The sequence below is a fragment of the Micropterus dolomieu genome, linkage group LG22 (assembly GCF_021292245.1).
Source record: "Micropterus dolomieu isolate WLL.071019.BEF.003 ecotype Adirondacks linkage group LG22, ASM2129224v1, whole genome shotgun sequence".
Classification (NCBI taxonomy): domain Eukaryota; kingdom Metazoa; phylum Chordata; class Actinopteri; order Centrarchiformes; family Centrarchidae; genus Micropterus; species Micropterus dolomieu.
Window position 1 is genome coordinate 29,863,363 of NC_060171.1, and position 144,179 is coordinate 30,007,541.

General features: G+C 41.1%; 9 protein-coding genes across 12 annotated transcripts in view; 5 read left to right on the top strand and 4 right to left on the bottom strand.

Moving 5' to 3' along the window:
- Positions 1–1,456: 1,456 nt before the first annotated feature.
- On the bottom strand, positions 1,457–18,254 carry slc7a5 (solute carrier family 7 member 5). Its single transcript, XM_046036564.1, has 10 exons — positions 17,412–18,254; positions 15,448–15,573; positions 7,200–7,305; positions 6,575–6,619; positions 6,331–6,454; positions 5,452–5,555; positions 5,132–5,228; positions 4,719–4,868; positions 2,636–2,813; positions 1,457–2,541 (listed from the first exon to the last, which is right to left on the bottom strand). The coding sequence occupies exons 1-10, from the start codon at positions 17,971–17,973 to the stop codon at positions 2,486–2,488; spliced, it is 1,548 nt and encodes a 515-aa protein (XP_045892520.1). The 5' UTR covers positions 17,974–18,254; the 3' UTR covers positions 1,457–2,485.
- Positions 18,255–25,022: 6,768 nt separating this feature from the next.
- On the bottom strand, positions 25,023–40,442 carry ca5a (carbonic anhydrase Va). 2 transcript variants are annotated; one of them, XM_046036591.1, is made up of 7 exons: positions 39,936–40,442; positions 35,577–35,774; positions 34,600–34,718; positions 31,779–31,874; positions 31,536–31,598; positions 30,615–30,773; positions 25,023–29,037 (listed from the first exon to the last, which is right to left on the bottom strand). In XM_046036591.1, exons 1-7 carry the CDS (start codon positions 40,075–40,077, stop codon positions 28,867–28,869), a joined length of 948 nt encoding a protein of 315 aa, XP_045892547.1. In that variant the 5' UTR covers positions 40,078–40,442; the 3' UTR covers positions 25,023–28,866. The 2 variants fall into 2 exon arrangements, with proteins under 2 accessions (XP_045892547.1, XP_045892548.1); XM_046036592.1 differs by lacking the exon at positions 39,936–40,442 and adding an exon at positions 35,943–36,619.
- A 2,104-nt stretch (positions 40,443–42,546) lies between these two features.
- uba2 (ubiquitin-like modifier activating enzyme 2) lies at positions 42,547–55,431 on the bottom strand. The gene is made up of 17 exons (XM_046036552.1): positions 55,175–55,431; positions 53,745–53,828; positions 53,494–53,564; positions 53,307–53,371; positions 53,115–53,215; positions 52,827–52,948; positions 52,517–52,584; positions 52,255–52,376; positions 51,229–51,328; positions 50,660–50,811; positions 50,340–50,433; positions 50,041–50,153; positions 47,943–48,098; positions 47,720–47,816; positions 45,487–45,592; positions 45,213–45,355; positions 42,547–43,869 (listed from the first exon to the last, which is right to left on the bottom strand). Exons 1-17 carry the CDS (start codon positions 55,313–55,315, stop codon positions 43,667–43,669), a joined length of 1,938 nt encoding a protein of 645 aa, XP_045892508.1. The 5' UTR covers positions 55,316–55,431; the 3' UTR covers positions 42,547–43,666.
- Positions 55,432–58,693: 3,262 nt separating this feature from the next.
- On the top strand, positions 58,694–67,145 carry lcat (lecithin-cholesterol acyltransferase). Its single transcript, XM_046036582.1, has 8 exons — positions 58,694–58,758; positions 59,350–59,558; positions 61,876–62,032; positions 62,490–62,605; positions 62,770–62,865; positions 63,044–63,268; positions 63,521–63,716; positions 66,194–67,145. The coding sequence occupies exons 2-8, from the start codon at positions 59,402–59,404 to the stop codon at positions 66,555–66,557; spliced, it is 1,311 nt and encodes a 436-aa protein (XP_045892538.1). The 5' UTR covers positions 58,694–58,758; positions 59,350–59,401; the 3' UTR covers positions 66,558–67,145.
- Positions 67,146–67,541: 396 nt separating this feature from the next.
- Positions 67,542–77,595, top strand: pla2g15 (phospholipase A2, group XV). The gene is made up of 7 exons (XM_046036583.1): positions 67,542–67,864; positions 69,559–69,715; positions 71,478–71,596; positions 71,808–71,906; positions 73,133–73,357; positions 75,268–75,380; positions 75,549–77,595. Exons 1-7 carry the CDS (start codon positions 67,717–67,719, stop codon positions 75,948–75,950), a joined length of 1,263 nt encoding a protein of 420 aa, XP_045892539.1. The 5' UTR covers positions 67,542–67,716; the 3' UTR covers positions 75,951–77,595.
- Positions 77,596–78,002: 407 nt separating this feature from the next.
- On the bottom strand, positions 78,003–81,745 carry usb1 (U6 snRNA biogenesis 1). 2 transcript variants are annotated; one of them, XM_046036593.1, is made up of 7 exons: positions 80,990–81,745; positions 80,214–80,356; positions 79,872–80,055; positions 79,419–79,472; positions 79,174–79,279; positions 78,872–78,952; positions 78,003–78,279 (listed from the first exon to the last, which is right to left on the bottom strand). In XM_046036593.1, the coding sequence occupies exons 1-7, from the start codon at positions 81,139–81,141 to the stop codon at positions 78,172–78,174; spliced, it is 828 nt and encodes a 275-aa protein (XP_045892549.1). In that variant the 5' UTR covers positions 81,142–81,745; the 3' UTR covers positions 78,003–78,171. The 2 variants fall into 2 exon arrangements, with proteins under 2 accessions (XP_045892549.1, XP_045892550.1); XM_046036594.1 differs by having other exon boundaries at positions 80,214–80,353; positions 80,990–81,712.
- znf319b (zinc finger protein 319b) lies at positions 81,727–87,998 on the top strand. The gene is made up of 3 exons (XM_046036553.1): positions 81,727–82,097; positions 83,464–83,610; positions 83,697–87,998. Exons 2-3 carry the CDS (start codon positions 83,606–83,608, stop codon positions 85,567–85,569), a joined length of 1,878 nt encoding a protein of 625 aa, XP_045892509.1. The 5' UTR covers positions 81,727–82,097; positions 83,464–83,605; the 3' UTR covers positions 85,570–87,998.
- Positions 87,999–90,438: 2,440 nt separating this feature from the next.
- Positions 90,439–102,393, top strand: csnk2a2b (casein kinase 2, alpha prime polypeptide b). 2 transcript variants are annotated; one of them, XM_046036588.1, is made up of 12 exons: positions 90,440–91,465; positions 91,877–91,988; positions 94,141–94,242; positions 95,908–95,958; positions 96,087–96,146; positions 96,293–96,376; positions 97,217–97,327; positions 97,594–97,695; positions 98,302–98,402; positions 100,057–100,205; positions 101,258–101,341; positions 101,707–102,393. In XM_046036588.1, exons 1-11 carry the CDS (start codon positions 91,362–91,364, stop codon positions 101,332–101,334), a joined length of 1,053 nt encoding a protein of 350 aa, XP_045892544.1. In that variant the 5' UTR covers positions 90,440–91,361; the 3' UTR covers positions 101,335–101,341; positions 101,707–102,393. The 2 variants fall into 2 exon arrangements, with proteins under 2 accessions (XP_045892545.1, XP_045892544.1); XM_046036589.1 differs by lacking the exon at positions 95,908–95,958 and having other exon boundaries at positions 90,439–91,465.
- Positions 102,394–124,923: 22,530 nt separating this feature from the next.
- fa2h (fatty acid 2-hydroxylase) overlaps positions 124,924–144,179 on the top strand; it is a 29,652-nt gene continuing 10,396 nt past the window's right edge. Inside the window, exon 1 of the mRNA XM_046036585.1 lies at positions 124,924–125,323. Coding sequence (XP_045892541.1) covers positions 125,042–125,323 — 282 coding nt within the window. The 5' untranslated portion in view covers positions 124,924–125,041. The remainder of the gene's footprint in view (positions 125,324–144,179) is intronic.

Sequence of the window (144,179 nt, forward strand, 5' to 3'; positions counted from 1 at the left end):
CCGTTCATGTACACTGGGCATGCGTTGGCCAGTGTAAACAGGAAGCAGAGTGTCTACTCCGCAGTTGCAGAAGATTTAGCAAAAAGAAGAAAGTACTACTACACATGAAGAACCACTTCACAGATGTTTTTGCATGGACCGACAACAAGGTGGAACTGTTACTGGAAGTAATATGGGAGTCCAAAGTGACTTTGATGGCGGAAAACAGACTGGGAGTCATCGCAAAGCAAATACGGCGACATGTACAGTACAAGTGTAAGTGTTATTTGCACAGTACAAAACATTTGAATAAGAATATCAAAACATAAACTCTGTCAGTAGCATCGTGTTTCTGCTTTGCATGACTTATAAGACCCAATCAGGAAGCCAAACGTGAGCGTCTTTGTCATCATTTTTAAAGTCCTCCGTTGTCGCCTGTCAGCACTAAAACGCTAGCCTGGAGTTTTAAAACAAAAATGGGTTCGGCAGCGTTTCCAAATTTCCCCATTTTAGTCTGGACGGGAGGTGCAAACGTAGCAAAAGGCCTGTGTTTTAAAACAAAAACGTAGCAGTGTGGATGTAGCCTGAAACACACGATTGTGTCTGCTTAATGCTCTTTGACCTGTCACTTCACCTACATTAAGAACCCCCCAAATACAAACACACACACACACACACACACACACACAAATGCATTCACTGGACCCTTACCCAAACAACTAAAATGTTGACCCTAACCCTTACATAATTCTAACCTAACCCTTAAAACCACGTCTTAACATTCAAACAGCCCTTTGAAGTTGTGAGGACCGGCCAAAATGTCATCACTCTGTGGTTCAAACCTTTTTCCCGTCCTCACTTCGTAGGAAGTACACACACACACAAACTAACCCAATTGTATACCCACACAAACGACACAGACTCAAAAGGGCATTACGTTTCTTCTGTCACTCTGCTCTAACCTGATATTGTGTGTACAGCTACATGGCTTTATTACATATAGTCTGAAACACTGTCTCTTAAACACTGTCATTGTGATGACGTTTTTATGGCTGGGCTGGGTATGCTGAGATATTCATCCCTAAAGTGAAAATGAGACCGCTGACCCCCCCCCCCCCCCCCCCCCCCCCCCACCGCCCCCAAAAAAAAAAATCAACAGCAGGAAAATAACCACATTGAAGTTTTTCAGTGATGGTCATAACATCATAACATAGTTTCCCACACTTTTAGATGCACCTCTGTCAATCTGACCACATGCTCATTTAAAGAGCAATGCAACTTCATTAGCAATTCAACTGCAATCCCCAGGAATCCTGTGAGGTGACATCAGAAGACTGCACACAGCACACTCATGTTCACCACCACGGCCGGTCTGTAATGTTTTAGACATAAATAAGTAACGGAAAACTTTAACTTCTACCTTTTTTCTCCTTTCACTGAGGGATTTAGTTAGCCAGACAAACGAGCAAATTTTAAGTAAGCTTAATTTACTGCATGTGTTTAATTCAGCTGACTAATGAAAGTACACCTCCACTGAATGGGATACATTTGTCGACAGTCTTGTTACTGTAAAAATGAGAAAACGGAAACATCTCTAACACGGCGAGATCTTCATTCGACTTTACTCCTACAGCAGCATAGACAACTTTAAAAAAACAAAAACAAAATTCAGTCCCAAATAAACGACAGAGAGCAGGACTAAAACTCAACAGACAGGGCATTACAGCGACCAACAGGCCACAACATGGACCGAAGAGCAACAACAGACAACACAAGATTTAACTAAAAGTGCTAAAAAGTTGTAATGACTGCAGGAACAAATGTTTTCAATGCAAAGCTTCATGAATATTTGACTAAACTAAACTTGTTTAGCAACAACTCCAACTTCTACCTGTAAGCAAAAGTTGGTTCCAGGAGATTAAATGTGGATGCTTGCAGGATTTAATGGTCTCTGACGGCAGCCTCAGACACCATCGACAACTACTGCCACAGCTGACAGTTACACCTTCATTCACCACGTAAGGCACAACTTGCTAAATACAACAGTTTTCTAATGAGGAGAGATTTTTAACATGAACTTATTCACAAAAAAAACAACCGTAAAATAGAAACAATTCATTGAAATGCATTGTAAAAAACAACACCAACACTGAACAGCCTACAATGGATAGTTAGTGACTAAAAAAAGTCCATACTCAACTAGCCAAAAAACGTTGGCAACAAAAGAAACAACTGAAAGATTGTTGATGACCGCCAAGATACAGTAGTATCAAACACTTGTTTCTGTCTTCATCAGGTCTTTATCAGTGCCCTGCAGACAGGGTGTGTGTGTGTGTGTCTGTGTGTGTGTGTGTGTATATGAGAGGGAGAGAAATAGAGGGAGAGAGAGAGAGGGGAGTGAATGGAGTCAACATAGGTCAAGCTTTATCAGCTGTGATGTCAGAGCCAAGAGGACAGTGTTGGCGCAAGCCGGTTGGCCACTGGCTGGTGTAAAGGGCGAAGCCTTTTAGGACGCCTGAGGCACCACCTCCATCACCTTCTGACACAAGGCTGTGGTCGAGACTGCAAAACACACACACACACAAGTGACGGTTACACACCATGTCAATGTCAAGTGATGGTTTCAGGCACGAGAAGACACAGGTGTTGTACTTACAGATTCCATGCAGCAGCCACTTGGGTTTGCTCTTCCACCACACGCCGATCAAGTAGACAGGAATTCCAGTACCAATGATGCCGAAGCCTATCGCACACTCTATTGGAGTCTTCCAGAAGGAAACGATGATGAGGAAGAGGCAGGCTAGCACGAAACTCACCGGCAGCAGAATGTTCACCTGCAGGATAGGAAAAGATAGGAGATCAGACAAAGTGAGGAGGTTCCACTGCTCCCACTTCCTTAAAGGAATAGTTTTACATTTTGGGAGATTAGCTTAATTGCTTTTTTTTGCTGAGTTATATTAGAAGATAGATACTATTTTTGTTTTAAATGCGAATACAGATCTTAAGTCCAGTGAAAGAGGGGCTTTATAAAAAATGTTTGGTTTTAAGCCTGGAGCAACTAAAATGCAGGACCTCAGTCATGATATTAAAGATTCTAACTCTGCAGAGCACTACAAGATATAACAAGGTCAGCAACAGGGCTTCTCTTGAGCGATCTCTCACCACCCTGAGAATGAGTGTCCTTGATGTAATTATGTTTGTGTTTTTGTGCTAAACTGCAAAATGTTCAAAATTCATACAGATTGTTCATAAAGTGAAGAAACATAAATAAAAGCGATTTAAACTGGTATTACTATTAGTTATAAAACATTAAATCAAAAGGTCAAAATACATTATGAACTTTGCTATAGCGCCTTATGCATGTTTGTAAGTGATTATAACAACTGTTATAATGTCTTATGGACGCATCGTGTTATAAATATATGCAATAATATATAAGTCATTATAGCGATGACCTTCATAGAAAGTGTTACCCAGTTTTCTAATAAAAGCCTACAATGCATAGTTAGTGACTAAAAACAGTAATAGTAATAATTTGCTCCTGTGAAGGTAAATCAGAATGCTACAGTATACAATGATATTTTAGATAATACTGTGCTCCCAACTTAATGGCAGCAGTTTGGAAAAGGCCGTTTACTGTGTCACCATGACAAGTTTTTGCATGAAAGAACTTGACCTCATTCAATCCATTCTTTTGGATGCACTACAATGCCGGCTGTGAGACAGGCTTCATCACCCAGTATTAACAGGCGACCTGCTCTTGTAGCTGAATGAGAGAAACCCTGCAGCCAGGTTCCAAAAGCTGGTAGAAAGCCTTGTTATATTCGAAGAAGAATGCCCCCAGCAACCTCTAATGAGTGGTATGTTCATACTTTTGGCGCTGTAGGTTGAATGTGAACCGAAGGTGTCATGAATCTACCAGCTTACTGATGTACAGTGTCCCTTAACCAAAGAGATGAATTAGTAAAGAGATGAATTAGTAAATCTGATTGTGTGATTCTCTGCAGCGCTGCTCTGAATCTGTTGAACAGCAGGAATGTGACAGACAAAGAAAGGAGAAAGAAATAGAGTTGGAGAGTGAAAGAGTGAAAGAGAGACAGAGGTCCGCAAAGAGACAGTGCCACCACTGTCCCACCACTCACACACAAACACACACACACACACACACACACACACACACACACTGTGGGACCAATACATCTATTTGCAGGCAACGGTGTGCCAGCGAAGTCAGGCGGGCCATCAAACTCTAATAAGGTACAACACACACACAGCATCACACATGCAAACAAAGTGCAACAGTGGTACAATGGTCTTCTGTGTGTTGGGGAGTCTTGCAGCTACTGGTTTAGTCAGGAGGCCTAGGGCTCTTCCTCTTGTACACGTACACACACACACACACACACACACACTCACACACACACCCCTGCGGCCCTCAACACCAGCTGACAAGCATCCAGCATCTCTTCTGTCCTTTAATCTGTGATCAGCCTCTATTCATCTGAGTTCTGCTGAATGGATCTTTGTTGGTCGCGTGAGACAAAGAAGAAACATTTCCTGCTGCCAAAGCTAACTTCAGTGGGAGTCGATGGTGACAAAGACCAAGTGAGACTTTCATGTCCACTCGTCCGTGTGTGTGTCTGTCCATGTCCAAAACAAAGCAAATGGGCTTTACCAAAGTACCAGTACTGCTTTTTTTCACATGTTCTGACCGGCTGATTGCATCGAGTTTGGCTCACCTTGATTGGCCGCTCCAGCTCCGGCTTCTTATAACGGAGCCACATCATCCCGACGATCGCCATGGCGATGCAGAGCCAGTTGAAGAAGCTGAAGAAGTTTATGACGGAGAAGATGTCGTTGGAGAAGGCGTAGAGCAGCGTCATCAGACACTGGTGAGGGGGAGAGAGAGAAGCAATTAGGGGTACAACGCAAGACCTCCAAGTATTTAAAGTAGAGAGACGGCAGCAACAGTCATTTGTTTCTAGTAAAATATTGATAATTGCTGCTACACAACTCCCACAGCAGCAGCATTATCTCAATACTGTAAATCACTGTACATCAGTGCAGCTGTATCCTTCTGATTTAAAGACACAAAATATATTTGATTTGCTTATTTAAATTGTGTGTAGAATTAGGAAATGAGAGTGCGTACAGTGAATATAAGTGAGGGCAGTGGGGTCAGCAGGGTGGGGTGGATCATTGACAGCAGGCTGGGCAGGTGGCCCTCCCGGGAACCCACGAAGAACAACCTGTCAGGGAGGGAAAGACATGGATACTGAGTATGAACCTTTTGAAGACAGTCTATGGTATGAACAGATAAATGATTCCATTTAATGCATTTTGTACCCATGACAAGATTCTGGGTGTTTATACAGGAGCTCTCACTGATTCCCCAAACCTAGTTAGATAGTCTACACGTACTTTCATGTTTCTGGATGCGTTTTCCATCCGGTGTGTGTGCGTGTGTGTTACCTGGATGACGTGAACAGAGAGCCGTTGACTGATCCAAAGCACGACAGACCTACAAACACCGGGATGATCCATGCCATCGGACCCAGGTGTCTGTTGCCAAAGTCCTGCAGAACACGCACACACACACATGCAGTACAGATGTGATAATAAGTACAGTAGCAAAGTAGTTCCAGTCACAAGCGCCACAGCGAAGTTCATCGGCACCCATTTGCCAAATAGGCGTTGGCAGAGGCTTGGTGACGTAGGGACTACTCGCAGGCTTGTTGGTGAACTACTGTAGCTGGCGAGCTAACGCTAGGAAGCCGGGAGCATCCTAGCGCTAGTCAGTCACAAATGCTCCCTGAGCTTCTTTCTATTTTCTCTGTACTGTGCATTTCTGGCATTTTGTTCTCAGGATTGTATATCATTTTATTCAATAAAGAGTTAAAGTAGTAGACTGCAGAGGAGGGTTAAATAAAAGTTGATGGATGGTGGAATAAGATACGACAGCTTCCTGTGTCTCCTTCTCGCCCTCCCCTCAAACAGCAGCACTGTTAAGACAGCTTTCCATTAGTCAGTGGCATAAATTTGTTTATCAAAGTTCTCCAAAGTTGAATTTGAAACAAAAAATTGCTTTACTTCACCTCCACGAGCGAATCTACTGATTGCAGAAATCCCACAAAAATATACTGACCGCTGTGAAAAGTTGTCATTTTAAATGCTGATTATTCTACATATTCTATAGGAAAAGCACATCCAAAGAGCTAGGGTTTAGGTAACTGATCACTGATGTACCAGGAACACATCTGTGACTTTTGGGTGTGTGTAAATCATAAAGTGTATTTCCTGTAGTTGGCATCGTTCACGCAAAAGAAAGTAGCTCAAAGTGTTTGCACTCACCACAGCCACAGCCTCTGAGCCCAGCATCTGCTCCGGGGAGAGGGTGGTGAAATATGCCAGGTTGGTCAGAACGTACACTATAGTCACTATTGGCAGAGAGATGATGATGGCGCGAGGCAGGTTTCTGGAGGAAGGTGCAAACAATCTTAGTGACCACTCAGAATACCGCAGATTATCAATCACTCCTCAGAAACCAAGTCTGTATTTTATCATAGAAGCAAAGAAGTCGCTCGTTAATACTCACTTGTAAGGTTCAATCATCTCCTCAGTAACAAAATTCAAGTAGTTCCTGTGAGCAGCAGAGGCAACAAGGATGTTATGCAATTATGTAGCGGAAAACAAATAATACATTCTGTACAAATAAAATTGTTCTGTATTCATCTATTAATGGAAAAGGATGACAGCAACCCCAACGGCATCTTTGACACAAAGAAATTCTAATTTGTTTACAAAAAGAAGGTGTTGGGTTTTTCTTTTTTACAGTGAAAAGCTTCATTCATCACAGGGGGGGTAATACTCAGTTTCAAATCTAGTTTCATTCAACATTAAAGAGGGAAACAATCCTAGGAAGTAGGCTGGGTGATATCTTAGTATTATGGTTAAAGGACACGCAGTGACATCTTATCCTGATGATAAGATGATATTGTGTCATTGATTAACAAATATTGTGGTCCATCCTTCCACCATGAGGGGTCACTAACGACTTACAGGATGTGGCACCTCCAGCAAGATAAACACTTTAATCTGCCTGATCCTATAGTGGAAACTGGATAATGACCAGGCATTGCAGTGGCTTGCAACCTGATCACACACACACACACACACACACACACACACACACACACACAGGTAGGTCGATGTGAACTCACCAGCCGCCGTAGGCAAACAGGCCGCTGTAGAGCGCCAGGCCAATGCTACCAAACTCATATTTGGACCCCTTGAATGAATTTTCTGGAAGGAGGCCGTCTGTGCTGCCTGGAGAAGATGTGGGAGAAAGAATTGGGGTTAAGACAAAAAAAAAAAAAAAAACTAAACAAATCCGTTTGTATTGTTGCTGTGCAGGCAAGTACCAGCCGCTCTGTACAACCTGAAATGTGGAACAATAAATGAAACAATGATTTGTATTTGCCAAACACACATAGCCTTTGGAGTGGGGGGGGGGACCTTAAATCTGTCTCAGTGTGCGGATCAGTGAAAGACTGCAGAATGTAATGGAGTTAAGGCAGGCTGAGACGGTGAATTAGAGACCCAGACTGTGGAATCGACCTGAGGCATGGACGGATCATGCAACAGACAAACAGAAGGGGCCCCAAGAAGAGAGAGGCAGACGGGGAAAAGATGGTGCTTTATTGCCGTGCTCAAGGGCAGGCCAACAGTAGCTGAGGGATGGGAGCGTATTATTATTGTGAGGAATTATAACATTTTGGTCAGAGCCCTCCTCCTCTGACCTCCAGCCTGCTGCTGGTTTGAGGGGATCTGTGCCACATTCCTGACAGAGCTGCTCCCCACTACACACATTCTCAGACACAGCGGCGGTTGCTAAACCAACATAACGTAGCAGTGTTGGTACTGGGAGGGTTAGCCCTAAGCCACCGCGCAGCATGGGAAACGCCAGATTACTGTGCTGTCCGTGTGACTAACTGCCCTACGCTCTGCCCTCCTAACAAAATAGACAGCATCCCAAGACCTCGCTGCCCCACTCGGTCACCGCTGCTCTACATACCAGCCTGAACGGGGAGCTGTGCTGGGGGTCTCTGGGTCGTTTCAACTTGTTCATAACAGCCCCAAAAAGTTTCGGTTGGGTAGAAGTGACTGGGTACATGAGTCTTCTCTATAAGAAAAAGATTCTTCAAAGGTCAGATTAGTGTGAGCTGTTGGGTGCTAATATTGGCTAATATATTGTTATCAAATCTTTTAATTCTTAAATATCTGTATCAGCGTTGGCCTAAAAAGAATTCAGTATCAATCGTGCTTTACACAGCATACTCAATCAAAGTAGTTGCAGATTTATTTTCTGACAAATCGACTCAAAGTTCCAACTCTACTCAAATCTCCATGCCTAAACACTGCCCTACTAATGCTAATGCTGAAGCAAGTAAATCTACAGTTGACCTAAACGCAACCCTAAATTCATATGAAATCGTGGCATACAGAAATGTGATATGTTTAAAGTGCTGATGTCTCATTCTAAGAAGTACTGCACCAGCATGTTTGATATGGATGATAGGAAGTAGAGATATTACATATCAGAAACAACATCTATTCCACAGAAGTACTTGCAAACCAATACGTTCTGTGAACTGATACACACACTGAGATCTCTCCTCCACCCCAGGCCTTGGCTGACCATTTCTTTACACACAGATACACACAACCACTGCTCAGGACCATCGGCCTCCAAACCTACAGCTCACCTCACGTCTGTGTGGCTTGAACTCAGTGATGTGTTCCTAACCTTTCCAGCCTCTTGTGGTCTGAATCAGCCCTGCTCTTATTCCTCCTTCTCCTTCTGTTGTGCTCAGCCTTTAGTTTGTGACATGAGGACTATGTATTAGAAAATGTCCTCCTTCAATCCTCTTTGGTTCAACTTCACTCTTTTTAACAGCTTTATTCCTTCTTCTGTTGCTACCCCCAGCACGTTCCACCACACTGGTCAGGAAACATACAGCCAGTGGCTTGTCACATGATACCAGTGCCAGGCAGTGAAAGTGAGAGACACACACACACACACACACACACACACACACACACACACACACACACACACACACACACACACACACTGAAATATGCACCATGCAGAACACACACTCAAAGGTGCACACCTACAAGCAAAGAACATGAGTTCCTACAGTGGGAGGCTGTGTCCAAAGTAAGACAAATTTAAAAAAAGTCACATTCATCTGTGAATTACAATGAAACTACCTGGATTGTAAAAAGTAGAAAGTAAATAAATATCACAGCTACAGTTTCAAGGATTAAAAAGGTTAGGTTATTTGTAGCAGTGCACAGACAGTGATTATTTGCGCCGAGCTAACAAAACTGTTTAAAGGATTACCTACTGCCTCACTTTGATGTGGATTAGCTTAGTCTAACAGAAATGTTTACAGTCAGTTTAAAGAGACATCAGGTAAAGGCAAAGGCATTACATGGATAGGCTCTACTCTCAAGACTGAGATGAATGAGGAGTATTTGCTAAGAAGTCGGTTTCTGAACCCGCCCCCCTCAAACAAACACGCACCTTTTTATTCACCTCAGAGGGACCTGCGCTGGTGGAAAACCACTTCAAGATGTCAACCAGGACTTTTACATCAGAAGATATCAGTCTGGAACTGTGTATGTGTGTGTTTTATTTAATAAACGATGTTGGTATCCGAATAAGAAGGTGAAGAGGTCTGCATCACAGACAGACTGTGACAGGATGAAACTGGAGCAAATCAGAGGTAGGTTGACACGGCCGGTCAACAAGGGGTCAGTCTCTGTGGGTGTTTCACTTCCAAACAGCGTGGGCAGCTGTCAGATTGAGAAAGCAGGGCAGCTAATCGGATTACACTGGTCTCTAATCTGAGACACCAGCAGGCTCTACACTTATAAACCACACACACAAGCAGGCACGCAGAGTGAATACTGTAGGTAAAACACTGGTTTAAGATGGATCAGGATGAGCTGATCAGAGCGTGTGCTGTGACACTTTGGTTTATCTTTGCCAAACTCACATCACTATGGCGACCAGGTAGAAACTACTGTGGCTCTACATGATCACACAAAATGAGAGACAAAGCAGCTACACTTCACAACTCACACAAGAACTGGCTCAGTAAAGTCTCAGCTCTTTTCTCTAAAAGTCTGTAACTTCGCGACCTGTAAAAAAGTTCCTGGATTATTTCTATAATGCAACCCACTCATCAAATTCCCCAACTCTTTCAGAAAACACCTCTCCGCCGCTGTTTCTCATTTTCTTTCTGGATCAGATGGCTGGTTAAACAGTGGGTGTATACTCTAAAAGAGACGTATAAAATCACTCAATAACCTCCACCCCAACTGCCAAACAGCAGCGAGCGAGGTTGCACAGAAGAGACTTTGTTGATGTAATCACAGCCACACGCCCAGTCTTTGTCTCAATCCAGATAATCTGAGGTGTCCCGGGAAAACAGTCATTAGAAGCACTATGATGAAAAAGATTGGTGTTAAAGATTTAAGGATGCCACAAGACTACATGATGTTAGAAAAGCTCACTTTTGAAACAGCACTTAGTAAAGGACTAGAAGTACAAATGAGTAGAATTACTCCTCATCCTCCAGCTATGCACCTAAACAGGCATTAGACAGGCAGGGTTAGCATTCAAAGTATGTGGATTAAGATTACTCAAAAGAATGAAAGGCGGATACAGTTCCCGCTTCTACCAAAAAGTACTGGAGGGGGGGATCAACTAGAGCTCAGGCTTTGTTATTTAGTCGAGAACTTGAACCACTGGAATTGAGAATGTTTTACTATGAATTCAGCATGGGAGAGTTATCAGTAGCTTTGGGCCATGGACATGCAAGAAGCCGTAACGCAACATGTGTGATCCCTGCACGGATTTGGGACAAACAATGGGGCAAATTTCAGGCACCTATTTGGAAAGATTAAGGATTCAATTGAATGAAAATCAACAAATGATCCCCCCAAGTCCATTTTCTTTCTTGTGCAAGTGGCCAAAGCTTAACTTTTCTTTAAACCTTCGACTGTCAATCTCACAGTCGAAGCTTCGCAACGACACAAGGATCACGCCATTTTGGCGATATGGGGAAGCTCAATGTCTGATTTTACATAGAACTGCCAGTTTTATATATATATATATATTAATACGTTAATATACAGCCTATTACAATATACATTTCAACGTTTAATGCTGTAAATAAACACGTAAAAAGAAAAAAAAAATTCCAATAAATGTTTTTAAAGTATAAGTGTAAATAAATCCAACCCAATTGTAACCCTAACCCTGGGTCGTCAGTCAAAAACTCTGCACAAGACCGGTGAATGGCGGGCGAGAGAGAGAGAGAGAGAGAGAGAGAGAGAGAAAATGGTCAACAATAAGCCTCAGTTTTGCTTCGTCTCGCAATCGCCGTGCACAAAAACACACATGATTCAACTATCAGTCGACTACAGGCAGGACTTGACGATTCTGGTTTGACTATGTAAATCCTTAGTTGGGGACAGCCCAAAACCTGCCTAACAATAGGGCCACAAGAGGTCCCTTGATCATGTCTACAGTCACTGATATGATGTACACTGGCCTGTGAGGCTGAGTGTAAATGAATAAAATGAGATCTTAAGAAGCCGAATCAACAATAGTCTTATCTTACTACTCAGTTACATTGTTTTGCTTTACAGAACTCCACCAGTCCACTGTCCTGGTGTGTTAAGGCCCCTGGTATTAGCTATGAGGTACATATAAACATGTTCAATAACCAAATCTCACTTTTTGTCTGGTCTAACGTGGATAATGCTCAGGGCAGGTCCAGCTCTCTATCTGATTCATTGTTTTAATCTGCTGAATTACAGAAAATGTGTGTGTGTTTTATCTTATCCACACATACAGTATGTTGCAGCGGGAGGGGGCTAAAAGCTACCCAGCTTCTAGAAACCACATGCTGTATGTCTTCCACTCTTTCTCCTTTCCTCTATCTGTATAATGCAACTCCTCCACCCCACCCCAGCCTCCTCCCTCAGCTCCATCTATTTCCGGTCCACTTCTGAACAATTCCAGTCAGTGTTGAGGTCCTGTTTGCCCGCCAGTCAGCTGATCTGAGACCTGTGGCCTCTGACCTCTGCACAAACAGGCAAAAGTCTGTCCTTTCACCCACTGTGTGTGTGTGTGTGTGTGTGTGTGTGTGTGTGTGTGTGTGTGTGTGTGTGTTTGTGTGTGATTAAGGACTGAACTTGGATTCGGCCTTTTGATGAAGAATCTACATTTTTCATCTTTCAGCCCTCTCCTGTCTGAGAAAAGAAAAGAAAGCTAGGTAAAAGTTGGGCATACGGTCAGCCATTTTCAGACTTTGATGACAGAATACAGAAAGCTGGCCCACTTCTGAACAATCATGCAATCATACTTAATTAAAGTTCTGAAGAAAGACATGGGCACAGTGCACAGACAGTATATTACTGGATGAAGCCACCCCGCTGATTTGAATGGAGAGCAGTGAAGCCAGTTTTGGACCAATAAAATACTACTACAACTTCCCCGTCGAGCAACGACAGAAACACCGTAATTCTACACGCTCACCTGCCAAACACCAACGCAGTGTCACTGATCGCTGTATAGTTTTTTTTAGTTTGCTGAGAGTTTATAATCTAAGCAATACGGTTACATCTCTCATGTGCGACGGGGTGTCACAGGGTTTTGACGTCATTTTTGGGTCTACATGGATCCCTCCATGCAGGCTTTGGTCGGCTTCACTGTCCGATCTCTGGCTTACCCCCTTGGCACAGTGATGGCAACTACACTACATCCTACATACGCTGATGAAAATAATGTGATCTAATCCAGGAATGGACTGGAAATAAAAAATGGCCCTGGACTTTCTGACTCAGACAGACTCACATGTTATAGGACATGTTGTCTATTTGCTTTCAGTAAAGCTGAAAAAAGACTTGCTTGTATTGACTTTGTTGTGTAAAAATTACATAAATTAATCACAGAATCATTACATGCTGAAAAATAAGACTTCTAAAATGTAACACGTTCGGTTTCTTTAATTATTTTCAATTCAAAACAATTTTGTAGATTGTTTTTAGTTGCGTTAAGCGTTAAACTGTAGGTTTGGTGTTGCATTTGGAGTTAAACTGAGACTGACAAGAAAACAGCTGATTTTCAAAGCTGACCCTTACGGCTTGGCTGGGGTTAAAGTCAGGTGTGAGGTCAAAGGGTGAGAGGTCAGAGGTGGGCTCAGTGCTCCAGACAGAGGAAACACACAGCTGTAGAAAGCAGACAGGTTAAAAGGTGTAGTCAGCTGCAGTTTGTGAGAGCTCCACATTTCACTTTTTTACCCCCAAATAGCATTTCTCCTTAAAACAACAAATTATTTTACGTCTGAGACTTTGTGAAAAAAGCAAAAACAAACAGACCCGTTGGTCAGATTCCAGCTCCTAATCTATAACACTACTTGCTTTGTGATTATATTCAATCTGCAAGACTTGGTCCGTGTCTCACACTGACTCATTCACATTCAACACACATACTTGTTGATTCCCCTTTTAGTTGGTTTCCCCTCTAATTTTCTTCTACCACCAGAGCACAGAGTCACTCTGATCTAATGTACCGCTGTTTTCTATTCGCTTCTGTGTCTCTCGGAGGAGTACAGCAGCTGACGCCTTCACTGCAGGCAGGAAGAGAGCAAGCAATAGGAGCACGGCAGGGCTTAGCAAACACGCACAGGCAGCAGGGGGGTATACTGTAGTTATCTGGTAGAAGTTGTTTTTTGTCACTGGGAAGGAAGCAGAAAGGTTTGAGGCCACCTTCAATATTTAGAAGCCTTAGTAATCTGCTTTCTAGGACATGAACCCAATGAACCCCAAAAGTCTTGGCTGAGAGTTGAACTGATTTCCTCTAGGGGGCAGAGTTTGATTACCTGAGCACACTTCCTGTCTGTATTGGTCGTGTTAATAAACCTTCTTCAGTAAACCTTCACCGGTCTGGTAACTTACAGTGAATGGGACAAGAGTTCTGGCTTGTTCAAACAGATCGTTTGTGTGAATCAGACGTCTTGCAGCTAATGATTTCCAAAACAAAGGAGTGCTGTGTTCTACTTGAGAGCAATTGTCTCCATGCCATTTCTCACACGCACTTCACAACCCCTGCATAAACAGACAACTAACAAGTTTCAGGGAGAATTAAAGCGATTCTAAAACATGTATTTTTGTCAAGTTCAGTGAATATGTCCTCACAGCCCACTAGCTGTCTGTTCTGTGTGTGTGTGTGTGCTGAAATAAAATCTGGTGTTTGCACACAGCCCTGGCTCTGTACAAAGTGGATCAGACCTCACAACAAAACACTATTCCGTTCCAGCCATGATTTGTGTCAGGTAACGTGAAATGACTTACCCACAGACACTCAGTTTACCTTCTTATTTGCCTCTTTGCATGTTAGCTTCACAGCAGCAACTGTAGCGGCAGTTTGCTAACCCACAACTTAGCTAATGTAGGCAACATTACTTGCCGTGTCATTGTTCGCTCTATATCATTTGTCATTACTAGATTTCTTCCGAATCGCGTACTTCCCCTTTAACCCTAAGGATGTGTACTTGTGTCTGCATACAATCTTATCAGAACTCACCTTTTTTCCCCACCAGAAGATTATTACAGTCCAAACTGAATATATAGTGAATATATATGCTTTGTGCTTATTTTTACCATTTAACAAAGACTGAACTGCTGTCCAGGGCGATTCTTTGATTCCTTGAACGTTACTCATTGAAACACTAAAGCGATTATGATTCAAACTGGAATGGCTTGTGTGATCTGAAACTCAAAAGGTTTTCAGGATTAAAATAGTAAACTATGTACTACTTTTAAAGATTTTTTTGTTGAGCGTGCCCTGTTTTAGTGGTTTTAGTTAGCTTTCTCTTACACGTGTGTATGTAAGTATTGTGAATTCAACAAAATACAATAGGAGACTGGGTATATGCATATTCTATGATAAAATGCAGATAATTGAGTGATTAATTATGTTGCCGGTGTACAGAAATCAAACTGCACAAAAGAAGATAAATTAGATTTAGGTGAGATGTTTATATTTTTCTACATTGATATACATCACCATGCAAATGCAAAGGTATGCAACGTTACGTATAAAATAATCATTCTGATGTCCAAAACAATGAACTGTGTTCTAATGTTATGCATCATATAAAATTATACTCATGTTTATAAAAAAATTGTAAAATAATAATTGAGTTTGTTCGTGTAAATCATGTAAGTCATATATTTTGTAACTGTGTGGTGTAGAACACAGTGTTCTACTTGTGGTGAGGGAGTTAAGGGCGTTCATGATGCCACTAAAACACCTGCCCTAACAGGAACCTTGTGGATGTGTGGATGTGCACTCGTGTGTATGCAGGCGTTTGTGCGAAGTACCTCGGCCAATCTGGACGAAGCCGATGATGATGATGAGTCCAAGTGCCAGGAGCTTGGCAGCGGCAAAGAAGTCCTGTACTCTGGTGGCCGCCTTCACACTGTAGCAGTTCACAAACGTCAACAAGACTAGAGAGAGAAAGAGAGAGAGAGAGAGAGACTGTAAATGGCAGTATCCTTATGAAGCGGCTTTTTATACTCACATTTGAGGTGGTGTGTGTGTGTGTGTGTCAGTTCATTTAAAATGTATTTATATAGCACCAAGTCATAACAGACATTATCTCAGAGCAGTTTTGATATAGAGCCGGTCTAGACCGGGCTCTTTGAAATATTATTTACAGAGAACCAACAATTCCCACCATGAGCAAATACTTGGTGACAATGGTAAGGAAAAACTCCCTTTAAACCCCCTACTGTATGTACACACAAACTCTCATAGAATTGTTGAAGTGGCTCCTAACCCTGGACGCTATTAAAAGTGATTAACTAAAGCAGCAGGTCCCTTCAAAGCTCCTAAATCAGGTCGGGGCCACAACAAAAAGACGAGACAGAGCACAATGAGGCTCTGTGTTACAAGGACCAAGACAAAGAGAGAGGGAGCCTGAGTACAGTACAGGGCTGGACACACTGAATTTACACACACACACACACACAAGCACACACACACAACTGCCTAATGTGTGTGTACATGTATGGACAATCTCAATTAACACAAATTCCCACAGAAACAGGTCAAATGGAACAATAACCCACCCACACCAAAATAGACCTATGGAGCTATGAATGTGTGTGTGTGTGTGTGTGTGTGTGGCGATCTGGCTCCCAGCCCCGCAGTGGCCGTGAGCACCCCACTGCCTACACCACAGGCATGCACACACACACTAAAGTGAGCAATCCTAGTGAAACACAAACACACACACAGTACGGGGCTTTATCATGTGGTCTCAGTCAGGATTTAGCCTTCAGTCAATCTGAAGATTATGTAGTAGGGTTACTAGCTGGCACCGCACACATACACACACACATACACACACACACTAATATACATGGAGGGGCCCACAGAGAATGCCTCTGTACAGGGTCCAGAATTTTGTGCTACACCCCTGTGCACAATGTCATGTGTAATCATGTATTCAGACAGAGACGGGGTGTGTGAGGTGAAATGGGGGGGATTCTTGTTGTGTGTGCCACTCAAAGAAAACAAGTACAACCAGAAACCGGTGCTAACAGGCTAAAGCAGCTAATCCAGAGTTAATCAGGCTGAGGCTGCAGACAAAAACCAGGCACATTTACAAGTATTCTTTTAGCCCCCACTCAACTGTGAAGCTAATCAACAGGCTAAAAAACATTTATTGACCTAAATACAGCATCATAGTCGAGCTTTAATTGACTGTTTGAGCAAAATTAAAGGGAAGGAAAGGAGGTTAATATCTTACACACACACACACACAATACGTTATTGTCATTATTATTATTATTCAATTAATTAATTATTATAATGTTGAAAACAGAGACTATTTAATTTAAACACATTCACTAAATATTAGATATAAATAATGAAATGAGAATATAAGTGAGCATCATTTCCATTTGCCTTATGATGCGCGCGAGCATCTTCTCTCATCACCTCTGCTGATGAAATAACGCGGCACTTTTCACCACAGCCCTTGATGCTGGGCACGTGCACGAAGTGTAAGTACGTAAAAAAAATGTCTGTGTGCGCGGGTGTGTCTCTCATTGGCATCACACGTGGTCCGTAAATTAGCACACAGCGCTGAGTAAGCTCGTGTAAACTGTACGTGTGAGAGTTGGGTAAGTGGGATAACAGGTGTATGATCATTCTGACAGACAAACAGAAACACACAGGAAGCGTAACCTCACTCATCTGCACATCTCAGCACACAACAACACCACCGCCATCTAAGGTTGCATCATCCCGGAATGCGCAGCGCGGACCCGGTACTCACGGATGCAGAGGCAGGCCACGACCTTGGCTCCGTTCTCCGGCACCGGGCACACGGGGAACAGCGGCTTGAGGAGGTACGTGGCGAAAACGTAGGCGACGATGTACTGGGAGGACGGCCGGATGATGAGCAGCTCGATCCAGAGTTTGAGGAAAGCCGGCAGAGAGCCGTACACCTCCAGGATGTAGGCATAGTCCCCGCCGGACTTGGAGATGGTGGTCCCCAGCTCCGCGTAGCAGAGGGCTCCCACTGTGGAGAACACCCCGCACACCGACCACACTATCAGGGACAGACCCACCGAGCCGGCCTCCTTCACCACGCCGGTTGGGGTGACAAAGATGCCCGAGCCTATGATGGTGCCCACGATGATGGCCACGCCGTTCACCAGAGTGATGGTCCTCTTCAGGGCGACCCCTTGCCCCCCTCCCTCTCCTCCGGCGGCGTTGTTGGGGCTCTTGGCGTCGCTGTCCGATGCTCCACCCTGGAGCATCATTTCGGTGGCCAGCTTGTCCTCTTCTTCCCTCTCTGCAGAGGAATTTGAGTTTCTCTTCTTCAACGCCGACATCGTTCGGGCTCAGTTTCCTCCTTCTTCTTCCTCACTCGGGGTCACAAAGCTTCCCGCTTCGCCGACTTCTCCCTCTGTGGCTGTTCTTCCTCTCTGACGGTCCGGGTGTGCGCTGTGATGCCGGCCGGGCTCAGCCACGAGGAGTCCTCCGTACGTCTGTTGGTGTGAGTCAGAGCAGCGTGCTTTCACGCATCTCTACTCTGTGTGTGTACAAAAAACTATAGAAATCGGCTGGATGGCCCTCCTCCGTCAAGGCCAGCCCCTGCTTTTAGTTCGGCGTGTCCTCCTCGGTAATGCCTCCGTCAAGTTTGTCTTTTTCCGCCATCTAGCGGCGGAAGGCGGAACTAGCCCCCCTCTCTCCAGTAGAACATCTCACCATCACATCTACAGGTACGTCTCATCAAACTAGAATATCGTGGAAAAGTTCTTTTATTTCTATAATTTTATTAAAAAAGTGAAACTTTATTATATTTTAGATTCATTACACATTGTGTTAATCTTGATGATTACAGCTTACATGTCGTGGAAATCAAAACTCCATATCTCAAAATATTAGAATAAAGAATGTGTAATACAGAAATGTCGACCTGGGAAGAGCCTTTAATCTCTCAGTTTCAGTACACACACAATTCATTGCTGTGAAAGTGCTGGCTCTTCACAGAGTGCTGGATCAAAGCACATTCATGGAAAGTTGACTGGAAGGTTAAAGTGTGGTAGGAAAAGGTGCCCAAGCAACAGGGATGACCGCAGCCTTGAGAGGACATCAAGAGCCACCAGGCACAGACGGGTCCAGGAAATCAGCTACAAGTGTGACATTGCAAGTGTCAAGCCACTCCTGAACTAGAGACCGCGTCAGAAGCATCTTCCCTGGGCTAAGGAGAAAAAGAACTGGACCGTTGCACAAAGTCCTCTTTCCGGATGAATTTTGCTTTTCATTTGGAAATCAAGGTCCCAGAGTCTTTGGGGACGAGTGGAGAGGCAAAGAATCCAAGTCGCTTGAAGTCCACTTTGAAGTTTCCTCAGTGATGATTTGGGGTGTCATCTGTTGTTGTCGGTCCACTGTGTTTTATCAAGTCCAGAATCAATGCAGCCGTCAACCAGGAGATTTTAGAGCACTTCATGTTTACATCTGCTGACAAGCTTTCTGGAGATGCTGATGTGCTGTTCCAGCAGGACTCGGCACCTGCCCACAGAACCAAAACCACTAGTAACTGGTTTGACCATGGTGAAACCCTCGCCTGACCAGAACCTCATAGAGAATCTAGGGGCTGTTGTCAAGAGGACAATGAGAGACACCAGATCCAACAATACAGACGAGCTGAAGGCCGCTATCAAAGCAACTTGTGTTATTATTGTCATCAACATTAAAACAAAAAACAGGACTGAAAAATTTCACTTTATGTGTAATGAATCTCAAATATGTAAAAGTTTGACTTTTTGAATAAAATTACAGTAATAAATGAACTTTTCCACAATATTCTAATTTTATGAGATGCACCTGTACCTCTGGGTTTGAGGGACCAGATGGCCCCACATGATTGACCGCAGTCAGGTCGACATTACAAGGAAACCAGCTGGACTGGTTTTATATTCTCAGAGAGAAACTGAGCAGAGTTGACACCCCCCAGAAATCAGGATCCATCTTCATTTACAGATTACAGCTCACCCTCTTCAAAAGATGCATAGCCCAAGTTGCTTAGCGCTCAGAAAGTGTCATTCAATGAAGGAATGTAAAGTATCCACTTTGCATCCCTCTGTGATTGAAAAAAATGGTTGGATTTCACATCCCCAGAAGGATTTCCTATATCTAACAGTGAATAAAACAGACCTTTTATCAAACTCAAAGGAGCGCACATTGAAACCACAGGACTGGCATTTATGTCTCGGCTCAACTCAGGTGATTGTGTCTGATAAGGAAAAAGCTGGTCCAAGCAGAAAAGGCATTAATAGTTGACACTGGTCAAACCCACAACAACGCCTGCACCCTTACGATGGGATATTTTTGATGAGAGAACAGCTGAGGAGGCTCCTGGGAAAGGAGTGGCAGATAGGACAAAGTCTTTGCAGGCTCACCAACAGATACAGACCCACACTAAACATCAGCTGACCATTATGGGCCACAAAACTTTGTGTGCATGAACTATGAAAGAAAGCCCCCCCCGCCTCCCCCACCTACCAGACAGACAATTTCCTTTGTTCAGACTAGGTGCACACGGTCCACATTTATTGGCCCAATCCAGCCTAAAGGTGCTTTCTAATATTGTCTATGTGCCTCTGCACAAAGTCTGCGGAATGCAGGGCCTTCATCTCAGTCAGGTCGAGCCCCAGATCAAGAGACACAAATATGCCTTAATCCACGTCTGTCTGTCTTTGTAAACCTGTACAACACCTCCCACGGGCCCCCCGAGCAACACTTGTTGTTGGTCACTGTGAGAGGCTAAAAGTTTGTGGCTCTCCTTGTCTCCCGTCTGCAGCTCACATGACCAGTTGTTTGCTGGTTAAAAAGTCAGATGTTCATTGCACAGTGTTAGATCAACTCCCACACACCAATTAAACTGCATGGATCAAAGTTCTGGTAATGTAATGCTACACTTAACTTGATTCTTTTCTGTGGATCTCCTCCGTAAAATGAATGAATGAATCAACAAAATGATTTATGATATTTCAATTGCTTCAAACGATTCATAACCTGAGTTTACTGCTGTCTACATTCTTTTTCAGCATGAGAAAAGATCAGCATTGTTGTAGCTCATTGTTTGATCCAGAATGGCTCATATCCACTCACAGCAGTCCTAATAAATACCCAAACAGTATTTCATCTTAAAGGATAAGGCTGTTGTTGGTATTAAAATTTATTTTAGATGCACTTTGAGGGGCACATAAATAAGGTAGTACAATCCTCTTTCTTTCCACTAGAAATATTTCTCTTCCAAGATCTAGAAAAAAAAAATCATTCACTTCTTTGTTTCCTCCATCTTGATAATTCCACTGATCATCGCTCTGAGACACTCTTCTGTGTCTCCGCTTCAGGTGGTCCAAAACGCGGCTGCAAGACTTTTAACTAACAAATGGTGCTGGTGACACATTACACCAGTGTTGGACTTTCTGCAGTGGTTACCCTGAATGCAGAACTGATCACTTAACCACTACAGGGGCTTGCACCACTGTATATTTCGACAGCAACATCAGTCAACATCTGCAATCAATAGGGAACCCGCCCATTGTGTGTAGACCATATTTTATGTGTGCAAGGCAAGCATGTGCTTGAAGAGGCTCTATGTGTACCAGCATCATTGTGAGATGACCGTAATGTCTATTGTTACCAAACCAACTGTGCAATTGTACTGGTGAGATGATTAATAGCCATGATGTTGCAACACCGCCACTATTGAAAGTGCTAAAGACACATGTTCTTACTTTATGAGGGAAGACGGCTACTTCTTGTTCGGGCTTTAGTTTTTGTTTTGTCTTCGGGTTTTTCACTCCTATCTACAGATGTAAAGCTCAAAGTTGTCACTCCATTTCCAGCAGGACTGCGGATAGTGTTTGTTTTGTGTCATGAATCCAGTAGGTTTCCTGCGAAGAGATGTAGTGTACACGGTAGAGGCTGAAAAATGTCTCATAATTCTGAATTATCTGTTTAAATTCTTCACGTGGCACCTTTAACAGTAACGCTTCTTGTCATATTGACTTGGTTTAGAGTGAGACCACACATTACATACATGAAAACAGATTCTTGTTCCAGCTGCTAATGTGAACACCCATTCTGACGGATTGATAGAATTTTTTGCAGAAGGGCGTAGAGTTGCCGAAATGGGAGGGAGCGCTGCTTTCGCCGATGGGAAAATGTTCAAAAAACAAAGACGTGACTCTGGTGTGGGTGTGGGAGAGGTCCTGTCCTGGCAGCTGTAGTAACATCCACTCTGTTTCCAGCTTCTCTCCCAGGGAATATCCTGGACTTTTAGTACTGCTTAAAACTCTTGCTGATGCTTTTGGAAAGTCTAAGCGATGCAGAGGTAGAAACATGGTGCTACATCTAAAAGGATATGTAAAATATTAACAATGCAGAAACTGTGACACTGACACTGACTCTGTAGCTATCATATCCATGTATGCATAGTGAATATGTATAGTTTTGTATTGCAAAAGAAATTTGTGTTGCCAGTTGTAAAGAACTGTAATACACCTGTCAGTGTCTGTGTTGTTTTCATGACAGAGTCCTCTTGTTAATATTGTAGATGCTTGTGGTGCTGCTGAGAATAAATTGAACTAGTTTTACATGCTTTATAGCAAAAAGCTGCACTAATCAATATTTTCATACTAACAATGGATGAAATGACTGTGTCAATATGTAATGTGAAAGTAGTCGCTCATAGTACTCTATGGACCAACTCTATGGAGTGCTTTAGTGCCCTTTACCTCACTGTTTTGATTAGGCAATCTGCAGCTTTACTGATTTTGGTTCAACCTATACAAATAGCAGGCAGCTGTCAGCAAATAAACTCTTATGAACCCACTGTGTATTACGACACGACAAAGTCTGTGACAAGCTGGTGAACATTGTGGAGCAATTAGCAGCTAAAGAACCAGAAAAGAGCCAAAAGGAGAGTGAATGTTGGATTTACATTCATCAGGTGAACAGAAATAGGAAATGAATTCTACTGTTGCTCTTGGTCTGTTGGATGTGTAAATAGGCAGTTTTTAGCTGGTTCACCATTTACAAGGTAATAATAAGCCAAGTGGCCAAAAAATCTAAATCACTGACTGCTGCTGTCAAAACATGACTCTTTTAAAGCTAGAAGAGTGACTTTTCTGCCTATGTGTTAGTTTTTTTACCCCCCTTGATATCGATAGGGTTTATCAGCTTTTGGAGTATCTCTTACTCTCTGCTGCAGCTGTGAAGGCATAAAAATGTCTTGTAATAAATATATAGTAAGTATAGTAATAGTTTGGCCCTGTAACATACATTGTTGGCATAAATTATACCAGTTACTATATCAGCAAATTACAGTTTTAACTGTGGAAATTTGAACTACTTTGTCAGGAGTTTCTTCTAACAGTGCAGCCTGTATGAATATGATATTGTAAAAAGAAACCAACCAGTTTAGACGCAGCATTAAAGTCATGGATGGAAATCCTTTGAAATATCTGACGCACAAAACAAATAAATCAGAGAGGCTGAAGTGCACAGAGATGGGTAAAGCAGGAGGGAGAGCAGCGTGCTTGGAGTTCAGAGGGGAAAAGGGCCTCTCATTGTATGTTCCTGTTTATGTCTCTGCCTGTATGGAGAACTGAATGGGTGGTGGGTTGTTGATCTAAAACGATTCCCCTCAAACAGAGAACAGAAGGACAGCAGGAAGACGAGTCCTCCAATTTGAACTCGCCTTCTTCATCTTGGCTGCATTGATGGCCAGGGAACAAGGTCACTATGGTGCAGACTAAAATACAATGGACGTACATTTCTTAGAAGACACGTACACTTGAAATACAGTTAGACCTGTTAACTGTTTTGATAGTCAGCCATCAAGGTTTATTTTAAATTATGGAGCCTGTGTGCAGTCTTTTACTCGTTCAGTAACTGGGGCACTGTTAGTGGCGTTACTGCATTTTTTCCATCGTTAATCGTTTCAGTTTAGCATGTTAGCATCCTAACATTAGCTAATTAGCACAAAAATACAAAGTACAGCTCAGGCTGATGGGAATGCCAATAGTTGTGCAGGTACTTGTTCGTAAACCAAAATATTGGACAACTTAGGATTCTGACCTGATGATGCCACTGGATGAAAAGCTAAGGCAAGTAAGACCACGCATAGCGGGTACTTAATTTCACAGCGATCCATGACCGACACTAACGTGGCTAAAAATGTAACCCTGTTCCTTCATTACCATGAACACCCACTTACTGTAATTTATTTTGTCTCAATCATATCCTGCTACTGTAAACACTCCCTAGAGCACCAAATGTGTATTAATCCGCAGCTAAAAATAGTCCCCAACAAAAAGTACATAAAAGTAACGTTTTCTGTAAACGTCAGTACCCAGCTGATTAAGGACATTATTAAGCCTTTTTTAAATAAACTATGTTTGTGGCCTTTTAAAGATTTATGTCTTGAGTAAGAACCAACAGGCTTGGGGCTGTCAGAAAGTGTTCTGAAACAGACTGTGGGATGTGTTGACAACAAGAAATACATAGAAACGGAAATTGTGTTGCCAAAGAAGTGATTTTGTTCCAATACTAAGAAACCAATTTCAGAACGTTTAAGCATTTTATGAAAAGAGGACTTTTCTGATATTACCAGTTCAGCAACATGTTCAGTTTTCTCTCAGGGCGTTCAGTGGTTAGAAAATGTTTTCTCATTTACCTACTACAAAGACACAAGTGCATGCTTAGAATCACACACGCTGTACAGTTCAAAGCTTTGGGGTCTCCAGTCAGTCTGTCCAGTCATACAATCAGGGGAAGCCCAGCAGAGACTGGCCGGTGTGTCCCTGTAGACACAGGCCCCTCTCCCCTGCAGCCAAGCACAATAAACACCCCAGAGGTAAGCTTCAATCACCACTTCTTTAGTTTGAATCAGGCGGCGACCCAAATCACACCCGGCAGTGGTAACAGCGTATAAAAGAGTGTAAACAACCCACCCTCAGGACCTCCAGGCGTCTGGTTGGGGGCCACCAAACATCCCCTCTCTCTGTCAGGGAGGCTTCAAAGGTATCGTAGGAGATGGGGTGGGGGTTGAGAAAGCGAGGCAGTGGCCAACAGTTTTTATTTTCCAACTTGTTCCTGCTCTGCTTTGTGCTTAGAGAGGCGTTGGACCAGGTGGGCCTGCGGGAGGAACAATGTGGATGTATACGTTTCTTAAAAAGGCAGTTGACATAGCAGCACCTTTAAAGGTTTCAGACATCAGCTTGGTGTTTTCTCCCGTTTCAGATTTGGCTGCAAGTTTAAACAGATGTCATGAAAATCAGTCACACAAAAAGCGAAACACTCACCACCTCTTCTCTACTTCTGTCATGGGGACACAAATACAAAAAACGCACAGTGATAGACATAATTTTTTACATCACACATGATTTTATTGTTATACATCTATTAATGTGTCAGTTTCTTTAAATCATCTTTACATCTTAATCATGTGACAACATGGTTTTCTACAGGGGTCTCACAGCTGGAAGGGGGACTATAAGGAGTCATCCAGGTGGAGCACAGCATACTGGGAGGGGAGAGGGGCCTAGCGAAGCCCCGCAGGGCAGGAATGTCGGCTGCCCACTGGAAAAATAAAACAGCTAAAATATGTACTGCATACATCACATACACCTGCTAAAACATCACACTGAGCTACAGGAGGCAAGGAAAGATATACCAAGAGACTCAAACACAGCATGATGACAGCATTCTGTAATACTTCTATGTTTACAAAGGCAGACAGGGAGAAAAGTGAGGACAAGATGCTAGAAAAGGGAGATTTTAAGCTTCGAAAGACACCACATCTTACATTTTAACCATCTCTGAACAAAGTCATCTTAAATTGGCTTCTGATGCCAGATCACCAACTCTAGCTTTGACAGAAAAGGCCATTTAGACAACATTTTCCACAGACTTTGTTTAAAAAATAAGGCATAAAAGAGCATTAAAAAAAAAAAAGTAACTTGACATGAGTAAAATGCCATGAAACATGAAGGCAGATCTTGGTGCATAACTTAAACATGGTAATAAAACATAGCTGTATAAGATGAAGGCAGTACTGGGTCCCTTGTCTCCATGTTAGTATAATGCATTGAAAGTAGATTCCTTATTGCATTATTTGTAAAGAAAAATAACATTCCCAAATGTGTTTCTGCTGCACATCATCAAACGCCACACCAAGTACACTCTGATCTCATTTCTGCTTTGAAAAACAACTACTGCCATCTAACCCCTGCGGCCTCTTCGGAATTTATTTAGCGAATCAGCAGCCATCACAATGAATTAACGTCACTCAGTGCACATCACATAGCATCATAATGAATTAGTGTATTCAATATGTGATATCATGCTTGGCCTCAACTGGTGAGCCAGTGGAGGACCTACTGGGGAGATGGAGCAGGGCGTGTATGCCTGATGGGAGTGGCGGTGCAGGAGGGGAGGAAAGGCCAGTTTGGACAGTCGCATTGTTACTCAGGGATTATATAGACAACCGTGACCTCTCACCCCTGCCTCAACTCAACTGTATGTCAATGGACACATTCATGTACGGATAATGTTAGACGTGGCCAGACACGCTTCCTCTGATGTGCTTCTGGTTTGCAGTGTAATTATAGATTCTTGTCTTAAAGTATGTGCAATCAGACATGTCTGAGAAACTTGGCAGATCATTTCATGTTGTCTGAACTTTCATTCCCATCTCTTCTCTCTTTTCCCTGTGTTTTCCTCTAACCTCTCTCTTTCTGACAGTACTGCATAGTTACATCCACCCACCCCATCACAACTGCTGGACATGAGCCAAAGCAAAAGCCAGACTTCTTTAGGTGATGCAAAATCCTCATCTGCACTGTGCCTGCAGCGTTGTTGGATTAAGTGGGGGAAAAACAACACGTAGGAGTGCTTCATATACCTTAGTGTAGAGCTTGGATAAGTTCTGGATTATGAACATCAAGTGTACTTTAAAGGGTAACTTCGGTATTTTTCAACCTGGATTCTCTTTTCCCCTCATGTTTGTGTCTGTGAGACTAACTGGGACAGCATTATTTGAAACTGTTCCAGTATTGAGTGAGTGTTCTGCAGTCGGCAGCAGCGAGGAAGGGCTGCAACATAATCCTTGTGGGCAACTGTGCCCCGTTACAGAACGTCCACTAAAGTGCTTGTTTTTGCCACTGACAGGCTCAGATTGTTATTATGAGTGTCTGACAACATTATAGAAAGGATCCCTACAGAGACAGACCTTTGTTTAAAGAGCGGGACCCTTTTTGTTGCTATATCGCTCTCGTAAAAGCCACCAGACTGCATTGACAAAAATAGCCTCTTTGGTCTGCCTTGATTGGTTAGTTTGTGTTATTGTGTGACTTTTTAACCCTTTAAAAACACCAAAGTCACACAATAATGCAAACAAACAAACCAACCGAGGCAGCAGTAGACCAGCAACTCCTGTGTGTTTTGCGAGGTAAAATTACTGTTTTTAATCAATGGAGTCTGGTGGCTTTGACGATAGCAATAAAGTTTCTGGTTTTGCTTTGCTGCATTTTCTGTCTTTGCATGCCTTGTTTTTTCCCCCCCAGAAAGACCACTGAAGGAAATCCTGAATGACAAACTGCATTGAGTTACAAAAGCTAGTCCAAAGCCCTGAATCTGGCTTTTTTTTTTTTAAATAAAAGCCAATACCGTATTAACATATCTGTTAAGACACTACTAAACAGGTGGGGTGATACACGAGGCTGTTGGTCCTACTGTGTCACCCGTCTATCCAACTCCCTCAGAAAGTCTCCTCTACAATAATTTATGCATTTATCACAGCTATTCATGGTAGTATCCTTTGTGCCTTTTGACTTTATTTTAAAAATGTAAAATAAAGAAGTAGTTTAGACCAGCACAGATATTTTGCATTCATTCGACAATATTTGTAACTCTTCAAACCCTTTCTCAGCCCAAAACTGATCAACCAATTTGTTTAATCTAAGCCTTCAGTCACACAAATGTCAAGACAAATGTGAGACAACACAAAACTAACTAAACCAGACAAATCAACAAAGACAACAGATATAAATAAATCTGTCAATCTGAGAGTCATTTCCAGGCTTAAACATCAACTCCTCTGCTATGTTCCTGTACTTACTCCTGAAGCACAGCGATATACTGTGGGAGTTGATCCATTTACTTTAATTCTAAAAACATAAATGAGGATTATATAGCAAAATTCACCTGAGCCTTGACTGTTACTGTGAGCAAACACTAAGCCCTGTACCGGAACGATAGCATAATGGAACAGCTGTGGAAGTGAAATACTGTTTATGCTCAAAGATGTGTTGGGGAACCTCTGCCAACAGAACAGTGATTCACACAGAGAACATTTAAGGCACTGCGGTTATGGTACTTGAAAACAACTAAAAAGAAGTGATGGAAGACAACTGCTTATTTCAATCAGAATACTCTTAAAGGCATGTGCTACAGTAACCTGGCATTTTTGTACCTATTAGTAACATTTAATAGTTCTGCTTAGAAGAACCAAGGCTCATTAAAGTTCATTTAAAACTCTCATGTATGTGTTGGGTATTTAAATGTCACATACTATAAAACAAATCTTTCTGAATGTCAGATGTACTGTATACAGTATAATTTCTTTGTAACAGATTAAGAAAACATTTATTCTATTCATTATTATTAATGATAAAACCAACAAGCTACTTTAAAGTGAGACTGTGGTACAAAACATTTGATTAAATTGGATATATAATGTATTCTGCTCAAGAGACACACTCCCAAGGTGATTGCCTTATATGGATAAAAGTCAGACTGTCAAACAGACTGTGGTCAGCACACAGTGCTGTTGGGTTTTTACATGAAGCTCAGTGTAGCACTCATGTACCTTAACTGAATGAATGTTAAACGTATAATAAATATGACTCATGTTATTAAAAGCAGTAAAACTACAGATTTTGCCCACAGCAACCATCCCTTATTGGTTATTGGTCTGCAACAGTCAAACCAAAATCTGAAATATCTAAAGGAAAATAAAAATCTCTACCCAGACACAGAAGTATACCCACATCCTCCAAGTATAAGTTCTTCTAAGGAAAATTTTAACGTTCTGAGTCAAATTGAGTAAAAAAAAAAAAAAAAAAAGTTCAGACAGTTGATCACAGAGTAAATGTAGATTGGTACGGTCACTGTGTGCGAGGATGTGTGTACTGGGTCCAGCAGCATCAGTAGGTGTGCTTATCGCCTTCTGCTGACGGCGCCTCCTGTAGGAAAGGAGAGAAGGAAGAGCGGACGGTGCGACCACAGTGAGGCTGCTGCACACGGAAGTTGTTCACCATACTCTTCTGTACGTCCTCCTCGGCTGAGGTGAAAAGAAGGCTCCGGAAGACCGCCAGCTAAAGGGGGCAAAAGAAACTGTCAGGAAAGGGGATGAAGAATCTTAAACAGGCTAAGACAATATGTTCACAAGCGGATTCACTTCTACCCTCTGTGTAATACTAATAGGTTGCGTGTCTTGAGGCAAAACCTGCTGTTATGCTCAGCTTAATGCTGAAAAACTTGTTCCTGCCTCAACATGATTAGGACTGCTGCAATGTGGTCGTGCTACTGAAGTGGATCTCACTTTAGCTTCTAGAACCAGTTTTTAATGTCACTTTAAAAGTACAATAGCTACTAAAAGAAAGGCTACAGAAAGATCTGAGTTTTACAATAAAGGACAACAGGAGCCCTCTAATGGTTGGTCTGGAGTTCAGCTCAGCGGAAAGCAGCATTCCCTGATTTTTTTCTTTTGTGGTTACTTAGGGGCAACAGAACAACATCTGATATAACCATCAAAATTTGTTATGGTGAATGTTGCCTATTTACACATTCAGCAGCGGGAAATATTAGGGAACGTTAATTTAGAGTCATGTTTCTGGCCACTAGGGCTGGACCCGAATATTCCGGTACACATTTGATTTTCAATTTTGAGATTCAAATATTGAGTATTTTTTTCACATGCATGACCTCAGCCACAGTAGTGAACGTAACTACTGACAGCAGTAGTGTGGTAGTTATGGAATTTTACAATTGCATAATTTCATTACAGATCAAAACAGTCAAATTTCCTAAGTTTTAAAATGAATCAGCTGTTGGCTGGAAACAAACACACACCAACATAATGAACACATTTAAATAATTATATTAGGCCGATTGTAGAAGAAGGGCATTTAGTCACTACAATAAAAGTTAAAAGTGAGTTATGGATAATAACGTGTTGTTTTGTTCCGCTACCGGAAATGGCGCTCATCCCGTTCTCTGGACCCCCGCCCTGCTAAACTATTCCCGGATTCTGCTCTGGACCTGCTCGGATCAGACTCTCACTCTGGACTCTCAGCTACGGTCCCCCCTGCTCTGTACAGCAGCAACCAACCCGGTTTGGCATGCATCTATTTTCCCTCTGCCTCGCTGAGTGCTGCTCAATATCCGATCCCTTTAACCCCCCCCCCCTTTCTTAGTCTTGTTCTTGAGTGTGCTAGCCTTGCCATAACAATGTTAAAAACTACATTTTGGTAATAATCACTTAGTTAGCCTACGCTATGAGAATAAATAAACGGAGCGCTCTCTCTATATTTCTCTCTCTCACACAGATAGACTTACGCACCCATGCCCACCTTTAGCCCATCTCCCCCCATGCGATCCTCCCTCAATTGGCAGAACTTCTTGGGCATTTATCCTTCTTCTGCTGTTCTGCGTCTATCTATGAAATAACTACATAGCTGTAGCACGTGAAATAACAGCCTGCTTATCAACACACGTTTAAACAATCGGAATAATGGGACAGCTGACCGGGAAGCTTCGATTATTCGCTTTTAATTACTATTAAAGCTTCGAAGCTCAAAAAAAAAATGACATTTGTGGCCAGCCCTACTGGCCATCTGCACGCAAGTCCAATGTACTTACACATTTATTGTCGGTAAGCACACACACATACCTGGTCATGGCTGACTTCTATGTGCTGCTTCATAATTATCCAGGAGACGGCCTCTGTCAGAGGAGGTGTAGTCAGAGAGCCGTGGTACGTCCAGTACTCATCAGTGTTGGTGGGTAACAGACAGGCAGGGTCAAACCTGTTAAACTCCACTACACTGCCCTACAGACACACACAGAAATTTAATAAATACTTCCATAGCATGACACCACAGACTGATATAATGACAGAAGACTGAAACTATTTTCCAAGTACTGCAACCATCGTTTTCTAATATCGAAGATGTCAAATAAGTATTACACAGTGAGTTTTTCACAACGGTGACCTCCCGTCAGCTATCACCACCAATATAAACATATGTTCAGAAAAGCTTTTTTCCCCCCATTAAAGACTACCTGTAAATAAAGTCGACTAGTAACTACTAGGAAGCACATTGTTTTAGCATTAAGATGTGTAAAAACAGTAGCAAAGTAATTACATACAATAATGTATGTAATAGATCTTTAGCACTTTACTTCTCAGTACTTCAGGGGACTGTGTGCTTAACTCACTGCATGCAAAAAGGACATTTTAAACATAGATGTGTTTTAATCTGTGGTTGATCTAATTTGTTTTATTGTGGCTGATGAGTTTTAGTCCCAGATCTGGTTCCTGAGTTTAGTTCCTGGAGCTACTTGGTGAAAAAGGTACTCAGTACATTTAGATTAAGAGTTCTCTGAGAGAGGCCTGTCTGACCTGTCCTGTAGGGTCTCTACTGAACCACTAGAGAGCGTCACTATCTACCATCTACTCCAGAGCTGCTACAATTCATACCCAGATTTTAAATTGACTTAAAAAAAACTTTTGGTCACTACACTGAATTACAATTTAGAGATCAGCAGTGAAATGTCGTGTGTGTGTGTGTGTGTGTGTGTGTACACTAACCTTGTGTCTGATAGCAGGCAGAGCATCAACCAGTTTCTGCAGCCCCTCGTGTCTCTTTCCCACCTGCAAGAGGATTAGACATAAAGCAGAATATGCAACACACATACCAGGTGGTGTACGTTCCCTCACACAAACAGGTCATCAACGAACTGCAGAATGTGCATGTGTGCAGTGTCACTGTGCATCAACTGGACTGAAACATGTGTTCAGTCAGCGTTTTTTTGGTTCACATATGTGATGTACCTTAAGAAAGACTCCAATAACAGCAAGTCCGTTGTCCTCCATCACTGCCTCCTCGAACAAACTGTACTTGTCAGAGTTCCAGTGGACCAAGTGGAGCTGAGAACACACACACACACACACACACACACACACACACACACACACACACACACACACACACACCCACCATGAGTCTGTAAACAAGAAATGTATCCTTTAACGCGCCAATGTCACTATGTTCATTTACTTAAACATTTATTTAAGTATTTTTCACTTGAGCCTTTTTTAAACTAAGAAAGAGATTCAGCAGATATAATAGACACAGAAAACAGGCAATGGCAGTACAAACTCTGTTATTGATGTGGATAAAAAAAAAAACAAAAAAAAAACAATATTAGTTGTAGAGCTTTGCATGGAGAAATCTGACTGCAGTCTGGGTGCATGTGTAAATGAGAAGCAGATGTTTTTGTGCATATTCAAACTACCAGTGAAAATAAACTGTGGCTGGAAAAAAAACAACTGAATAAATACATTCAAGTCATTTTCTACAATTGGGTATGGACAATTCATTTAGGTTAGTGGATTTAACAACAGCTATAATCATTTGTTGCAAAGTCAGGACTGTAACTCGACACAAATACAGCCAACTGAGTGATGATAACAATGCCATGGACATTTTGCCAAACAACACCAACAAGGACACACACACACACACACACACACACACAGTGGAACCTGTTGTTACATAAGTGTGCTAAAGTTAATGGACAACATGAAAATGTACTGTGGTCAAACGTGTACCAAAAAGTACCAGTTTTAAATCCTAACCGCTCAGGGACAAATACAATGCCTATGTTTAAATTTGGTTTTATTGATGTAAAGAGAAATGGAGAAACAGCTGGATTAAAGAATCGTGCCTGGTACCAGCTATACCAGAGGAGGGAAAAGTTCTCATATAGACATGATAAGCCTGATAAAGCTTGATACAAATCTAGTATTTTTCCAGGCACTCCAGGAGAGACACATAAATAGAAAAGAAATGGGTTTGCAAAGTAATGCAACATTTACACAGTTGAAACAGTGCAGTGTTAGATTTGTTTTCTTCCATTCTCTTTTCTTCTTTTAACCCTTTAAAGACTATTTGGCCATGTGAAAAGTAACCACAGGACAAACTATATATTTAGTCTCTCTAACTTTTCGTTACCTGTTTTCTTGAGCAGTACACATAGCTGACTTTTTCCATTCAGTGTCATGGTCACATGATGACAACACACACACACACACACACGTGACTGCAGTGCCCCTGTTCTTAACATGCTCCATTAATCCAGCAGTGGAAACAGAGGGTGTGTACAACAAAGCTAAAGATGACAGGATTCTGCTGTTACTGGTAATGCGTTAGTCTAGTCCTGTACCTACTGTGGCTTCAAAGACACTGCTTAGCACAATGTTGTTCCTATGTAGCACAGAGCATGACACAATCACATAAAGATAGGGAGCATGTTGAAATACTATATTATTCCAATTTTATTTAAAATATCAGGGGTAGTGTATTCTGATTATATATAAATAAAATTATTATAAATAATGATTTTATTTTTTGATATTGCTGACGATCAGCTGTCTCGACGGCATGGCCAACAGCAAGGTTGCACAGATTTATGGGCGTGGGTCATACACATGCTCAGAACCGCTAAGTAGCATCTCGATATGTGGCATAAATCGACAGAACACTGGCAGTAACCAGGCTGTAACTCGGGACAGACTGGGCCTATTTCGGACTTGTGAGTTTGGTTTGAAACACCGTTTCACAGAGTTGACTGGTGGCTGCGTGTGTGTGTGACACAGACGCCGTTTGCCACAATACGCTTACCTTACTGCACGTGTGTTTCTGTTGTGCATTTTTCCTGTCCGTCAAAGCGGCAGATGGCCCGACAATTTCACCCACCACCAAGTTACCCGCGGGTGCTACTTTCACTCCCTGTGTGACACTGAAGTTTCTATAGTGTCAGCTTCTGTCAAGCATAACGTGCAAAGTTGATGCTTTGTCTGCAGATTGCTTTACTCTTGGGTGTCATGTGACCAGAGCGTAATCGCAGCCTTTGCGAATGAAAAAATCTATTTTTATCACATTGCGATAATATCGCAATTGCAATTAATTGTTCAGTCCTATTTTACAACATGCACAAAAAGGTTAGTTTCAGTGATAAAAGTAAAATAGATAAGAGCTGGCTGCATTTGCAGTCTTGAGTCACGACAGTCCCGTAAACTGTGACATAATAGCGACAGCCAGCAGCCCGATAGATAATGGATTTTTTTAGGCCGATTCTAGTATCAATATTTGAGAGTTTTGATAACGATATATCGAATAGTAATTTTTTTTAAACAAACACATAACATTGAAGCAATCTTGATACAGATCCTTTAGATTTGTTTGTTTTTAGTTTAAAGTGTGACCCAGATACATTCTGTGCAAGACATTACATAGTTTAAAAAAATAAATCAACTTGTCAATGCTCTCTGGTTTTTAAATAACTCCAAACCTAATTTGGGATTTCTGTACTACAATTTCTTATTACTTGTTGGCGAACATTTACACTAATTTATGTGCAATTGGCTGATAGATCTTTGCACACCCACACAATTATTTGTGGCTGAGCAGAGGGAGGAGGACATTTGGAGGAGGACACTGACATTTTAGATTTGTTTCCTAGTTTTTTCTGCAGTGTTTACTAGTAAACACTGCAGAAAAAAATATGCAGCATCCCAGATGTCCCAGCAGGAATGATTTAAGTTTCATGTTCTGATGATCTGACTGAATGTTATAGCACAGACACAGTACCTCTGCAGGGAACAGCCTCTTGTCCACGGTGTGCTCTGACCCCCAGGCATTGTTCTCACCCCAGTGGAAATGGAATTGGCACAGCCTGTATTTGTCTTGCAGGGGGCCCCCTTTCAGCGCTGCAGCACAAAGTAAAAGCACATGTAGATCCATGCATCATACTTTGACTCGTACAGATTTAAAAATCATTTAAAAAAAAAATATATATGTAAAAGAGGAAGATGATCCCACACAGGACCTCTGCTGGGTAACAGGTTGGTCAGACAGTAACACTGACCTAGACACATCAGAGACACATTATAGTGAGAGAAAATTACGTTTTATTACACCTGTAAACTGTTTATCAACACCAGTAAGATACCAACAGATAAGGCAGAGATACTGCATGTTGTTGTAGTCAAAAACATGCGTTTTAAGACTGTATCCGTTATATTACGTGCAGTCATGTGTAGATCAGTCCATTGTTTCCTTGTAATAAAATACTGCTCTCAACATTTCACTGTCATAAACCTCTTTTTGTTCTCTCTGTACCAGACTGAGCTCATAATACAAAGACTGAGTGCATGTGACACACCTATGAAGTGGTTACTTTTACAGCTTTAAACTATTTGTAATTTTACCAAAATAAAGTTTAATTGATGGTTTTGTTTAGTTATGTACAGTGTTTTGGTGTAGCCCAGTAATTATACCAAAATGACCAACTCCTTCAATAGACTTTATAGTAGTTGTTGAGATCAGGACAGACATGCAAGTCACATGACAGTCACCAGATCTACGTGACACTTAGTGTAGCATTGATTGCTGGATGTTTCTTTAACGAGGGTGGGGGTGAAGAAGGAGATAATCCTCTTGTGTAGATCAAAACATGCATTCCCCTTGTTGAGATTTCCTTTAATTCCTTTCAGATTTAAAGGGAAAGTACTGACTTGCTCCCAAACCAGCAGTTCATAATGAGGAAGATACAAAAGAGAACTTACTGGACTTGTCTGTAGTGTCATCATACTCAACCAGAAAGGAGTAACCGTTGTTCCAGATTTGTTGGCAGGTCCTTGGGTCGTAATTGGTGACCAGAGGCTTCAGCTCCGAATCGAAGACGCTCTTTCGCACAACGATGTCGATGGGAGACTGACGATTGCCTCCTGGTACCGCGAGGGGTTCCTGCCACATGGGATGCACTGGAGGAGAGGAGGGCGGGAGGGAGGAAGAGCAGGAGGAGGGGAGGAAGGAAATCAAAGAGTAAAGAGCCAGAGATGTTTAAAATGTAAAAACAGATAGAACTTACAGCGTCTTCTGCCAATGCAAAGCAAAAATAAAAAATTTAAAACAAAAATGCCAACACCTACTTTTCATGTTGTACTCTGCTGCTTCCTGCATTTTTGTGGACAGACAGTCCATTTTAAAACAAAGAATGAAAATGAATGAATTTCTCTTCACTTCATCAACGTTGCCTCATAAAAAAAATAAGTCAAACACACACACACACACACACACTGTCCTTCTTCTTCTTCCTTGAAGGGACTGAATGAAAAAGGAGCAAGAGCAATAGTGCTTCCCTTCTAGACCTCTTACTTTTTTTCCTAAAAGGAAATTACAAAATAAGAGAAGTGGGCTGGCTGTACAGAAAGTGACACGCGGAATGTCCTGGCACGCCCCCAGCTCCCCCCCACAGTAGGGAAATCAGGCCAGGACCTCTGGCCGGTCAAACCACCAGCTCCAGCCAACATCGGGTCTACCGACCTGACTTCTAATTAACCGAAACGCCGCTCACTTTCCCTACCTCCCTCCTTCTAATTTTCCTTTACTCTTGAAATCCACCCAGAAAACCAACAACATTCGCACAATAAAATCCCTCCCTCTTCTGACCAAGATCTACAGAACTATTCAGTCAAATGTTTTCCTCTCCATTTATCCAGCACAGGGCTTAAGGTTTCCACTGAGAGCCAAGCTGAACAGGTCTGACTGGGAGATGACCCTCATCTTCATCGGATTTCAGCAGCTCCTCCTGGGGGAGTTGGCCGCCTGACTGTGTTATTGCACGGACACACAATAACTGCTTGCAAAGCCATTCGTACTCATTCACTGTGTAACTGTCAGCTGTGAGGTTGTGTGTCACTGCCACAATGTAGAGCTCCTGAAACACTCTGGCCAGATTCCTTGAATCAGAAAATGGCGCGTGTGCATAAAAGAGGCTGCGAGCTGAGTCTTCTTCATAAAAGCCACAAATGAACTGCCTAGTGTGGATATAGTGACCTCCTTAAACGCAACAAAGATTTAAATCCAGCAACAAACATTTGTCCTGCAGAGGTGCCCTGGAGCAAACACTGAACTCCTAACTGTTCACTCATTTCTCAGGCTAAAATGCCAGTAGGCTGCAGTGTTTTGAATTTATGAATGTGCTTTTTCTATTTTTCAGGAAGCCAGCGGTTTCCATTCATTTATATACGATATTAAAATTTGCAGGGAGCAGGTGGAAGGGACGACCTATTTGAAAAGTCTTCAGAAAGTTACCATGCAACATTAACATAACAATAAAACCACAAGATGTTCACTGTGCAAGCTGATTTTCATACTATATAGTATATGTAATCCATTAACCATTTGATATATATCATGTAATCATAATACATTTTAGGTAAATTTACTGAGAAGCGGTTTATAGATAAAATAAACAGAAGTAAATGTCTCTTTTTGGTAAATCTAGCAATTTAAATACCCTACAAATATCAGGTATTTTGATGTAGTAGTCCTGTACATTGATTTGCAACACTGCTCCCAATGAGGTAATACACCCAGAGATATAGAGAAAGGAGATAATAAATATATTGGTGTAAACAGTATGGCACTGGTCATACTGCCCAATGAAAATCACGGCAGAAAGAATGCTTTCTAAAATCTACAACATTTCTGTACGCCTTGATAAATCAGTCAATAGAAATTGATTGTTGAAAATGATTTGTTGTAAACCGCTACATTCAAAAGGCAGTAGTATGGGTCTTCAAAAGATTACTCAACATCTTCCACAACTGGAGAAAAACACCCTAATAAAACTGTTGACAGTGATGTGTCACTGTTGATTATCTAAAGACGTGGATATCTCAAAACCTTGAAAGATAAGATCAAAACTATGTGCAGGACTAGATGACACAAGGAGTAGGAGGTAAAATATGTATTTTGGCTTAAACACCCCTTCAAAGGCTAAAACCTAGTTTATAAGAACTTGGACTTCATTTCTCTGTTTTGAAAACTTATTTCCATCGGTCATGATTACACTGGACTTACCATTTGATTGTTGAGTCCGACAGGGCAAGAAACACGAGCAGTCAGAATAAGCCAACAGTTAGCCAGATAATCTAAATCAGTTTATCTGTTTTCCTGAAATGTTGGTAATAATCCCTCATTGTGCAAGAAAAGTGTGCGCGCACAACTATGGCAAGTAGGTCAAAGTTGAACAAGGCAGTTGGTCTGTAAACTGTGATGGATGTTTACAGCGAATAGTTAGGGTAATAATTTCACAGTGTACCTTTCTGATCAGACCGCTTAACTGTCTTGCCCCAAATTGACTATATTTAGAGTTTTGGGATCTCAGCCATTAACTTGGTGAGCACAATGTTTTTATGACCGACAGAAAGTATGTCAATCCTACAGAAAAGATTGGAGAAAATAAATCACAATGTGCTTTCCAAACATATTTAAACCACAACAACCCTTTATAGTGATTTTTTCCCCCCATGGCACCCACTTACCCTCACAGCATATATGAACCTACATCAATGGCTGAAATAATGAACTTTGTGTGTTTTGGCACGATAGCAGGTGCAGCACAATTAGCGTCCAAAAGTTGTTTTCTCACTACAGTCTGAATTTACTGCCTTTGACCATCTCACACCGTGTTGAGGGTTGAGATTAGTCAGCATTTCTTTGTGAACAACAGAAATAAATCTTTTGGCTTCAATGTACCAACTTTGGAAACCACTTTAAGGGAATTCTCTTCTAAGCAGTACCAGTTCTCAGGCAAGATACCCACTTAAGGAGTTTTTATTTGTCCCCTCTCTTAAGTTGTGCCTGAGAGGCTCAACTCCAGGAACAGAGTTCTCAATGCCTAACCCTTGCATGCTGAAATGATGACTGCATTGCATTCCTGTAAGGTGTCTTTACCAGAGGATTGGGAAAAGCAGAAATGTCTTTCTGAAGAAAAATAGCATCAGGACCACTCAAAGTGCCGGCCAATGGACTGACAAGAAACAATTTCTAGCGGACCACTTCAAAGCCAAACCAAAAGCCCTTTCATAAAGCTTTGGACAGACAGTGCCCAGTTCAACAAGCTTGTTAAAGTTAAATATCAACTCTTGCTTATTATCATGGTTGAACATAAAACCTCTGCTGCACTGGCCCTTATTTCCACTTCCAAGCTTCTTCTTTTTTCTCTCTTGCATGGTGACTCTGTGGTTGTAGTTGACATGAGATGGCAAACAAGACAAGGCTTGTGTTTCTGGGCGTAGTGAGGATGTTTCTGGGACTCGTCAGACAACCTTGGGTGTTCCGAATATTCTGTGGGTACAAGGTGGAGGTCTAACATGCTAAGGAAATACAACCTCTTCATGTAGCATTCTACGCTTTTATCATGGCCACAGGTGCATCTTATCACTACACTGTTTAATTCACCATTTTAATTCAACGATCATCTACCTTGGTGCTACAGCCAGAGACATGTGAATAACAAACCTCTATAAAGGATGTGCACACTGCAGATGTGATGGACACAAAGTCACAAAATAATGTGTGTGGCGTTATTTTTTAATGGCACACTAGTTTTCTGTGTGCATTTGACAACAACATCCCTGACACTGTACATATGTAGTGACTTAACATACAGGCCCAAATGTAGGTCAAAGGGTTTCAAATGGCCCCTACATGAGGCGCTGTGATCGGGGTTCAAATCTTGTTAGGAAAACCTGGAGCCAGAGGCCAGTCTCAACACAGCTGAGTCAACAGAGCAGTGCTTGATCCAAATCCAGTGTTGAGGAGAACTCCAGTCCGAGCTTTCCTCTGCGCTTAATGCACGTTTTTCAGTTGACAACAAAAGTGACCATTATTAACTGGTGCCTGTGACCCACGGTCAAAGGATTTGAGCCACAATGAGACCACAAACCAACCCGCTGCCATGCTGACACACACATACACACAAACAGCCATTGTTTGCGGTAATGTTTGGGATTAGAAAACATCCATTTTGAAGCTGTATGATTATGAGCAGCTATGTCTAACGTTACACGCAGGGGAAACTGTAAACAGCGTGCACGGCACAGCTGCAACACACGTTCACCACCAGTACTTACTCTGCGACAGCACATATTTGCTTGAGCACGCCGTGAGGTTGCATCTCCTGACAGGCGTTATCCGGTGACTCTTGGCGTGTCCGACGAGCTGTCGGTGAAGCCGAGAAGCCAGGGGTCTCATTACGGACGAGAAAGTCACCATATTGATCAAGCTAACGCTAGCAGCGTCACCACAAGCGGCTACAAGAAGCGCCTCGCCGTCCTTTAGCGTCTTTCGTCGCGCTGTTTTATTTGAAGCTACCTCTTAGCTTCGTCTTTTTAACTCCACGAAAGTTCAGTAACTTACGAGCCTTGTTCAAAACAAACTCTCCTGGCTGCTGTTGTCTGTCTCTGCTTTCCTGCCGTTTGCCTGGGAGCGGAGGAAGGGGCAGGCTTTGGCTTAAAGTTACACCTCTGCTTTACAGACATGCAAAATGTGACCGCAAAAGCCAGTACCCGCTTCTCCTGAATCTATGGCGTCACTTTCACCGGGTCAAATAGTGCCTTTGCCGGCGCACACCCTCAATAAATGATAAGGTTAGCCGCTGTAGGAAAACTGTTTTCTCGGGGGGGTGGGGGGCTCCTGTGCTGCTGACCAATCAGCGGCCCCCTCCGAGGGGCGTTACAGTAATGATGTAATAGCATAGACTTAATACATCAAGAGCTGCCTGTGATCCAGAGCCATGGACAGAGACAGACAGAGACAGACAGGTTCAACTGCATTATTCTCTGCATTGTCTATGAAGATTCTCAGTCATCCAGGTCATAGTTATCCAACGAAGGTTAAACGTTGGATATTCTCTGCATTATATATTAAACACTAGTCAGCAATGATTCTAAATTAGATTTGCCGTCAGTTGTCAGGATGGCAGTGTTAACATGTAGATGGTGACTTGGAGATCTAGAGCTCATAACTAACCTTCCCGAAACTCACAAGGGAGAGCGCTAATATCGTTTCACACTGTCACATTGACAAGGCTGCCTGCAGGTGTGTCCCCTCACACTCTTTATTTATGGGCCTTGTGAGCCAGGTATCAACTAATTATCTCAAAATGCCAGATATCGGGCCCATTAATCTTAATCAGGCCAATATCTGGCATTTAGTCTATCACTAAATAATAATAATAATGCAATAATAATGCCCAGGACCTATAACCAGGGTAACTAATTCAATCTGCCATTATGACACTTTCCAACTGTATACTGATAGCCCTATCTACAGTAATGCAAATTAGTTTATCTCTCAGTATTTCCCATGTTACGTTCCTTAAAGTATTTTATCAACTCTGCTTTTCAATAGCAGTGGAGTAAGTACTCAGATCATTCACCTGACCTGACCTGTACCAGTACTGTAGTATTTCTACTTTTACTTAAGTAAAGGATCTGTGAAAAAATATATTATAAGTAATTGTCCTACATTCAACATTTTACTGAAGTAAAAATACGTAAATATTATCAGCAATATTGAATTAAAGCATCAAACGTAAAAGTACTCATTATTTCAGACTGTTGTGTTATTGTTATTGTGTTGTACGTTTTAATGTAGTTAAACTATTCCTGATGCTTTAACCCCAAACCAGCATTTAAAGGTTGCAAAGACTGTTTGATCTATAACACTGCATCATATTGTATAAGCTGATGGCATGGCTATAACTAATTATAGCTGTCATAACGTATTGTGTGGTAAAAACTATAATTTTCTTTGAAATGTAGAGGACCAGAAGTGTAAAGTAGGATAAAAGGAAAATACTTAATATATAAAGTACAAGTCCCTCAAAATTGCACTTAAGTACAGTACTTGATTAAATGCACTTAGTAGCTTCCACCACTGATGGCGTCCTCATTAACGTAATTAGGAATAGCTATGCTTTTCCTCCTCATTAACGCTCTTGCCCTTACATCTGCTCTCATCGTGTATTTACTTGGATCTCTGTTCTTAACTTTTAAAAAGATTTCTATTTTTTGCACTTTCTTGTATGTGTTTTAATGCATTACTGTATGTCAAGAAATTCAAATTGTGTGACATGTGATATCCAAATAAACTTGTCCTGGCTGCAGTATGCTAATTAAATGCGTCCTTTTGAAAAAGGTTCTGCTTTGGTCTATAAATCTGTTCGTAAAGAGGTCTGTTTTATATTTATTTCCCCCCCATCTTTATCTTATGTCCTGAATCTATCATCCCATGGTGAACATTTCATGTAATCAAAATACATTTTCTTAAGCTTGTTTATAGTAAAGTGCTGTCATGTGTATGTTTGTGGTGTGTAGCACTGTTGCAACATGGTTACTCTCCTCAAGAATGTCACACTCTGTACAGAGTTGACCACATGGCTGTCAGACTTTAATCCCTGAACGGAACAAATTTTCATCAGAAAAAAAGATTACCGTGCTGATGACGCCACTCTGGCAAAGGTGACGTGTTTGCTTTGGATCAATTTCTGAAGCTGAAGAAATGTTATCATGTGTTAACGTCTCTTATCTTACTAAATGCTATCTAAACTATATTAACTAGTCATATACAGAAAACATCCCCTCTGCAGTTTTTATAATAGTGGGATGGATATATAATACATTTTTAAATGTACAAAAATTGTATTTCAGAAAGACAAAGAAGCAAGACAACACAAGAATCCTCTGTTGTTCAGTTTATTGTCTTCACCACATTGGTCCAAAGGGCTTTCATAGCCTTTCAACAAGAAGTCAGATCACAATGACATATGAAATTATGGACTGAAACAGGGGTAGGACTGAAGAAGACAGCAGGAGCTCAACTGTATCACTTTGTGCCAGTGGTTCTTAAGTCATTTCAGTACCGGACTCCACTGCTATCAGATTAACCTCTGCAGTATGAATAAAAAAATAACTGCTTCTGGTCAAACAACTACGTCTGTCTAAACAAACTGACCTCTTTGCTCAAACAGAACAAATTCATACTAATAAAAAGCAACTGGAACATGTTTACATTAAATTACTACTAGCCTGGATCTAAGCCACTTGTGTTCAGCCAGAGCCTTTAGAATACAGAGCAGTTTCACAGGGAGCCATGTTAGCGCCACTGTGCTGCTCCGTGGCTTTTTCCGAGTAAATCACTGTGGCGGTGTTACGGAGGGCATGTTTTACGGATTTGCAGCCAAAACATGTTAGTTCTAGAAAAGAGGTAGCAAACTAACGCCCCATGGCACAACGTGGCCAAACTCTCAGTCAGTGCCTCTGTGCTTTACCAACCCACAGATGATCAGACATCAACAGCACCCACAGACAGGCATCCTGGGTTAGAGTACCACAAGCTGCAGACTCTTGGGTCTGTCTGTTTCCGTCCCTTCACAACGACTGAGATCAATATTACAACCCAAGAAAATGTTTGGTTTTTAAATATTTTTAACCTGACCACAAAGCACATAAACACCCTGACTTGTGTAGCATGAGAAATACAGTACATTTATAAAAAATACAAAAAAAGCACTTGTTTTTGTTTTTTTAACCAACAAGAGAAGCATTTCATGGGGACGGGAGGGGAAGTTATGCGTTTTTCAAAACTTTTTAAAATGTAGAATCTATTTACAGCATCATGTGAGAGAGCAGAGGGAGTATGAAAGCACAAACACAGTTCAGGGAGGAAGTGATGAAAGACGAACCGGGGCAGTAAATTGTTCTTCATAAGAGAGGTGTTTTATTTAAGCCTACTGTCGGTCTTGAGTCAAACTGACAAGCACTCAAAGAGTTCAGTCCTTCAGGAGACCAGGGGGGACGGGTTAGTCCAGAGCGATGATGTCATCGTCATCGTCGGGGGTAGCTGCTGCACTTGAATGGTCCGTCCGTGGGCGCTTGGTGGAGGTCTCGCCCGTTTCTGCGTCGGAGTGCTTCCTCTTGGAGCCGCTGGTCACTGCTGCAGCGCTAGACGACTCCCCTTCCTCCTCAGAGTCAATGATCATGAGGTCATCGTCTTCTGCTGGAGCTGAAAGGTGACGGACAACAGCGTTCACAGATGAGAAAGAAGATACCAATTTGCTTCCCCATAAGACAAGAGCACTAAGCCTCAAAGCAAACAACCGACTTCAATTTGAGCCTTTATAAAGTTCAAAAACATTCAAAGGAACAGAAGCACATCAGGGTGGGTTAATACAGGTGGAAACCTCATATTAAGATTGAGCTATGATTTGGTGTCATTGTAGTATGTTGTATCTACTATCTTAAAAGGTAACTGCAGTACCAGCAGCACCCCAAAGGAAATAGGGATACACAGAATGTTCGGCCACCGAAATTAATTGCCCGAAAATAGTTCGGTGTTCGGCCTAATAAGTCAAAAGACCGAATAAATTCTACTGAACAATTACGTTTACATGTCGGCTGTGTGGAAGCATTTTAAAGTGTCCAAGACACTTTAAAGACACTGTTCTGCTGAATTGTCTCCTAGGACATCCACTCCATCTGTGGGTGACTTCTTAGAGACGGCAAAAAAACGGTCTGACCCGCTATTTATCAAAGTGGGTCGGACTTAATGAATTTAGCACGATGATACACATGTGACAAGGTCCGGTTTTCAAAATATATCTATAACTATACATACTTATTGTCTACACAGTATGGAAATAAGATTAATTGGATTATATTCACAGATAATGTGTCCATTAAAAGTAAATGGACACATGTCATTTACATTACCGGACCTTCTTGGGCCTCAGACCCACCCACCATAGTCTCTCCAAATCTCCTAAAAAGCATACATTAAATTTCTCACGCAGTGAAATAAAAAAATAATAATTATAACAACTCCGCCTACATGATGCAAAACCGGTTTACATCCTGATAGTAATCAACTGAACCGCACCGCTCGTGCTGTGAGTCCAGACAGCTGTGACGAGCGGTAACGTAACTGGTAGAGTTTTGCAACATAAAATTCTAAAAACTGAGGCGCCACATTACTCAGTCTGAGGCTGTGAGCACTTTATGAGCTGCTGAAGTTAACGTGTGTGGATTTGTGGTGAGATTTCTGCCTGATCACAAGTGTTTCAGTTACTTTCAGTATCACATTCAACATGCGCTCCCAAACTGCGTCTGTCAAACGGTCTGCAATATTCTGACTTTTTTTCCTGGAAGAACACAGATATGTGGGAGAGATTCTGAATGTGCAGAAACTTTTGAACATGAGCAGAAAACCTGCGAATACACATTTAAAGAGCTAGATCTCAAAGAATTACAAAATATCTCAGACATTCCTGCTCAGTATATTCAACACAGAGAAACTCCAATCAGCCCCACTGTGACATGAACTTAACAAAAAGAAGCACTTCTGCTGACCTTTAGAAGAGGTGGACGGCTGGGCGGAGTCTTTGTTACCATTGGTGATGCTGCTGACCTCTTCCTGGTTAGTCTTAGGAGGTGGAGCTTTGTCTGGCGCCTCACCTACTACCTCAAACTCCACATCGCGCTCTAGTTCCTCACTGCCGATGAACGAACACACACACACACACACACACACAATAGCCACCATAAAAACAAAACACAGGGAATTACACATAGGCACATTCAACTGTGCACAACATATGTCATTCACATGCACAAAAGTACATACGTGTGCAGGACATTAACAAGGAGTGTGTAGTCTTGGAGGAAGTCGTCAACTTGGAGACGGCTGCCGTTACGGATGCCAAAATCAGCAAGAAATTTGCCGTTATTAGCTGTGGATGAACAGACAGGATAAAAGTTACGCACACACACTTAATAACAATTAACTATTTCCCTAACACCATCTCATATTTTCCAGATGTCATGCCCTGACTTAACTCTAACCCCAACTCTAAAATACATCAAATGTTCTCATCACTCAAAATACCTTCTAAACACATTATCTTCTCTGATCTCATCCATTCTGTGAGTGCTATGATAAAATCTTCCAACCTCAAACTGCTCATTTCCAGTTCTATAATTACAAACCCTTGTAAAACAGAGAATGGAGGCACAGCTCACTAACTGTGCCACAGATGCTATTCACTAAACGCTCTTTTAACCCCCTCCTGTGTGGCCAGTGGGTGTTTTAGCTAAGGACTAACTGACTGATGCTACGACATTATCCTCTTCTGTCCGAATAAACAGTCACTGCGAGGGATGGGGATCGATATCCGGTTCTAAAATTTCTCAAAACCCGAAAATCAATAAGGTCCGAGCTTATCGATACTGCTGTTGAGACTCGTGGGTACTATAATGTGACGTTATGTCTCGAGCATCAAATCTGATTTAACTTGAAATGCAATGGATAAGGAAACTAATGTGTTTTAATGATGGCACCAAAATGTGGTATCAAACGGGCCCAGGACTGTTTATCATCAGGCTGCAGCCTCTGCTGCTCTCTGTCGGCTCCTACATAAGCTTTTCTACGACTGCTCCTCTCTTTTCCACTGTTGTTTGCAAACCAATAAATCACAATCAACAGTCAAATAGCCACACAAGTCTCACCAATGTCCGCCTGAGATTGTACGTCGGCATTAAATGTAGGCTATTGCTCGGAAACAGCAGCCAGCGTGCAGCGGTGTGTTTACAGCGAACAGCTGATGGAGCTACTCTAAATACTGGAAGTCGGTCTCCTCCTCTCCAAAACAAGCAGAACAGCCGATTACAGCAGGAAATAAAGCTTCTTTAAATCCTGTTCCTCCTACGCAGGCTCTTGTTGGCTGGAAATGTTTTAATAACCTTCCAAACTGTCACAATTTTATTTTTGTGTTGCTTTCTCTCTGCTAATGTTATTTTAATAACTTGATGGCTCTATCCAGTGTTATTAAATTTGTTACGATCTTTATCGCGTGTCTCCCCATTATACTCCAACCCAAAAAAGCTGAGACTATAGTTTGTCATTATATTCCAGTCAAATCTGATGTTCATTTATAAATTTTATTCATGAAAGTGATTACCAAATAATGATGCCTGTGCATCGCTTTGTACGGCGTATAGCATCCGTCAGCTGGTTAATTTGCCTAATCTCCGCAGGTCTTTAGACCACGGTGGAAATGCACACAGCAATGGGCTGACGGAACCTTTTAGTTCCTTGATAAGAGATCCGAGCACTTAAAAGTCCCGAGTAGTTTTGGTCGAAACGTGGCTATAGACAAACACACAGTGGCCAGCAGAGAGAGACGTGGCGCTGTCGGCGGTAAAGTTAAGTTAGCTAACTACTTGAGTTGCCGACAGCTACACTTGTTACTGTAAGTATGTGCAATAAAACCTTCACGAGTGAAAAGAATACTTCTGGTATCAATACACCTGGTGTAAGGTAAACAGGTTTTATACAAGCACAGCTTACGTTAGCTTGGCAATCAGCCAAATGTTACTAACAAGCCCTCTGTGCTGTCTAGCATAGACTGATCTGTAGGGTTACAATTTGACACATTGTAGACAAACCGGCCGCTCCTCCTTCTACCAGGTAATGTTACCTGCAGGCAGTGAATAACAGCAGTGAGGAGGAGGAAGGACTGATGCAGACTGAGTTTTTTTATTCTTTCTAAACATCACTCAGTATTGTGATGTCAGAGTTTATTTGCAGTTGTAAACATTAATGTTGCTGCTCTAGAAACAACAGTTGTATTTAAAATATCACGTTTTAATCCTAAAATGAATTTTAAAACAACCAGCCACTTAATATGCACACTTTTCATTCTCAAACCAACCCAAATAATCAGTCTCTTCTTTTCTGCATTACTCCCATCCCTTACATTTCTTTTGTCATTGTCTCAGCCTCCTTCGCCTCTTGCTTGCCCAATTAAATGCTTTAATTGTGATGCATTACTGTCTCGGTACCTTTACTTCTTCCTTACCTTCTGTCTCTCCTTCCTCAGAGGAGATGAGGATGGTCCCTTTTCCATCCTCTATCTGAACATCTGGAGCCACCATGCCAAACCTCTCCTTCAAGATCTGAGGATGAAAACATACAAAAACTTCAAGCCAACAACAAGTAAAAAAGGCCGTAACAGTAATCATCACAATCGAGTCCAAAATCACATCAGTGACACTCAGGATTTTTGTGACTGATCTTATTACCCTGTCCTGCAGAGAGAGAACCGTGGTTTTGTGGACATTGAGTTTGACTGTGACTTCAGGTTTGCTGGCGCAGACGTAGCAGTTGGCGCTGGGCGGGTCCAGGAGACAGGGGACCAGAAGCTTCTTCCTGAGGTTGGGACACTTGTTCAGGAAGATCTACATAAGAGGCAAACAAAGACTGGCATGACAGACGGCACAAAGGATTCTGCTCTGGACCCAGATACTCACGTGACACAGTTTCGGGTCAAAGCACGTTAACCGCAATGTTAAAAAAAAACAAACAAACAAAAAAAAACTTCCAGATACTTGGTTTATTCCCATATTAAAACAGACTAGCAAAATATATCAAAAACTTTCAATATACATACTATATCAGCAAACAGCGGGGCAGCTACCAGTGCTTAATATTAAAATGTGTTATTTATGTATTCATTTATTATTACTACTACTACCACTCTGTCAAGGGGCTGCACTATTACAGTTTTTTGTAGGTTTTTTTTGGTGGACATTTCCATCTGTATTACATCTCATTTTTACTTAGGGCTGCACGTTTAATCTAATCGCAATGTCGTCATGCGCGATTACATAACCGCAAAGAGTGTGCCATTTAATAAAGCAGAAAAAGTGTGTGAGACTTCTGTGTGCACACTGCAGTCTGCTCATTATCTCCGCCCACACACGGCTCTCACATGTGCCCCTAAAAAACTGATAAGCCTACGTGCAATCAGAAAAATGATTTATGAGCAGCGTGTGAGTAACTTTTAAGACAACAACCTACCTTAAAACCCCCTAAGGTCAAAACATAGTGTGACTCGCCACCGGAGCACCGAGAGAAATGCCGGTGCTCCAGTTGCTCTGTGACAGAGAGAGAGATGTCGGCAGCAGGTAAAGCAGTAAGACAGAAGAAAACTGGGAGAATATAGGGAAGGTTTGGGTTTGGCTCGCTGATGTTATGGCAGAAAATTGTGTCCTCTAACATTTAATGTTTTAATATTATATTATTATTACTACTACTGTCGCTCTCTCTCTCTCTGAATGTTCATTCAATGCCGAGAGAGGATCTCTGTTCCCCAAAACAGAACAGAAATCTAGACTGTGTAAATGATGATGCATCCCTTTGCTCGGGTCCAGACGCCCGAAAGCTGCCCTAGGCGGCAGGTCTCTGGATCAGCTGTATATGTGTTTTACTACTTTTCTGTTTATTCTCTTTTGTTAAATGAATTCTTCAAAGACAACGGTTGGTTGTAACTCAATTCTTTGCTCAACCCCTCACCAGGAATATAATTTCCACAACAGCTGACCATTTAACGTTAGCTGTATTGGTGCCTTTTGTTGTTCAACAAAATGTGCTTGTGTGTCACTTTTCGTCAACTGACCATCACAGGCTGGATGGAGCGGGACATTAAAAAAAGTTTGACGTGCTACAGCAAATCATTAAATCAATATGATTATTGACAAGTTAGCACTTAGTATTAACAAATTATTAACCAATATAGAGCCTTTTGCTTGCACAAGGATTTAATGAATAAACAACAGCTGTAACTGGATTTAATATTCAACTAGTGGTAAAAAAGTATACTATTCTTTGAAATTCTAATGCCTGTAGTATTTGATACATTATTGTTATACTAATGGCAAACTATTAACTAAACATTATACTCTTTATTTAATACACTCATGTACAGTTCCTCCTCTAAGTTGTGGATAGAAACTCTGCATTAGACAGATGTACATTGAGCCAGTGTGCTCATATTTGCTGCTTCTAGCCGCCCCTCCATAGAGTAACTTGCTCCCCTTGTTCTGTTTTACTAGTTATTGTTATAAATATTGTTTAACTTTGTTCAAGTTGAGAAATACACATTTCAAAATGTCAGTATTCCACGCATTCCTTGATAATAAAGCAAGTAGACTGATGGTACCATTTGTTCCATTATAATCAAATCACAATTGCAATATTTTAAAAACTTTAAAATCAAAATTTAACCTGGACTTTCAATCCAGTAGTTTGTCAAAATGTTTTTGCATGGGCAAATATCCAGGTCCTGACAGTTGCCTGGACTAACCTAACCAGTCATGCACGCTTGGTAGCTCAACTAACCGTGCGACAGGATTCCAGCTCCCCAGACAGGATCTTCAGCGCCTCCAGCACGATGAGTCCAGCGATGACAGCGTTGGTTGTTGCAATAGCTGGGATGATGTTACCCGCCATGGCTGAAACAAACAAACCGTTATCTGAATGCGGCTGTGCACTATAACTATATAACAGAGTTAAGATATCCCAAACCTATTTAGACATGTACAATATATTTATTAAATACAACACAGCAAATGCTCCATGATAGTTTGTTTCCAGTGTAACCAAGTTCCTGTTGAACAGACTCGAGACAACCAACTTACATTTGACATCAAAGCGACTCTTCATGTTCATGCTAAAGATGTGCATACGTAGGTTGGCTGCTGCGGTAACAAAGTCCATGGCTGGAGGGTCATCCTGACAGAGGATGAGGAAGAGGAGGCAGTGAAGGTACTAAATTCACACAAACATTTCATATATCTGTGAATCACTAACATTTCACTATAGCTGAGCATTCTCTAGCAAGAAACCTGAAATGGTCAACGATCTCAGACTTTCCTTTAAACATGTATATTTTCTCTTTTCATCCTTACATTTTAACATCAAGGGTGCAAACATTGATGCAGATCACTTTGTGCGTTACCTTGTCCCACACCAGCTCAGCTCCTTCTCCCTTCTCCTGCAGCTGTGAGCGGAGAGTCTCCACGCTGTGCTGGAACAGCTGGCAGTGACCCCAAACACCCAGAACCTGTTGGTCCTTCAAACCTGATCCCAGAGACTCCTCCTGAGGACATGCTGGGACACACAAACAAATATCAATGAACATAAAGACCAACAAATAAAAAAAAATCTAAGACAGGCCCACAGCGTCTATGTACATAATAATATGACATCCTTGAAAGATTAAGGGTTTCTCCGTAGACGGGGACATAGTGACACTGAGTCATGTTTCATATGGCAGCAGACTGAAAACATGAGTAAATCCCTCCAGGTTAGGCATGCAGTGTTCTGCAGTAACCACCTAAAAACACCTGCTGTAAATCCTGTGCGTGTGATTGCTCATTACGGTAGTTGCAGGAGCCAATTTTGGCACAGCAGGGAGGAGAGGAGATGGAACGAGCAAGCAGCAAACAACCCCCTAAACAAGCCCCCAAACTTCATCCAGCCAAAAGCTAAAATTGTTTCTGACATAAATATTGAAAACAGACATACCACTGTTCTCTAGCTGCTGCCAGTCCAGCGGTGTAGGAGCTTTCCTCTTCTTCCACAGCTTGTCCATGGTCAGCAGGTACATGATGTCATCTTTGAAAAGCTGGGGAGGAGAGCCAATCAGAATCAAGCTTGTTACGGTAGATCTGTGGTGATAATATACTAACACAGTGCTGATTTAATTATTCAGACTGCTGTATGTTAAAAACCATGGATGAGACTAAAACCAAGCAAACCAGCAAACACCACTGAAAGCTATTTTAAACTAAAGTCCGACAGGTCAAATGAGAAAAGACTATTCTAATCGAAAATAAAACAGAAGCTGCTTCAAGTATTTAACAGACTGCAAAATGAAACCCTCTTACACTGCCAGCTGCAAGGGCTGAGTAAGCACCTTACATCCACTGCATGACATGTAAACACTGTTTAAATTAAAACTAGTAAAAATCTATGAATTCAAAACAGCTGGTCTGCCTATAAACAGCACAGCATTCAACACAAAATGAAGGGCTGTTTGGATGTAAAGCTGTCGTTTCCCTTCTTGTTGCTTGACATGAGAAAAGAATGCAACAATGGGAAAGACTGGAAACTCATGTTCTAGCACTGCAAAGCATAATACGCAGTCCAAACATTCAAATACTAAGTCTGCCATGTCATCTGTTTGAGGTAGAAGAGATGAATTATAAATACAGCTAAAGAGAAACTATTCATCATTTCTGTGTAAACTAATTTTACGTCTAATATTCTTGACCTATATTAAGAAAAAACTATAGGCTTTAACATTCTGATTTGCAGCAATGACAAATGTAGTAAATAAACATGCATCCGCAGCGAGCCTTTCTTAAATCTACAACTCTAGCATCAAGTTGGCTTTACTACTCTGGTTAAAACAGTTATAACCACTGGTGGGGCCCAAATAATAATGTGTTACATAAACATAAACTCTGAGAATCCCACACACTTGCATTAAGTTACAAAGTCTGCATCTGAATTTCTGAAACAGCCCTACAAGTTACATTTGAAGGCTACCTTGTTGAAGAGTTTGACGGGGTCGTATCCTGTGGAGCGGGCCCAATCCTTGGTAGAGACTCGCTTGATGTCCCCGTCTTTTTCTGAGGCTGTGGCGCGAGCTGCCGTCTCTTCGGGATTCCCTGTTTACAGAACACACACACACACGTCACAGTGTAGAGTGCTTGTGTATTTCTACCTGTATCACTACCCAGCATAAACAGGGAGTGAATATAACTCATTAAATATTGTGAAACAAATGCAATGCCACACTCTCACTCACATGCAGCCTCTGGGTCCGCTGTGTCGGGTGACACCTCTTGATCAGCATCCTCTTCTCCAAAAAGCTGACTATAGTGGCAAACAATGCAAGATGACCATTAGAACATAGCATACAGGCCTATGGTGTATATTACAAGGGTGTTTTCTCATGATAGTACCTTTGCAGCATAATCGCATTTATTCTAGTACTGACTCTTTTCAAGCATGTGCAGAGCAAGACTAATGAGAGTTTATTGTGAAATGTGCCGATGTTTGAATTGCAGTCCGCTTGAACGGTGCAAGTCCTTAGATATGATGAGATTGAGGCCTACTTGAAGAGATACTTGGCCCAGACGATGCAGTGAATGGGCTCAGATGGTGTGTTTCTGATGGTGCATCCTGGGAAGGTCTTCTGGGTGGGCTTCGGTTGACACTCGTAGCACTCTGTCATTCCCTTGGGAACGAGGAGAGAGAGAGAGAGAGGACAGAAGGGAATAAAAGAAGGAAAAAAGGGCAACAGAGAAACAGTGGGGTAGTCGCTGCCCTTCAGGCTTTTATTGGACAGGAAATCTATATAATGGACGTTGTAACAAGTAACAACAAATATGTGCATGTTCTACCTTCTTGATGACAGTGACTTGTCCCAGGTACCCAGCCGTGCCACTCTCTATCAGAGGGATGTCTGCCGCCAAACACATCCTGTTCACATGGTTACGGGCCGCTGCAGAGACAAAAAGTCCTCTTCACTTGAATGTGTTCACATTTAGGAGTAACAAAGAAAATGTCTGCTTAGTGAGGTCACATGAGAATACCTCTGTTATCCAGAGCATTCATCACCAGCACAAACTTTCTAAAGAACTCCACGTTGTAGTCAGGGCTGTTGGGGGGGGAAAAGACAATCAGCTTGAAAGTAAAAGCACAACCATCAGTGTGTCCGTCTGATAAAACTATTTAATTTATTAAAGGAAACAAAAAGGAGCAAGAAACAAAGAATCTCACTTCATGACGCTGTCGTGGTAGGCAATGATATTTGCAGAGGGACAAAACTGTAAGGCGCTCTCCCTGGCCACCTGCACAACAACAGGAATATAAATAACCGACTGAGCCAGAAATGTACAAACAGCAAACAGAAAAGTATTCAGTCTACACTGTGGCGATACAGACAGCACACATACTTCAGGGTGTTCAACGGTGTCAGCTCAACCCTACAGCCACCAGTAACAGAGGACAATTCCCTGACGTTTACATACCTCTGCTTTAGACTTGCCAACATGCTTCTTCTGGAAGAGGAACTGACGGTTCAGGTTGCTTACATCAATTGTGTCCAAGTCAATCTGCCAAAATCAGACAGCCAAATCCAATCAACATGTTACACACGCACTGTCACAGCTTCTGACATAGCAATTTTGCTTACATAACAGTTTTGATAAAAAATATCTCCCTCTATATATGATGACAGATAGGGACATATCCAATGCTTAGGGTTTTCTCCAAATATATTAAAATTGGTCATTTTAAAAGGTCTCTGGTCATCTAGTAGTGATGAGCCTCATGGCTTTTGTTGTGACCAAGGGTTGTACAAAAAAAATAAATAAATAAAGGTGTGAAAGCGCCATCAAAACAGTCAACAACTGTATTCACAACACTGAATAATAGTCTCATGAGTTTCATTTATAGAGCACTACTGTTAAAGCACATATCTTCTCTCATTTAACTACAGTACACAATCAAATTACTACTTTACCTTAGATTTTCCAAAAGTACATGCTAATTTGGAAGAAAAAGTTTCAGGTACTATGCACATTTAAAATGTTACATACTGCCCTCCTGCTACTGTACAGTCTTTCATTCCCCTTTTGAGAGTTTTAAATCTTACTATCTGATGTTCAAGACTCTTGCGTTTGGTTTTATAAAATCCACGTGACGCTTGATTTTTGATTAACTTAGCTGGCTTTAACGTTAGACATGCTGTTGTTGTGTGCTGGTTTGTTTTACTATGTGTCTTGTCCCTATCCATACATGCTCTGCTCTTTTTCAAAAGGAAAGGAATAATGGTGAATTTTAATCTATTATTCAATTTTCCGGCACCCTTCAAGGGCCCCTAATTAGAGGTTTCTGAGATCCAGGGACAGCCACTAACGTTAATGCTTAGCGCAAAACATCTGACAGTTGACCCTCGAAATCAAAGATCCACAACTAATAACAAGCGCTGCGCGAATTTCAGACCCGTCTATCGTTATTGTACCTCGTGATAGTATTTGCAGCATAATGTAACCTGTCACAGCTAAACAAAGGGGTGTCCCTAGTGTCTGTGCTGGCAGTTAGCAGTCACATTACAAAGAAGTTGTCCAGCTAACTTAGCAGTGTCAACGTTAATGGCGCCAAATGCTCCAGCTACATTGCTACGGCAGTGTTGATCTTTTCACTACTTCATGCCGGGCCAGTCCACTTAACTATACACTCGGGTGCAGAGCGGGTATCAAGAAAACAACACGAACAGTCGTATGTTTTACTTCTTTGAATGCCACGTCTCAGGAATGAACCCGAGCCCATAACGTTACACCTCTAGTCGCAGTCTGTACAGCACAAAGACCTAGCATGCTGATAGCCAGCCAGCCAGCCAGCTAGCTAGCTAGCTAACACACATACACACACACAAACAAACAAGAGTGTAACGGACCACTTCGATGTTTTGGAAGCCGGTGAGGACGAGGTTCTTCAGCAGCTCGCAGCCGATCCCTCCCGCTCCGACCACTAGGACCTTGCAGGTGGAAAGGGAGTCAGCGAGCTCTTTTCGGAGGGCACCCACCAGTTGGACCATTTTGATCAGTTAGATACAGAACCAGACCCTGCAGCACCGGGAGGCTAGCGGCTAGCTTCTTCTTCTACAGACCCGAAGCCCCGCCCCCGTCTGGACAGCATTCTGAGGCGCTCCTCCTGGCGGCTTGGTGGACTCAGTTTCCCACTACAGATTCATGGGTTCATGTGGGTCTGAAGGGGAAAGGCGCAATCAACCGTAAACCACACATTGGACATTGAAAGCTAGGCTTGTACAGAACGTCATGTTTTCAGTAAATTATTAGTATGTAGAGAAAGATTCAAAATCTCATGAAAATGTACATGAAAAAAACAATACATGAAAATAAACCACTGAGAATGAAGCAGCAACATCTTAAGGAAGACTGGCTTAAACAACTGGAGTGAAAGTACCTCAAGCTCCTGAGAAATCAATCAGTTTTATTGTTTTTACACATACTACACACATTAACTCTACTTACGCACAGTTCCAATGTACAGGAAGTTAGAAAAAATACAACTGAAAACAAGGACAACAAAGCTGAACAAAGATAGGTAAAAATAAACAAAGAACTATCATATACAAACAAGTATGTAAAAGCGAGTGTATATTTAATGATCTAAATTTAATTTATACACATGATGTGAGTAGTTACTTGAAGTAGTGTTAGTTAATGTGTTTTTTTAAGTTACCTTCACTTTACCTCTCTCATTGCTCAAACAGATATATTCCATCTATTATTATATATGGGGATCATGGCTGAAAAATAACCACCATCAGTCTCATAACACACTTATTGCCAACTCACCCAAACCTTCATTTTTACTTCCTTGTTCTTAATCCCTATAAAAAGGGTTTTGTAGGGTGGTATTCTACATGTTCCCAATAGTTACTCATGAACGTGTTTCTTCTGACCTCTAGTGGCATTTGTCTTTCTATGACTTGAGATGGAATATTAAAGGAAGACTCGGTGATAAATAAAATAATAGAAAGTGTCATTTTAATGCCTCTATACAAAATACCATTTTCTTTAAAAAAATCAATTTATTCAGCCAACATTCAAAGAAAAACAAGCAAGGTAGAAACGCCCAGCCAGGTGTTTTCACCTTACCTGATTAGTCCACTCTGCATACAGTGCAGAATGTGGAGGCTGTGATTAATTGTTGATTAGTTGTAGGGCAGAACAACCAACATCTCTACCGTAATGCCTGAACTGTATCTTAGTTCAGAATACAATGGCAACACACAAAAAACTATTTTCTTTTGTCACTTTTCCACTGTGAACACAGTATCTGTTTAGAATAAGTACATGTAATTGGGATGCAGCTCTGCCCTCACATAATTTCCAGCACAGTTCTGTCTACCTGAGCATTAGTCTAATTTATCAACCAAATAAATGAAAACCATTGAGTGTCAATTACAAAACACAATTAATTACACTCACATTTAATAACTATGTTGTGATATTTTTATTAGATTAAAAAAACATACAAAAAGACACATATGGATTCTAATGGCAAACAGGTCTTATACAAGTCTTTAGTGCGGAACGCAGAAATCTCAAGACCCTCTTGTTAAATGACAGAGCTGCCCACTAATCCACGATGAGTACTGTTAGATCCTAAATAAAGAATTGTAAATGTAAGAGTGAGCGAAAGGTAATCAGGTAAAGGTAAAATGCAGATTAAAAAGAGGGGTTGCAGAGGCAATGAGAAACATAACGCCTTTAAAGTGTAGTTGAAAAATAACAACATAAAGTTTCACATGGGAGTCCAACACAGAGACCTTTTGCTAAGGTCAGCAAATAAATAGGTTAATAAGTGGATGTCTGCTTCTGTCTGTAGTGGACTATTAAATGAATAAAATGACTTCTAAATATTTATTCAAACTATCAATACTTTTATTAATCAGTAGGAATCAATGTATGTCCAGTAGGCCCATTACCTGGCTAAACATTAGGAAAAAAATCCCTCACATTATGTTAAAGGTGACATGACGGAAATTCCTGGTAGAAAGATGTATGAGGCAATGACCACATGCCCTACTTAGAGTGACCAAACATGTAGCATTGATGGTCTGTGGTAACCTCACTAGGAGCAGGTTTACCATCGTGTGTATACGCAGCCACATAAAAGGTGACCACAGAGACATAGACCACAAACTGGCAATCAAAAAAGGAAGACACACAAAAATCATGGCATCCAAAAGAAAACAGAATGTGTGGTCACTAAGTGACTATTCAGATCTCAGATTTCAAAGAGCAAAGTCCATCCATCCATCGTCAACAGTTTATTCTGTGTATAGGGTTGCTGGAGCCAATCCCAGCTGACATCAAGCGAAGGCGGGGTACACCCTGGACAGGTCGCCAGTCCACATATTCAAACAACCACTCACACCTAATGACAGTTCAGAGTCTCCCTGTTACTTATACATTGGTAGTTAGGTAGATTTTTTTTTTGTCACAATATAACAGGTTATATAGTGAAAATGAGTTTGAAACTCCCTTCTGCTACATAGACAGATAATATACATTAATATAGAAGCAATTATAAAAACGATAAACAGAAATAAACTATATTCAATGCAGCAGTGCTGAGGATAAATTTGAGCCGAAAAGTCTGATAGCTTGGGGGAAAAAGCTGCTCAGAAGATCATTGGTACCCATCTCCCAAGCATCAGTGATATTGGTGAGGTGAGGTGCCTACGCAGAGCCCAAAGGATACTAAAGAACAGTACCCACCCCAGCTACAGCCTGTTCACCCTGCTGCCTTCTGGGAAGAAATATAGTTTCAGCTGCTGCACCACCAGACTGCAGAACAGCTTTTCCCCCAAGCTATCAGACTTTTCAGCTCAAATCTAACCTAGGTACTGCTCCATTGATTATAGTTTATTTCTGTTTATCATTTTATCATTTTTTCACCTGCTAATGAAGTCTGTAACGTAGTTGCTACTCTGTATCCATGGTAACACCAAGACATGATGACGTTTTAACATGCTGCCTTCCAGGACTGTCTTAAATGCAGTAACTTGGATTGTCTTTTTTTTTAATAACGCCACTAATCCAACACAGCATATTCTGTGGCAGTAAGAAGTACCGTAGCAGTTTAAATGGTAGGCTACATTTAGGGGTTACAGAGCACAAAATGCATTAGTAACAACTGATACTTTAATTGTTACATAGAAATATCAACCTAAGGCATATTAATTCTGTAGGCTAACTTGGTGGAAACAAACTACCAACGTGTGGCTTTCTATGTGGCATACTATGTTATAATGGTGGGATAAATGTTATTGTTGCAAATTATTATTAATATTATCATATCCACACAGAAAAGCCTTTAAAAATGTGGAGTCCACGCGGGACCTGAATGTCGCACCACTTGTAGGCTACAGGAAAGTTCTCGCTGTCAGAGATTCACAGCTGGACTCTGCTGAGTGTAAAGTACAGTGGAAGCTTTACCTTTACAGTAAGTTATCCCATGCAAATATTTCACTACACTATTAAAGTGTAACACCATTAACTTAAATGATAGCCTACGGTATGACTTCATCGTTGTTTTAAATCGAAACTTTATGAAGGGAGGTGAAAATAATAGGCTACTTATAAGGTTATAACGCTTATGTGTATATTTATTTAAGAAAATAATAAATTTTACCTTTTATTTTGTCACAGAACAATTGTGTTCTCTTTTTGTCAATGCTCCATGTCAATCATTTAAGCCTAAATCCTGTTGTGTAAATAAACAGGCTACATGTGATTTGGAAGAATCAATAGGGCAATGTGTAACCATGGCCTACACGTTGTGTTTGTCCCTGTGCCTGCCTGTGTCTTGCATCCCTCTGTTCGCGTGAGTGTGCGCGCGTGGGCTGATGGCAGTTTGATTAATCATCCTTACTACATAGCCTACTGCAAACCAGGTGTTTCAGAGATTAAAAGAGGACAAACGTGCCATAACAGTATCCCCGCCCCTCTGCTGGCCAGGAGTGAATAGCTTCAGTAGGCCTAGGTCTGTATTATTCGCTTGTCTAACTTAAAGTTTTCTGGCCGCCGCCAGCAGCAGCAGCATACAAACCGATTCAAAGCCCGTCCTACAGCTGCTTGAAAGAAACATGGGACCCGCGGGACACCTCTGCTCGGTCCTGCTGGTTGTATTTTTGCTGGGCCTTCGTCACTCCTCAGGTTTCTGGATCGTCAACGTTGTCTTCCCGCCCAGCGCCAAACCCAGAGTAGGCCTACAAAGCAACATCACTCCACCACTCATTCTAGGTAAGTGTTATGGTTAATTTAGTCTTTAATACATGAAATTTAAACCTGTCTTTAAGGACTAATAAGGCTTGATTACCACAACACAACAGGGGGCCTGAAAGCTCCATACTCAGTGTTTCTGGTGTGTACTAATTTAATTGAAAATTTAAAGTGCAATAACAACTGACACCATAAAAGTTAGTTAAGTTAATAAAAAATTTAGGTGGCTTGTTATTTCAGTTTTGTACTGAGGGTACTTGTTGCATAGTCTGTCTGATTGATTAACTGACTGTTGTCTAGGCTATCAGTGAGGATCTACACTGTACTCTGTACATTTGACCCTGTATTTTACTTTTTTTGTTTGTTTCCTGCTTATCTAGGTCATACTAACATCTGATTCAGTGGTCATGCTCTTCATTGCCCCCCACACTCCAGCTGCAGTCTGTCTGAACTTACCATGAATTTGACACATATGCCTTTCTCGAAGTCTTGATTCCTTCTCCCTCTCATAATAATTCTCTCTTATGGCATGTCATTATCTCAGGTCTTCTACTTTTCTTTTGTTACATTGAGGTTTTAGTGAAATGTTGTTCTGTACAGTGTTATAGAGCTCCTTTGTTTTAGGTCACGGCCTAAAAAGGCATAAGATAGCAAGCTAGAAAGCTTGCATAAATAGGTTTTAAAATGTAGCTTGACAAGAGACCCAGAGTGAAACCCCTTAGTTTTATGAGACGCACGTTTTGCTCTTATTTGTTACTGGTCAGCAGGTGTCACTGATTGTATGGAAACAATTTGGTAGGCTAAAAAATAAGTTATTTTTGAGAAACTTTCTAACTGGTATCAGACGCTAAGAGCAACAATAAGACTTCGGACCAGTCTAAAATACCTTTGTGGAAGTGGCCCCAGCTCTGTCCTTCAGAGTAAGTCAACCAGGAATATGACTCTTATAGACCTTACAGGATCCAGTTCAGCCAAACTCTTTATGAGGATGTAGTGGTGCAAAGTTTTGCTCTGTCTATGACATCAAAACGCAGTAAAATAATGTGATATACAGTAAAAACATCTGCACAGCCTTCTTCATCTTCTTTACACATATATCAGGTGTATCAAGGTTTTTAATCAAGCTTGCTGTCTACTTTTCTGGGTCTTCCTCTGAAGACATCATGCAGCTCAGTATGTGTGACTGTTTGACATTGACGTGCAAAGTATAATATTAGTCAAAAATTAGGGGTTTTGTGTTCACTGCCCTTAATATGAATCAGATTTAGTTCATTTTAAGATGACACTACAGGACATTTTCTCTTCCAAACGCTTCTGACTCATTGTTTGCAGTCAAAAGGTCATTGTTCAGATAGGGATACACGCAGTCTGTCGCAGAGGAGGACAGCCAATCAAGTGTATGGGTTTCAGACCTATAATGGTTGCTATGACAAAATTACATTGTGACAAAAATAGATAGAGTACATTTTGTTCAAGGGCAAAAAGTGTAAAAGGTGGTTTTCCACATTCTGACAAGTTGAGAATTCACTTGCAAATATCTGATGAAACATGGAGAGGACCTGCTAGTCAAAACGTTTTTACCACTTCACTTATTTTGAAATCCACTGTAATGAGACACAAACCAATATACAATTACAATACAATTTTCTGTCTCTTTTTGGCCAGAATCTTCAGATTCAGTTATGAAATGAAGGAATGTTACAAAGGCACCAAAGTTGGGATTGTACACACTTTTATTATATTTATGTTTCCTACCTGCAGCTCCCAGGTATGCAGAGCAATTTCCCTGTTATGCAGTATTAGATGAAAATAAGACGTTCCAAATATATTATTTATATAAAAATAAAATGCATTTAAAGTCACACTAAGCAATATGTTTACATTAACAATAAATCAAATGCCTATGTGTAATGTGAAAGGTGTCAAATAGGGATGCACCCATGGGATTACCACCCAACTCTGCAGCTCTCCTCAGCTCTAAAGAGGATTTTAGCATCTTTCAGCTCATTGTTTTAGTTTCTGGACTGCAGACACTGGTTAATTTGACTTGTCGCTGCTTGCATATGTCCGCCAAAGAGAGAATTCCCCCTCTCAACTCTTCAAAGAGTTTCATTTCAATACTTTTTGGCCGTAAAGGAAAATCTGTCCAGAAAAAGCCATGAATCTGACTGTATGTAGCGGAACAATGTTTATTTTCTGTCCCCCTATTACATTCAGCTTCTTGCAACCCCTCAGATTACGACACCCAGGTCGGGAACCACTGACATACAGCATACGTAACCGTTCATAACCTTGCACTGTGATTCACTGATGTGTATATATGTGTTTGTGTGTCCAGTGCCAGGAAACTTGGGGAACCGTCTGGAAGCTAAGATAGACAAGCCCACACTTGTCCACTGGTTGTGCTACAAGAAAACTGAACACTGGTTCCCCCTGTGGATTGACCTCAACATGTTCATGCCTATCGGCGTAGACTGCTGGATTGATAACATTAGGTAACATTGACTGACTTTTAATCTCTGCATTGTGGCTGTATCACCATTCACATTCAAGCAACGTAATGACAAAGTTTTCTCTGTACCTTTGCTCTATAACTTTGCCACTGATGTTGTTGACAGATGTTGCTGCACATTTGGAAAATATTTCAGATCCTTGGCCTAAAGTTGAAGACATAAAGTCTTTCATGCCGTGTTTCACCGGTGTTCCCCTTCCTCTATTTTTTTATTATAGGAATGTTTACATTTTCTCTTCCGTTTTGTGATCTCCTTTCAAATTTCAATATTACTGTGTGTGATGAAGGGTTTAGGATTGTGTTACTCTGCTGCCAGTCTGGTCTAAGCACTCACTACCAGACAGAACCACAATATTGTTGTTGTTTTCCTGATATTATTAGGGTCACGCTAACGTTTTTGCCAAACTAGACTCACATGACTGTCTACATGTGTGCCCCAGACTTGTTTATAACAGAACGACTCGGCGGTCATCCAACTCACCTGGAGTGCAGGTGCGGGTGCCAGGATTTGGGCAGACATATCCCGTTGAATTTCTTGACTATAACAAGCTGGCAGGTGAGGGGATACATCTGTACTGTAGATTCTGTTATCTTTCCATGCATTTCTTTGTTGACAGAAATGCCAAAAGGTTTCATGAAAGCAATGATGTATAGGGTATAGGGTTCCTACACTAGATACTGTAATGAAATATCTTGAATACACTTTGTGTTTTTTTTCAGGTTATTTTCACACTATGCTGCAACATTTGGTCCAGATGGGCTACACCCGAAATGAGACAGTCCGAGGAGCACCGTACGATTGGAGATTAGCTCCTAGTAAGTAGCAAAACTACACATGCACCCTCACATCCACCCTCACACTGTAACTGGGCGAAGACTTTGCATTGAATATCTAGTACAATGTCATAACACACATTACGCATTACGCAAGTTAAACATGCTTTTAGTGAAGTTCCACTAGCCTGCTACCCTCCTGTCTACCATCCTCCCACAGATGAGAATGCAGAGTACTTCACTCAGCTGCAGGACCTGGTTGAGGAGATGTACAACCAGTACCAGCAGCCGGTTTACCTGCTGGGACACAGCATGGGCTGCCACTACGTCCTCTACTTCCTCAACCACCAGCCTCAGGCCTGGAAGGACAAGTACATCCGTGGCTTCATTTCCCTGGGAGCTCCATGGGGCGGTGCTGTTAAAGTACTTAGAGTCCTGGCGTCAGGTAATGGCAAAATACTTGGATCTGCACCTGGCACTGGCAATACAACAAAAACAATACTTATCTCTATTACTAACAACTTCACAGTGTTAACTTAGTGGAACATTAACACAACAATACGATTTGATTGATATTTTATATTTGATCCATTTAATCAAGAATATCCTGCAAAACTGTACATTGTTGCTTCTTTTATTTGCACCTGTAAGTGTGATTTATAACGCTCCTGTATTTTTGCATTACCAACCATTGTAGGTGAAAATGACGGCATCCCGATGATTTCCAACATCAAGATCCGCGAGGAGCAGAGGATGACAACAACTAATCCCTGGATGCTGCCATCTGTGGGAGCCTGGCCAAAGGACCACGTGTTCATCTCCACGCCGAAATTTAACTACACCAACCAGGACTACCAGCGCTTCTTCACAGACATCAACTTTGAGGACGGCTGGTAACTAACACCTTAATTGTTATTACACAGCCTTGGTTGACAAAAGCTGTGCTATTACCCACCTCAGTTTTAGATGTAATGTACTCCTGAATCAATCTAAAGCCTACTTCACACTACACGATTCTAAGCCCGATTTGCAGGGTGGAGAGCTCGGCGACCGTCAGGCTGCGATCAGGGGTATATCCCTCGGCGGTCGCCAGTTGTTATGTGTGAGCTACTCAACGGCGCATCAAAACGGCTCCCCGACACATTTCTGACACATCACATTTTACGTGATTTACGTTTTCTTGACAAAAACGTAGCATGGTTTGGAGAGATGGCAAGTTGTGTAGTCTGAACAGCACAGCAATCGTCCGATACTGAAAGTCTTGTAGTCTGCCCGTGCCTTAAATGACTCAAATGCATTACAGAAACATTTCCTAACTGCTTGTCCTAACTTAACTCAAGTTTCAAAGACAGGACCAATCCTATCTTCCTATTACGGAAGCAATACCTAAACTGGTGGCTGTGTCTTTTGTGTTTATTGCAGACCTAGTATCTTATCTTAACTTCCTAACTAGAACTGTAAACTAAATTTTTTAATCAGCACTCCTGTCCTGTCAGGCCTGTATCTATGTTGAGAATGCACAAGAGACTGTCTGTGTTTTTGACTTCTAACTTCACTTGTCCAATTTAAGCTACAGTTTTAGCTTTGATGAGTTGTAGGCATTAATTGTGTCGGTGGAGGAGAGGAACCTGACCTGTTTGGGAAGTTTTCTTCTGAATTATCAGCCAAGGATAACGATTTGAACGGACGTAGCACACCAATCAAATTCAAAATAAATTACCATTAATACATGGTCCGGGAAATTTACAGATTTATCATACAGTTTGAGTGTCCTTTCAATCATAATATTTCAGTGTTGATGTTGTTCCCCATCTTCATCGTAATTGCCATACAGAACAAAAAACAGTGGTGCTGGAGAATTTAGGACAGGGTCTATGCCATACTAACTTAGGAAATTCTTCAGTTAATGACGGTTGTGTAATAGTTAAATTCCTATCCTAAGATAAGATAGGATTTCATACTTATGAAGTTTCTGTTATGAATTTCAACGTGGTTGCATTTGCGTTGATACATTATTGTGAGGAATAGCAGTTACTGGAAATTTAAAGCCCCCATGTGTAGAATTTTCATGGGTTGAGAGCATCTTGAAAGTCATTTTGATGGCCACATTTTTGTTTGTGAAAATGTCTTATTCGACACGACCACTGGGAGATGCCAAAGTTACATATTACATTACAGTTTAAGTTGATATGGCAAATAGTTTTCTAGTTACACATCCAGCAGATACAGAGCAACATTAGCAGTCATTTAGAGTTGTAATTTTGGCAAATGTAGGTCCTATATTCACTTTAGTTCCATCTGCTTTGTCTCCACCAACTCCTGAGGGGAATATCTGGCTCTTTAGCTGCTAAATGTTCCACTGTGTTCACCAGCTAGTCACTAACTTTGACTGTCTGCCGTTTGGCAGTGAGCAGGTAGTGTACAGTGGGGTTTTAGGGCATTTTGCTTGCTTTGGCCATAAACTATACAAGGAGAATGAACTAGAGTGAACTGAAAATGTAAAGTTCCAGGCTGATTTGCGACTAAAACAATGAGCTTAAAGGGGTACTCTTCCACGATTTTACATATCAAAGTCTATTTACAGGTTTTGTGCAGTAGTGGCCATTAAAACAGTAATGATAATCACCGCAATATAATTTTCCTCACTGACAATATAACAAATCAATATATCGTCAATAAATGTTTGATTTAATTCATTTGAATCACAAACAAACTAGCACTTATTTTTTCAATTAAGATATTTATTGTGTTCAGGAAAAGGGACTGAAAAAAAGCTTTTACTTAATTTAACTCATAACATATTTGTTGAAAGAAATATTTTATCATAATTGTATTAATGTACCACAGACTTGTGAAGTGATGCACTGTTTGGCATAAAGTATTTGTCATGTTCTGACCGTAAGGAATAGTTTAACCACACAATTAACCACCTGGTTCCTTGAATTTTCACTCAGGAGCAAAAATCAGCATTTAAACTTGACACTTATCGTGATAATAATAAATATTGAATGGTATGAATTTTTTTTATCGTGATAACATTTTTGGCAATATTGCCCAGCCCTACTAGTACATTATGTTAAAAAAATTGCTGTCAAAAGGCTTTTCACTAAAAGAGGGAGATGTATGAAATCTAATAAATGTCCTCAGTCGGATGGTTGGAGCTTGTGTGAGTTTTAAATAAGTGAGCTTACCAGACCTCTGTTGCCCTCTCCTCATCTCTGCTACTGCTTCTCTAAGGTGTTCATCAATACAAACAACCCCGTTCACAAGTAGTCATGTGAACTATTATTAATGTAAAAATATTAATTATTACAGCTGTAAAGTTTTGGTTCTTGTACCACTCTATCCCTTATCCTCTTGTTGGTTTCAGGCACATGTGGGAGGACACCAAGAACCTCACGGGTGATCTCCACCCACCCGGTGTTGAGGTGTGGTGCATGTATGGCGTGGGGCTTCCAACTCCAGTAACATACATTTATGACGAGGACTTTCCTGACGTGGACCCAGTGGACTTTGTTTATGCCGACGGGGATGACACAGTGGACAGCTTTAGCATGAGACTTTGCAAACGTTGGGTGGGACAGCAGGACAAACCCGTTCATGTTACAGAGTACCGAGGGCTGGCCCACCTGAATATAGTGTTCCACGAAAAGGTGCTCAGCTTAATCCAGCATATCCTGGAGGGCAGATCGGAGACGCCCAGAGAGGTTGACGTCCGATCTGGAACTGACTAGCAGACAACAGCATGTAAGAGTTAAAAAAAACAAAAACACATGGAGTGCTGGATTTTTACATAACATACAAGTTTGTCCAGCTGTTTGTTCAGCAAAAAAAACACATCCCACATAGCTCCAACATTTATTAACAACCCCTCTTAGCTCAAGTAAGTGCAACAGTTCCAAAACAATATGAACTTGCAAGTAATATAACCCTGACCCCCCTCCACCCAACCATGACACCCTTATCTAAACTGAAGGAGAATAACTTGCAGTATGGCTTTGACTCTGATCTGTTTATTTCTATTTCCAAGCTGTGTATTTTGTTGTATCCCCATTGGATGTGATGGTGATCATGATGAGACTTACAGTGGGTAATCATGGTATACATAATTATCACCATAATGACAAACATAAGAGTGATTTCTTTTTGTGATGGTTCATAATGTAGATTCACCAGGTTTTCGTCAGGCATAGACAGGTCTTGTAACATATATCTTTACAAAAGTACACAATTGTGCTTTGTTTACTTTTGATGTATGATGAAATAATCATCACATCATTTTTTTGTGCGCGCACACACACACACACACACACACACACACACACACACACACACACACAAAGTAACACAGTCATATTCTGTATAAAAATATAAAAAAATGTTTTTATGGTGTGTGATGTCACTGTAATATTTGGATTTTTGTTTAGATATCTGTATAAAATATTTAAAAAAATAATTATAAGATAACATTTTGCTCAGGCTAATATACCTTAGATTATACACTACATTAAACTAATGTTGTGAATTGACAGGGATATTATATACTGTCGTGTAAACATGCCAAATGTGTTTGAATGTTTCAATTTACAATAAAGCATCTAATGTCACAAGTCACTTGTGTGAAATGAGGAATTTAGATCCAGTACAAACAAACCACACAAACCGATTACATCTGCAGTCGATGACTTTTGACTTGAAGTTACGTCTCCGGGTGGATTGCTCTGTAATGCGGACCTCGTGATCAACACCTTCTTATTGACTGATCATCGTCAATAGCCACATTCTGGTAAATCTGATCAGAGGGCTTGAACAGCTAACCAGAAAAACGCCGCTGAACATCTACGCGCACCGAATAAGCGACCATGACCGCTTGGCTATGAGACATCGGGAGCCATGGCGGCTTGGCACCGGATAACCGCCCTCTCTTCGCTGCTCCAAGTCGGGGTGTTGTTGCTGTTATCGGCTCCGAGCAGCGGAAGACCGTTGGAGAAATGTGCCGGCGACAAGTCTTGCATGTCCCCGAGACCCCCCGTGGTCCTCAGTAAGTGTTCACAAAAGTGTTTTACAGTGTTAGTATAGCCTTGTTGTTCACCTTAATATCTGTTGCCAGCTCGTAAACAGCTTTCGCCAGTGAGCGATATTCAAGATAGGCCAAACTCCATTCAAAATTAAAACGATGTAATATCTTCTTGATTGTCACAAATGTTTTATATAAAGCTTAAAGTAAGATTAAACGCGTTTCAAATTACTTGTAGGTCAATCTCGAATTCGGCTAGCACATATTCATTCAATTTGTATATATGTCGATTAAAGTTCCACTTTTGTAAATGTTTGGCCTGCCGGTGGTTTTATAAACATTATCTCCTCTCACCAAAACACTCGTCAGAGAGAGCGATGTGTACCATGGAGCATGTCGAAATTTATTTAATAAAATGCAATTTTGAGTATTATGTCTGTAACGTTATCCCATCGATTCTGAAAATGTCTTTAGTGATTGTTGGAGGGGGATTTAATTTTGCTTTTAAGGAAGGCGTGCTAGCATTGCCAAATTTGTGAACGGAGTTTGGCTGGACGTTGTTATGGAAAGGGACTCCTGTATCGTGGAATATTGGAAAAAACGCACCCATCACCACCCTAATGTTGACATGTATTTGCGAGATTTAGTGAACATTTAAACCTCTTTTGTCTGCAAAGATGCTGCAAGTTGTTATTTTGTGCTTGTGTGTGTTTGTTAAGGTTGATTGTTTACAGTGAACTCAGTCCCCTGATCATATGACTGAGCTGGAACAGAATATGTGTCTCCAGCACCACAGTCAGTACAATTCTCATGATACTGAGGAAGTTTCTTTCTAGACTTGGTTAAATGCGTTAATCCTTAGGTTTGTAACTAGTATGTAAAATTAAATTCCTAATCAAGGTTAAGAGCCATAACTTAACACCGATTGCCAGGTTAAATGTCTACAATTCCTCTCATTCTCCCACTCCATAATCAAAGGGTCTGAGGTTTAGAGCAATCTTATCAGTGTTTGGCCAAGTTACAACCATGGCCTCTGTCTGTCTACATGAGTGTGTGATAAGAGCTTGACCCACAGTGATCTCATGCTGTTAGTTTGTGCTTGTGGTTAAGAGTAGAATATTACACTTGTAACTGTGTTTGGCTTCTGTAATGTTAATAATGTTCTGTAATGGCAGTGAGGCAACCAGAAGGGCCTGTTCAACTACGTAAATATTTCAGGACAGGTTTGCTGCAGCGGCACAAAAACAACAACAACAAGCAAAAAATATACCCTTTTTTTGTAGTAGTGAATATTCATCAAATTGGCATTTGCTACATGGCATCTATTATAATAATTGGCCTCATAGGTGAGTATACATTATTATACATTACAGTATACATGGACTGTTGCGCAATGTTTAGTGCATGTTGTTTGAACATGCGCCAAGGTGGAAAGAAAGAAGGAGAAAAACAGCAAATCAATTAAGCTCCCTGCCTAGTCTCATTTCAAGTTGAATTACTGATAACTGACAACAGCTGTATACATTAGAAATATGTTTCACAGTCTGGAAACAGGGTACAGATGAGCCAATCATTGAAGAGCAATGTGTTTCTGCCATTGGCCTTTATTATACTGTCTAACCACATTAACAGTAATAACTGCAAAACCTTTTATATAATTTTGAACAACCTTGCGGTGACAGTGACATTGACGTAACCGGTAACGTTGCTCGTTTCAGTTCCGGGGGATTTGGGGAACCAGTTGGAGGCGAAGCTGGATAAACCCAGTGTGGTCCATTACATCTGCTATAAGAAGACTGAGGACTTCTTCACTCTGTGGCTCAACCTGGAGCTGCTGGTCCCTGTAGCCATAGACTGTTGGATAGACAACATGAGGTATGATGTGGATTGGTCTGTGTGTGGACCAAACATTCCCTTTACATTCAAACAGTAAGTCTTTGATGAATAGATCTACCTCACCAAAATGACTTTTCCCCCAGTAAAAGGTTTGTTGATGTCAGTTTTGACTAGTATCATGTGATGATTAGCTTGGTGTTTTTCACCACATAGGTTACAACAGTTTGCCTTTGTTGTGGGGAACAAACAAGTTTTGTGAAAACATATCATGGTGCAAATTCCATAACTGCCAGCTGTCAATAGGATAAGGGAGTAGGTAGGTGGGTTCGACGACCTGGTTTACGTTTTGTGAACAGTTATCAACCTAAACTGGATAAACTAGCCTTCCATTTATCAACGAGGCATGGAAGGAAACGTGAGATAGCATCCCTTTTAATGTCTCCATCAGCCTTCAGCTAAAAAAAACACTTGTCAGATACTGAGTGAGCCTAAATGGGCAATTCAACTTGTATGAGACATTTTGTTAGGGAACAAAATCCTGTAATTTTATATTGTTGTTTATATATTTAGACATTACTGTGAACTACAGTATCTCAAAATCACAAATTTGCCGTGATGCAATCGGAGAGACATTTTGCAACAATTATTGCTCTGTGGCTCTACTAATCAAGGCTAACATGATGTTAAAATGATGATTAAATGACGCTTTTAGTTCTTAATTTCTTAAACTGCGGTTAGAGGATTGATTTGTTAATCCTGGACTAAGCCATCTTGACTAACAGTGTGCTCTTATTTTGAAATAAAGACAACATGAGTAGAGAGTGGAAATCCATGATCAACAGTCATGTAACTGATCATATGATTATACTTGTGACTGGCTGTCATCACACTGTGGCTACATGCTGCACGTTGTGTGTTTTAATTTATTTTTTTTATACAGGTGTACGATAGCTCATTTAAAGGTCAGGATTCACCTTAAATGTAAAGCTGTCTAAACGCAGAGATGAAATTGTATGACCACTTCTCAGCAAAGTGAGTTCAGTTATCCATCCATCGTCAACCGCTTATCCTGCGTAGAGGGTCGCAGGGCTGGAGCCAGTCTCAGCTGACATGGTACACCCTGGACATGTCGTTAATGAGTTCAGATATCCAATTTAAATAACTTACCTATAATTTATAAACTGTCTAAGTGTATACAGCACTTATGATCCAGTCTTATTGATCCAGCATACTGTGAATAAGGTGCCTTGGGGCTAAATGCTAGGTTGTGTAAATTCTGCTGAACCACTATGTCCACAGGTGAGATAGACAGGATATTTTATAAATGCTTAAACATGGTGAACACAGTAGAGATGACTGACACCTGAGAGTTATGCTACAGTTATTTTGTTTTTTTTCTTCTGCATCAGGCTAAATAGACAGTACAGGCAGGTGTATCTGTCTGAGAGACTGACAGTTTCAGTGAGATAATTTCAATACATTCCCGTAAATGAGAAATGAGTTGTAACCCCTTCAAATTAAACAAAAATAATGCTGATTAGACTTGCACTATTTTAGAAAATAACCTCCAATCCAGTTCTAGTACTTATCTAGCAATTGCATTTTAGTGGGGGGGGGGGGGGACACTTTTTTTCTCACATCCTCATGGGGTTTAAAAAAAACTGAGTTGGGAAAGTTGTTGTCACACATAACTCACAAGGTGGTAGAACGATGGTGATTTAAAATAGTAAAATGTATTTGTGAGTGTGTGTTCACCACAGATGCAGAACTGACACTGATTTGGTTTTTTGTGTGTGCGCAGGCTGATCTACAACAGGTCCACTCACACGACCTCGTCCCCACCGGGTGTGGACATCCGTGTCCCGGGGTTCGGACAGACATTTTCCGTAGAGTATCTGGACCCCAGCAAACACTCTGTGGGTGAGTTGAAGGTCCAAAACCAAGCTGTTCTTTAGAGACGGGAGAACTGGGCAAAAAATCCTTCGTTTCCAAAGTTGTCGTCACTCTGAAGGTTTAAATGGGTCCTCATAAAGATAGACGAGCAAGAATCAGAGAATTGCTTTTGTCGCTGCTCATGTTTTGAGAGTGAAATGTTTGATGCTTTATTTTCTTATTGTCTTGTGTTTCCTAGGCATGTATTTCTTTAGTATAGTCCAGGCACTGGTAGACTGGGGCTACACCAGAGATGTTGATGTCAGAGCAGCTCCATATGATTGGAGGAAAGCCCCCAGTAAGCAGACACACACACACACACACACACACACACACACCCAGGTATACAAAAAAGATGACTTCGTCTTAATCCATTAATGATCAACCCTCACCTATTAAAACCTGAAATCCACATTTTCATTCTTAATGTTTTCACAAGTCTTGTGAGTTGATCACACTACAGCACGTGAGACTATTTTGATTGTCAGTGTCGGCGACTTGGTGCAACATGAGTGCAAGAGCCATTTTGGCACATTTAGTGATTTGCTAAATTGTTGTTAAAAATCACATGCTTTATGTTCCCGGGTCTTCTTTGTGTTTTTGATATTGTGTTTTTGTAACTAAATTGTGTAACTTTCGTAACCACACGGTTGGGTGAGTAATTTTGCTGCGCATGGGCAGTACGAAAAAAGGAACACGTGAGAGGTTACGAGAGATCTGCAAGAGCCACGGATCATAACTAGTTTTTGACCATGTTTTGCAAAATAGGTTTGAGTAAATTTTGGTGGACTGCACTTGGCTGGTAATGGACCAGGCCTTTTGTAAACTCTGGATTAAAAGCTACACTCAAACCTTTTCTTGACTCTTTATATTAGGACACATGTAAGTGAGCACATCCTTCTAAACAGTGTTCCTTCCAGTCATGGAATTGTTGGGCAGTGAACCACAGACTGTGTAAAACATGGACGTGGTCTCCGTGACATCACCCATAGGTTTCTGAAGAGGCGTTGTGAATCTTAATGTGGGAGGCTCCGGACACCGCCAACTTGGCAGTAACTGATTCTGGTTAATCCACAAATGGGCAAAGAGGTGCAGCTGAGGCGGTCTGAATGAAGCCTAGCGGCTGGCCACCTGTTACGGCACCCACCTGTAATTATGCTATAAGTTTAAACCTTCATATAATTCAAATGGTGGAGTTGTATAAAAAAATCACCCACCGTACAGTCGTCATGAATGGGAAAATTATGGCATTTTGAGTCTATGGGGATTAATTCGCTTTTGGAGACTGTATATAAAAAGGTTGCCACTTGCACTGAAGTCAAAATAAACGGGAGTAAATAACCTTTGGAAGTGTGAGAAATGTTACTCCTCAGGCCACATTTTTCAACTGGTCCAAACCAGGAAGGAACAAACATTCAGTCTTTGAAGTGGCCACAATTTAACTTAATAATAGAAAACGAGGGAATTTCACAGAAGGGCCAGTGGAGGAACTTTAACTAATCTTGTTCTTTTCTCCTTCATCAGATGAGAATAAAAAGTATTTCCTGGCACTACAGATTATGATTGAGGACATGGCGAAGGCGGCTGGCGGGCCCGTGGTGCTCATCGCTCACAGCATGGGCAACATGTACACCTTGTACTTCCTCAATCAGCAGCCACAGGCCTGGAAAGACAAATACATTAAAGCTTTTGTCTCTCTGGGACCACCATGGGCTGGGGTGGCCAAGACCCTCCGCGTGGTCACATCTGGTAAGAGGTCTAACACATTATGCATTATGTTTTGTAGAAGACGAGAACCGCTTGCTCCCTGTCTTCCCAGGAAAAGTCCAGAATGAACAGAGGAAAAAGAAGAGGGCACAACATACACTATAACTTTACAAAAAGATTTCTAATAAAATGAAAACCCAAAATATATTATATAACATAAAGAAATAGTCAAGCATGTACCCACATAGGTCCTGAAGTAGAGAAAGAAAGCATTAGCAGGGTCTTTCTTGCAGAGTGGTCTCTGTGTCATTGTAACACAATCAACAGAGCTACAAAAAGCTCCACACTAGCCGTCATGGACTCAGTAGTACACTCTACTCTAGCAGCACAAGCCAGACAGCAGCCCGGTCACACACATGCTTCAACAAGCGTCTCTTTTAGTTTGCACATTTATACATGAAATAAATAAAACTTTAGCTCCAAAATGTAAAAATATCAAATATAAAAAAAGAGCAGCAGCAACACATACATTTCCTAAAATGAAGCAGCTGTTTAAACAGAGAAAGGAAAATTTACCACTTCCACATTAGAACATTACTAAATATTTACACCTACTAGCTTCAAGGTGTAACTGTCATGTAGCTAAATGAACCAACTGACAAAGCTAACATCTGCCTGCTAGTAGAGGAGCCCCTTTTAGATTGAAGAGTAAAAAAGATATAACACAATATGGTCGACACATTCTATTCAATCATGTCAAATAATATTTGATTAAAAAAATATATTTAAATTGCACTGAAACACACATTTCTCCTTGTATGCATACATAAATGATAATAGCTACATTTGCAAAAGATTGGCCTGTATATTAACTGTATTAACCCCTAAAAGTGTTATATTTGTAAGTTATGTTACAGATTGTGATGCTACAGGTACTTCCTCATTACATGGTAAATCGTTTTTGATGGGACAGAGCTACAGATGTTTCCCAGCAACCAATGTACACATAACTTGTGGAAGATGAATTCACAGATAGTAGGTGAAGCCCACTTCGTTAGTTTTACCTGTACCCTTCAAAATAGAAGTCTCTGCTAAATCCATTCCAATCCAGTCCAAGATTTTCCAAAAATATATAATGCCGTCTTTATAGTTTTAAAAGTGCAACAGCGTAACCACTACTACACATTGAGAAACCTACTATTTAGACATTGCTCTGGTGTCAGAGCTTCGTTCTGGGATGGTAGGACTGGTCTGGGGCTTAAACAAAATACGGATATTCCATCCTGTCTAATGAAGACATTGTACATTTGTTTTATTTCTCCAAAAATATATCCGCTCTCTCATGAGGTCAGTGCTGGGAAACAAACCCTGAGTGCTAAATCCCATCAGTGAGTGAACGGTCCTCTGAGACCATCTCACTAATGCTAGTTAAGTGTGCTTCAGTTAAGCCTTTTTGACCTTTAGTCCATTGCTATTTGCCACTCAAGAAATCTTTACTTATGTGCAGTTTAGTCCTGGCACATTGCGTCTGTGTCATAGTCCTTCAGATTTTCAAACATCAGTTGTCTTTTGCAGCTATCAAAGTTGATGAGTGCTGTTTTTAAATGATTTCATGGGAACAGGGTGTGGAATAACCCCAACGATGTCCCAGCAACTATTGTCATCCACCCTTTCTTCCTCTGCTCGATTACTTCATAACTGCTCAGACCAAATTGCATAAAAGACAGTTCCATCAGATCCTGTTAGAAAAAAATGTTTCACATTTACCAACACACTCAGGTTTAAGTAATACCGTGTAGTACAGAATACTGTATGTTTGCACGTCATGTGTTTCAGGTGTGTCTCCCGCAAGGCCACACAATGAAACTCCTCGTTGGTTTTTTCGGTCTATGGCTGGAAATTCTCAGCACAGTTTCAGTTCTCTCTGAATAGTTTCTTTTCTCTACCTACAGGTGACAATGACAACATCCCAGTGATTAGCCCGTTGAAGATTCGCTCCCAGCAGCGTTCTGCTATTTCCACCTCATGGCTGCTCCCTTATGCTCACTCCTGGCCCAAAGATCAGGTGTGTGTGTGTGTGTGTGTGTGTGTGTAGATGGGCCTTTTCTGTCCTGCCAGGTAGACACTATTAATTGGTAGTGACAAACCCACAGAGAATTTTCCATTTTAGCATTTGGTAGAAGTAACTCAATTAAACAACTGAGAAACAATTTTTTATCCAATCCGCCACTAGGTTTTGGTGAAGACACCCGCCGCCAACTACACTGTGCTGGACTATAAGCGCTTCTACTCGGACATCGGTTTTGAGGACGGCTGGCTGATGCGGCAGGACACGGAGACACTGGTGGCCGACCTCACGCCCCCCGGCGTGGCCGTCCACTGCTTGTTTGGCAGCGGCATCCCCACGTCCCAGGCCTTCCAGTACTCCGACAAGTTCCCCGATGTGGAGCCCACGGTGGTGTACGGCGACGGGGACGGGACAGTGAACCTGCTGAGCGCCGTCCAATGCAGGAGGTGGGTAGGAAAGCAGAAACAGCCTGTGACGTTGAAAGAGCTCCCAGGGAACGAACATGTGAACATGTTGCTGAACATCACAACCGTGGCTTACATCAAGACTGTGCTCTTCTCACCGTAATGCTGGCAGAAACCCAGGGGCTGGCTTTTCTCTCTCTCTCTCTCACACTCACACTCACACTCACACACACACACACACACACAGAGCCACATGAAGGGCAGACAGGGACCCCTTCATACCTCGCCTGTCTCTGAACCCGACTACCAAAATATTACCATGCACATTGCAGAAAGGCAAAACTTACATTTTGTAGTACAATTGCAGAATTGAAGTTTTAAATTAATTTTATAGCTGTAATTATACAATAATTATGTTAATGTCAGCTTACTGTTGAGTTATCCTAAATACAGTGACTTTTATATATGTCTCAGCGTGTAACGGAGCGGAAGATTTTACCTACCAAATCCATGTTATGATAAAGAACGTGTGTATGTCCAAGTGAAAAAACAGGGATATACTGTATGTGCCACTTTCTGATTTATTAATCAAAGTCTGATCTTTTTATCAATGTTGTGAAAGAGATTTCAGAAGTCCTTTGACTCTAATGTTGTTAGGCAAATGGTAATGCACATATTGTGTTTGTATCTTTCTCAGTGTAGCAGGTCACATGTTTCAGTCCTTTGTATATGTTCAAATGAGTTAAGAGACTTAAGTAGACTTTTTTTTTTTTTTTTTTGCATGCAGCCAAGCTGTAAGTCCCTGGTGGTTTGAGGGCTTTGTTTTTATTGTGTTAATCATATTACACTGGAACCATACCTGGGATATGGATGTTGATTTTTCACTACATCTCAGGTCTTAATCAATGAAAGGAGTTGGGCCCATTAATTGTGGTGGTTCTGTTCATTGATGAAGACCATGAGACGCAGATAAAAAAGATTAACAAGTGGACCTCGAGTTAAGATTTTTATTTTTATTTTGTTCTGAAGAAATGCACCGTTTGACTCAACAGTGAAACAAAAAGATCTAAACCCAGGGTCCAATTACTAGCTTTTCCCCCAGTGCTTTTCAATGCATCTCATGTTCTTCATCAATGAGTGGAGTTTGCTCAGTGAAGATACCTCAGTTGTACTGTCCCAAGATCCAATGATGAAGAGCTTAAGGTATAGATGAGAGCACCAGAAAATCTAGTAGGAGGCACTTATTTTGTCAAGTGAGAGCTTACAAGCTCAAATCCATTCTGCTCCAGTTGTTTGCTTTCTAATTGGCTGTATGTGACAAACGGAAAGCAAACAGCCAAATTAGTGACATGTTTTTTTTTTTTTGTTTTTTTTTAACTGACAGAATCAAATTAAATTATGTGTAAAATTAAACTATCCACTATTACTATATCTTCACTTTCCATATTCTATAAAATTGATTTTAATGGCCCAGGTTTGGTTTGAGCCAGGTGGCTGATTGGGGCACATATCTGGATGTTTGGTTTTTTTATAATATAAATCTGAATTTTTCATCACTGTTTATTTGCTATATTTTCATTCATGACTTTTTAATTCCTTGGTCTTTCTGTTTAGACAGAGTTTAAAAACGTGCCTCCCTGTCCTTGTGGTCATGCAGTCAGAAACTCTCTGACCCGAGTGATTGTACTGTGCCATGCAGGCCTCACTGGGCCAGACCAAGATCATATAACTAATTATAATATCTGCTGTGAACTATCATACATGTATCAGCAACGTGTTGCCTTCAATAGAGTAAATCTTTCAAATAATACAGCCAGCCATTGCCTTTTCTTTGTGCAGTAAATCCTGGTAAACTTTCCACACGGTTTAGAAATACCTCTTTATTTTTGCACTCTAGGACAGGTGTGTCTCTGAATAAGTTTTCCTTAATAGATGGAGATAGAGCGATTTGTCATCTGGAAGTTAATTCTGTGTACTACATAGATGTTGAATGGGGTGTTGACTTTCCAGTCATTTTTACTGTATTAAATGAAGACTCCTTCTGTGTTCAGATAAATGGCAAGATATGACTGTGTTGGAACCACAGTGAGGTTTCGATGCCAATTAAGTCCAACTTCCTTTCAAATGTGCTGCTTCTCACACATGCGTCACGTCAACCTTTCTGAACCATGATCTCGTAGTATTAGTACAGCCACATGCAAAACACAAAAGGAAGTACAAAACCAGTCGCAACTTTATTTTAATTCTGTATATAAATAATGTAGAAAATTACATTAACATTATTCTAGTCCTTATTTTTGCCATTGAGCCTTAATTTGTCAGTGTTGTGGGTCAGAAGAATGTAGCTGTAAAAGGTCCAGTGGTCAGGGTGAAAATGTCAAATTTTAGGTTTCCAGAGGGAAGCGGAAGGTCTTGTTTCCTGTTCTGCAGCGCAGCTCCACGCAGTCTAACCTCAGCAGAAATGGGCCATCTTCGTGGTCATCCACCAGACTCTAACGGCCAAAACATCAGAGACTTGTGAGAGGTGGTCAGCTAGTAAACTCTGTGCAAGTCATTCATTCAAAAGTGCTGTGACTGAGGCCGCTGCCCAGAGAACCATCCCCAGGAGTGTAACACACATACAAAGAGTAACAGACAAAGTTTTCTAATCCAAAGCATTTATATGAAACCTAAATCAAAACAACAGCCTGACTGTTAGTTGAGTTTTAACAGTATATCAGCTGATATTAAATTTTTAAGGCATTTTACAGTGAATAAATGAACTTGTCACTGCTCTGATGGGAAAATTATATGATGGAGATACTTTATAAATTACCTCACGCATATCTTTGGCATGGTTGTACAGCAGTTTATTTGCAAACACGCGTGCTAATAACAACATAGCTGCGGTGAACTAATATCAGCTGATATATTGGTCTAGTTCCAAACATACTGAGGTATTTTAAAAAGGATTAAGGAACTGTATACACACACACACATGGATTCAGAAAGGACTGGCAGGAGCAACAGTGAAATTATTTCTAAAGGAACACAATGATGTCAGTGTTAAAAGTTATGTTAGACCGATACAAGACTTCTCGGTACCTGCAGCTCCTGAATGCACTCCTTTATCTGTCCTGCCAAGTCTCCAACACACCAGGCCAGACTCACATGGAAAGATGGATCCTAGAGAACACATCAGAGGGAACCATTATGGAGGTGAGACATGGATGTGCACTACTTTAGATTCTTTTGGATGACTTGTTCATATTTTCTGATTCACAATCAATTCACTGTATTGACCCGGTTATAAACACCTAAACAGTGACACAGACTGGTCCAGCTATAGACCCTAAAGGATAAAAGGATAAAATCAGTGTGTGTGTTAAAATGTGTTGGTCAGTGACCTTATAAAAAGTGTCGAGGCGAAACTCTGTCATTGTTCTGTCCACGGCTTGGACCAGGTCCAACAACTGAGCGTGCCCAGTACACACTTCCATCCCCAGAAAGGTCCTGCACGGGACAACAGACAGAGACACATACAAGCCAAATGCCAAAAATTAAAATGTATCTTTGACAGATAAATCCTTTATATCTATCTATATAGATACAGATGGATAGATAGACGAGACAATTAAAAGACTGACTTTACCTCGTCTTCTCAGCGTTACAATAGACCCTCACTCTCCCCGCTGAGCACACAAACCTGGCAACAAAAAAAACTCAGCTAGAATGAAAATATCAAAAATAATCCGCATCTGATTTTATTTTTACTGTTCCACCTACTCCAGTGCAGATGACCCTCTAGGATGCTGCTGCAAATACAGTTTTACTCAAGTTGCCTTGAGATAGTTGTGGTTTTACTGAGTATTTGTGTGTATCATGGATTTACTGTTGTGATTCATTTGGCTACGGCTGGCTGCCCAATTGTTTAAGTCCACTGGGATACTAAAGACTTCCTTTATTTTAAATAAATAAAAGATTACCTGTCCTGCAAATTATTTTCTGTATATTCTGTCTATACCTTAAAAAGCGGGAAAAAGAAGAACAAATCAAAAGAATGTTATAAGATTGAATCACCCTGTGTAGGGGTATTTGAGCAAACCTCTTGCAGTGCACCAGGCCTGCCCTGAGGCTCTGTGTGAAGGGCTGGATCCAGTGGTGTCTCAGCACCACCGTCTGGGACAGGCTGAGGTGGAACTCCTCCTGCGGGGTCAAAACCGCACCATGGGCCCTTGCTACAGAGAGCAGCGCATCCAACAACTCCCTGAACTCCTCCTCAGGATGGTCTGATGTGTAGAGGAGACACGGGGGAGAAACAAGAAACCAAGTTAAGCGAAGAATCCGGTTAAATAAATGATCATACATTTGACTTGCGTAACAACATGTGCGATGACGTGACTTCTCTTGATGATCACTCGTCAACAGTGCAGCGTTTCTGTCTTACATGGCAAATAAACGTAGGTGGCCCAGTTGCCTCTCTCGTGTTTGAAGGAGCGGATGCGTCCACCATGAAGTGCGCTGTCTTCAGTCTGTGAGTCCACTTCTTCTGGAAACATGGCCATAAGGCAACCAGGAAGAGGCAGCCTGCTGGCCCAATAACAGGGGTCACTTAATTTTCTATTTCCTATATCAGTCAATGGCAACTCATGTGAAACTCAACACTTTCAGTAACTTTGTCAGCCAGGACTTGGCCACAGTGGTGGAATGTAACCAAGTACATTTACTCAAGTCCTGTACTTAAGAACAAATTTGAGGTACTTGTAATTTACTTGAGTATTTCCATTTTATGCCACTTTCTACTTGTACTCCATGACATCTCAGAGGCAAATACTGAACTTTTTACTCCACTACATTTATCTGGCAGCTTTAGTTACTAATCACTCTTTAGATTACTCTTTTTCATACCTTTCCTGTCCAGGGAAAACTATGATTGAACTACTCAACAGTATATAAAAGGAGTTAAAATTAACACAACCCTATCTATCTATCCATCCATCTATCATCCAAACATGTCATAATAGGAAACACTGACAGGGAACATTTACTACAGTAGGAGTAATTACCTTTGCTGATAATACTTAAATACTTTTACTTAATGTTTGAATGCGTGTTACTTGTAGTGGAGTATTTTCTCAATGTAGTAAGTAAAAGAGTGTCATCCTCTTTCTCCATACAGTCACTGGTAAATCCTGCTCGGGCCTACAGAAAGTCACCACACACCTTGTTTTAGGAAGCTGTTCCTCAATTCTGGGTTTCTTGCTCGCAGGGCGGCCATTGTCATCTTCCTCTTCACACTTTCGAGAGCAATGTTGTTCAGTCGCCTCTGCCGCCTCGCTGTCCTCCTCCGAGCTGCTGCTGTAGCCAACCAACATCCTGAAGTGTGTGCTGGGTCAGGACTTAGCAAACATGAATTGTACATGCGAACTAGCAAAAAGACTGAGAGGAATTAACATAGTTATTTAAACATTGGAGACTACAAACATATTTACTGTGGCTTTCCCAGCGATTTCAATCACTCAGCCGGTGTATCACCCACTTCCTATGTAAACAACCTGTTGTAATGAGAATTTAGGTCCCAGTGAAACACAACCTCGCCTTTAATCAGTTCCCCTTTCGATGGTTTGCCTCAAGATGAGCACAGTGCATGGAGGAAGGACCTGTGTGTGGGTGTTTTGTGTTTACAGTTATCTGCTCGGCTTAAAAGAGTCTCTGTTTTAATTTGTCAAAAATGTATTTATCATGACAAGATGACAGGTTCAGCAGAATCTGCAAGTGCAATCAGTTTTCATTTATAAAAAGTCATTAACACATTTTAGTGTTTAGGACAGCGGGAATAGATCGATAGGATAGCCTGAATGTGGTTAACTGAGAGTACTTTTGCAGGATTGTAACATTAAAGCCACTATTCACTAGGTTCCGGGTGTGCGTGTGTGTGTGTGTTGTGAGCATGCCAATTAACTCTTGGTTTATTCATGTTCCCGTGCGCGGGCAGTGGCTCAGATGCTAGCCGATAGCTAGCTAGCAATTTATAACAAAATGCATATCTTTTTGTTAGCCAAGGGGATGCCCTAGGAGCCAAATAAATGTATACGTGAAACGATAACGTTTATGGGGCGATTTGGGAGATCGCGGGAGAATTCTGACCCATTTTAATGACCCCTAAATCCCGATTTTTCGGCCCCTGGAGCCACAGCGCTCGAACAAGAGAGCATCCCAGCACCGTTTGCGGATATGAGGAAGGGACCCGACGTTATTCGGGGGAGAAGCTAACATACAACTGACTGGCATTTTATCAGGAATACTCTGTCGGCTTGACTGGACGGTCCGGGTATGTAAATGCGGAACATCTCATCACTGTTTACATGCAGCACTCACTAACAAACGTGTCGCTTCAGCATTTGCTACTATGCTATAACGTTAGCAGGCTAACGGTATCTCTTTCCTGTGCCTCTGTGGCTGCGTTAGCAAGTGGCTAGGCTAACCAGCTAACCCATCCTGATTACAGTGATCTTTGCCTGCAGACGAAAAACGTTATGATGCGCAGACGCTGCCTTCCACTTTTTCCCCCTTTTTTAATTTTTTTTAGCGCGAATCGTTGAGCATTTTGATTTTTGCACAGACAGGGGAGGAACTACATAACCAGCATAAAAAAGATTTAAATATAACGTTACTACTTAGCGGTAGTTGTTTGTGCCCAAGTGTTTATGTTAATGAGAGCCTGCTTGCTGTGTGTTTCTGCTTCACGGATGTTGCATATCTTAAAGTTGTTTATGATTACATTTCATTGCATTTGGATGCTTTTAGCATTGTTTACATACAGTATAAATCATTGTAGAGATGTTAAGATTCTCCCCGTCCTTGTATATGACTCTTTGGCCGATGTAAACACGTTTTAATCACTTCATCTGTTGTCACCGACGTTTTATCTCCCGCCAGAGTTGCTTAATTAAAATGAAAAATCTGCTTTGATATTTTGTCAGGAGCTGTCTGCATAGCCTGTCACCAAGCTTTTGTGAACTATGTAAACCTCTGCTGACGGATCATAAATGTCATCTAAAGCTGATGTTGCAAGTTTGCAAATGTTTTTGCTAAACTAATACAGTAAAACTTAAATAAATAACTGATCTTTTATTTGCTTAAATCACTGAACTCACCCTGCCTCTATGTGGGACAGGCTTTAATTCCTTTACCATGCTAGTAAATCTGAAAGAATTATACTTTGGTGCTCATTGTTTCCATAAAACGGACTAAACAATTGAATCAATTAAATATTGAATTTAACTGATCTAACGATATGTTCAAACATATATATTATGTTATATTGGTATGTCTGATCTAAGCAGCTTAGAACTAGCTCAAGCAGGTGACCTGGTGGGCTTCAAGAGTTTTTATACGTCCAGAGAACTTCTGTAAAAACCAGACCACGAATCTAATTGAGACCTGCGTTTATTTGTCAAAACATGTAGCCATGCCTGACCTGTAAGAGGGACAGGCGTCTAATTGGGACTAGGCTTTTAATTGAAGTTACACTGTATTACTTTTTGCTGCCATGATGTACCGTCTGTTTGATGAATGTTGCAAAATATTGCATTAGTGGAGTCCATCGCTTAAACCCTAAATGCACTATAGTTATTGAGTAACTTCTTTCTTTCCCATTGCCATTTTGACTCACCTTGATTCTCTTTTTCATACAGATACCACTTGAAATCCAAGAAGTGAAGTGGAAGTAGGGGATTTTCTTCCCTTTCTGCCTACAGCTCTTCTCCTCCCTGCGATACTGTTCCTGTCATTAAATCCCTCGTCACCCTTGCCAGTTTTTCAGTGCCACTTGCTGAAATGGAGTGAGTTTCTATCCTGTTGTCTTAACACACCCTGAAGCCTTTATCCCATTATTGAAATATATGTCTGTCTCCCTTTCTTACTGCAGTTGGGCCACGCCAGCAGCCAAACTGAATCCCTACACCCGAGCCCGCATGACAGAGGCCTGGCAGCAACACTCAGTCGGTCCACCTCAAGTCGTCCACACTATCCCTCCAGGAGCTGAGAACACGTTGGGCTGTGCCGTGTATGGCATTGTACTGCAGCCAGATGCTACGTCTTTGCAGCAACAACAGCAGCAACAGACTCAGCATGGACAGCACAGCCAACACAACCAACAACACAGTGCGAGTCAGCAGCACGGAGGCGGGCAGCACAGTCAGCAGCAGCACCCTGCCCAGGCCCAGCAGACCTCCCTACAGGTAGGGACAGAGGGAGGACACAAGTGTGGGGCCTGTGGACACGATATCTCCCACCTGGCCAATCCACATGAGCACCAGTGCATGGTGAGTCAGGACAGGTCATTCCAGTGCACCCAGTGCATGAAGATTTTCCACCAGGCGACAGACTTGCTAGAACACCAGTGTGTTCAGGTGGAGCAGAAGCCGTTCGTGTGTGGGGTGTGTAAGATGGGCTTCTCCCTACTCACCTCTTTAGCTCAGCACCACACATCCCATAACAGCACCAACCCAATGAAGTGTTCAATATGTGAGAAGACCTACCGACCCGGTTCTTCTGGCAACGTCACACCCAACTCAAATAATCCCCAGCAGTCCGGCAGTGATGGGGCATCAGCCAGCAGCAGCTCATCCATTCTACCCTTTCCCTCGGCACGAGACCGGCCGTACAAATGCTCTGTTTGCCAAAAGGGCTTCAAACACCTATCAGAACTTACGCGGCACGAGAGGGTCCACACAGGAGAGAAGCCCTTCAAATGTGACACATGTGACAAGGCCTTCAGCCAGTCATCACACCTACAGCACCACCAGCGAACACACAGCAGTGAACGCCCATTCAAGTGTGCTGTTTGTGAAAAGAGTTTCAAGCACCGCTCCCACCTCGTGCGCCACATGTATGTGCACTCTGGTGAGCACTTGTTCAAATGCAACTTATGTGAGCTGCACTTCAAAGAGTCGTCGGAGCTCCTTCACCACCCCTGCCACCCGCAGGGTTCCCGCCCCTTCCGCTGTGCCACATGCGGTAAGGGTTTCAAGCGGCCGTCAGACCTTCGCCAACATGAGCGCACGCACTCGGAGGAGCGTCCCTTCCACTGTGACGAGTGTCAGATGAGCTTCAAGCAGCAGTATGCGCTGGTTCGGCATCGACGCACACACAAAGACCCTACTGACCGGCCATTCAAATGCAATCTGTGCGACAAGGGCTTCATGCAGCCCTCTCACCTCCTCTACCACCAGCATGTCCACGGCATGGACAACCTGTTCAAGTGCGCCTCGTGCCAGAAGGAGTTCAGCCAGTCAGGAGAGCTGCTCAGACACAAGTGCGGCGAGTCATCCAACACCTCGCCCGACAAGCCGTACAAGTGTGACGTTTGTGGCAAGGGCTACAAGAAGAGTTCCACGTTACAGCGTCATCAAAACTCTCACTGCCAAGAAAAGCCCCTCAAGTGCTCGCTCTGTGACCGCCGCTTCCTCTCCTCCTCGGAATTCGTCCAGCACCGCTGCGATCCGTCGCGGGAAAAGCCGCTGAAGTGCCCTGACTGCGAGAAACGTTTCAAATACTCATCAGACCTGAACCGACACCGGCGCGTTCACACAGGGGAGAAACCATACAAATGCGACCACTGCAACAAGGGCTTCAAACAGCGAGAGCACCTGACCAAACACCAGAGCACGCACTCCAGAGAGGGCCAGTTCAAGTGTGTTTGGTGCGGTGAGCGCTTCAGTGACTTGGGCTCTTTGCAGGATCACACGGTGCAGCACACAGCCGACGGAGGGGGTTACCCTGTGCCCCAGTGCATATAAATGCTCACAGACCTTTTCCCTTGAACAGACAGTCCCCTAAAGTCCCGTCCTCTTGTCTGTCCCTTTCACCACATTTGAAGGACAGTCCAGGTTATTACAGTTATTATTGCATTCATTCCCACCAGTGATGCATCAGGTTTTTGTTGCTCTACTAACCTGCCCAAAGGCCTTTAATACTGTGACCCTGTCATTCCATAAGATAACGAGAAGGCCTTTTTCTCTCCCTGCGCTCTCCTTTTTGTTCCACCTCATTTTCTTTTTATACCCGTCCTCTTCCCTTTTTTCTCAGCCCCACACTCAGACAGTTGATAGCAGTGAAGAGGCCACAACCCCACAACTAGAGCTGCAACCATTATTCGATTAGTTGGTCGAAAGAAAATTAATCAACAACTATTTTGATAATCCATTAATTGTTTCAGGTAAATTTTTTTTTGAGCAAAAATGTGCAAAATTGGCTGGTTTCATTTTCTGAAATTGAGGAATTGCTGCTATTGTTTGTCATTTATGATAATAAATTAAGAGTCTTTGGGTTTTGGACTGTTGGTTAGACCAAAGAAGCAATTTGAAGACATCAGTTTGGACTCTGTAAAATTTAGATTTTTCGTTTTTCACAATTTCTTGACATTTTATAGACCTAAACATTAATCGCGAAATTTGTCGGCAGATTAGTCAATAATGAAAATAATCGTTAGTTGCAGCCCTAACCACAACTATGAGTCATACTTAGTCAGCCTGTTGCAGACAGAAACAGGTGCTATAATGCAGGTTGATACAGCAAGTACTGAGATCCCTCCTAATGTCCTCCCCCCAGGAAAGGAAAAAAATTGAATTGCCCCTTCATTGTCTTATAAGAGACAGCCATTGTTGTTTTGTTTTTTTAAAGTTCTTGGCAGGAAGTATGTTGTAAGGTGTACGTAATGAATCAGTAGAGGCGAGTCTTAACCTAAACTGGCCGGGCCACAAACTGTCATGACTGCTAGAGTATCCACTAGAGGGGGATCATTCCCTTGTTTTATTCTTTTTGCCTTTCCCTCTCTTTGTCCAGAGACATCTCTTCCCTGCTCCTCAGTTTCTCCCTCTTTCTTCTTCCCATCTCTGCTTTCTATTGCTTCTTCCTCTTCCTGTCTCAGCCTGTCGCTGTATAACATCAGAAGGCTGGAAAGTTTCACTGACCGCTCAGACACACACACATGCACTCACATTCGTTTGCCTTTGGTCAGGTGAAGGATGACTTGAAGTGCTTTTCATTTTCATGTCCCCACAGTAATAGAGAAACAGTCTTTATTATTTTGGTCCAGACTGCTTCCACATCCCTCTGGGTTGTGGGATAGTATTTTTACATGTATAATTTATGAAGTAGCCAGTATGCTCCTCATTGTATGTGAAAGGGAAACAGTGTGGGGGGAATTTGGGGGTTTATTGTCCTATAGTGAAATAATTCCACTGATAAAATGTCTGTGAGTGTATGTGAGGTTCATGGTTTTCATGAATACTCCTGTTTGTATCAAAACACCAGTATGAAGCAGCACCGGATCTCAAAGGTGTGTAGACTAACCAACCAGCAGAAGTCAATACAAAAACCCAGATGATCGATACCATTCTCACCAGTCAGAATAGACTTATATATAGAAATATATATTTCACACTAATATACTTGTCATATTCCTGCAGAGGTCAGTGCTGTTAGACTTACATGTGCTGAAAATGTCCAAGTTTGAACATTACACTTCCTGTCTCGGCCTGTACATACTATGGATGTGTGAGTGTACTTGTCAGAATTTGTCTTTCTTAAAAACAATGTGTAAGGACTGTTTTTGTATTCTTGCTACTTTTTACCATGTGAAATGTTTTGACAAAAGCTCTTTTGTTGTTTTTGTAGTCCATGTAGTGATTGTATCAGTATGTCGCAGGGAATCTCATGGAGCACCCTCCGTGTGTGTGTGAGTCTGGGTGTGTGAATGTAAACAGTATTCTGTCAAACAGGGAAATTCCGACTGTAGACAATTGTATTAGAAATGTTTCAACAGACCTGCGCCTTTTTTTTTTTTTTTTTTTTTTTAAATTTACTAACCTTACTGGTCTGTCATCTGTTTTTTGCAGAATGAACCTGCACTTTGTGTTAGATATTTTCCATGATTTGAAAGAAATATTAGCACTGTTGTTCCCGTTCTATGTTGCGTTAAGGTTGATGTTGTGTCTGTCAGAGTGGGTTTATACCAGAGTGAATGACACCATGCTCTTCTTTGAATGCTATGAGATTCTGGTTGCGCTTAAGGAGCCTGGAACGCAAGTTGGCTAACATGTCATCTGTGATCGCCATTGTTTCTTTTTCTGTTTATGTGGGGGGCCGTTACCTCTCTCCCCTCTCTCTGTTTTACTGTTGAGTCATGGTTTGAGTGCAGTATTAAAAAGTATTGAGTACAAATGGAGGAAGGCCAAGGAGACGGAAGTCACATTTGTTTTAAATTCTGGCTTTCAATTCTTTTTTTTGTTTTAGCCTTCAAACGAGGCCACGGTGCCTCTCTGCCTCTTCCTCCTCGTCTGCTTTCTGTCTGTGTCCTTCATCTTCATCATGCGAGGTCAGATGGTTAGTTCTATCAGCCATCATATTTTTATTTTCTGAGTCTGGTATTATAAGACTTTGAGAATTTTGAGAGAAAGAATTACTGTATGTTTTTTTATGGTTTCACATTTGTTTTTTTGTTTTTTTATTAATCTTTAAATTGATATGAATATACATATATATATTCCTTAAAGGAGAGACCAGGGCCTTGGGGTGACTTTGATAAAGTTGGCTGTATTTTAACATCTGTATTCAGCTTTCAAAATGTAGAATTGTTTTTAAGGACAAATCACAGATGAAACGATGTCTACACAAAGAATTCTGCAGGGTGGTGGTGTAAAAGTTGAATAACTACAACACAAACACACCAGGAATCAATGAGGGTGGGTTCATGTTTGCCAAGAATTACAAGTGCTCAAGGACTTTTGACTTGTTAACTGGTGCTGACACATCATCAGATGTGCATAATAAGAAATAGTCACTCCAGGTGCAGGACAAGGACCTCACATACTGTATACTACTGACAGTAGATTTAATGTGTCCGTAAAAGTGTACATTCAAAGCCTAAGAAAAATCCCAGGCCAGCAGCACTAATTTAGTGTTGGTGAGGGCAACTGTCTGGTGGTGCATTTGTCCTGCGTGTTCTAGAGTAGCCTACTGTTCAGGTAGGAGAAACATTAACAGAGCAAACTGAAAATGCAGTGATGAATACTGCAAAGTGAAAGGGAGAGAAGCACTTACCACATCTGGATCAATTTTAAAAATCCATTTCCCCAAGCATGTCCAACAAGCATACGGGGAAAGGAGAGGAAAATCTCCTGTATAAGCACAAATGAAGTAAATCAACCCTTGTGAAGTTAAAATGGTAGTTTCAATGGAAACAGCCAGTTTAGACACCAGTTCAGCCACCTGCCATCCCCTCTTAGCTTTTCAGTTCCAGTTCCAGTAAACAAACCTGTCAGACCCTGGTGTCTCTTGCGCTCTGCATGCTTGCTGTGTTAGTTCCTGTGTTCTGTCCCTGGGAACTGGTGCCCCCCCCCCCTCGCAGCACTGTTCCCTCCTATAGCTTTTCCAAATTGTACTGTAGTTTATGTGAAAGATGTTTAAAAAAAAGAAATGAAAAAAAACTTTGTGGCGACGTACAGTACGTGTACATTAATGCTAAGGTTATCTGTATGTATGTAGCATTCAATTACACACAGCACTAACAAATAAAAAATTTTCATTTATAAACTTTGAGGAGTCATGAGGTTTTTTAAGCAAGAAAGTAACTGAACACATTATTCGTCTCATTTTTGAGTTGTTGTTTATCCTTTAAATGTTGCATTATTCCAGCAGAACACATTCAGATGTCAGTTGTTGTTGGGTTTTTTTTTACCAGTGTTTGTACTGCCATGAATAAGATCATTCAAAAATTAAGGTTTAGAAAAAGTACAACCACAAAATGTCTCTGATTAGACATGAAGTGTCCTTGAGCAAGACCCAGATTCACCCCATCCGTTGTAATTTCCCTCTATGGAGTTAATTACAGAATAACCCATTAGCCATGGCTCACATCTATGCAGCATCTACCTACAGTATGTGCTTCACATAGTTTGTTTTGTTAGTGTATCAGAAGTAAAAGTATCTTATTACTGATGCATCAACAAGTAAACAGCATGTAGCTAGTCATGGTGCAGATCAACTAAATTACATATGGTTGGGTAGTGGTATGTAAGGTAATGCATCATATTTAAGACCATCTACTATTGTGCATATACAATTTTTACATATGGAATATGTAAAGAAACCACTACAGCTGTCAAATAAATGAATGAAAAGCGTGCGTAAAAGCCAAGTCATTTGTGCATAAAAGAGATGACCAGTCCAGAGAGTATGGACGCATGCTGCTGGCAGCTGGGCATGCAACTCTGCATCATGTAGGCCTATGTAATTGGTTTTATTGGTCTGATTTCATATCAGGCCTGAAGTGAAGTGAAAGTTTTCACTTTGAAGTGGAGTAAAAAATATTGGGGTGCTCAACAGCAGCCACAGAGCTGGAGCCTGTGCCCGGTTCACTCATTCAGTGGGTGTGATAAATGCAAACTGGCATTTGCGCGCGCGCCTCTGACAAGTTTTGCCACACAAATAGTGAGGTTGTGACACCTTATGTTATTCTATGAGGTTTTGGGGAAACGTCAATATGCATCAAACGAAACAGTCTGTTTGACAGACAAAAGCCGGGAGACTTCTGTCACATCCTAGCCACTAGAGGGCGGCGTCTCTTCTGCTCTGTCGAACATCACATTCCTCATCTTCACCCCGGCAGACAGCTGCTTTCACATCCGGGCGGCTCTCTCGCTGCTCTACAATCGCAATCCGCTTCCCTGCGCTCTCGACCGGGGAGGTCTGTGGCTGCAGAAGAAACGCACGGAATTGCGGGCCCTCTGTCGGCGTCTGGTACCGGGCCACTGAGGCGCTGCTCCCCCGCACAGCCGGTTGCACATGACGCGGGCTCCGCCGATGGTGGTGCACGGCGCCGAGCGCTCCTCGTCGGTGCGACATCTCCGCGCTGAAGTAGCATCGCTGGCTAACGTTAGCTAACAACATCGATCTCTCTGCTGCTCCACCCCCCTCTCCCTCCGGTCGACCCCCCGCTAACGATCCGTCACGTCAACAGCTGATTGATAGCTAACACTGGACCACCGAGGGCAACCCCCCCCACCTCACAGACCGTCCATCGGCTAGCGCAGGAAGCCCACCCGTTTCCTCCCCAAACGTTTTAGGGCCCGCAGAGAGAGAGAGCAGCTTCGGAGTTTTAACCCACGGCATTTAGATCACCGACCCCCTTTCCTCCTCTGTGGCCTTTTAGGGGTCCTTTTCCTCACTACCTCAACACCCCGATGCCTCCCCGCCCCAGTGTGTAATCTCAGCTGCACTATCACCCCGAGTCTGATCAGCCCATCTCCGAGCTCCACCGACACCGGCTCTGCTGCTGCTGACAATCCGACCGAGGAGCGCTGCTCGGCGGGCACTGACTGCGGCGAACACCCCCGGTTCTCTCCCTCCCTCCCCTTTCTCTCATTCTGGCTGCAGAGGGAAACTAGCTGGATCCACTTCACACCCACACAGACAGCAAATACAGGTGCCGGTCTAGCCCTACAGCATCCACCTGTTAGGCCGTGACACCCCATCCCCTGGCAGATCTCCGTGACCCACGCCCCACAGCGCCCGAGACTCGGGTCTCGCCATGCCGGGTCCGGTGGCCGGTAGCAAGTCCCGTGTGTACGCAGACGTCAACACGCTGAAGAGCCGGGAGTACTGGGACTACGAGGCCCATGTACCCAACTGGAAGTGAGGACATTTCTGTTTACCGCAGCTTGCTCTAATTGCATGCACGTGATGTCTGATCACAGCAGACACTGTGTGTTTGTGGAAGAGGGAAAATGTGGCAGATGGGTGGCTATTATTAAACATCTAGCTGTGAGGGTGTGATGACACTATGGCAGCACAGTCTCCCAGCCCACTGCCCTGCTGTTCTTCACTGACACTTTCTTTACCTCCATCTCTGTCCCCATGTTCACCCACATGTTGACTTGACCAACATCTTATGATCATTCCCCAAGGCAGGCAGCTTCATCTCAGTGACAAGAAACGCATAGCAACAGCTCAGCCATGGACTGAAGTTCTGACGGTGAAAATATTTTTCTTCCTTTCTCAAGCAGTCACACAAGCTCTGTACTGTTTCTCTGTCTGTCCCTATAGCAACCAGGAAGACTACCAGCTGGTTCGTAAGCTGGGCCGAGGGAAGTACAGCGAAGTGTTCGAGGCCATCAACATCACCAACAATGAGAAGGTGGTGGTCAAGATCCTGAAGGTGAGCAGTTGGATCTCCTTTAGCTACCTGTGCTGGCTGAATGTGTGAGGTGGAGTAAAATATTGAAGAATGAGTGACCTAAATTGTTAAATTGAAAACAGAAACAAAGAGTTTGGATGACCAGCAAGCAAACTGAACATGTCTATTTTCATACATCTCTGAAGATTATTTTGTTGGCGTTTTTGACAGCGGAAAGAGGAAGCGTGTGGGGAGAGAGGGAGCATGACAACAAACGTCCCTGGCTGGAATACTTTGGGCTAGTTTTTCATTTTAAAATGCCAAACGATCATAAAGTTGATCAATTATGTGGATTATCTGCTGATAGTAAACAGAATACCTTTTTAGGCTTTTGAAATACATGGGGGGACAAAACAAGCAATTTAAAGATGCCACTTTGGCCTTTAGGAAACTGATGGGCATTTTTCAGTATTTTCTGACATTTCATAAACCAAAGGATTAATCGAGAAAACAAATGGCAGATCAGTTCATGATAAAAAGAATTGTTAGTTGGCGCCCTACTGTTAATGCAGAGCCAAGGGCGTCACTTTGTGTTGAACAGTGGTGGGGACATAGAGGCTCAGATTAGGGCAGTGAAGAGACACTTAGCTTGCAAGTCATCACAATACGCGATATTAGGTTCATGAGAACAAGACGAAAAGATTGTTAAACTCAATGCGGAAATGTATATGAATATGAGAGGGCGGTCTGGGTGGACCTCCCCCCAGGAAATTATGATTATTAAACACTTTATGTCCTGCATTCTGGTGAATGTTTCTCCACAAATTTATGGTGGAAATGTTTTTATTTATGTAAAAGGAAACTCTAAATTCACATAGCACATGACATTTAAAAAAGAAATATAACAGAAGATAATGCGGTGCAGCTCTCAGTCATTCTGTGTTGCTATCATCCATATGACACATACATACACATATGAAGGCATGATTTAGTCTTCCCTCCTCTTTTGTCATGTTCAAAGGGAGAGAACGGAAAACTTGGCCAAAAAGAAACTGTGTCAAGAAGTTGTTAAAGTTACTGACTGGTGCATGCATGTTTTTGGGTCTTTTTATCATCATCATCAGCAGCTTGTTTTGTTTTTTTAACTTAAGTTACTTTTTTTGGACAATGCACATTTGTTTCTTCTATATTTTGATAGCATTGCATGTTTTCTTACTGTGCAAATAAACCTTTCTAAAAGCATTTTTATTATTCAACTGCAAGCTATATTTCTGAATGTTGAAAAAGGTTTGCTTTATAAAAGTGGTGGGGACATGTCCCCAGTGTAAATGACACGCATGTGCATAGCACAAAAACCTGCTGTGTTTGAATGTCTTTTGCCTTATAGTTCACACTTGACTAACTAAATAAGGATGCGTGGTAAGTTTAACAGGTGGCTGTAGTGTCCTATCAATCAATGAAATCAATAAATAAAGCAATCAACAAATGAGTAAAAGCTGAAATGAATACATACAAGTTACCTGGGAAATCAATACATTTCTTAAAGTTATTTATGTATTTCTACTTTTCTTCATTTCTGTGTCTGTATGCTAATAAGTAGGCAGTACTAGCTGCAGAGGAGTGTGATCGATTGGCTCATTGCTTTTGCCTTGATGCTGGTGTATAAAGCGGTTGCAAGATCTTTTGCTTCTGCCTGGTTTGCCCTGCAAGTGTTAATTGATTTACTTCAACATTATTTATTGGTAAGTTAATTATTGTTTTGTCTTCCATAATGAACAGGCAGTAAAGCCCTCTATCCGCTCGGTGTAAATCATAATCCCATATATTTTTTTTAATAGTCTTTGCAGAGGATTATACAGAGGAATCAGTAAACACAGAGATTATAACCCTTTAATAAAAGGTGCGATGGGGAATGTTTGGGGCTGGTGTCATGATGATGCAGCTGAGAGGATGAGGAGGCCTGTCACCATGGTGTTTAGTAGCCCCCCCCCCCCCCCACTAAATGTCTTTGCTTGAAGATTGAAAGGCTGGATCAGCAGGTTCAAGATCAGGAGTCCAAAAAAAGCACACGGGCGAACTCCTCTGCTTTAACGTCTCGATGTGATGTTTTGTTTTTTTTCTTGCCTTGTACCCTAAAACCTCACTTCTAATTCTCTGCCTTTGTTGGCCTTGCTTGGTTTTCTCATGGAATTAGCCGGTCAAGAAGAAGAAAATCAAGCGAGAGATCAAGATCCTGGAGAACCTGCGAGGAGGGACCAACATCATCCGACTGGTGGACACAGTCAAAGACCCGGTGGTAGGCTCGCTAATGGCATGTCTGTCCTGCAATATGAATTCAGGCTGTCAGTGTAGGGAAACATACATTAGCCAGGGAGGCTGAAGGACGAACTCAGTGTTTGCTTTAATTACGCCTGTAAGGACGTGGGTAAAGTAACATGAGTATATAACTACACATCACTCCTTAAAGGCACCCTGTGGAGTTTCTACACACATTCAGTGTTCGCATCCTTGAGGTCTAACGAACATGTTGAGTGTGTTTCCTTCCTCTTAAAACCTTTGCAAAGCCAATTTGTTTTGTGAAGTCTGCAGTCTTTACGTCCACGTTTCGGTTCTCTTGGCACATTGCTACGTTTCTTGGCGCCTTACTGTCGATCAATAGCCTGAAACTGGTGGCAGTGTATGGCGATGCCGTGCTCTTGTATGCGCACAAAAATCATTGCTCCAGAGCACTGCTAGTGGTCAAAAACTCCAGAGGGAACCTTTTCACTATTAGTAGAAACTATGAGTTAATATTTACATGTTGGCATTAGCTCACTGCAACAAATAATAACTGATAACGAAATAGTCAGAGCAGAACAGGAAACAATGGCTGAATTTGAACAATTAAGCGCAATATCAGGGCCAGTACTGTACTTGTTGGAACTGTGCATGCCTAATTAATACTTTATTTCTCTGCACTGTAGTTTACAATTTAGATTAGCATGGAAGTATCTTTTTATTTTAAAGTTTATATGTATGTACTCTTTCACGCTATGCCAAAAAATGACAGTTCTTGCTGCATGTGATCAGACAGCTACCTTACGTCTGTGTCACACAGGATATTTAAAGCACAGTGCAACAGTGTAATGCTGGGTGTAAAGAAGTCATGGATTCCAACAGTTATTCTAGGTGTTGCAAATGATAAAAGCAAATCCATTTTGTGAGGCGCTGACTGGGTGTGATTTTATTCTTTTAATCATGGGGTGTGAACTGACTTGTCCAGGGCGTCTTTCCATGCAGTGGTGGGAACCATGCAGGCTCCTTTTTGCTCGGAATCCTTAGGGGTGTGACTATACACGATATTGGGTTCACGAGAACGACACGATATTTTAACATTATTTTTAAGAAATCTTCATTCACAAAATATATGACCGGAAAAATTGTCTTTTATTCGACTGAAAGTCACAAAATGCAAAACAATGCAGGTGCATTTTGAAATGTTTCTTACATATTGTTCGTGTCACTCTATCCTCCATGTTTCCACCGGGTACCCAAAATGCTGCCACACAAATGATTTAAAAGTGGCGGGGGTATCTTCAATCCTAATTTCACCCCTACTCTGTCATGCTGATATCGTGAGACAGCTTTTTACTTTGACAAGCAATATGGAGATCTCATCACACCCCTAGGAATCATGCTTCCAGTACACTACAGGAGTTAGAAAATTCAGTCTTTGGACAGTTTGCTTGAAATCAAGCAGCGACCACTGCTCCTCTGTCCAGATGCAGAGGTTTTTACTGTATGTCGAGTTTATGGGTAAGGTCTCACAGTGGGGTTTGTCAAATTTGTGATTAATCAGGTGACTGAATCAGTGCAGAGCCACATCCTGCTCTGTTCTCATTGTTGTTTATGGTTTCTTTTGACTGATTTCGACTCTCTGACATTCCCCGCCCCTCTCTGTCTCTCTGTGGTGGCTGTACAGTCCAGAACTCCAGCACTCGTCTTTGAATGCATCAATAACACAGACTTCAAGGTACAATGATCACCTCTCTTCTGCATGCTTCTGGGGTTCTTTTGTTAGGTCTTTGAGGTCAGCTTTTTCCTCAAGCCAATTTCCAGTTCAGGGTTTAGATCCTGATGTGAATGTGCTTCTCTCTGCAGGAGTTGTACCAGAAGTTGACAGATTATGATATCCGTTTCTATATGTATGAACTACTGAAGGTGAGGTGGATTTTTTCACTTTTAAAATGTTACATTTAACGAAGACATTTTCCCACTTAGTCTCTATTGTTGGCCAGATTCATGTGACTGTGTACACATTATATTTATATCTTTGTCTGCTCTGACATTATGTGTGTGTCTGCCAGGCTCTGGACTACTGTCACAGTATGGGAATCATGCACCGTGACGTCAAACCCCACAATGTGATGATCGACCACCAGTTGAGAAAGGTAGGCGGGACCCTATATAGTCACATTTTTATTTTATTTTATTTTTTCTTCACACGCCCACACACACACTTGAGAATATTGTCTCACACGCTATTTCCGCCCCCCCCACTCTCTCGCGCTCTGTGGCTTGCCTTTGATTCCTCTTTCTTTTCTTTTTTTAAAAATATTCTCTGCTATTTCAAAAGGCGTTACATAGTTGTTGGTTGGTATTGCATTAGCATTGGCTTTTATACACACGCTTTTGTTTGTGTAAGGTCAGTGAGAGCCTTGAAATAACAGCAGATGTATTATCCGTCTTAATAAACGTGTGTTCTGTTGCTCTCTCTTGGTGACTGGTACAACACAATTGAACCTGTGCCCAATTCATTAAAAAGCATTGTGACCACCAGGATTAGTCCGCTAACTGCAGAGCATAGAGTAAACACAAAACACAGTTACTGTTAGGTTGACATGATTGATAAATAGTCCAAACCTTTTAACTCAGACCCACAGACATTTGCAATGTGGTCACAGCCAGTGACTATGACTACAATTCATTTAAAATACCACTTTTGATGATTGCCAAGTTAACCTTAGCCTCATGAATACCCTACTCTCTCTGAGCAACACCATATTAAATTTAAGAAGGCACTTCCAACCTTGGCCAGCAGGGGGCAGCAGGCTAACATACATGTGCATCAACCCAATATACCCCATAGGGTACATACCACACACACCCTATAACAATGTGTGCAACCAAAGGTGATACTAGATTACACCTGGTAGCATTGTTTAGTTACACAATATTCTGTTTTAAAACTGAAGCGAAGCTGAATGAGGACCACACGTATGTTTCCATAGCTACGCCTTATAGACTGGGGTTTGGCAGAGTTCTACCATCCGTCCCAAGAGTACAACGTCAGAGTGGCGTCACGATACTTCAAGGGCCCCGAACTCCTGGTGGACTACCAGGTAACACACGCACATGCACACACACACACACACACCTTGAACCAGCCCACATTTAAACACCCACTGACGTTGTTCCAGCAATAGGCGTTATAAACACACTTTAGAGATACTTTACTTTCTGTGACTCTCTCACTTTCACATACAAGAAAATACACACACATAAGTTTTTAAAACGTCACACGTCACAAGGTTGTAACCACACATGGATAATTCTGATGTCTGTGTTCTCATCATCGGCAGTGCTGTTTGATGATTTTGTGTTTCAGATGTATGATTACAGTTTAGACATGTGGAGCTTGGGCTGCATGCTGGCCAGTATGATTTTTCAGAAAGAGCCCTTCTTCCATGGACAAGACAACTACGACCAGGTACCTCTGACACACATGTGCCGCTCCTACACACCAGGGGCAACAGCAGCATATTCATTTTGAAGTAGACAGATGGGTAAAGATAATGAACTACTGATTTCATGCGCATGCAAAGAAAAATAAAGTCCGTTCCGACCGTTTAGGCCAGTGGTTCTCAAACTTTTTCTGTCACGCCCCCCTTTAGAAGCCAAAAAAAGTTCTTGACCCCCCCACACCCCACCTTAGCAAAAGTGGATTTCATTTGTATCAGTCTTTAACAACACAGGCGATTTAATTTCCCTGTATTTGTATCCTGGACCTTTTATCAGATGTTATCTGTAGGGCCTCACTCTCAGGTGTCGACGGTAGTAACGGGAAGAGGGCGCTGTTGTTCAGCACAAACAGAACTAGAGCTTTGAGAGCTTCTCACAACAGAGTGGAAGGTGTGGAAACGAGGGGGGACAAGTAAAACTAACAACATAGAGTTAACATGGAGGCTAACTTGTCAGTAGTTATATTTGTGAATGGTTGGTGGATAAATGTATCCACCATAGTATGACAAAGATTCTTTATTTTCACATTTGTGTGTGGTACACAGAGTTTGAACCCCGTGTTGTGTTTTTCTAGTTGGTGCGAATTGCCAAGGTCCTGGGGACAGATGAGCTGTTCGGCTACCTGCGTAAATACCACATTGAACTGGACCCGCGCTTCAAAGACCTGCTGGGACAGTAAGTCCACTCTGACTTTGCCTCTGGGATTCCCATCGCACTCCACTTAATGTGACATACAGTAGCTATGAAAGTACCGCGCAAGTTGAATCAGAACACAGGCTAAAAATATCCTGAGGGGCAGCAACGTGACGTAGGATGAATATTAGCAGAGCGTTCGCCCTGCCGGAGTCCTTGAGGAACATAATGAAACTACAGATTTAATATTTTTAAACTTTCAGTGCTGCAAATGCCCTCCTCCGAAAGGGGAGCCTAATCCAGGCAGTCCTGATTAGGACCATCGATTTTCACTTTGGAGCACACAAAGTAACGGGTTATCCTGCCTGCCGTTATTGTGCTTTTAGACTGCATCACAGTGGCAGGCACACACATGAGCTCTCCTTTTCCACTGCAGCTCTTATGTAATGTGCTGAGGGGAAATTTGAAGGGGAATGTCTTTGGCACCAGCTGTGGCGTTCACTCACAGACTCATAAAGACACCCCATCGAGTTTTCTTGTAAACGCTCATACAGTGTTTCCCACCAGAACACAGGGTGTATCCATGAACCCTTGAGAAACCTTCCTCAAAAAACATTCAGCAACGTCCACATTCAAATTTTCTAACTTTATGTTTCTGCATTGGTTTCTGACAAATAGTGACGTTTCTTGATGCATTATTGTTGCCAGCTGTAGTAGGAGTAGTGCGAGATATTCATGCGCTTACACGTGGGTCCTCTGCATACTGGTAGTGCACAAAATGTAAGCAAGACAGGGACCCATGCATCAACTACAGGGTAGTTTTTTTTAAGTTCTGTCTCTGCTTTTGTTCACTGCTTTTCCTTTTGTTGACAATGGTCAGTTCTTTCAACATGACAGGAAGTGACTCAAACAGCCACATTTGAATGTGATAAAGGGATTTGCCTACCCTAACCCTGACCTGTGACTTCGCCATTGCAGGGATAAGGGGAAACTCTATGTACTAATCAGATAGTAACACACTGTACAGTTCACAATAAATGCTTCTAAATGAAAAAAATTATATACGCAACACTTTTGTTTTTGCCCCCATTCATCATGGCATGCTGACTGCAGGAATGTCCACCAGAGCTGTTGCCTGTGAATTGAATGTTCATTTCTCTACCATAAGCCATCTCCAAAGGTGTTTCAGAGAATTTGGCAGTACATCCAACCGGCCTCACAACCGCAGACCACGTGTAACCACACCAGCCCAGGACCTCCACATCCAGCATCTTCACCTCCAAGATCGTCTGAGACTTGGACAGCTGCTGCAACAGTCGGTTTGCATAACCAAAGAATTTCCGCACAAACTGTCGGAAACCGTCTCTTCGCAAAGCCATTGAAGATGAGTGGACCAACATTCCACAGGCCACAGTCAACAATCTGATCAACTCTATGTGAAGGAGATGTGTTGCACTGTGTGAGGCAAATGGTGGTCACACCAGATACTGACTCATTTCTGGACCCCCAGTTCAGCTCACGATCAATGTTGGCAAAAACAAAAGAGTTGCGTTTATAATTTTGTTCAGTGTACTAAATGGGAGTAATGGACAACATGAAAAAAGTAGGAGCCTGTGCAGTAATGTCATTGTTGGTAGTAGCAGCACTTGTCAGTTGACATCCTGTCAGAAGTGAGGGTTGTTGTGTGTCCCTGCAGGCAGAGCAGGAAGCGCTGGGAACAGTTTGTGCAGACGGAGAACCAGCACTTGGTGAGTCCTGAAGCTCTGGACCTGCTGGACAAGCTGCTACGTTACGACCACCAACAGAGACTGACGGCCACAGAGGCCATGGAGCACCCCTACTTCTGTAAGCAAGAAACACACTGCCACACACAGCTTACGCAAGCAACACACAGAGGGAGACTTTGGGATACAGTGAGACTGGGTGTTTTATTTTGTAGTATTTAGATTTAAGACATGAAAAATACTTGCAGTCTGTCAGTAGTAGTGTTGTAGTACTCGAGACCGGTCTTGGTCTTAAGACCACTTTTTGATGGTCTTGGTCTGGTCTCAGACTCGACCGCATTTGCACTCGGTCTTGTCTTGGTCTTGGACATTGAGGACTTGGGATTTTATTTCAAGACCATAACTTTGGGAATATCAATAAATTGCTTTTGCATTGTCTGATTTGTTAACATCCTAACTTTGATTGGAAGTAAAGCTTATTGCTTCAAATGCAACCAATAACCCTAATTAATGACGAAAGCATCGCAGGGAGGGATGACAATCATTAACGACTGTCACCCCTCCCTGCGATGCTTACGTTGATTTCAGCTCTCAGTGTTTGTACGTGGGTATTTTAATGGGAATGTGGATCTTTCAGATCAATTTGTGAAGTACCTATGATCTCGTTCCACATTTTATTGCATGCCATGCAATGCAGGGAACTGGTCTTGACTCGGTCTCGCCTTCGCCTTGGTCTTGTCTTGGTCTTGATAAACTCTGGTCTTGGTCTTGACTACAACACTAATCAGTAGTACTAGCTGAACGTAAGTTTGATCGTAAAGTCGGCACTAATGGCTTGGTTCTTTCAAATCTGTTTCATGTGAGCGCAGCATAATAATTACTCATTTAGCTGACGCTTCTTATCCAAAGCAACTTACAATTGCTATACATGTCAGAGGTTGCACGCCTCTGGAGCAATTAGGGATTAAGTGTCTTGCTCTGGGACAAATTGCTGGATGTCACAGGGGGAATGGAAGCCGGGTGTCCCACACAGGTATTTGTCTTAACCCCTCCACCTCACCACCTCGCCAGTATAAAAATCACACGTGTAAATAAAGTTTGCCTCTGGCTGGTTTTATCATTAACTAAAGTTTGGAAGGAATCCTTAAATATAGGCCCTCTCTCCTCCTGCAGACCCAGTAATAAAGGAGCAGTCTCTGTCAAACTCTGACAACAACATGGTTTCCAGTGGCAACACTACAGCGCGATGAAACACAGGTAATAGTTTGAAAAATGAATCACTGTTTAATGTGTATTTAACAGTGTATTTCTTTAGATTTAAACATTCTATATAATTTACACCATTAAAGCCAGTACATGGAGAATTTAACGATAAACACATTTAGACCCAAACAAACCAGCTAGCAACTTAGGGGGTGTTCTCACTTTTGTTGCCAGCGGTTTAGATATTAATGTCTGTGTGATGTGTTATTTTGAGGGGACAGCAAATTTACACTGTTACACAAGCTGTAAACTCACTACTTTACATTGTAGCAAAGTGTCATTTCTTAGAATAGAATCAAATATGTGATAATGTCCGCTCTTTTTCGTTTCCTCCTCACACACTCTCTTGTGTTCTCTAGCTCTCTACAGAAGTAGAAGAAGAAGAAGGATGTTTGTTACCTCAACTTTGTACCCGGTTGTGACAGTAACTTTGACAAGTGTACAGTGACAATGGCTCAAAGTAACTCTGACCAGTTACACACTCACAGATATGTGCATATGGACACACACACACACACACACGCATACACACAACGATGCAAGCACACCCTCTATACATACACACATTTATACATACACCCTCCTCCTCTGTATCAGTCTGCGATTGGCTTGTCCTGGTTCCCCGTCCAGCAGCCTGACCAGTGAGCTTGAAGCTGCTCCCCCCCCATCGTCCCCCAAATGGTCTTTTTCGTCCCAGCTCAGTCTCATGTAGGTCATCAAGGACAAACTACTTTTAAAGACAATTCAGCCCCTCCTCTCTCTGTCATCCCTCCTTTATATCGCCCCCTCTTTGTTTGCATCAGCATGGAGAATGAACAGGAGTGTGAGCCTGTACAAGTCCCAACCCCCTCCCTTCTCCTCTAGACTTGTTCATTCATCTGTCTGTCGCCCCCCCCCCCCATTCTGTACCCCAACAGACAGAGAGATGTCTTAGCACTACTCCAGTACTGAAAGTGGCATGGTGGACTCTCTAGATAGAATGATGATGATGATGATAATGATGATGATAATAATAATATTAATGAAAAATAAATGATTTTTATTTAGATGAATGAATTTATTGCTTGTTTTTGTGTGACATCTTTCTGATTTGGGAAAGGCTCTTGAAGATCAACACGGGGATTGGGACTCCAGAATTAAATTAATACTTTCCTCTGAATCTGTAAGTGCTAGTAAGTATTTTTGATTCAAAGGGCATTCCACTAGTTTTACACATGAAGATCAGTTTATTGTTCATGATCTACTTTATGAGTACTACAGTGAAAACGGTTATACAATGTCCAGACAAAAACTGCAATTAAGTTGCATTATACGAAATGTATGATCCAGTGTCTTTGGTACATAGACTAAAAATCTGCTGCTTCAGTTTCAAAATGTTTTTTGCCTCAGTCTGTACTTTTTTTATTTTTATTTTTTCTTTAGTCCATATTACCTACGGTTAATTTATGTCCGCTGTAGAGTGGAAATTACAAAAGACTTCACTGATTCAGATAGTTTTGTTCAGTTCAGGGTTTTGCAGTCACTGACGTTCACATGCACTTATGTCAGTCAATACATATGTCAGTAAGTGAATACATAAGAGCACAAACATGGTCCACAAAAGTACGTGAATGACAACATGGAGGTAACAAACGTCACTCCTCAAGGGGGTGATATGGAGCTAGTCAGAGCATTTCTATGACCACAGCATAGTTTGTTTTTCAATTGCATTTCTGTCTGAATGAAGAGGTGACGAAGTGTCATAAACATGCCTATACAGTTCTACGTCCATGATACAGACATGTTCAGCTAGAGCCTTGTCAAACTGGTCAACCACGGTAATTTTGAGTGGACGTGAACCCAAACTGAATGGGTCAATTATCTTTTTGTTTCATGTTATGGAGTCAGTAGCAAAACTCAGACTGCTGCTAGCGCTTGTGTTGCATTAAGATTTTCAGGTGACCCACTCCAGCATGCAATGGTGCTGCATGAAATCGATCTTGTGTAGTTTAAAGCTTCAGCGTTAAAGATTCGTTAGTACATGTACTTGAACACCTGTAGTCCACTAGTCTCTTTACACCGAAGATCACACCATCTTTAACATTTGCCTCATATCCAATCTGAACACAGCTTATCAAAAACACAAGCACAGAAGAATCATAAAGTTAACATTTAGCCACCATAAGATACCGGTCATACCAGACCAAGTAAAGATGAAGTAGCAAAATCCCTGAGTGTGTTAAAGTCAGCAAGGCCGTGTTTTATTGCTTATAAATACAGCTTTTCTTTTCTTTTCATTCAATTTAAAGCAACATGAAATAAAGAAACAGACATTAATATAACATAGAAAACTTCATAAACAAAGTAACAAAAGAATAAAACATATACACACAATTTCCAGTGTATTAGGTACACCTAGCTAAAACAAATGTAGTCTATTATGCAATACAGTTCAACAGCACCTTAAAATCTAAAATGATCATAAAGTTGAATCACCACCTGTTATTGAAACTTCACATTATAACCTTTATTAGGGTAGGATTTATTGCAGGACTGTTGTATTAAACCGCGTTAGTTTAAATTAGCTGTTATGACAAGCCATTCTCTAGCAATAGGCTTTAAAATGAGATTTAAAGACACAGTACAAGCCGACAGTGATTATTGGGAATATTTAGTTGTAGTTGCATTTTATTTTTTGTTTGAACTGCCATCCTCTTTCAGCATCACTCCCACTCCCACACAGAGAGATGTGTAATCAGTGAAAGCTTTCCACTGACTCTATTTTAAACCCCAACCTGTAACCTCCACCCTGATTCATAGGCACTGTAGCCCACACTGAAAGCTACACCTTATGAGTGAAATGTTCCAAATGAAATGTGAACTTCTGCAAAATTGAAGTTGTGCAATAGGACATCTACACCTGCAATCTGTGCTATGGCAGAACAGACGGTAATAAGAGTGGTGGACACCAATCAGGTAATTAACTAAGTGTGTAAGTGGGTGTATGAGTATGAAAGCTGGGCTTGAGTTATGTGAAGCTGCTGCAACTAGTTCACAGAAACAAAACATCTGTTAATGCAGCTTTAAACCATGTGACTGTTTAATCGCTAACTGCTCCGCTATATGTTACCAGCCAGTCGCTAACTTTATTTCTTAAAACATTAAAGTTGTGGACCATAAAACCAAAAAAATGAGCTGAAAAATGCTAAAAAAAAAAACTCCACAGAGCTGAGGAGAACAGCAGTTAAGTGATAATTATCCATGGGTTTTTCAATTCGAGCAACAACCTTCACATGACACACATTTGATTCATTGTTAATATGCAAATTAAGGATTAGAACAGCTTTAATTTTAGATTTTTGACAAATGCATTCACTGTGTTACTTTATTGTTTCTCATGAGCCAAAAGGATTAAAATGAAAATGTCTCAAAACTTCATTGTCATGGTTAAAGCACATCCAGGTAGAGCACTGTTGTATTAGTATTAATTAGGGGTGTGACAAGATCTCATACCAGGAGATCTTGCAAGATCTCGTCAGGTATAAAGCTGTCTCGCGAGACAGTGAAAATTAACTTACGTTGCTGAGTGACCGATTCTCCGTTTTTTGCACCTCTTACTGCTATGAAAGCTGTTGTGCATTTTAGGCAAAGCCTTAACGATGTCTGAAACACTGAAAAAACTTAACCTTGAGATCTCAAATCTGGACTAGATTGTCCCACAGACTCTGAGGTTTCTTTTAAACATAGTTTCAGATTTGTGAAACCTTTATTCAATTTGTGAAAATGCTTTAAAGGGCGATTTCACTGCCTTTTTCGCATGTAGACGACATAAGACCAGGGCCAGATCCAAAACCAATATACCTAGAGCTCTCAAATCTGGACTAGATTGTACCATACACACAGCATCAACACCACAGCTAACAAGATGGAGTCCAGTAACACCATAAAGACCAGCTCCCACCACCACACAGACTCCAACTCCAACTCCACGGAAGTATAAAAAACAACAAGGTTTTATGTGCTGAAGCCCCTCAGGCCAAACAAGAATCAGGTCGATGTCGGGTGAAAACACTGTCAACATCGGAAAGACTTGAGTCACACTTTGTTTTGAAACAGACAAAACCAACACAGGATTGGCTTTCATCCTATTGAATCAGAATCAGCTTTATTTCCAGGTATGTGTACACATACGAGGAATTTGATTCTGGATTGTACATTTCTCACGATGTGCTTACTCATCCAAAAATACAAAATCACAATAATAAAACTAAAATAAAATCAGAAACAGACTTCAGTGTAGACAACAAAAATATACACACTATGAACAAAAACAATATAGACAAATTGACAAATAGTGCAGTGGGCAGAGTGCAAAGGATGCAGGAGTGTGTACATGTCGGAGGTGGATGTGATATACAGGTACATATACTGTACATGTATACATGTACACATGTACACAGTGCAATGAAGCATAGTGCAAAGGATGCTGGAATAAATAAGTATAAGTATTTTGTGCAGGAGTAATGACTTGAGGTAGGTGGATTTGGTTTACAGTATCTACAATATGACAATATAACAGTATGAACAGCACTGAAATAGAGAATGGTGAATAAATAAATAATGAGTGGTAACCAGTAAACAGGTGGCTGATTAGAGGCAGAGTTACTGGGTTATTGCACAAGAATTGTTCCTGACACCGTGAGTCAGAAATCAGCTGTTCATCAGAGTGATGGCTTGTGGGAAGAAACCGTTCCTGAGTCTGTTGGTTTTGGCGTACAGTGCTCTGTAGCGCCTACCAGAGCTGGAACAGGTTGTGTCCGGGGTGAGATGGATCTGCAGTGATGTTTCCTGCCTGTTTCCTGACTCTGTATGTAATGTAAGTCCTGAATGGAGAACAGGTTGGCACCGATGATCTTTTCTGCAGTCCTGACTGTCCGTTGTAGTCTGCTCCTGTCCTGGCTGGTTGAGCTTCCTGAGCTGGCGCAGGAAGTACTTCCTCTGCTGGGCTTTCTTGATGATGGTGTCCGTGTTGGGCCCCACTTCAGGTCTTGGGATATAGTGTATCCCAGAAACCTGAAGGTTTCCACAGCAGACACAGGGCCATTGAGAATGGTGATGGGGGGCAGAGTGGGGGGGCTCCTCCTGAAGTCCACAATCATCTCCACAGTTTTGAGCGTGTTAAGCTCCAGGTTGCTCTGACCGCACCAGAGAGCCAGCTGATCAACCTCCCGTCTGTAGGCCAACTCATCATGTTGGGTCAGATGTACGACCAGGCTGGGCCAATTAAGCCTGGTCCCCACCTTCACCAGCTTTATAAACTTTGTGAAAAAATACTCCATTAACTTTCTATTATAGTCAATAAGTTTGCAGTCAAAAACTTCTCTGGAGACGGTCAAGAGTCGGTGCAAAAGAGTTTATTCCAAAACAGGACAGATAAACCCGTACAACATCCCTGCAGGTCGGAGGATGAAGTCAATCCTATGGTCTGCAGACAGCCTTATATATCCCCCTCTGGGCTGGTTTGCCCCCTCCTTTCCTCATGATGCACTTCTTTTCCTCTGCAGTTCTGCGGTTTACATGTGTTATTTTACCAATTAACAATGTTCTCCAGCTGTCATTCTTTACTGTATTGTTTACTTGCTATATCTTTATACTACTGGATAAGAAGTTCACCATTTACATTTCAACTTTAGTCTCACCGTATTTTTACGATTAATTCTATTTTTTAAACAATTAATATAAGAATAACATAAGTAAAGTTGCATTTTTCATTAATGCTTGGTTCCTTACAGCAATCTTGATGTTATGCTGGCTGTTTTCTGCTTTCTGCTTATCATCTCTCTGTTGTGAAAATGCTAAGCAACAATTCCTTCAGCTAGTTCACTCAAAGTTCACATGGTGCTATAAGCAAGTTCACTCAAAACTCACACAGGCTATAAGCATCAGAGGTTGGAAGTTGACAAACAACCCCTTAATCAGTAATTAAGCATGTAGTCTTAGTTGGTAATTAAACATTTAGTCTTAATATCAGCAGAATAACACATCAGCAGTTCATTATGTAGTCATAACAGCAGTAGATAACAGTAAGGACGCACTTGTCACAGCAGATTTTGAACACCTGCAGCCTCTCTTGCAGTCATAAATCTACAGTAGATAACAGTTGAACAAGGCGTGCATTGTCTCAGTGTCTGTAGTCAATACTCCCACTCAAGGATCTTAACCACAGTGAGCTTGTTACTGCATTCATGATTTCAGTACAGCACTTCTAAGTAGAAAATAAGGCACATCTAAGTAATGTACAAAGATTAAGAAGTAAGTAAGGATTAGTAATAAACTGACAAAAAATGATTAATGATTAATACTAATTAAGGATAATAAAATGATTAAAAGGATGACTTCAGAATGATTACTTATTAGTTCTGAGTAAAGATAATAAAATGATTAAGAATGATTAATTGAGAATGATTAATGATGATTAATGACCAAACCAAGCTGGTGTCTTTTGTGCTGTGTGCTAAAGACAGGACAATCCTACTATATTTATATATGTTTTGTAACACAATTTTCACAAATTCTGCTTCTACATTGTCCTTTGCTGGTGTTTTTGATGATGCCTTGCTGTGCTCATTCTGCACCCAGAGCACATGTGCCTGCTTACACACACACACACACACACACACACACACACAATCCTTGCATATGTCCCTGGAGAGTCGAGGTGTTGCAGGATGTAATGCAGTCACAAGTTGACTGCCTCATCCACTGACCTGTTAGCCCTGTACGCAAACTGCAGGGGGTCCAGCAGGGGGCCTGTAATGTCCCTCAGGTGGACCAGGCAGGAGGGATCTTCACACAGCTCCAGTGATCTGTTGAAGATCTGTGTGAAGATTGGGGCCAGCTGGTCTGCACAGATTTTCAGGCAAGATGGTGACACACCGTCGGGGCCAGGAGCCTTCCTGATCTTCTGCCTTTGGAAGAGGTGGCTCACGTCCTCTTCACAGATCTTGAGTGCAGATGAGGGTTCAGAGAGGGAGGGTGGCAGTGTGTCAGAGGGGGAAGGTGACTGTTAGAAGATGGTGTTGGAGCGTGGGAGAGGTGTGACTGTGGGCTTTTCAAACCTACAATAAAAACCAGCTCGTCTGCCAGTTGTTGAGTACCAGCAGTGTTGGGGGATGGTCTCCTGTAGTTGGTGAGTGTCCGCAGGCCTCTCCACACTGACGCAAGAAAAGCTGTTATTTAGCTTTTCAGCGTAGCATCTCTTTGCTGCTTTGACCTCCTTAGGCCCCATCCACACTACTGCATTTTCAAATTAAAATGGAGACCTTTTGCTATGTTTGCACCTCCCGTCCAGACTACAACGATGAAAACGAAGACCTAAAACCGAGAAGTTTGGAAACGCTGCCGACCCCGTTTTGCATTTCAAAAGTCCGGAGGGGTGTTTTAGTGAAGATGGGCCAAAACGAAGGACTTTAGAAACAATGACCCACATTACATAAAATAATGCAACATAAGGGCAGCACCACAGATGGAAGACCCATTCACTACAGTAACGTTGCTTACTGCAGGCTAACTCTTATAAAGTGTGGCAACAATCTCATTTATAATATTCAGTCTAGTTCACTAACAGCGTTATCATCCAATACATTTACAGATGCTGACATTGCTGAGCCTCCACACACATGTTGAAAAGCCAGCAGGCAAGCTAATATCGATGTATCATGTAGGCTAAATGCAGTCAGTGTACCGTTATCATGCAGGGAGCATGGATTACTTCAACCTCAAGCTTATAAAAATAATACTGTAATGTTGGAGTGGGAGTTTACATGAGTTTCCAAACTCTGGTGCAATTTAAAAACTGCTCCGCTATTGGCTGCTGAAAACTACATATAGACCCTTTCATTGAATTACTGCATGTGTTTTTTTTTATAATGTGAAACCTGTACTGTGTAGGTTATGATTAATTACAATGTCTAACATTCAAGTTTATAGGTCACCAAACATCAGTTGGTGTTCCTGTTGTGTGTGAGGGTCTGAAGTATCAGCTTCCTGCAGCGCTTTGGCTTCCTGTTCTATAACCTGACTCCTCGCTCACGTTCAGGTACACTCTCACAAAACACACACACACATACACACACACACTCACACACACACACACACACACACACACACACACACACACACATATATAGCGAGAAACACATATACCTGGATGCACAGGAGTACCTGTGCGTTACCTTTTTAGCATATTGGCCATGAAACATTCAGCAACAGACTTGTCTGATCAGCAGTGGCTTCTGTCAGGTCAGGGCCCTCAGACTGTCTGTACGCAACACACACACATACACAGACACGTGGTCACCTCACTGTTTTCTGTGTGCAAAGGTACAGGTGAGCTGTAGTTTCCACAGTATTTAGTCAGCAGATTTACAATTCTGGGCAGTGAACTGCTAACATCTGGAGCTTGTGGTCCTCTTTCATTGTGTACTTTTCCACTGACTCTGATTATGTTGCCTTTGGTTCACATGATACTCACTCATCCAAATGTTACAAACACTGTTTACTAAAATTGTGTTTCATTTGCTTTTTAATGACAGGAAGTTTGTGAAAGTCACCGTACTATCTCTTTAGTTGTAATTAGAGGGCAACAGATGTTGCACACAAATTTCGTATAACATTGTGTCATAGTTTACTTCTATTTAACTCTTTCTGTTAATGATGGCTCACCATTAGCAATAGGCAGTATTTATCATGCATGTCTTTAAAATACATATTTCAAATACAAAACAGGATTTTGTAATTTGTATTTGATATGGTTGACGAAAATTGCTTCAAAAAAGTTTTGTATTTTGTAGTTTAAAAATACTGTAAAATACTTTGTGAGACGTCTACTTGATGACATCATAAAAATGCTGACTCTGATTGGTGCCTACTCAGTAATTTACCCGGACTTTTTGAGATCAGAACAGAAAATCGTGAAAAAATCGTAAACAATCGTGAGTCAATAGTAGACTGTTAGTTAAACATTAAGCTGTTGGTTAATGTAAAACTAACCTTTAGCTTGACTCTTTAGGCAGAGAAAAGCTGCTGGGCCTGATAATATTCCTGGCCGTGTACTAAAAACCTGTCCCAATCAGCTAGTTGATGTTATTACTGACATTTACAACATATCACTGTCTCAGGAGAGGGTGTCTAGTTTAGCCATTTTGATTAAATGCTATGAGAAATTGGTTCTTCAGCAGATAAAGAACAACATCCCACCCAGCTTTCTTTTAAGGCTAACAAGCTAACAAGTTTGAGAACCACCAGTCTTGAGATATTATTTATTTAGTGATATTGTGTATTTTCCCTATACTAAGTACCACATTACATAGTTATTTCCAGGAAACTTACAATTTAAAAATCAAAAATCCAAATATGAAAACAACTTGTGTATCATTTAAAATATGTTCTGTGCATTTGAATAAAGTGAGACAATGAGCTTGAATGATGGTTTGGGCAGTTTGATATGTCCAGCACTCCTGTCTGTTTCAGACACCTGAGTGTGTGTCTTACATCTATTGTCTCTTCCCATCAGTGATGTGTAATATTGTACTGAGTGACGATATGTAACGCACCAGTGCATCACATAGTTCAGGCATGTCACCTAACACTGTCTGACCCCTCCTCTCCCTGACATGCTCTTTTATTGTCCCGCTGTTTCCTCTCTCCATCGTGGTCTTTTTCTCCTTTCTGTGCCCTTTTTGTCATCTCTCATTTCTTGACATGCTTTCATTCCTTCAGCCTATCTTTCTCTCTCATTTATCATGCTCCCCTGTTTTTTACCTCATCCCCGGAATAACAGCTTCTTCTAAAAATACCCTGCATAACCAAAGAGTCCTCAATAATAGACCACGGGCCAGTGTATATGTAACCTGAAGCAACAAGTGTGTGTGTGTGTGTGTGTGTGTGTGTGTGTGATGTAGAGAGTTACTTCACTGTGGTGATGTCAGAAATAGGCGGGTTATTCAGTCTCTTCTGAAGAATGATTGGCCAAAGATCTGGCTTGGTTATGTTGGCGTGTATAAGAAGGCAACAATTTCCATTCTGATTATTATTTCTTTACCACAGAGCATCAACACTCCTCCATGGCTACTGTCGTTCCTGTAAGTATCTGTGTGGCGTGTGTGTTTACAATTACAATTGCACTGAGTAGAAGTAGAATTTAAATTTTAACTGTGACTTGAAGTGGCTGGTAAATACAAACTCAGTGGAACTGACCTACTGTGCTGAAAGTGAAAAGTTTTTTAAGAGCTGCTCAAATGCAGACACTCAAATCTGAATTTATTTGTTCATATATTTGTAATATGTTTAAAAAAGTAATCTGTCAAATGTAATGGAAAATATTGTAGGAGAGATACTGAGAATGTGTGTTCATTATCTAAGCTCTTCTTTTCTCTGTACAACAATTTTAAGACACTTTAGCAGGTCAGCTATTGTGTGTGTGTGTGTGTGTGTGTGTGTGTGTGTGTGCGTGCGTGCGTGCACGTGTGTGTGTGAATGAGAAAACAACTGTTGGGAGGCAAATCTACATGATCAAGTGTCGGTCCTGTAAATGAATCTGCACAGCTGAATCCTCTTTGTGTGATCAATCCTTTGTGTGCGTGTGTCTTGGGTTTCTGATGGAGAGGGTGATTAAGTCTGGAAGAGGAAAACAGTGGCTCATATGCTAATTAAAACGGTGTGTTGTGTGTGAGCGCATATGTGTGTCAGAGTGTAACATGTGAAGTGTGAATGACAGAGGCACACAGCTGAGCCTGGAGCTGCTCAGATGGCCTCATTGCATTCTGCTGCCTGAACTACAGTTTCTATTATGCTCCAGTACATTCAAATGTTGGGAGGCCAATAATAGCAATTAAATATCAAGTATCATCATTTCCCATGATGCATCAGTAGTCCAAGTATTATGAATTAAAGTTTGTAGTGTAAAAACAGAGCCTTCAATTTAGTGTAATGAGGCAGAGACAGACAATCACACAGCAGACTGCTGATCACTGTATAACTTTAGGGTTTGTTTTTAGTTGACATGAGGTCAATATCACAAATACCATGAAATTTAAATTAACCTACAAATACTAATCAAGGGCAGTTCTCTATAACTGAAATATCATAAAGACAACCAAGCAGGTGTATTTGCAGTATTAGTACAGAATAGCATTATGACCACATGGGAAAAATAATAATAACATCATAATTTTAAAATCTGGATATTCAGACTTTTTACTCAAAATTGAAATGATGTTATTTTGCATGGCACTATTTCTGTTTCCACAGGGTGGGAATTCATCCATAAGACAAAATTGCAAACGCTCATGGAAACCAATCCCTAATTTATACTTGGCTATTTACATTATGCATGTGCTTTATGCATGTATGTGTGTATGCATGGACATGTGTATCTAATCTATACATGCAGCAGATCACAACAGGTGACAAACGTCTCTGTCTCTCTCTCTCCTTCCTCTATGAATCCCAGTTTGCATCCTGCTATGCTGGCGTGCAGCTGTTTGGGAAAGGACCCAGAGGTAACTATCTGTCACTCCTCACATACCGGGGCCCTCGCTGCACCCCACGACCCCACCTGGCATGCCACGCTCCGAAGATGACCCTGAGACAGATCTGTCGCATGCTGAAGCTGATGAAGCAGGTCAGGAACAGAGAAGCTGCTGCTGCTGCTGCAGCTGCTGCCAGGTGAGGAACAACTGCAGTAACTTGCAGCCATTAATTGATACAGTAATTTGTACTGGCACTTTACTGTCATTAATCTATAGTCTAGTACTGTGAGACTGCTTTGAGGGAAATGCTAACATCCGCATGCCAACATGCTCATAATGACAATGCTGATGTTGAACTGGTACAATTTCCATTTTAGCTTTGCATGTTAGCATGCTAACATTTGCTTATTGGTTAATCACGAATGTAGCTGAAGCTGGTGGGGATGTCAGTAGTTTTACAGGTGTTTGGACATGTACAAAAGTATTGGACAAATTCAAATGCCAGACTGCTGGAGGGACAGGAGGGAAAACTCATTTCCATCATCTAGACGTTGAGATATTTTACTTGCCAAGTGAACATATTGGCCTGCTAGTGGCACCATAGGCAATAATACATATATTATTAATGGTTATTAACATATACTAATATATGTTAATAACCATTAATAAAGGCTTAATAAGTTATTAATGAATAGATTTATGACCATATTCAGCCATTTTGCAAAAGGAAAGTCCCATTAGTCAAAGGGATTTTTCACCACCTGGCAACCCTAAAGTTGTTCTTATTAGTAAACTATTTATTAAGCATTAATAAAGCCTCTAGTTACAGCTTATAAACTCTTTACAAATGATGTCTTAAGAAGTTAGTCAATTGTGTAACCTATACTTGTAAAGGTGTTTATTTCACAATACTGATGTTTTAGTTGGTGGTTGAGCTTATTTAGATGTTGCATTGAAGTGTAGAAGAATGATTATGCCAGATTACAGAAGAATAAATGTTGCACAAGCATTGATTTTTCAGGGATAATGACAGAGTTGACAAGTCCATCTATCAAGTTGATTGCTATTAATACATTATTGACACAACTGGGGAGGATGATAACCAGCGTGTTTCTGCTGGCCCCAACTGGACTGTTCATTTGTCTGCGGTTAATAATTAAATCCTCTTGTGTCATTTCCAGAACAGACACTCAATCACACTTCCTCCTCTCATTTCTCTGCCTCTGTGTCTGGTTTCTCTCTCTGCACAGGAAGCAGGGGTCTGCATCACCCGCCCCGGCATCGCCCGCCACCAAGGCGGAAAAGAAATGCATCCTGAGTTGTCTCAGACACAAACGCAGTATTAAACGTGTTGGCTGACCCAGGGACCCTGGCTGACCGAAAAACAACCCACAAAGTTACTCTCATTGTGACATGGGAGATCATCAACCCTCCAATGGAAAAGTTCATTCAGATGACTTAAATTTGAACAGCCAGCAGCTTGACTGAAGATGTTGGAGGATTATGGTCGTTTAGCTTACGGTCTGTCAGGAGAAGATGGCACGATGTTATTCCCAAACACACACTGCTTTAGAAAGTGGATTCTCTATCTCTGTTTCTCTTTCAAGAATTTTTAAAGACAAAAATAGCTAAAGCTACAATGTTTATCCTCTGATCCTTTTGAGGAATTGACACAAGACTTTTTTTTTAATGCAGCTTGTTTGCTGTCTTTTAATGTCGTTTTTCTATAAAACCAAGCCAACTATTGTACTATGTATTTTTATGCAAATCATTGCTGTGGGCGCATATAAACTAAGAAGACCACTTTAAACATCACATATAAAAGTAACATACTGAAAAAGCTATGATCATATCTGGCAGATGTGGTCACAATTAACAGTTTAACTAAAACAACTGTCTAAATTGATGAAATGGAAGCTGTTCCCCTTGTTCTTTGTGTGAAGTGTTTTTGTTAATTTGTCTCTTAAATGTGCAATAAAATCTTATTCATAACAAATTGTAAACGCAGATACAGTCTTTGTGTGTTTGAAAGGAAATTAAAGCCCATGAAAACTTGGCTTCAGATCTTAAGTGTAACATTACAACATATCATTAGTCATTAATCACGAATTTAAAAAAAAAACAGCAAATCAAGGTATTGTTGGTATTGTTCTGATTCAAATGTCTCACTGGGGCTCTTAAAGGGTAACGACTGTATTTTTCAACCTGAACTAACTAACTGGACTTATTGGGGCTTTGTTTTGAAAAATTGGTCGAGTATTGAGCCTGCCATTAACATGCTCAGACTGTGTGTCTTTCAACGCTGTGGAAAGGATCCCTACAGGGAGAGACCTTTGTTTAAAGAGTAAGATCCTTTTTGTTCAACCAGAAACTGTCGCTATATTACTCTTGTCAAAGGCATCAGACTCAACATTTAAACATTCATCATTTACTTTCAAAACAAAGGAGTTGCTGGTCTACAGCAGCCTCTGTCAGTTAGTTTTTTTTGTGTTATTGAGTGACTTTTGTGTTTTAAAGGGTTAAAAACACCAACACAAGGAAAGGTGTTTGTTTTTGTATGTAGGCTATAAAACCTTTTCCTAAATGGATTATGTTAATAAAATAAATTACAGTCTCAAAAAGTGAACATGTAAACAACTGCACATCAATAATTGCTGCTAGAAGGTGTAAATTTTTCAGCCATCTGTAAACAGGGAGAGTGAGAGAGAATAAGCGTGTCTATTTTACTTTATTTAAAACCTTATTTTACATAATCTGCCATAATTTCAATGTAGCATGTTCACATCTAGTTTATCCATTTACCAGCACTCTTTAATTCTGTGCAAAGCTGCGAGTAACCATTTCTCAACCACCATCTGTCTAAATAATGCGATAACAATACGATAACAATACAGTGACCTGCTGTTGAATGCATCAAATACTACATGACTGTCTACATGTACAGCAGCGTAACATTAGCCTCCAACACCCAACTAGTGTAACATCAAATACACTGCTGTAGGCCGGGAGGAAGCCGGGAGAGGGCAATGAAAAACGGGAGGGTTAGCAAGTCAAGAATGTTTTCAGGAGAGGAGAAGTAATTGGGGCTGTTTTTATCATAATTTTTCTAGAAATTTTTTAATGAAGGGCCTACTTTGCATCATCTGAGCCACAACAAACACGAGTGGTGGATGGGTTGACAGACAACCTGCTGTTTAATGGCGTTGCAGCACAACATTGTTAATGACAATGAGGCACACACGTGTGCATTTAACAAGTTATACTATCTCGTGGCATTGCTGTACAACAATGAAACATTATAATTTTTTTATGCAAACCTACAAAAACTTACCTTGTGCTGAAGGTAGCAAGCTAACATTAACTTTAAGGGCTGCAACTCAAATAGTTAGCGAGAACATTACGCACGTAAATTGGTAAACGATTTAACCTAGGCTACTAAAACGTCAAAACTTAATAGGAACTGTTAAGAATTGTAGCAATTTATACTAAAAATTGATGGAGAGCTGGCAACCTACACATTTCACACCTTGACCTTCTTCTTCGGGTCTGGATGAATTTGCTGTTCTGATCTCAAAAAATCCGGGTAAATTACTGAGTAGGCACCAATCAGAGACAGCATTTTTATGATGTCATCAAGTCGACGTCTCACAAAGTATTTTACAGTATTTTTAAACTACAAAATACAAAACAGTAAATTTTGAAGCAATTTTCGTCAACCATATCAAATACAAATTACAAAATCCTGTTTTGTATTTGAAATATGTATTTTAAAGACATGCATGATAAATACTGCCTATTGCTAATGGTGAGCTATCATTAACAGAAATAGTTCTAATAGTAGTAAACTATGATACAATGTTATACGAAACCAAAGAGATAGTACGGTGACTTTCACACACTTCCTGTCATTAAAAAGCAGATACAACACAATTTTAGTAAACAGTGTTTGTAACACTGTACATTTGGATGAGTGAGTATCATGTGAACCAAAGGAAAGATAGTCAGAGTCAGTGGAAAAGTACACACTGAAAGAGGACCACAAGCTCCAGATGTTAGCAGTTAGACAGTCTGAGGGCCCTGACCTGACAGAAGTGACTGCTGATCAGTCTGTTGCTGAATGTTTCATGGCCAATATGCTAAAAAGGTAACGCACAGTGTTCCTGTGCATCCAGGTATATGTGTTTATATGTGTGTGTGTGTGTGTGTGTTTTGTGAGAGTGTACCTGAACATGAGCGAGGAGTCAGGTTATAGAACAGGAAGCCAAAGCGCTGCAGGAAGCTGATACTTCAGACCCTCACACACAACAGGAACACCAACTGATGTTTGGTGACCTATAAACTTGAATGTTAGACATTGTAATTAATCAAAACCTACACAGTACAGGTTTGACATTATAAAACAAAAACAACATGCAGTAAGTCAATGAAAGGGTCTATATGTACATGTTGGGTACATGTGATGTTTTCAGCAGCCACTAGCGGAGCAGTTTTTAAATTGCAATCAGGTGTGTGCTTGAACTCATGAGTGAACATAATCTGACACACACGGATCAAAACACCAGAGTTTGGAAACTCATGTAAACTCCCACTCCAACATTACAGTATTATTTTTATAAGCTTGAGTTTGAAGTAATCCATGCTCCCTGCATGATAACGGTACACTGACTGCATTTAGCCTACATGATACATCGATATTAGCTTGCCTGCTGGCTTTTCAACATGTGTGTGGAGGCTCAGCAATGTCAGCATCTGTAAATGTATTGGATGATAACGCTGTTAGTGAACTAGACTGAATATTATAAATGAGATTGTTACAGCGACTGAGATGGGTGAAGAAGCTGTATATCTGCGTATCAGAAAAAGGACAATAAATCTAAATTGAACGTTACGAAGCAAACAGCGGCAGATCCCTAACGTTAGCTGGCTTGCTCTGTTTATGGCACATATTCAGAAGGCTCGAGGCTCTGGAGCGCCACATGCAGTCACGGCCAATGGATTTCCCGGGAGTCTTCACAAAGGACTTGGCATACTGGCCATCAGACGTAACAGAAAAAGGCAAGTTGATTGTTTATATGACATTACAACCCTTTCACAGACAGGCAATAAAAAGGTGATTAATTTCATTTAAAAAAACTACATATAGCCCCTTTAAAAGTGTTATATGAGCATTTTCATAGTTTAGAAATATTGGTACAATATGATTCAGTCAAGTGCTACTACATTATCCTCTCTAGGAATTGACTCCACAAGACTTTTTTTAATGCAGCTTGTTTACTGTCTTTTAATGTCATTTTTCTGTAAAACCAAGCCAATTTTTAATACTGTAATTTTATGCAAACCATTAATGTGAGTGGTTATAAACTTTGACACCCACATCCTATAAAAAAGTAACATACTGAAAAAGCTTTGATCATATCTGACAGATGTGGTCGCAATTAACAATTTAACTAAAATGATTATCTAAATTGATGAAATGGCAGGCTCTTACTCCTTAAAAAAGGTCTATCTCTGTAGAGATCCTTTCTATAATGTTGTCAGACACTTAAGTGGACGTACTGTACTTTGAAAAGGGCAAGTATTAGGTTGCAGTCCTGTTGACTCACTCAATACTGGAAGAATTTCAAAAAATGTTGCCCTAATTAGTCACAAGTTACCCTTTAATGGTAGTCAGGCCATGGGAAAATATACATCAAAATGCACAGTATTTTAAAATAAGATACTAAATAATTGGCAGCCACACCATGTATAAAAATAAAGTACTGTAATACATCCAGAAGACTTACTGTATAAAGTTCTAAAAATACTTTTCCAAGGTACCATGATATTACTTAGCAAACTTTTATATATCAGCCTATTTGATTGATCCCTTCACCAGTACACTGACTCAGCTGATTAAGTGGACAATGTTTGAGAGCAGCAGCTTTACTCTCAGCAGGACTCTCCTCACATCTGCTGTGGAAACCATCAGTAGCCGGTCCTGTGGAGGTGGAGTAGACTTTACAGCTGACTCTTTGTTGAGGAGATCAAAGCGAACATTAAATGTGTTATAGCTCATCTGGTAATGTGGCCTCACACCTGGTGTTCCAGCTTGTAAGCATGTGATGTTTTAGATGGCCTGCCACATATCTGTGGTGTTGTTGGGGTTGAGGTCTCCCTCCAGTCTCTGCTGATGTCTCCGCATTGCCTCCTTGATGCCAGCTTTCAGTCTGGCTCTGGCTGTGCTGGATGCTTCCTTATCACATGACAGAAAAGCATTTTTTTTCAGCTCTGCATAGAGCCCTCATCACTCCATCCATCCACGCTTTCTGGTTGGGGAATGTTTTTATTGTTTTAGTGATCAACACATCATTAACATATTTGCTAATGTATGATGTCACTGATGATGCATATTCATCAACATTGATGTGGTTAACCCAGGTGGTGGCCTCTCTGAACATGTGCCAGTCTGGTCACTCAAAACGGTCCTGTAGAGCTGCTCACCTGTCCACACTTCAACTGTTTTTACTGATTATTAACAAATTACATGGACTTTCCTATTAATTTATTTACACAGACGTTCTTTTCTAAGAAATTAAACGAACCTATGCTGCATTCTTTGTAGATGTTGTGGTGAAAGGGTCCTGCTGTTGTTCATGCTTACTCACAGACACACCTAAATGTAACATTCAACACCTGTGTGACTCATAAAGGTGTTGAATCATTTGCAAAAACACCCAAAAGAAGTCACTTTATTGTGGTACTCTGGTCTTGTTGAAGTGAAAACACAACAAAGTAGTGAGATTATGTGACTTGTTTCACGTAATGTTCCACCAGCTCTCAACACCTCTTCTGTCTCTTTCACATCACCCACTTACCAACTGTATACTCTGGTCCTTTGCTGCCCCCTGGTGTTTTTGACACCACTCTACCTCAAACAGTGTAGGAAATATTACATTATGTTTGTGTCAAAGTACAGTATATATATCCTGATACAACACAGAGTTGTATAATGTATAATGAGATGAAGTTGTAGTTCCCTTTCTGCTACTCACAGAAAGCAAATGTTATATACAAAAATTACATACACTAGATTATGCACTATTTCTACACATTCATCTGTTATTACATTGTCTGATAGTTGACTATAGTCTATGTATAACTTTCTATTGTGTAAATATTATATTCTAGTCATAATTTGAAGCTTGTATGTATTACTGTTTTGTAGCTTACAGCATGAACATCACTGGTGTTGGAGGTTAGATTCAAGAATTATAGAAATTTTGGTCATGTTGGTGTCTAAAAAAACTTTACCGTTACTAGTAGCTAATGGAATAGTTACTTAATAGTTACTTAAAACGGTTTGCCATAAATACCGCCCCCTTGCTAAATCACAATCAGAAATACTTTATTGATCCCCGACGGGAAATTCTGTGTCACAGTTGCACACATTGCACATCAAGGCAAAAGGAATATAAATAAAAATAGAAACTTGGTATATAAAGAAGTATATAAATATCAGAGTAAAAATATAAATACAAGAAAATATAAAGGAGTGTGGATATGTACAGTATTTAGATAATTAAAATAACTGTTATGGTAGAGAATATTACACATTTAGTATTTAAACAGATATTATTGCACAAAACAGATAATAATGTCCAGTTTAATAACTAACTAAGTGTCCGTATGTCAGAAACTTTGAGGGAGGAGTTATAGAGCTTGATGGCCACAGGCAGGAAGGACTTCCTGTGGTGTGCTTTGGTGCATTTTGGGTTGAATAAGTCTAAATCTCCTGTGTTTGAGCAGCACGTCATGGACTGGGTGCGAGACATTGTCCAAAATGTAGCTTGGACAGCATCCTGACACCACTGACAGAGACTCAAGCTCCACCCCCACAATGTCACTGGCCTTGCGGATCAGTTTTTTGAGTCTGTTAGCATCCGCTATCCTCAGCCTGCTGCCCCAGCATGCAACAGCAAACAGGATAGCACTGGCCACCACAGACTCATAAAACATCCTCAGCATCGTCTGGCAGATGTTGAAGGACCTCAGCCTCCTCAGAAAATAGAGACGGCTCTGGCCCTTCCTGTAGAGGGCTTGAGTGTTCTTGGCCCAGTCCAGTTTATTGTCCATGTGCACTCCCAGGTACTTGTAGTCCTCTATAATGTCCACACTGACCCCCTGGACGGAAACGGGGGTCACTGGTACCTTTGCTCTCCTTAGATCCACAACCAGCTCCTTAGTCTTTGTCATGTTGAGCTGTAGATGGTTCTGCTCACACCATGTGACAAAGTCCCCCACCACAGCCCTGTACATCCAACCACAGCAGAGTCATCAGAAAACTTCTGAAGATGGCAGGACTCTTTGTGGTAGGTGAAGTCCATGGCGTAGATGGTAAAGAGGAAGGGAGAGAGGACCGTTCCCTGTGGGGCCCCAGTGTTATTGACCATGCTGTCTGACACACAGTGTTGCTGGCGCACATACTGTGATCTGCCAGTCAGGTAGTCAACAATCCAGGACACGAGGCATCCACCTGCATCACTGTCAGCTTCTCACCCAGGTGGTGTTGAAAGCACTGGAGAAATGTTTTTTGTAATTATTATGTATGTATTATTTCTTATTATACCTTTATTTTACCAGGCAAGTTAATTAAAAACAGTTTCTTATTTACAATAACGGCCTGGCAGGAGACAAAGGCCTCCTGTGGGAAAGGCTACTGGGATTAAATAATGTCAAGTCAAAACGACCCTCACAGTGCTCGCCGGCTTGTCCAGGTGGTTGTAGGTGTGTAGTTCTTGGAGGCACTATGACGTGGTGTCTTTGGCACAGCAACCGGGCAAGCTGTCTTCCACAACACAGGGACCCTTTGGAAACTCAGGTTGAAGACATGGTGAAGGACTCCACATGACTGGGTGGCACAAGCTTTGAGCACCCCGGGGGTGGGGGGGGGACACCATGTATAGCCAGGACCAGTTTCCAAGATAATTAGGTCTAATTTTAGACCAGGATGTTTTCAGTAGATATCCTCAAGTGCATTTTTTTTTTATGACTAAGCTTTTTTATGCAGGCCTACACTCTTAAAAACCTATTTTTATATGTGCGCTTTGACGGGATTTGTGGTCTGATTTAACTTTTATCTGCTAAGTCACTTCTTGAAACCTACAGAGGCATTCACTTAATTCTTATTTTATTGATTATAAATGATTTGAATTATTTTATATTGCTTTATTTGACCTATTATACTCTTTCTCATATGTAGCTCCTTTTGCTCAATGCTGTGAAACTGTTATAGGCCTACTGTTAACATTGTTTTATCATTTTCTACCATTTTTATTTTGGCTTGCACTTTGTAACTTACTTTTAAAAAAGTGCTATATAGGCCTAAATAAAGTTTGTTAATAGTGTTTTTTTTTTGTCACGTAGTCACAGGCTTGGGCTGCGGTCGAAAAGTCAAAAAAATCTCCTTTCTTAACCTCTTTTCCTTGACCTCGACGTCATGAGGTCAAGGAAAGATGCAAAGGAGAATCCATAAGGAAAAGAGGACCGCGGGGCTCACAGAATCCGACTGCTCTTTTCTAAGCGACGTAATTATGCAACGGCGGATGTTACTGACGTGGCTTGCCGTGATAAAACTACAATACTCCGAAGATGGACTACAAAAAGCGCATCTTTGACACTGCGCACCATGTTGTTGTAATGCAGGCCATCTAAAGGTGGACAACCTACCAGTCACTAAATAATGGAGAGGAGAATGCTCACACTCACCCTCCTGCCCACACATAGGCCTATTTATCAGCACGAATCCCAATTGTATGTAAATACAGTGTTTCCCACAGAATGACAGCGTAACTGTGCTGAGAGAGAGAGAGAGAGAGAGGGAGCGACAGGGCGAGAGGAGATGCTGAGCGGAGCTCTGTCATGAAATACGATTTTACCCATTTTAAATAGTACCAAAATCAATCGAAAATCAGCGTTGATAATGTGGCAGGCCGCCACAATTAAATCAGTGCGTGGGAAACGCCTACTGTAGAGGTCATCCAGCTTGATCTTTGCCTTTATTAAGGCGAGTGTCAGCATCTGTGACTGAAGCAAAATTAATTTGCTGAAGGCTGCAGAACATAACGTGAGCTGCAACATTATCCTCACTTTGCTCACGTTACAAGACCAGTTAAAGCTCGCATGGGTCTCAGTTATTGTTGACAGTTTAAGATATATGCATATTAGCAAGTTATGGCATAAGAGAGAAAAGGCTTAATAGCCAATGGTAACTTACATTGTGATCAACCTCCTTTATCCGTCATGGTTGGTGATTTATTTTAAATGTTGCCGCCGCAAGGAATTGTGGGACGGCATTCTGTCCTTTCTTTTCATAAAGGATGGTCCGGTGTACCCTATGCTAAAGGAGATATGAAAGGAAGCATAGAGGCTCCTTTCCTTAGCTTTTAGAGAATTCGAACAGCTCTTATCATGGCTGCCACTGAAATAGCCCTACTGTTCACTTCACTCAGTTAGGAACCTTCCTAAACAAAAGACTTTTCGAACACAGCCTGGGTTTTCTTTTCTTTTTCTTTTTTTTAACCATTCCGGAAACCTCCCACCTAACTGTCACTTGAACAAGGCTGTCTCACTCAAGAAAGGAAATCACGTTAAGCCACTAGTTCAAGTAATAGGCTAGTTTTTAAAAACAATTTAATTGTGCCTAATTATACTTATTAGGTTAATTACTACTATTCTTAAGTTGAATGTCATGGTTTTGACAACACCTCGCATATTCACCAATACACGCAGGGCGGCGCTCGTGGACAGGTGTTCGCCTGGGTCTCACGCTCCTGTCAGCATCTGTGACTCCTTTATTTTTTACAAATAAAGTCCTAAATTCCAGATCCTCAAATGTTAGTATCAGTATCACTAATGGCAGAAACCCCCTCTGACACTCAGATGAGGTGGGGTGGTGTGTCCTGCTTGCTGCAGCTAGGCCTACAAAGCTTTTCCAGCGCTTTGCCTGGTGCGTTATCTTCGATGAATCATGGCGACATAGCGCGCAGACTGAGTGGGACTAGAAAGTTCGTTTTTTCCCCTCATCTTTGAGTTAAAGTGAGTGAAGTTTATGATTTTGCACCGCCACGCTTGCATGCAGGTGTAGGCCTATCTAACTGGGTTAGTGATAGACCTACTCAATCATACATCAATAATAGCCTATATTTCATTTTATGCATGATCCATGATGATGAAGATACTGACAAATATAAATGCATGGCAAAAAAAGCATATTGTCAAATATTTTAGAGACCCCCAACATTATTAAGGTTATGAAGAGGAGCCAAGCTCCCCTTGCTTTCCTGTAGTTCGCACCGTGAATATTAGGATATTAGGATTGTCTTTACTGTTTTGTTGTGCTCATTTTGGGTCTTTCCTGTGTAAGGGAGCATTTCCGACACCAAGCGAAGGCAGCAGAAGGGCACAAAGATTTATGTTATTATCTCAAACTGTTGTCCAAATGTCAGGTTTACGTCAAGTGCAGTGAGTTACATTTGCCGTTATTTAGATGGATTTGCTTTTACCTTTTAGACGTGCATGTACTGATCAGGACTACGTGACAGCTCTTTACCCTACATGTCAATCTCTAGTTGATAGGCTACACACAATTAACGTCCATTTCCGTTATTCAAAATTCACGTTGAGATGTGTTAATTTGTTTATCGAAATTAAACCCATTAGGCTACAAGATCATTACCAATTTTCTCTACACATCAGACTTGAGGACAATTTTTTACTGTCCGAGTGTCTTTCCAGAGCAAACAGCGTGTGGTTGTAGTGCTGCATTCATGGAACTTGCAGGAATCATAGCCTACCTACCCTTAAGTAAAACTAGTCCTTTCGCAGCTTAACTGTGAATAATTTAGCTAGGAAAGAACAACGCTTTGCTCATAAAACAGGAACAGCACTAGAATAATAGAGGCACGGAGTGAAGACGTTTTAAGTTTAGAAACACCTGCAGGCAGCTGTGGCTCTGGAGCGCTCCGACACCTCAGACCCCGCCTCTTGTCGCTGTCCTCTTCGGAATAGGCTACTTAACTAGTTGCAGAGCCCTAACGGCTAAGTTGAACTCTGTCCTGGAGTAGCCCTGTCCTCCGAGGAGCTCTCTGCTCTCCTCCTTGTGTTTACTTTTCGGTTCAGGTGGACGCTCTGCTTTTGCGCTTTCAGGATGTCTCCGACCACGTCCCCGCGGTTCTTCACGGAGAGGGAGGTGGCCCGCAACTGCACCAAGGACTCCTGCTGGGTGCTGCTGGGGACCAGGGTGTACGATTTGACCGCGTTCTTGCGGATGCACCCGGGCGGGGAGGCGCTGATACTTTGCCGGTCAGGCAAGGACGTGAGCCGGGAGCTGGAAGGACCCCCGCACCGGCACTCGAAGAACGCGAGGCAGTGGTTGGAGCAGTACTACATCGGGGAGCTGGAAACAGACAGCGGCACCGACAAGGCACAGGTAGAGACGGAAGAATCTGACACACACCTGCTGTTAACTAGAGGCGGACATCACTGACCTTTGGGCAGCAAGTTCAGAGAAAGTAACCTGAGAAGAAAAACCTGCTGCTAGGTCTCTACACACTGACTGCTGAGGGTTAGAATCTGTCTTACTTTTTAAACAAATGGCTTCCAGGCAAGGCTGTGGTCCCTTTGGGAAAACAGTGTTTACTAACGTCTCTTAGAAAGAGCCAGACCAAAGCAAATATTTCCCCCTCTGAGCTGTAGGCCTACATGGGGAGCTAAATAACAATCATGACATGTGTTGGTCTCCAGGCAGGTTTGAAAGTCTTTGCTGCATATGATATCAGACACAATGACTTTGCCAAAACACTTAACGGGTTTGAGAATTTGGAAAGCTGGAAAAGGCGTGTTGGATCAGTGAGTAACAGGTGTATAAATGTCTCTCACTAACTTAACTGGGTGTTTCTGTGAGGCAGAGAGAGAGAGAGCTCTCCTCTCCCTCTCCCCTGGGCAGTATTGATTGTAGAGGAGGGAATAAGGAGTGGCAGAAGACAGGGTGGGGTGTAGGTGATTGATGATTATGGTAGACCGGTATTGGGGACAGTGTGTGTGTGAATTGAACCCAATTTGAAATAAGAGAAAGAAACTGGTTTGTCTTGTCCCAGTAATGACTGCAGGGACCACAAACAGGGAAGATTTGAGGGAAACCGGAAACCCCCAATCACACATTAGATGAATCCACACCCAATTTAGCTCTCTATCCCAGTGAGAACAGAGAAACTGAGAGAGTTTGCATAAATCTCATGCTGACAGGTTTCACATTTACATGGCTTGCCCACTCTCCTGTGTGTGTGTGTGTGTGTGTGTGTGTGTGTTCTTGCCTGTCGGTTACTGCAAGGTTTACACAATTTCAGTAACAAAAGCCATTTTTCTTCTCTTCTTCATCCTCCCTGGATCTTTATGCTTTTCAGTCACCGATAAAGCATATCTATAAAAAATTCACTTTTGGACTTTTTCGTTTTGTCGTTCAGCTATTAGATTTGAAAATGGTGTGCAGCACAGTGTGGGTTGAATGGGGGATGCATGTGGCTGTTAATGTTGAACATCAGCAGTTTGACAATGCATTCATTCTTGACAGCCTTCACACATTCTCCCACAGGCTGTTTTACAGTTTGAGATGTTTGTGGGGTTTTTTTCTTAGCAGTTATTATCACACCATACCCCACCCTCCCAAAAAGCAAAGGTTAATCACAGTTTTTTTTTATTTCAACTGCAACTTGGTTGGACATGTTTCAGCACTGAGGTGTCTTGCAGCAAGTCTAACACAGGATGTATGGCTATTGAGAAGGCCTAAGGGGTAAAATAGTATGTTGAAAAATGTATTTGTCATTAATGTTCTAATTACACTATTTGATTTGGCTGAAAGAAGATAAATGGTTGTGTTGATTTATATCCCAGCCTCACTGAGGCCCAGCTGCTGGGTGTGAAACTAATGGTCAAATGTGACAGTGGAGGTCATGAGACTGAGTCACCAGGACATTCCACCTGTTAATGAAAATCGCCCCTACATAATTTGTCCTCCAGGTATGGCTGAAGAACAAATAATTCTTTCCGTCTTCTACTCTTCCTTCAGTCACAGGCACCTTGGTCTAACTGCAAATGCTAAACCTACCCCACATTATGCTCTTTAATGATTGCCCTGATGGCTTTAAATGGCATTTTCACCTAGCAGCTAAATACCAGTGCAGAAACAGGATGTATCAACTTTTGGTCACACAGTGTTACTTTAACGCGGTTATAATTGGTAAATAATCTCGTGGTGTTATATTATGTGTTACCATGAGCTATTATGTGCGAAAACAAATAATTTTTTTATGGTAAAACTGCCAAATCTTACTTTTTGCTGCTTCAAATGTAACTTTATCTGTCCCTATCTTTGCATAAGTAAGAAAAGTCTGATGTGGTTTTCTGGAGGCAGCAGGTGCTGTTGTATTCTATGACAATGAAGCGCCATAGTCTAATTCATTAACGGAAGACCTGTCCCTCAAAGGGTTAAACATTGGTAAGCAGAAGGAGACACAATCTGCAGTTTTCTGTGTCTCAGATGAAACTGCTCTGCCACAGAATGTAAGGAAATTGTATCTAGAAACATTCTGTTTGAGGTTCCTCATAGCACAAACAGAAGGAGATTAAAGGGGAGAAGAGATGGTATCCTTCTTGTTTGCATAAGTAGTCAGCATACATAAAAAGCACTAGTGCACCACTGCAGGGCGTCTGGTAAGAACTTAACAATCTCTTGTTAAGTTCTTACCAGACAGGAATGTTTAATGATTATTTAATACAAAGTTGTATTTGTGTAACATGTATGTTCTGAAATATAAGCAAATAATAAATAATGTACTAGGTGTCAGTATAGTTACACATTTACACAGATCATAGTGTACACATTATTTCCAGAAACCGTATGTTGTAGCCACCAGCATAGGAACAATATAAAAAAGAGTTACATTAATACCAAGAATCAGCTATATTAATTACAACTCAGTGATCTGCACCTTGGCTCCATGTTGCCACTGGTGCCTGTCTATCTCTACAACACTAATGCAGCGTTGCTAGAAATTATGACTATAACACAACCCAAATGTGAACATATGGCTTCAGCAATGGACTAAAACACAGCAATAGCAATTTTACCAAAGTGATAGATAACTGTTACACTGTTATATAGTCCAGAACTTTCCTCACGCAGTGGCATACTACTCACAAAGACCAATAGACTTGGAGTTGATTATATCACATAATGTCCATAAACTCCCATTCAAATGCTGCAGCTACACTGAAAGTCAGCTCAAAGTTGAACTTTTAGTATTTTGTTCAGATTGGGGATGAAGAGAAGCTCCCCCAATCGTATCCCACCCACTGCTGCCAAAACTGATACAACTTATACAAAACCCTACAGAAATCATTAAAGCCAGGATTGGCTCTCCCAAGGCCACAGAGGACATTTTACAACTGTTTTCATAGGCTGAGCAGTACTCCCGCTAACTAGTAAGTTGATTTTCATGTGTAAAATTGTTGCTGTTCCCTTTTTATTGAGCACGCAATCAGTAAATTATTCAGATTAGGACTGGAGACCAAAAAACTTGATCAGATGTCGCTACACTTGATCTCTGAGAAGTGCTGTGGTGCTTTTACTTGGAATGTAAAAGCACCACAGCAATTAATCCAAGCGCCAGTGTAGTGGCCATATACCCTTAATCAGTCTTTCAATCACAGGTGCAGCTTGTTTACTCTTTCCTCCTGTCCCATTGTCTTGAAGGACTTGAGCCAAAACAGCCTTTCACCTGGAGAGGATGTGCTTAACAATCCTTTTACATTTTTTCTTCACCCGGTCTGCTGATATCACAGTCTCTTTGTGTACATGGAGACTTGTAAGTAAATTCAACGGGGCTAAGAGTGGAGGCAGCTGTGTTTAGGGCTAATACATTAATGTACCGGAAAATATAGCTCTATAGTCATGAACTTGGGAGGATAGTGCACATATTGTTTAAATGAGTGGAATCACAAAGGAGTGTGTGTGAATGAATGTATGAACAACGGAGATACTATGGAAGAGCTGCAGAGAATGAGACTGGAAGTGAGTTGAAAGTTCTTATAGTATTGAGAGTGAATCGCAGCACAGATCCATAGAGAACAACAGAGTGTAATTTGGTAGAAAGTGGTAAGTTCGAGTATCGGGGTCATGTTGGTGGGTGTTGATAAGTTTTGTGGATGGAATGCGGGAGAGCACCGGGTCAGGTGGAGCGCTGGAATGCAGACTTCCATCTGCATGGATCTTTTTTCTGCTCAATGATGTGATTGTCTTTCATTAGAGGGCAAGCGGAGGAAAAGGGGGAGAGATTGATGGGGTTGTGGAGGGACTTGTACAATGTTGAAAGTTCAATATTAACACCTCCAACAATTTATGTTTGGCAGCACGCGCGAGAAATAAATTGTGGTTATTTATTAAAGGCTTTGGCCCTGTAGGCCATTGTAGACTTTGATTAAATATAAGCCAATCACAACAAAGCAAAGCTATAGTGCAGTATTTACTAGGATCCAGTTATATTCAGCTCTGCACTTTACCAGCGCCCATGTCATCAGGTCTCTCTCTGACAGGCTGTTGAGGGGAATTCTCTCTTTTCTAACTCTGTAGAGCTGCTCTGAGTTTATCTCCGCGGTGATCCATTACCCGGCACATTGTTTACCTTTGCTACCATAGAGACTGCCAACACAGCAATTAGCGCTCAGGTGCAGGCCTCAGGTGGCTCCCCTCGTCGCCACGGTAACACATGGAAAAGAGAGAGGACGAGGTGCAGGGAAGCTGGATGGACAGTCAGAGGGGATGGAGATAGATAGATAGAACATATGCTTGAAAGGTGCAATTGATTTGGGCAATGGTCTCACAGGACTGATACTTCCTCTCCTAGTTTTTACTGAGCCTACTCCTGAAGTTGTAACTTTTACTTCTTTTAACTCTTTCCCATAAATAATTTCCCGATGGTATTGTTCCTTCTCATTGGTCTATTGTCATCCCATGGGGGGATCTGATTGGCTGGTGAGGTATGAGGCCAGTGGTCAGAAAGATTGATTTCTGCTGAACTCATGATTGTTTTGTATATCCTGCATTACAAAACAGAAATCTTCGCTTTAACCATTACTGTTTGCTTTTATACCCTCTTTATTTTAAATGCTCTTTTACCAAAGAATTAGAATGAAGCATTTGTTCTTTACGATATGAAAACTAAAATGAAGAGGGGAAAAAATGTTTTGTTTAATTCTAGAGGTTAATAGGTTGCAGATGTTGTTGCAAGAAAACAAACATTTGGAAGGTGCTGAAGAAACGGACGAGAGGAGGGACGAGGAGATGGAGAGAGCTAACCTGAAGGACTCAGCGTACGGTAGTGCTGTAGTGGTGTCTACAGAGAGGGCATGGCTCTCTGTGGTGAAACACCTCAGTGTCAGGTGAAAGGAGTCAGCTGACACCGTGGTGCACAGTGGGAATTGGAAGCAACAAGTATGTGTGCTGCACTTCTACATACCAATATATTAGATTTTACCCATGGCCACAATGGTTGACATGACCTCTGCTGCCTTTGGTAAATTTAGACTCCATTACAGACGGAACTGCGTTAACAGCCGAAATGCAATGTGCAATATTAGACTATATGATATTAATTTTGATTTAATAATGTTTTAAATTTTGTGTGATAAACGCCTGCAGCATAGTATTTCTTCATTATAAACAGAGACAAAAGTATGAAAGTAAAGACACTTTATCATGTCAGTACCATGTTTTAAATATGCAGCTAACCAAGGTATTGAGAGAATTCTCATGAAACATCCAAACATACATTTAACAAAATATATAATGTTATATAATAAAATTATATATACAGTATATAACATATCATGTCGTCTTCCAGTGTGTTTTCCGGATTTTTGCATCATCTCATGTTGTTTTCAGACTGGTTGGGTTGTTGATTTTGGTCGTCGCAGCAGTCTCCATAGCTTAAAATCTGGTCACCACATTTCTCTCATGACTATTAACTTTTGTCTAGGGCACCCCAAAATCACACTGTTCATATACTGTATGTGCTTGTGTATGCCACTTACTGGCTGCTGTGCAAAAAGGGGACAGGGGGAAGCTGTTTAGCAGATCTGTGTAGAAGACTTTTGTTAGTGTCGAATTCCTACTGGTGTACCAGGACTTCAGTAGGGTTAATTCTTTATTAAATGCCCCTTGATGTTGAGACTTGATTGATGTCTTTTAAATCGAAGGTAAATTTTGTGTTTGTTTATCTCAGTTTTTATTAATGAGGACAATTTTAGGAACACACACACAAACACACACACACACACACACACACACACACACACACACACACACACACACACACAATTATGCAACATGTACAGAGAGACTGGAATCTTTTGTCATTCAGGTTTGACTGGTTCTTTAGGTTAAAGTGAGATGAGTGACCTTATTGTCTACACACACAGGGCTGTACCGGATGTATTCAAAGCTTCTATTGAGGTTTTTTAAATAAATTTTTCAATGTTTGTAGGCACATTTGATCATTCCATCACCAGAAAAAAAGAAATGCTTGAACAGAATCAATTTAAATGAAGTTATATTATCTTTTTTTCTGTACGGACTTAAAGACAGGAGCAGTTATCCAACTGCTGTAGGTAGTTTCTATAGCTAACATCAGCAGCTCTTGGCAAACTAGAAAGTAAGCTGAATGTTGGTGGTTGAGTCCTTTAATGTTACCTTACAGACAAATCATGGCTGGAATAGTGTTGTGTGCTCTGTCCAGGCCACTTTTGTTTATCTCCAATTTCCAGAGCCAGAGCTACACCACATTTATTACAGCCGCAAGGAGATAGTCACTGAATTTGACTGAAAGACCGGCATTGGATTCGTATCGCATACCCCATCTTTTAAAATGACTTACACACATCCAAGCTGGATGTGCGCTTCTCTGTGGACGAGTTCTGGCCATGTGGATTCCTCTAATGTTAATGAGAATTTTAATAATATATACAGAACGGCCGGCTATGGCTCAGGGGGAGAGCAGTTGTCCGCTTCTCAGAAGGTCGGTGGTTAGATACCCAGCTCCTCCAGTCTGCGTGTCGAAGTTTCCTTGGGCAAGATACTGAACCCTAAATTGATCCAGATGGCTGTTCCATCTGTGTGTGAATGTGTATTTCTGTTCTGATGGCAGATAGCACCTTGGCCTCAGTGTAAGTGATGTATTGCAAAAATGTTTTGAGTGGTCAGAAAGACTAGAAAGGCACTATACAAGTACATACCATTTACGATTTAACACCATTTATATGGCGCTAACTAGTATGTGGGAACGTGACACTTTCTGCACAAACTGGCTGGCTACTGCTTCTGATGCTTACACACACGTAAACAAACAAACATGCAACAGAGAGAGAGACATTCGGGTTTGTCTGGTTCTTTAGGTTAAAGGGAGACGAGTGATTTCATTATCTATGTACACATTAGGGCTGTAACGGATGTCACATCAGTGATAGAACGTCTTTACAGGATGAGCAGCATTCGGATGTTGATTTAGAATTCGAAGGTCAACTTCGAACCACGTTATAGTCCTACATACACACACACACACACACACACACACACACACACACACAGGTCACTCCATCCATATATCCTCATTCCTTTCTCAGTGTCTCCCAGACAAATGGCTTAGACACACCACGCTGGATGTGTGTATAGGAGTTCTGGTGTCAAAATTGACTCAACATAGGAGGATTTAAGGCATTGACAGACAAACCACAGTAACAACAGATGGATGTTACATGTATTGTGGACGCGTTGTACAGTGTATGCACTCATTATTCAATTTGGTTATTAATTTTTAACAACATTTATTGTAAGATTATTAGTGAGCTGTGCCGTTTCTATAGAGTGGAAGTAATGGTGTTAACACTTTTTTATTGGCTCAGAAAGTTTGCTCTGGAAATTATTTTTGTTAGAGCAGAATATACGTTACTGAAAAGGAGCACATTACTGAAGCTTTCTTCAACCTGCTTCGTGCCATCTTCAACAGCCTCTACCGGCATCGGACACACGTAGGAAACACCACAAACAGCTCCAGCTGACTAGCCGGCGTTGGTTTCTTTTTTTCTGGTGTAGTAGGCTATCTCACCCTAAATGTGCAGGCTGACAACAATTTCAGGGGAGGGATAAATTTGAACCTGTGACAGTGAATCATCACATCAGTCACGAGGAAATGCATGCTTCCTTTTCCTGTCCACTTTCCTATCTCTGTAAACCCATAAACACACCTGCACACAAAGACACTCCTCACAGCACCTGTGTGTCTGATGGTTCGGCCATATTTCTCCTAATCTAGCCGTGCGGTTGGCTAATTAAGGAGCAGCGAACTAGTTCATCGTTAGATAAAGGCTGTTGTGTGACAAGATTGCAAAGTGGTATTGGTGTGGCTATGTCTTTGGCTGAACCCGGGAGAGGTGTGTTTTGCTACCTTTCCCTCATCTAGCTGGGTGTGAGCCGTGAGAGCAGTCAACCTTTACACACAGTTGTGATCTTCCTGCAGACACTGATGTCATCCGTATCAAATCTGAATAGCAAAGCAAGGCACCAGGGCTGAACTATTAAAAAAAAAAAGATCTCATTGTGATTATTTTGACTGACATTGCAGTTGCTTTGCGATATTAGAGGGAATGATAATTTTTACATAATCCCATTTTCATTGAAAAATATATTTAAATGATCACGGTGGGATTTCTGCAAGAATCTGTACCAAACAAAGAGGTTTTCTAAGGTCTGTAGAATATGATGTGTAGGCCAGGGCATTTGTGCAGCACGACGATGTTTAATTTAAAATGGTATTTTGACACATTTCGCCTTTATCAAATTACACATTAATTAAACCTATTATTCACAGAAGGTGATGCCATACTGTACTTAATTAAACATATTGCACCTTCAGTATGCCAATGATTTTGATTCAATTTTGATTCATTGTTGAGTAAATCTCAATGTCTGTCAGCTTGAGGTAGATTTTGCCTTTTTTGAAAAAGAGTGATGTGCTTAATGGGTGATGGAAACACCTTTTTTCTGAATAAGCCCTGACGCAGCGAACATTTAACTTAATGACCGCTACGAGTGGAGTAGGAGAAGCTTCGTCTTCTTCATCTTCTTCTTCTTCTTCTTCTTATCTGTTTATTGGCGGTTTGCAAATAACTGGTTTTGTGTCTGGCTGATGATCTCTACTTCTTCTACTCTGTTTGTTACAGCCATGCAGAACGTACTTTCTAAATTCATGGTTTCATTTTTAGTTAAAAAAGTTACAATCCCAAACAAAATTCTCATTGTAAATAAAGTGATATATAGACAACTAAACTATATTTATTATTTGGCCTGTGCGATATGATTAAAATCTCATATCCCAATAACGATATATATCCCAATATAAAATAGTTTTAGTAAATTCAATTAAATATTATGAACAGGATTTTTCTCTGATTCATAAATGATGGGGTAAGTTATTCTGAAGAAATCAAACACCATGACAAATACCATGATATAGAGTGAACAACGACACAGCAAGTAATGTAACTAACGTTAGCTGGGTTGTGGTTTAGCAAGCTGTTGCTACTTGCTGCTGCAAAGTAAACATGAGAGGACGAGACGGTCCCAGAGCAACACAGTAGCTCCAGACAATGATACAACTCTCCAGCTGCCATAGCTAACATCACAACAACAACAACACGTCTTGTCGAACTAGAAAGTTAGCTGAATGTTCTGTGGGCAAGTCATTAAACGTTACCTGACACCCACATGGTGGCTGGAACAGCTGAAATAGTGTTGTGTGGTTCGGCCTGAGCCACTCCGTTTGTTTCCCATTTACAGATATGATTATGATAGAAAGGCACCTAATTCTCATTTTTTTAAATGTGACATTTCAAACGTTTGCTTCAGTTAGATGAAAACTACATTACATTAACTAAAGTTTGCTAGTTGATAAGACTAAACACAGACAGATGTAGAGAATGGTTACAAGTTTTACTCTGGTTCCCTGAACATGTCTGAGACCTACATGAGATGATGAAGCTTACTTTTATAATGTATTGAGTCATGGGTTTAAAGAATTGATAATGTGTTAAATAGCATTATAAAGGTCAACAGACTTGGGTTAGCAACTACTGTTGCATTTGTAAATAAAGCATTTTCTCTTACATTTGCTGTAATCTGTGTGACTGATCCATGTGCCACACAGGTATTCAGAGCTCATGGCCTTTTCAGTGTTATTGAACTTTTCACAGTGTTACTGAACTTCAACCGCAATCAGTCCACATGCAGTCTACCAGGGGATGTATCTTGACACACCCTCAGAAACACACACACAAACAAACATACACACAATTGTCACAACACCCAGTTTGTAGCAGGTCACAATGGACATTTATGATTTTACATCAAGAGATAACAATAAGAGATAAGATAATAAAGATGTTTTCAGCTGCTCACACATGCACTTTTATTTACATTTTTTTATTTTAACATTTTATTTATTTCACACCCTTGTCCTCTACTCACACATCTTATCCCATGTTGGCCATGTACAGAGGCTAGAAGGGAATACAGATCTCCGTCAGGTGTATCTGGGGTCATGTGGGTGGGGAGTAGTCTCAGTTTTCAATGCAAGAATAGTGTAAAGGTATTGTAACCGAGTGTGCAGGGTTTGCCTAACTGTGTAAACTTCTGAATTTAAACATTCTTTTTTATTTAGAACATTTTTTTAACACACCACACAAAATAAAAAAAACCCTCCCTCCCCTCTCCCAAACAAATTAAAGTTGAATTTCACTAAATTGTCCCTCCCTGGTTCCCTTACAGTAGAGACGGGAGAAAAATGCTTTAGTGGATCATAACATATCAGATGAACTTGCCTTTTGCTATGGCTAAATGACGAATACTGCTGAAATGACGAATGTCTAAGCTTTATTTTAGATTCAGTCAGTAAAATAGTTTTTTCAGCAATTGTGAATCATAGCAATGAGAGGTCCTTGAGTATCCCGTCATTGATGTGCACAACAACAAGCTGATTAGTCCAGTAGTAGGCGTGATTAGCTGCAGACAGAGACACACATACACACACACACACACACACACACACATGCAACCAAATGCATGAACCCTCCAGGCTACACCTGGCGGAGATAACATTCCCTCTCTGTCAATGCATTGTTTTGTAGGTACATGGATAATTCTGGCACATTGTGCTCGGACCTGCAAAATGAAATGAGAGCAGCAAATAAGATAACAGATAACAAGTGAAACTAAAGCCAGGGTCCTCTTCCTGATTGCACAAGTTTGGAGTACCTGGCCGCAAATCATTTAGGAGAAAGTCAGAGTGAATCAATATGAAATATTTATAGTATGAGACCAAATGTTCTGGGTGTTGCCAGACCGTCAAATCAGTATAGGAGTGATAAACCACCACAGCCTCCCCAGAATGACTGACTGATCCTTCTCATGTGCTATGTAACCGGACACCAGAGAGGTTATGAAAGCTTTTTCTAGCACTAAGGTCACCTGTAGAGCTGATGCTATTGATGTCCTGTTGTATATTTGTATTTATTTACAAAACCCAGGGATCTATAACTATACTGCTACAGTCTGTGTGCAGCAGTGATTATTATACAAAAGGTAGCAAGTTGTCAAGTTACTTAATAGTGGTGGTTGACCAGAAATGCAGGTTTTGGCACCCAGTTGCCAAATTTTAGGGGCAAAATAGATGGGTAATATTACCTTCAGGGGGAAACAGAATTAGTGACTGAGCAAATAAGTTTTAAAATTTTTAATAAAAAGTTGGAAATAAAGGCCGTAGTTCAGCAATTGCCACTGTCATCATCCTTTTGATTACAAAATCTCCGCTCCACAAACCAACCATGACCAAGTCTACTTACATAGTCGCTGCCCATAGAAACACACAGTTCCTCCACCTTTAGTTCCAACACTCTTGCTATCACCATAAAACACACAGTAATAAAATGCAATGATAGATATGCACTCACATGGCAAAGATTAAAGTGTCTTTTTGGTTTATTAGTTTAAAAAAAAAAATTAACCTCAAAGCAAAAAATCAAACCAAACAAATGGTCATTGTCAGTTAGAGGCTTCAGGCACAATTTGAAATTTGGGGTAAATTGTAAATTGCTTTTTATGGGTTGGAAGGTTTTACAGCATAGAGGAAGGGGGGGGAGAGTTGCTGAGAGTCGACTAGTTAATCAGACCTTGGGAATTGTTTGATTTACACTGGCTCTTCAGTTTGTCATAACTCATAGTCTGGACAGTGTTATAAAATTGCTGAATAATTTTGCCATGACAATGGTCAAATATTAATATTTTATCCTGAAAAAGTTTATTAGTATTTGGTTGATTGGTTTAATCTTTAAGCCTTCAGGCACAAGGGAAGAGACTCTTGATGATGCAGGTGCTTAGAAATGAATAGTTTCAGTTACATCCATTTAGTCATGGCTGGCCACCGAGTCAGTTTCGTAGTGCCACAGTAACTCTGAGCCTCATGTTATCTGATCTAAAAACAAAGTTTCATGCAGTTAAGTATACATATTTTGAGAGCACTGGTTTGAGATCAGCACTCAGATACACTAATTTTAGAAAATAAGGGACTGGTCGATGTTTCCGGTTAGTTCTTCTGCATTGTATGTAAGCAGTGCTTCGTAAGTGTGGCTCATCCATTCAGCCTGTCTAACCTTCACCTTTGCCATAGCCCACCCTCTTCGCTCTTCAACTCTGTTCCAGTTATTTTATCTGTCTTGATCAGCCTTAACCCTGTTTTCTATCAGTCAGCCCAAAACCCCACAATGCCATATAATGTTTAACCCACTTTCGCCATTTTTGGTTCCTCTTCATTCCCACCAGCTTAACTTTGGGATCAACACAAAGGGTGACAAAAAAAGTGGCAGCAACCTGGAGCCTGGACCACTACCCAGATTCAGCTACTTCTTTGTGTGTTTGTAATTGCTGAAGCATCATGGTTAACTGGTCGTCTCATCAGGCTATTTATCAGAGATCATGGATACATCTTCTATTATTGATAAAAATCACACTTATTCCCCTATTGCCCTCAAAATCAATTTTATTCCTCTTGAATACGTTCATTTAATTCATCCACCCACTTCCCCTCCCCCTCGCAGCAGAGGCTGACTGTAGTTTCTGTGTTGTGATGGTACCAGGCCACAGTGCCGCCCCACTCTATCCATCTCCTTTGTTTTTTGTCTGTCAGAGCACTCCTTTTGTCTTTCTACTTGATGCTGTTATCCTTTAGAAAATAAGATTATTCAGTCCTCCTGCTCTCCTTTAACAAGGTGTGTCTGAATTGTTTTCTCAAGTTCATGTGTTTCCATTAAATAGTGGTTCATGGATTCAGAAACAGAGTAACCTGGAATTTGATATGTAAATACCTTAGGACGCTTCTCCTGTTGAAGATTTTTTTTTTTCCTTTGCAGTTCTAAGTGAATCATCTACCTAAACAGCAAGTATCATGCGCAAAGGAGGAATGTTGTAATCTAGGTTTTCTTTTAAAAAGACAATAAAGAGGATTTTTGCAGGTTCAAGATGTACATTGTGAATGAATGTTGTGTAAGTTCGTTTTTAATCACACTATCAGCTAGAGCAGTAACATGAAAGGTCTTGCAATCAATAGACATGACATTCTCTACAAGACAATGGGCCAAAGTAGGGTGATCGTTAAGTCAGTGGTGCAGGCATACCAACCATTGTCTCATCTGAAGCCTGATGAAACACAGAGGAACGCCTTCAATTAGGTACTGAACTTGTTCCCCCTGCTCAGTATTAACAACAATTAGCAAATCACCTGCTGTTTATTTGTTTGTTTAGCTTTCTGGCTTTACATTTAGGCAGTAATATTGGAGAGAGAAGGTGACAGAGGTGATAACAGTATGAACGCCAGACTGACAGGAGGTCAGAAAGAGGGTGAGATGAAGAAAAGTGTGAGTCAGAGAGGAAAGGTGTGTGTCTCCCCTCCCTTACCTGCTGTTGATATGTTGCCATGCAGCCTTTACCCGAGTTACAACACTGGAGTTAGGATTGCTTTAGCAATATTAAAATAAATATCTATACAATTCAGTGCTTTAATGTCACAACACTCACACAGTGTCCCACAACGGCCACGGTGCTTAATTTAACAGAACATAATGGAAATATGATGGATTTAACATGAATTTTAATGACTTCAATTACATTAGAAATACACAATCCTGCTCTGACCAGATTTACAAGGAGAAATCTGTTTTGGGTCAAATTCTAATACATTTTCTTGGTTGTACTTCTTGGCTGTAATTCAGTCAGTAAATAGGCACTCCAATAATCTCATTGTGACTGCTGTTGCTCTTTGATTATAAAGTTGTCATGTTTAGCAAATGTCGTCATGATTGTTTTAAAACCTCTATAATGATGCTGGCAGGAATTTTTGTAACCATTATCTTCTACTCTGCTACATTTTACATTTTTACTAAACTACATTTAACAGATGAAGGTAGTAACTTAAGATTTTGCAGGTTTAAAAAGAACATTACCACACTTAGTATTTAAAGTTGTTAAAATGAGCCTCCTCTGGGCAACCTGAAAATGTATACAAATGAATGGATTGATTTTAATACTCTATATGGGGCCATTTTGCATTATAAGTACTTTTACATTTTGTTGCTTATAATTATGCTTTTTTACTTGAATGGAATATTTTTCTTTGTCTTATTGCTATTTTTACTTAAGTGAAATTTAACTGTTGCTGTCTTTATCTATTTAACTCTTCTTCGGTCTGTGATGCTGGGGGTCAGTCTAAAAACACTTATGTTCTTTTGGTTTAATTTTGGTCTTGATTTCTGTGGGACGATGTGTCCCTAAGTAGACAACCGAGGCCTATTGCATATGTGGTGATGATGAGTTGGGGGGATCAGAAAGGGAGGGGATGTGTTTATGTTGTAACTGTATGTTTTGCATTTTGTTAACACAGTAAAGACTGTTAATCATAAAAAGTGCAAAGTACATTTGATCAAAGTATTCAAGAGCTTTGAGGTAATCACCCTTAGGAAATATAATTTTTGACAGGGCATACATCTCTGGAACTGGCTGCTTCTGTTCCTAGTACCTACCTCAGATGTGGAACACATAGTGTGTTAAAAACAACAGTAATCCTTCTGCCAGATAAAATCATAGTGAAAGACTGATATTTAATGTGAAATGCAAATCATAACCTGCACCTGTGCAATGATGTTGTGTTATCTGAGTTTATTGTAGGAAAGGACAGATACTGTACAGATACTCAAACCAAAAAGACAATCTTTTATGTTATTTAAAGGTAAAGTCATATAATTTTCAATGAAAGCACTAACTAAGGCCGTTGCTGTATTACATCCTTTCCTAGTTATTCCTGGTTGGGTGCGTGACCCACAAAACTTTGGCAGCTGAGGAACACCATGTACCCTTGCTGCTGTGGCCTTGAATTTCTCCTTTATGTCTTTTTAGCCTCTTGGCTTTCCAAGCTGAACTGCAAACAAACCATAAATGTTGTCTAAATAATACATCAAACTTTATAAGAAGCTGAAGGTTCACCAGCACCTTGTGTTATATACTACAGAGATGGCCTCTGTCAGCTGCCACATGATACCTTGAAAGGTGGATGCAAAGCCTCAAAAGGTGCTGACACATTTTTAGAGTCTGTTTGTTATCGAAAATGTGAACTGATTTAGTTAAGATTTAGCCACCTTTAAACCTTCAGCAGTCAAACTTTCACAGTACTAAAAAACTCGTCAGGCTTTTCTCTCCCAAAGTCTGATTAAATATATTAGTGGAAAGTCAAACCAGCAAAAGATGTTATCTTTAGTCTCCTGAAGCAAACTTTTCCTTGAGCTATGACGATATTAATCTGTAACCACTTTTTGAATGTGTCATAGACAGACTACATGACTGACAGGAGAGTTGCTGTTTTGTTTAAGCCAGCAAACAATACATAGTCCTATTGTTGGAGTTGGTGGAGTTCTTGTTAATAGGTTTGGTATAAATAAACAAAGCTAGTAAGACGGAGGCTGAAATTCAACTGATTTGGATTTTCACTTAGGTGTGTACTCTATCGGGACTGACAATTTCAGAAATAAATACAGAAATAAATAAATGCTCAATAAATAAATAAGCATCCGATTAAAAATTAAATTAAAAATAAAGTAGATAAATAATTGTAGGCAGTTATTAAATCATACAATGAGACATAAATTTATATATCTCTTTTAATTAGCTTCTTTAATTATCCACCTTTGTAATAACTACCTCATTTATTTTTTTATTGCCCGTTATAATCTACAACTTTATTTATTAAGTACTTATTTTTTAAATGTATTTATTTACATGTGTGTTTTAAAATTGTTGTCTGTTTTTATTCTTTCTTTGCATTTTCTGAGCTGTACTTTACATTGTAGCAAAGTGTTGCTCTGCATGTCCTCTGGTTGGACGATAAATCAATTATTTAAATGGTTGTCAATTTAATTTAGATTGGCAAAAGTTTAATGTTTCAGCACTTATTTATTTGTTTGCCTATTCTGGACTTCTTGTTCTCTCACTTTGGCTGAATTTGTGTTTGACGTCAAATCTGGTTTGGCAGTCAAACTTCTTAGCTTTAAAAAAAGCTTCTTTGACAGAAACAATGAAAAGTATAATTCATTTTTTTTATTCAACAGAGGCTTGTGTAATCAAGCGTTAAGTAATTTAACTTCTGTTGCTAAGAATTGCGACAGAAGAACTTGTGTCCTCCTATACAATTATCTGATCTGGCTCAATAATCCACATGACAGAACTGTGCTCATCTTTTTTGTTTACTTCTTTGCACGTTATGTTCCTCTTCCTTGATGACTCACTGCTCCCTTTTAGCTAAGTCATGCAGTGTTAACTAACACACACACACACACACACACACGCACACGCACACACACACACACACACACACGCACGCACGCACGCACACACACACACACACACGCATATTGCTAGTTTTACTTGAAAAATAATCAACAAATTGTTTCACTAATACCAACTATTACTATTACTTAGGCATGTGATGGAAAACAGGCAGAATTCATGTTGTCATTGGTGGACTGTGACTCTGTATACAAACTAAGATGCAAATAAAGACACTTTTGTCCACATGCTGAAGTGTACTGAATGCTGAATCATCTGCTGATAGCATTTTATAAGCTAATGGCGAATTTCAATGGTTTTTTTTGAAAATGAAAAGGTGCTTTTGGAGGAAACACGTTTGGAAATATAAGAGTAATGTGTACTCACTGTTGTCAGTGTGATCCACCACTCTGGCCTACGCTGTGATGCCGTCTCCGTCACCTTAATAACATTTAATGAATATTTGCCTTGAGTAAAATTTATTCTTACTTTTACACTGTTCCCCTATTCTGGAGTTTTCTGTGAAAATGTTGAAGAGATGGAGCCAGTCAGTGATTAGTATTGGTCCTAAAAATCCTGACTAGCTTTTCTGCTATTAATACCAGTACAACTACTATTATCAACACAGATGCTGATGCTTTTCTCATTTGTATTGTAATATAAAGTGAATCCTACCACTTTATCACATGTACTGTTCTTACACACAATACATGGTCATTTGAATCACTTTGCAAATTAAAATGGCTGTTCTGACGGTTTGATGTGAGACATGTGATTGCAGATCCTATTTACTTGTTGTTTTCCATTGTCAGCTCCTTGGAGAGCAAGCTTCTGTGTTTCACAGAGGGTATGATCAGTGCATTATGCCATTCAGGGTGCATATGTAGTGGGTGCGTACTGTCTGTATTGAAAAAATGATACTTTAGAGTGGCAGGCAATACATTGAATAGTGTTTTTCCTTGTAAACAGAACTGTGTTAAAAAGGCAGGAAAATGCTATGCGCTTGCGTACACAACAGGGTGTTCGAGGCACCACCGTTTCCATTGAAAAAAATGTTTTGCTACATTCTGTCAGCGCTGAACTTTTCCCTTGTGAGATATTGATGTTCTCGATACTGGCCACACCCCCCAGAATGCACCACACCTGCAGAATTAATTGATGGCACAGAGCACCGGTCATCTTTGCTTAGCCAGTCCCTTATGTACGAAGTGGAACAAGGTAGATCTTATTAAACATCACTCACTCACACACTCATTACTCACAGGCTCACTCACTCTGGCTTTGGCTGCTGCTGCTGATACAGAGGGTGTGTCTGCTCATTGCTTTCATCAACATAAAGCTATCACAAATAAAACGAAATAGAATGTGTGTGTGTGTGTTGAGTTTCATGTACATGTGTGCTTGTCTGAAACCAACTAGCTGAAAATATGTCACTTGACTTACGGGAACTGACAGCCAGTGGCAGACTCAAGATGAGCAGAGGCAGCCAATTGCAGATCAGAGAAGGGAGATGATAATGAGTTTTACTGCAATGAATTTGTATATTGAATGTTTAGTCAGATAAAGATAATATTTCAAACAGGTTCATAGTTAAAATGGAATCAACTTGGCTTAACTGCAAAAAGTTGTAGCATACCTACTTTTGTAATAAGACAAATTATGACTATTAATATTCAGAATTATTCATAAACTCTCGTTCGCGGGGCACCACCTGAATTCCGTTCGCCCAGGCCCTCCAGGACTCCCTGGGTATAGGTTTTAATAATTATACAACTATTCACTAGTGATCAGTTAGTTAATAATTGCTCAATTATCTTAAATCAATCAGTCAATCTCATGTCGAAAGAGTAAGTCCTCCGTGACAGGGACTTGGAGTTAAACAATACACACACACAATTCCTGTGATTACGGTGAAATGTATTAACTAACTAAAGATGGATATAAATGCGGTTAAATATACATCAAAGGAATAAACAATAGCTAAACAAACCTAAGGCAAACAATGAGTGTAATGAGTTCTATGTAAATTGGGTTCTCTTGCGGGGAGAATTTGATTCATAAGGGCAACTAATAAACGCAAACTATGATAATAACTCAGTTAAATTTGGCTATGAGTTTTAAGGATTAAAGATAATTGATTAACAGACTATTGGACATCAACTCAACCACAAAATGCCTTGGTTTGCCTTAGTGGGTGTCGTTGGCCTGCCTTAGGCCGGTTGCACGGGTCCCCACGCTAGCTGCCTGATTCTTGGCTTTCTGCTAGGGAAATTTCCAGGGGTTCTCCGTGGCTGAATGAAGAAAAACACTCCAGTGG

Excerpts from the sequence above, each read along its gene's own strand:
- slc7a5 (XM_046036564.1), bottom strand. The coding sequence starts at position 17,973 with ATGTCGGCGTTGAAGAAGAGAAACTCAAATTCCTCTGCAGAGAGGGAA. Across the intron at positions 15,574-17,411 it reads CGTGGCCTGCCTCTGCATCC|TCTTGTTGACGTTTGTGAAC; the intron begins GTGAGTACCGGG and ends TTCTCTCTCTAG. Across the intron at positions 6,455-6,574 it reads GAGATGATTGAACCTTACAA|AAACCTGCCTCGCGCCATCA; the intron begins GTGAGTATTAAC and ends ACCTTCCTCCAG.
- ca5a (XM_046036591.1), bottom strand. The coding sequence starts at position 40,077 with ATGGTGACTTTCTCGTCCGTAATGAGACCCCTGGCTTCTCGGCTTCAC. Across the intron at positions 31,875-34,599 it reads AGAGGCTGTTCCCTGCAGAG|CTCCACTTGGTCCACTGGAA; the intron begins GTACTGTGTCTG and ends GTGTGTTCTCAG. Across the intron at positions 30,774-31,535 it reads TGCCTGCTATCAGACACAAG|GGCAGTGTAGTGGAGTTTAA; the intron begins GTTAGTGTACAC and ends GTGTGTCTGTAG.
- uba2 (XM_046036552.1), bottom strand. The coding sequence starts at position 55,315 with ATGGTCCAACTGGTGGGTGCCCTCCGAAAAGAGCTCGCTGACTCCCTT. Across the intron at positions 53,829-55,174 it reads GCTTCCAAAACATCGAAGTG|ATTGACTTGGACACAATTGA; the intron begins GTCCGTTACACT and ends TGATTTTGGCAG. Across the intron at positions 50,154-50,339 it reads GAGTCGCTTTGATGTCAAAT|CCATGGCGGGTAACATCATC; the intron begins GTAAGTTGGTTG and ends TGTTTGTTTCAG.
- lcat (XM_046036582.1), top strand. The coding sequence starts at position 59,402 with ATGGGACCCGCGGGACACCTCTGCTCGGTCCTGCTGGTTGTATTTTTG. Across the intron at positions 59,559-61,875 it reads CACTCCACCACTCATTCTAG|TGCCAGGAAACTTGGGGAAC; the intron begins GTAAGTGTTATG and ends TTGTGTGTCCAG. Across the intron at positions 63,717-66,193 it reads ATCAACTTTGAGGACGGCTG|GCACATGTGGGAGGACACCA; the intron begins GTAACTAACACC and ends TGTTGGTTTCAG.
- pla2g15 (XM_046036583.1), top strand. The coding sequence starts at position 67,717 with ATGGCGGCTTGGCACCGGATAACCGCCCTCTCTTCGCTGCTCCAAGTC. Across the intron at positions 69,716-71,477 it reads TGTTGGATAGACAACATGAG|GCTGATCTACAACAGGTCCA; the intron begins GTATGATGTGGA and ends GTGTGTGCGCAG. Across the intron at positions 71,907-73,132 it reads TGATTGGAGGAAAGCCCCCA|ATGAGAATAAAAAGTATTTC; the intron begins GTAAGCAGACAC and ends CTCCTTCATCAG.
- usb1 (XM_046036593.1), bottom strand. The coding sequence starts at position 81,141 with ATGTTGGTTGGCTACAGCAGCAGCTCGGAGGAGGACAGCGAGGCGGCA. Across the intron at positions 80,056-80,213 it reads CACCTACGTTTATTTGCCAT|ACCATCCTGAGGAGGAGTTC; the intron begins GTAAGACAGAAA and ends TCTACACATCAG. Across the intron at positions 78,280-78,871 it reads AGTGCATTCAGGAGCTGCAG|AGTCTGGTGGATGACCACGA; the intron begins GTACCGAGAAGT and ends TTTGGCCGTTAG.
- csnk2a2b (XM_046036588.1), top strand. The coding sequence starts at position 91,362 with ATGCCGGGTCCGGTGGCCGGTAGCAAGTCCCGTGTGTACGCAGACGTC. Across the intron at positions 97,696-98,301 it reads GACAAGACAACTACGACCAG|TTGGTGCGAATTGCCAAGGT; the intron begins GTACCTCTGACA and ends GTGTTTTTCTAG. Across the intron at positions 100,206-101,257 it reads CATGGAGCACCCCTACTTCT|ACCCAGTAATAAAGGAGCAG; the intron begins GTAAGCAAGAAA and ends CTCCTCCTGCAG.